This window comes from Schistocerca serialis, chromosome 4 (assembly GCF_023864345.2).
Source record: "Schistocerca serialis cubense isolate TAMUIC-IGC-003099 chromosome 4, iqSchSeri2.2, whole genome shotgun sequence".
Classification (NCBI taxonomy): Eukaryota; Metazoa; Arthropoda; class Insecta; order Orthoptera; family Acrididae; genus Schistocerca; species Schistocerca serialis.
Window position 1 is genome coordinate 674,084,672 of NC_064641.1, and position 144,179 is coordinate 674,228,850.

The 144,179-nt window shown below is 40.7% G+C and overlaps 1 protein-coding gene across 1 annotated transcript; it reads right to left on the reverse strand.

Annotated features, from left to right (window-relative positions):
- Positions 1-16,723: 16,723 nt before the first annotated feature.
- LOC126473151 (tRNA pseudouridine synthase Pus10) lies at positions 16,724-97,887 on the reverse strand. The gene is made up of 9 exons (XM_050100010.1): positions 97,634-97,887; positions 97,445-97,564; positions 97,037-97,347; positions 88,062-88,273; positions 87,826-87,951; positions 85,301-85,493; positions 55,840-56,072; positions 35,416-35,555; positions 16,724-16,942 (listed from the first exon to the last, which is right to left on the reverse strand). The coding sequence occupies exons 1-9, from the start codon at positions 97,838-97,840 to the stop codon at positions 16,904-16,906; spliced, it is 1,581 nt and encodes a 526-aa protein (XP_049955967.1). The 5' UTR covers positions 97,841-97,887; the 3' UTR covers positions 16,724-16,903.
- Between the last annotated feature and the right edge of the window lie 46,292 nt (positions 97,888-144,179).

Here is a 144,179-nt window from a genome sequence, read left to right on the forward strand (position 1 = left end):
CGCCTCCAGTGGTGTCGCGACAGGCGTGAATGGAGGGACGAATGGAGACGTGTCGTCTTCAGCGATGAGAGTCGCTTCTGCCTTGGTGCCAATGATGGTCGTATGCGTGTTTGGCGCCGTGCAGGTGAGCGCCACAATCAGGACTGCATACGACCGAGGCACACAGGGCCAACACCCAGCATCATGGTGTGGGGAGCGATCTCCTACACTGGCCGTACACCACTGGTGATCGTCGAGGGGACACTGAATAGTGCACGGTACATCCAAACCGTCATCGAACTCATCGTTCTACCATTCCTAGACCGGCAAGGGAACTTGCTGTTCCAACAGGACAATGCACGTCCGCATGTATCCCGTGCCACCCAACGTGCTCTAGAAGGTGTAAGTCAACTACCCTGGCCAGCAAGATCTCCGGGTCTGTCCCCCATTGAGCATGTTTGGGACTGGATGGAGCGGCGTCTCACGCGGTCTGCACGTCCAGCACGAACGCTGGTCCAACTGAGGCGCCAGGTGGAAATGGCATGGCAAGCCGTTCCACAGGACTACATCCAGCATCTCTACGATCGTCTCCATGGGAGAATAGCAGCCTGCATTGCTGCGAAAGGTGGATATACACTGTACTAGTGCCGACATTGTGCATGTTCTGTTGCCTGTGTCTATGTGCCTGTGGTTCTGTCAGTGTGATCATGTGATGTATCTCACCCCAGGAATGTGTCAATAAAGTTTCCCCTTCCTGGGACAATGAATTCACGGTGTTCTTATTTCAATTTCCAGGAGTGTACGTAGATTCACGTGCTCACATGAAAATGCAGTTTGGTCAAGGAAATGGGCAAAACTTAATCCACGATCACATGAAGGTATCGAGCGAAATTTCTGACTGGATTAATAATTTATTGGTAAGGAGGATGCCGTACATTATCTTGGATGGAACGTCATCAACAAAAGCAGAAGTAACTCAATGCGAACCCCTGGGAGTTATGTTGGGACCCTTGCTGTCAATGTCGGATATTAATGACCCAGCAGAATGTAATAACAGCTACATCAGACTTTTTCCACATGACGTGGTTGTCTGCAAAGAAGTGCTGCCAGAAAAAACTGTACTTACATCCTTTCAGGTCTTGATAAGATTTCAGAGTGGTGCAAAGACCGGATACTTGTTTTAAATACTGAGAAATGTAAAACTATGCAATTCAGAAAACTAAAAAACGTAATATTTTATGATTACACTCTTAATGAACCACAACTGGCATCAGTAAAAATAACTAGGTGTAACAACTGAGAAGCATATCGAATGATCACATCGGTAACACAAGTGGTAGACTTCGATACATTGTTAGGATACTGGAAAACGCAGTGAGTCTAGAGAGACGGTTGCTTACAAAATACTCGTAGAGTCCATCCTAGAGTTGTTCAAGTGTGCTGGAGCAGGAATGATATCTAACAGGAATAATCGGGGATAATGAATGTCTACAAAGAAGGCCAGCATGAAATGACACACAGAATTGCTTGACCCGTGGAAGAGTGTCAAGCAAGCAAACAAATAAACACCGTCCGAACACGCCTTGAGGGGCCACTGGTACCGACCGACCGCCGTGTTATCCTCACCCTTAGGCATCACCGGATGCAGATACGGAAGGGCATGCGGTTAGCACACTGTTCTCCCAGCTGTTGTCAGTTTTCGTAACCAGCGTCACTACTACTCAATTAAGTAGCTCCTCAATTGGCCTCATAAGAGCTGAGTGCACCGCACTTGCCAACAGCACTTGGCAGACCCGGATGGTGACACATCCAAGTGCTAGCCAAGCCTGACGGCGTTTAACTTCGGTGGTCTTATGGAAACCAGTGTTACCACTGCGGCAAGGCTTTTGGCCGAAAGAGCGGCAAGGCGATGTTATAAAACCTTAACTGGCAGACGTTTGAAGACAACGCCAACTATCCTGCGAAAGCTTCCCTATAACTCATCAGTAAACGAAGATACAACTCCCTTCGTATCTGGCACAGACCGAAAAACAAGTTACACTAATTAACAAATGCACAGAGACATTTAGGCAGACATTCTTTCCGCTCTCCATATGCGAATGAAATGGGAAGAAGCTGTGGTACATATGGAAGTACCCCCTGCACTTTAAAGTGGTTTCATTCGTATACAGGGTGAGTCACCTAACGTTACCGCTGGATATATTTCGTAAACCACATCAAATACTGACGAACCGATTCCACAGACCGAACGTGAGGAGAGGCGCTAGTGTAATTGTTTAATACAAACCATACAAAAATGCACGGAAGTATGTTTTTTAACACAAACCTACGTTTTTTAAATGGAACAACGTTAGTTTTGTTAGCACATCTGAACATATAAACAAATACGAAATCAGTGCCGTTTGTTGCATTGTAAAATGTTAATTAAATCCGGAGATATTGTAACCTAAAGTTGACGCTTGAAACCTCCGACGTTCAGTTGCGTGTTGTAACAAACACGGGCCACGGACGGCGAGTAGCATCTGCAGGGACATGTTTACGATGACGACCGTGTTTACGAGTGTGGCTGTAGTGCAATGTTGTGGTTTGGTCTAGCTGTCGCAGTGTGCGCATGTAGCGCTTGCTGCTATTGTTATTCTGCATTCGTCTCCGCACGCAGACCAACTGTAGTACACCGTGCTACCAGACCTCTGTGATAGTGTAGTGTTGTAGGAACTGTGACCATGGTGTATTCGAACTCTGAAAAGGCGGAAATGATACTCATCTATGGCGAGTGTTGACGAAATGCAGCTGAAGCCTGCAGGGTGTATGCAGAACAGTACCCGGACAGAGAGCATCCAACGTGCCGCACACTGCAAAACATCTACCGCCAACTGTATGCAACAGGTATGGTCGTAGCACGCAAATGGGTCCGTAACAGGGCCGTCACAGGAGAAGCGGGTGCAGTTGGTGTGTTAGCTGCTGTTGCCATGAACCCACACATGAGTACACGGGACATTGCGAGAGCCGGTGGACTGAGTCAAAGTAGTGTCATGCGCATACTGCATCGTCATCGCTTTCACCCGTTTCATGTGTCGCTACATCAGCAATTACATGGTGATGTCTTTAATCATTGAGTGCAATTCTGTCAATGGGCATTAACAGAGAATGCGTTGCAGTTCTACCTGTTTACGGATGAAGCGGGTTTCACAAACCACGGGGCAGTGAATATACGGAACATGCATTACTGGTCCGTGGACAATCCTCGCTGGCTCAGACAGGTAGAGCGACAGCGACCGTGGACTGTAAATGTATGGTGCGGAATCATTGGTGACCACCTCATTGGTCCTCACTTCATTGCAGGGGCCCAAACAGCTGCAACATACATCGCGTTTCTACAGAATGATCTGCCAACGTTGCTCGAAAATGTCCCACTTGAAACGCGTCGACGTATGTGGTATCAGCATGACGGTGCAAGCCGGCCGATGTGGCCGTGCGGTTAAAGGCGCTTCAGTCTGGAACCGCGTGACCGCTCCGGTCGCAGGTTCGAATCCTGCCTCGGGCATGGATGTGTGTGATGTCCTTAGGTTAGTTAGGTTTACTTAGTTCTAAGTTCTAGGCGACTGATGACCTCAGAAGTTGAGTCGCATAGTGCTCAGAGCCATTTGAACCATGATGGTGCACCTGCACATTCCGCAATTAACACTAAGCTGACCCTTGACAGGATGTTCGACGGGCGTTCCATAGGACGTGGAGGACGCATAAATTGGCCAGCCTGTTCTCCTGATCTTACACCTCTGGACTTCTTTCTGTGGGGTACGTTAAAGGAGAATGTGTAGCGTGATGTGCCTACAACCCCAGAGGATATGAAACAACGTATTGTGGCAGCCTGCGGCGACACTACACCAGATGTACTGTGGCGTGTACGACATTCACTACGCCAGAGATTGCAATTGTGTGCAGCAAATGATGGCCACCACATTGAACATCTATTGGCCTGACATGTCGGGACACACTCTAGTCCACTCCGTAATTGAAAATGGAAACCACGTGTGTACGTGTACCACACCCGTCATGATAATGTACATGTGCGTCAGTGAAAAAGACCAATAAAAAGGTGTTAGCATGTGGACGTAATGTGCTGTTCCAGTCTCTTCTGTACCTAAGGTCCATCACCGTTCCCTTTGGACCCCTACATAATTCGGTGCTCTCCGATACACACGATCGATCAGCGGAGGAGTGGTACTCAAGCGTCAACTTTAGGTTACAATATCTCCGGATGTAATTAACATTTTACAATGCAACAAACGGCACTGATTACGTATTTGTTTATATATTCAGATATGCTAACAAAACTAACGGGGTTCCATTTAAAAAAACGTAGGTTTGTGTTCAAAAACATACTTACGTGCATTTTTTTATGGTTTGTATAAACCAATTACACTAGCCCCTCTCCTCACGTTCGGTCTGTGGAATCGATTCGTCAGTATTTGACGTGGTTTACGAAATATATTCAGCGGTAATGTTAGGTGACTCACCCTGTATATGTGGATAGATATATTCACATTACGTGAAACACACCTGATACCAAGGGAATAATTTAAATGTTACCACAGATTGTCAAGCAATGTGACTGTGCAATTCAAAGGACTCAGATACAGATAAAACGGTTATATAAATTAGATTTTTTGTTTACAATTTTATTCACAAGCATTGGTTTGAGACTCTTATGATCTTTCACACTGTATATAGTATTTTGAAGCACTAAATTGGAATTAGCACACGGTATATCTGATGTACTTGTAGTTTGTGTAAGAAAATCCATAAAATCTTTCTAATCCCTGAATAACGAATGTGCAATGTTCTCCAGGAAAGGTGGTACGATTATGAATCTCATACAAAATGCCGGAAAAAATTAGTACATCTGAAAAGACGACATAGATTTTGATCTGATGATGGCAAATGGATGTACTGATAATGGTTTCAATGTCGTCTGCCAACAGACAGCATAGTAACACAGCTACCAGAGAGCCATCTGTTCAAATGGTTCAAATGGCTCTGAGCACTATGGGACTTAACATCTGAGGTCATCAGTCCCCTAGAACTTAGAACAACTTAAACCTAACTAACCTAAGGACATCACACACATCCATGCAGGATTCAACCTGCGACCGTAGCAGTCGCGCGGTTCCAGACTGTAGCGCCTAGAACCACTCGACCATTCCGACTGGCCCCATAGGTGAGGTCCTGGATGTCCACACAGCACGGACGCCAGAAAGGATTGTCATACTGTAAGGGCAGCAGTGACAGATTGTACAGCTACCATAAGCACAGAAAAGAGGGCTTGTGAGCCCAGAAGTATCTACATGAACTGCTGTGAAACAGCTATTAGCAGTGGGACTATGGTCATGCACACCTCTAGCCGGTCTTCTGTTCACGCCACAGCATCGATGTACACAGCTCGACTGCTGACATCAGAGGATCACTTAGAAGATGGAATGGCACGGCACGATCTCCAGCGATGAAAGCAGATTCTGCCTGCAAGTAAGTAATCGCCGCTTGTGCACATGATGTAGACCTGGAGCCTGCTGTCTCGTAGAGTGTATTTGTTCAACATACTCTAGTCCCACCCCAAGTCAGGCAATAAGGTACAACTCTCGTTCGTCTTTGGTGTTTCTGGGGGGGGGGGGGGGGGGGGGGGGACGCTAACCAGCGTTTGGTACATCCAGGATGTTGTTAGAGCTGTTATTCTGCTGTTCTTGCAACAGAAAGGTGACATGTTGCTCCTATGGGATAATGCTCGCCCACACAATGCCCGTGAAACTCAATGTGCTCTGTAAGACGTGCAGCAACATCCCTGGCTAAGAAGATCTTCAGGTTTGCCTCCAATGGAGCACATGTAGGATATGATGGGTCGAGAAGTGACTTGTGTGACTCGTCAACCAACAACACTTGTAGAACTACGTGAACAGGTCGAGCAGGCATGGCATAATGTATCCCAGGACAGTATTCGCTATCTGTATGATCGACTTGATGCCAGAGTCAGTGTATTTATTGTCACCTGAGGAGGCTACACTACGAACTAAAATGGGTGTTTCAGCATGGGTCAGAACCTAGTACCTCAGAACAGCTTGTGCTATTGATAACTGTAATCAGTTCATGTACTCTATATGCACTATTGCAACAATAGATCTTGTGTGAATTGGAAACCTCTAAAAGGATGTACTAATTTTTTCCGGTGGTGTACGTGCAGTAATAATTGAGTCCAGGGATCTCCAATATACAGCCCATGGGTCACTCCTGGCCACGCTTGAGCGGAAGTTTTTCAAAACTGTGTGCGATTCTTCCCACTCATTTCTGACTATTATTATTTGAAGTTTTCTTCCTTTTGGGTACGTGTGAAATACATCCATTCAAGCTAAAAACATAAAAGGGGATAATGAGCGCCTTATATTCAACACAACGTGGGGAGTGAAATATTTCGTTATAAACACAATAAACCAATGAGTATTATCTATAACGTAGTTATTGCTGTTCTTAAGGAATACGATACTCGTCTCCCCTAAGAAAAACTGCATGGGGCACAGTTTGATAATGAGGTCCATTTTAATTACAGCTTAAGAACTGTTTCCTGACAAGGCCAAATGCTGTAAACCAGTCACTATTTCCGCAAATGCAGAGGCGGTTTGAACTAAAGATATTGTTTGTAATTTATCCAGACAGTCAAGAAAAAGGGTTTCTAGATGTTCTTGGTACTAAATAGCCCTAGACAAACCTACAGGCTTCTCCGATACTGCTCAAGTCTTCCTTTTTTTTTAAAAAAAAATATATATATATATATATTAACACAGATTTCAAAGGTACCAGGGTACAGATGGGGGCCGAAATACAGAGATTGTAGAAAATTACGGAAACGCCGCGAGAAACGCATGCTTCAACATAAATGCAGATGCTAGCGAAGCCTGCATGCTGTGCTGCTTATTTGATGAAGAACAGCCCCTGTGAAATGTCTTCAATACGTCGGAAATGTCAGTTATGGTCGGAACAGTGTTCTATGTAGTCACGACTACATTATATCGGAGGTAAGCGAACTTGAACTTGGGCAAATCGTTGGTGGTCGTTTGGTGAGTACTTCCTTAATCAAAGTAGTTGAAGTGTTTGGTGTTTTAAGAGAAATCGTATGTGGTGCATATAGGGAAAGTGAAAATGTGTCATCCACTAAGTCGCAACGCTGACACTAGTGTTTGTCGAGTGATAGCATCAGAGAGTATTGTGACGAAAAATAAGAGGATGACAGCTACAAAAGTAACTGCAGAACTGTATGTTGTACTCGATAACTGTCACCATCCAAACAGCATGAAGAAAGCTCTATAAGAGGGAATTATAAAGCGGGCTGGAATTTCAAAACCACTCATCAGTGATGCAAATGCCTGTAAGATTAAAACCTAGTGCTGAAGCTGTAAAATCTGCACTACAGAGCAATGAGAGAAAGTCATTTTGTCGTTGAGTCTTGTTTCACATTGTTTCCAGTTTGTGGATATTCATGTTACGAGAGTGAAACATGGTGGGATTTAGTGATCTGGTCATCCATATTACAATATTCCATGGGCCCCATGCATACTACATCTACATAAATACTCCGCAATCCACCATATGGTGCGTGGCGGAGGGCACCTCGTACCACAACTAGCATCTTCTCTCCCTGCTCCACTCCCAAACAAAACAAGGGAAAAATGACTGCCTATATGCCTCTGTATGAGCCCTAATCTCTCTTATCTTATCTTTGTGGTCTTTCCGCGAAATGTAAGTTGGCGGCAGTAAAATTGTACTGCAGTCAGCCTCAAATGCTTGTTCTCTAAATTTCCTCAGTAGCGATTCACGAAAAGAACGCCTCCTTTCCTCTAGAGACTCCCCCCCGAGTTCCTGAAGCATTTCCGTAACACTCGCGTGATGATCAAACCTACCAGTAACAAATCTAGCAGCCCGCCTCTGAATTGCTTCTATGTCCTCCCTCAATCCGACCTGATACGGATCCCAACCGCTCGAGCAGTACTCTACAAGGTGGCACTATTGCCTGGGATTATGTGACCATTTTAGCTGATCAGGACCATCACGTGGTACAACATTTGTTTGCCTGTGGTGATGCTGTATTTCAAGACGGTAGGCCTCTGTTCACACAGCTCACATCGTCCAGGCCTGTTTTTGTGACCCTGAGGATGAATTGTCACATCTCCCCAGGCCACCACTACCACCAAATGTCAACATTACTGAGCCTCTGTGTCCTACTATGGACAAAATGGTGAGTGATCGATGTCCACCTCCATCACTGTTTTAGCAGGAAAAACTTTATAAGTTACCCTTCAAAACCATACACGACCTGTACTAGAATGCCAATGGTTTTCCTGGCAATACATGCAGCAAATATGAAGGTTTCACTGGGAGACCAAGTCATAATGTGAGACAAGTGGTATTACCAGATTACCAGTGCTTTTTTGCTTAAAAAAAAGGTTAAGGGAACTCCGACATTGGATATAATGCAGCAAAAATTACTTATAACGGAAGCATGGGATACCACCCGTCTGCATTTAGCCATGACCTCATCAACATATCGAAAAAAAAAAAAAAAGTATCGGACTCTTCAGTTGACCTATAATACACCTCAAATGAAACAGTTGAGTCCAATCAACCCTCAACAGTCAATGACATCGCTTTTCCCACCAAAAACTGCACAAGTATTGTTCGTATTGCAATTACCAACACGAGAAAATGAAATAAAAAATTTACGTCCGTGAAATAAATCTTTGGCACTCTTCCAAGTTCTCAACATTGTAAAAAAATTACTTGGTCGACGAAAAAGTTTAGGGGTACGCATGCCTCAGCGTTCCCCCAGAAAAACAGCACTGGGTATTTGCCAAACCATTTAACGTAAGATACACTACAAGGGTGGTTTGAAAAGTTCTCGGAATCACCACGAGAGGTCAGTGTAGTGCAACGAGTTGTTCACGTGATATTCATTGAACTGTTGCCTGTAAACACATGCCACGTCAGTGCTCTAGGAAAAGAGCCATGGGAGTGACGTGGCTCTTTTGTTGTTCCTGCGTAGTGATTTGCGAAGATGGAAAAAATCGAGATTCGAGCAGTGATTGGTTGTTTTGGGGAAGGAGACCAGACAGCGTGGTCATCGGTCTCATCGGATTAGGGAAGGATGGGGAAGGAAGTCGGCCGTGCCCTTTCAGAGGAACCATCCCGGCATTTGCCTGGAGTGATTCGAGCAGTGATTAAGTAATTCGTAAAGAAAGGTATGAAAGCAAAGGACATTCATGCTGATTTCCAGAATACACTGGGGGGGCTCTGCTCCTTAATTATTCAACTGTTGCCAAGTGGACAGTTGAATTTAAATTTGGTCGAGAGAGCTTAGATGATGATCCGCGCAGTGGTCGGCCAAGGTGTGTCTGTACTCCAGAAAACATTGCAAAAGTGCACAAAATGGTCATGGAGCATTGCCGATTGAAAGTGCGTGAAATTGCTCACGCTTGCCAGATGTCATCTGAAAGGGTATATCACATTTTAACTGAAGAATTAGAAATTAAAAAATTATCTGCAAGATGGGCGCCGCGACTCTTGATGCTGGATCAAAAACGCACGAGAATTAAGATATCGGAACAATGTTTGGCGCATTTTAGGAGAAACGGACAAGATTTTTTGCGCTGGTTTGTGACCACAGATGAAACTTTGATGCACTACTATACCCCAGAGACAAAACAACATTCAAAGCAGTGAAAACATGCTGATTCGTCTCTCCACTGGGTAAACAATTACTCGAGAATACTATGCTGACCTCCTGGACTGACTGCAACAAAAGTTACGCGAAGAAAGGCCGTGTTTAGCAAGGAAAGAAAGTCATCTTCCATCAAGAGAATACGCGCCCGCATATGTGCCGTCGCCATGGCAGAATTACACAAACTAAGGCATGAATTGTTGCCACACCCGCCTTATTCACCTGATATGGCTCCGCCAGACTTCCATCTCGTCCCAAAACAAAAAAATTTTCTTGGTGGACGAAGATTCACTTCAATCGAAGAATTGATAGCTGGAGTTGACAACTATTTTGCAGGCCTGGAGGAAACTCATTTTCTGGGATCAAGGCACTGGAACATCGTTGGACCAAGTGCATTAATCTACAAGGAGACTACATTGAAAAATTTTAAAAAAATGGTTCAGTGATGTAAGTACTTTCTTTTTCTGTTCTGTTCAAAGAACTTTCCAAACTACCCTCATATGTTGCTCATCGGGAAGACCTTCGTGACAAGTCAGTGGCTGTGTTCTGCTTTGTGAAGGCTGTAATTTATGCTGTCAATTTCACTTGATCTCATTGACTCGAATGCTGTCAATTGAAGTCTTTTCTAAAAGAGGTAGAATCTTTGTCAAGTGATATCTCATACCACATGGCAGTAATGTGGTTGACATGTGGTAAAATTTTGCCAAGCTCAGTTTCTTTGAGAATAAAGATTGAAATATTTCTCAATGAGAAAAGCAGTCCTTTGGAAGTCCTGTCGGACAAAGAATGGCTATGGAAACTAGCTCTCTTGGCTGATGTTACACTGTGTTTCAATGAAATGGATAAAAAACTTCAAGGAGAGGAGAATATTACTTCTGATTTTTACACACACCTTATAGCTTCCAGACAGAAATTGATACTTTTTGAACACAATCTCAGGCACAAAATTTTCTCATACTTCATCAATTTCCAGTCGTTGAATGTTCAACATGGTTCATGTTTTCCACTTTTGTTCACAACGTAATTTGTTGGTTATCTGAAGAAAGATTTATCTTCCATGTTCTCAGATTTAGGTGCTCACTCCAAGTTATTAAAACTGCCAGAATCTCTTTCCTTGCTAAGTGGAAAATGTTCAGGTAGCACTGCAAATGGATTATCATTGTTCTGCTAACTGATGACACCAGGAAGGGCAGGTTTAAAGAAGGAAATACTTTTAACATCACAAGTTTCTTCCGGAAGAAAAAAAACTACAAGCTCAATGACCTTGTATGATATGTGTTACCTGTAATTGGTACTACCTACAAGTGTGAACAAACATTTGCTCTGCTAAAATTTACAACATCTAAATACATATCTGACCTCAATGATGGGACATTTGATACTGTACTCATACAACCGACTAAGTTGGAGCCACAGTTTGAGAAAATTTTGAGTGCGAATGATAAATTTCATACGTCTCGCTGGGTGTAGGGGAGAGTGTTGTAGGCCTACCTAGAGGATAGTATACCTAAGAACACTTGATGTACTTCAGCCACTGATTTTGTCTAGTGTCTGATGGTAGAATCACATGAAGGAATGCGCACTAGAGACCACCATAAGCAGTTTTCACCATTTTCTACTGTTCTTGTTGCTGCTAGACATTGTGAAAGGTTGCTGAGACACTGCAGATAGGACTGTGGTTAGGGACAATATGGTGTTGACTGGCTCTGTTGCTAAAGGTGGGAATTGGATTGTGTAGTGTAGCCAAGGTGGTGAGGAGATGCAACCTTTTGATTCTTATCCCTCCTGCCACAAGGTAGACTAACAGGACACGTCACAAGGCCATGACGTAAACGACACTTGGCTAAAAAACTATTTTCCCCTTTATAAATCAGGTTGATTTGGTTTACAAACATAACACATACTAGAGCACATGAGCATTGTTTCCTGTGCAAATGGAAACAAACAACATTATCAGATCTCACATTGCTTTGTGGTAGGAAGTTAAATACTGGAAATAACTCAAAGAACCTCCATTTGAAAGTGAAGCCATTCATTACTGTCAAAATTTTCTTTATGAAGCAGCTGACTGTGGTAGAAAGACACTTGGTAGTTTGGTTCCTCAGGTTCTATTTTTTCCAATGCCTTTAAAATCCTCTAATCTACTTTGTCCTTCGTGACCAAGTATTGGAAAGAAGTTCTGCTTACCTCTGTGTTACTGCCAGCATTTCTACTGACTAAATACAATTCTCCACTTTGGTATTTTTAAGCTGAATGGTATCTTTCAACTTCCCATGGAGTCTGTCAAAGGAAGTCACCAACATTCTGAAGTAATTGAAGAATTGCAGATAGTAAGTACCGTTTTGTTTAGAATAATATTGGTAGCTATGGAAAAGATTATGAATTGCTGATTTATAACACAATCCGCTGAGGAAATCACTAGAAAGTATTTGAAAAAACTACTTGACAAAAAATGCCTACCAGGTGCAGAAAGTCCAAAAGTGCCACATTTTTTTTTGTTGGTCATGCAGCATTTGGTTTACATCAACATCTACTATGGCCTTATGTGGAGTCACATTCAACAATCAATGGTGCTAACCAAGAAGGAACACCGAGTGCACTTCATCATCCTCAGCAACAAATGAAGAATATTCCATCGACCATTAAATGTCCAACCACAATTTGATAATGACATTATTACAGCTAAACAATGGAAAATCCAGGATGGAATGTAACAATATTATGATAAGGAAAGTTGCTACTCTTCATATAGCGGAGATTCCATGTAAATATTTTGTTTCGAGGCACTTCCTCGAATTGAAATACAACACTTCACTGATGTTTGGAACAGAGAAAGACAATCAAACACATCTGCAATGTCTGAATACTGTCTCTGAAGTCTAGCAATTAGAGAAAGGTGTCACTGATAGACATCCCAGGATTCAGTTGCTGATGGTCAACTCAGATGCTTCTGGAATAGGGTCCACTAAGCCCCATAAAATAGAGCCTTGCACAGTAGTACAGTGTTCCTCAAATAATTCTGTGCAATCTTCAACAAGTAGCTTCACTGTGGAGACGGCTTAAAGCCAAGTTTTAGCTCTCAACCGACAAGTGCCATAACTGTAGATGAGATCATACAATACTGATATCTCAGTCAGTTCGAGACCCAAAAATACCATCAGGATATTACGACCCAAATAGATGTGTCCAGTGGTTACAGATACTCTGGGCTGTGGAGGGCATGTACAGTGTATACAAGGAGATGCCAACTAAGTTGTTAATTTTACACATTTCCAAACTTGTGGAACATATTCAAACTAAGTATTTAGTATTTGATGATTGATTGGTTAATTGTATGTATAGGGGTTTCAAAATTTTAGTAAAAGTAATTTGAGGCAAATATTGCTAGAATGTGTAAAACTACAGATTAAAAGGTAAAATATGAAATAGAAATCTAATCCGCTTTGCTGCATTCATACCTGCACTCACTTTGTAGCACAGAAAACCAAAATAATTAAGAGACAGTCTTTAGTCACTATGTGAAATACATTGTTAAAATACACATTCTATAACAGCCCAATAGTTCAACATACTTAAGAAGGAATTGTGACTGGTGGTCAATGGGGAAAAAACAACATGACCCATTCATCCCAAAAGCAAATTAAAATCTTCTACCTAATAACACACATAGAAGGTACAAACTGCACAGAATCTTATAACACAGACTGCTCCTGTTTCATCACTTCTCAAAATAGGTGAAAGATCAGTTGGTAAGAAAGCTGCAGCCCCCTTTCTCAATAAGCTTAAATTAAGCTTACAGGAAATACATCCTGTTGCAATGTGGTGAGCAGATATCGGTAAACCACAAGAAATGCATTCTCATGGGTCCTCTCCCCCAGAATAAAATCACTGCATCACAGAAAAGTGCTCTCTCAGGATCACATTAAAAGTACTTCCTCCTGCCTTAGTGGTCAGTAGTAGGAATGCAAACACATTTCTCTGAGAAATTTTAATACCTGTGCTATCTGCCCTCTCCTCCAACTGTCTTATCTATCACAGTTCTCAAATAGTCACTGTGATTGGAGGAGAAACACAATATGGTACAGTTTTTCATTAACAATGAATATTGAATAGGAGACTTAACTATGAATGTACCACTTATTGGTAAGGAAAGCAGGCAAGCTTGAAATATATCTCTTATGGAAACCATTCTCCTGCTCAAATTGCCGCGCGGGGTTGCCATGCGGTCTGATGTGCCCTGTCACAGTCCGTGTGGCTCACCCTGTCGGAGGTTCGAGTCCTCCCTCAGGCATGAATGTGTGTGCTGTCCACAGCGTAAGTTAGTTTAAGTTAGATTAAGTAGTGTGTAAGTTTAGGGACCGAAGACCTCAGCAGTTTGGTCCCATAAGACCTTACCACAAATTTCCAACTTTCTTTCCTGCTCAAATTATTCTGAGAGAGCATCACCAACCAGGGTAGACATTCTCAGAAGCCAAATTTGTGGAGCTGCCGGTACTCCTGTACTCCTGGCAGTACAACACATAACTTCAGAAACATATGTGACAGTTTACTGCCTCATAGACTGTATTGACTAAACTGTGCTGATTTTACAATCCACACAGCTGTTTTCTAGTCACCGAAGAGCAAACATTTACCAAATTTCAAGAGATAAGCTGTTAGCATGCAGAAGAAATCAACAACTACTAATTTACATAAACATAAACTAATACCATGTTGTAATTATTTCTCAAATCACACAATAATAGACAGGAAAAAGTACACAAGGTTGGAGGTGCATTGCTTGCTTTGTACAAGATAAACATGATGCAACTTCTGGTAACAACCTGAGCTTGTCTACTAATGTAATGTCATTCAGACTTGTATGATCCAATCCTTGTGGACCTGCGTAAATCGGCTTAAGTGGTCTTCAGTGAGAAGGTCTGACTTGCTCAGCCAGGCATAACAGGCTAACAGTTTAATGTGGAATGCAAACCACACAGCAATTAGTCATCTGTCACATACACAGAGCACTGCCAGAAATGAACATAATGATAAGTGATATTCATTGTCTGATATTTTGCCACTCAGCACAGCGTCACAAATTAAGCTTACAGCAACTCAAAAAATATTGTGATTTTCTACTAAAGTAAGAGAAGATTTCAGCTGGACAACTCAAATGTGATGGCATTTGAACAGCACGTTTAATAGGGCTGCAAAAATTTAAGAACATTTCTGAGCAAGTTTATAAATATTAAATTTCTCCCAAGTGTTGCTTAATGTCAGACAGCATCCTGTACTCGATCGATGCCATGTTTGTTCAACATATAATGTTTAATAATTGACCAGTATCATTAAATTGCTTGTAAACAGGAAAATGAGAGCTACTGAATATGAATCCTGTGTTGGAAACTAAAAACACAGTGCAAGAGATTTCAATACATTTAATGTTATATTAGTACCAGCTTCAGATGGGCCTGGACCTCCCTTGCAGTCAGGAGACACCTGTCCCCTTCACTGCTTAATCAAGATGTATATTGATAACAATAGTCCTTCACCAATTTTTATTCATTTTCAAAGGTAACTATTTCTCTGTTGACTTTCTTGTCTCTCATTATCACAATGCATGTTAGATTTCTGTTAGTTGGAGCAAGTTTATCATTCTTAATCATTCTCTAATTTGATGGATAACTAGCATATTGTCATGAAAATTCCTCAATAGTTTTGCAGTAACATTGTGATTGATGCTTCTGAGTTTCAACCTGCAATCAGATACAAAGTCTCCAGTTTCTTCCGTATAAACATCCAAGAGCTACATCTATGATAACCATCAACACAGAACTTCTGGAAAGTCAAACTGAAACCCTATGTTTCTCACTTTACATAGTTGAAAAGGTTGTCAATTTTAATCTAGAGTGCAGATCGAGATTGCTGCCTCCAAGAACTGTCAGTGCTATGTTTTGGAGGCATTTGAGTCATTCTTTATGAATCAGTTGCCTGCCTTAATGCATGTGCGGAAGATAAGTTTTCAGAAACACTACTTTCCTTTTAAAATTAGTACAGCTTGACCATGAGACTACTAACTCAGTCTATACTGGAGAGAAATGCACAAGTTGGATGACATGTCAGCAGAAAAGAAGCACCACACTCCCTTAGTTATGCAGAAGCTGAGACTGAGTATAAAATTCATTCTTCATGTTAAACTAGTTTCAATATAAACTTTTCAGACAATAATTTAAATTGATCCCTTTTTATGCCTTCCTTTCGCTTATTTATTTTACTTTATAACCCTTTAATGTTATATGATTTTTCTCTTAGTTACTGCATTACACTGAGTATTTAATTTTACACACAGTGCATAAAATGTAGATTAGTCGTGACCAGTCTTTTCAAAAGAAGGAAAAAATTGTTGCCCAATAGAGATACTAGTGTGGGGGGGCGGGGGACGAACTAGTTATATTCATTTTATTGGTAACTTTCTGCAATTACTTTGTCAATTGCTTCAGAAAGTAAGCCACATAATAAATAACACGTAATTATACATTTATTTTTCTATTAGTTTATGAGAGTGCTGTTCATTATATTTCACATCGTACTTACATTCCATTTTGCTACGACAGCAACAGAAACAAGCGTCACACCAGAATCACCTCACAAAGATAAATCAACAAAAAACACTTTCAGCTTTCTTTGCAACTACACATGTCAAAAGCAGATAAACCACTGTTGGTACCTTGTTAACATGGAAGTCAAACAGATAAATCTCAAATGATAAGAGCTTTCTTAATGCACCTCTCACAAACTGATAACTACTCAAGTGTCACTTGGCTTAAGATAATGTCAGTCTGGATCATAACTGCCTGCTTTGATTTATGCCATTCCTAATTTCTTTGTTGTACATTTTCCTCGGCTTACAAAAAATGACTGGTAGAAACGTCAACACACAATAAACTTACTTGGTCCCCAGGAAAAGGCTTGATGTTGTATATAAAGAAATAACCAAAACTCCACTAATGAGGATATACATATAAATTTTAGTTGACCAGCAAACATTTCACAAAGATACCACAATAAATACAATACCATCATTGATGTTCAATATGTCTAATAAAATTTTCATGAAAATAGTACCCTTTTCTCAAAACAAATTTCACCATTACAATAGAAATGCAGACCTATATTTCTGCACTATCAGCTGTTGATTTGTGGTGGCCAGTCCACCATTATATCCTAAAAAAAGAAAGAAAATACCATTTAATGTCATTAATAAAATTTCAGCACACACAAGCCTTTTTTTCTATGAACATCTAACACAAAAGTTTTTAAACATTTACATTCACCCATACGACTGACAGAAACATAATGAGAAAGTTATGGCAGAATGTAAATGCACACACACACACACACACACACACACACACACACACACACACCTATGCCTTGACATTATCCCAGCTCGACATACAATGCCAGGATTGCATTTTGGTAGATGGTCTAGGAAGGGATGGGGGATTTGTCGGGTGGAGGGTGAGAGAGGTGAGAGGAAGGAAGAAGAGCTAAGGTGGGTAGCTAGTGGCTCAGAGGGCAGCACCAGGTTTGCTGGCCAGGAATATGGGAGGGAGGGGTGACAAGTGCCCGCACTAGACATGTTATGCAAGGGTGCCCGAGCCACGCAGTGGGGTGCAGAGCATGACGACGATGATGTGGACTGGGAGGGGTGACTGGACAGAGGAAGGGGAAACTCTTGGGTGGAGTAAATTTATAGCCTGAATTGGACACTTGAATCAGCCTCTACTGAGATCAGATGATGGTAACCCTGTTTTACCAAAACTGGCCATTGTAAATAAAGGATTTACAAATGTGATTTTCTCTGAGTTGTCTTCCTTGAAGCTGAATATTTACAGAGTGCCCCTATTTATTTTCCTGTCCTCGATATGCCAACATTGGTTGATTTGCCTTGGAATCTGATTTCTGTTGTTTTCTCAGACTGGTTAGCTGATGCCATGTTTATAGTTCCTAATGCAGTTGATTGCATTTTTGCAAACAAGATGGAATCCTCAATTCAGTTAAAAAGTGAAAAAACACATGGTGTTCTTGTAGTTCTTACTAATTATCTTTTCTGGTTATGGGAATTACTGTTTGAAATCTTTCTGTGATTTATTTAGTAATATTGTGTTTAACAATGTTGTATCTACCAATTTCTGTTAATTGTGATGTACTGGGACGCCAAGATGTCTTTAGAATTTTCAAAGCAAGATTATATTGTTAGCCTGGGAACTGGTAGTTTTGATCCTCTCTGCGTATTCGTTTGGCTCAGTATATGGAAGGCATCCTACTGTACCCCAATTGGGGAGGTGCCTGATGGGGGACCAACTACTACACGTAGGCCTCCATCTTCTAAAAGTAAAGGAACTTTTGTGTTCCAAGTTTCATATGAGTTCTATTATCTGTCAAAATATAAACACTGGAATTGTTTCTACAAAATTCCATATTTAAATACAAATACACAGTTAAAGATACAGCAAATCAGCCTGTTAAATTACAAACTTTACAAAATTAGCTGAATAATGAGTTATTTATTTATTTCCCTATCACAGTTGTACATATATTCCATATTCCTTAATGTAAATTCCTTAATGTAGACTATTTTTGAACTACTCATTATTGAACCACTCTGTACCCCAAAAAGTACATCATCAATGAAAAATATGAACATGCCTCTTTATCATGTGGTTGTAATATAATTCCAGTGTAATATATAAAAGTTTTGTTCTGTCTTTATGGTACACATTTCAACAGTCTGTCCTTGGCACAACTGGCTTCCTTACAGTAGGTCAACTTAGCAAATGTGGTTGAGTGTACTTGATAGGCACCATCAGTGTTCAATATGTGTTCATGTATCGGTGTGACTCTTCTTATTTCAAATAGTACCTCTCAGTGTGTGCCTCTTAATTTCACAATTACATTTGCATAGAAACATCACAAATTTTCCTATTGTAAAAGCTTTTAATATTATTCCAATTCTCATAAAGAGTAACTGTGAAAACTCCAGGCTGGAATATCAACAATATAAGTAAGAGATAAGATTAGTATTGACCGTAAAGATGACGTGTTAAGTTGCAGACAGGCACAACGAAAAGACACTTACACATTAGCTTTCGACTACAGCCTCTGTCAGGAAATAAAATGCACATTCATTCACACAAGCAAGCACACCTCACACACACATGACTGCCATCTCCGGCAGCTCGGACCGGAATGCATTCTGGAAGCTAAAGTGTAAGTGTCTTTTCATTGTGCCTGTCTGCTACTTAACATGTCATAGAGGAGGAGATCAGCATTTGACATACTGTCAACAACAAGGTCATTAAAAATGGAGCTCAATCTCAGATTAGGGAAGGATGGAGAAAGAAAGCAGCCATGTCCTTTCGAAGGAACCATACCAGCACTTGCCTTAAGCAATTTAAGGAAATAATGGAAAACCTAAATCAGGATAGCTGGACACAGGTTTGAGCCATCGTCCTCCCGAACGCAAGTCCACTGTGCTAACCACTGCACTACCTCAGTCATCTTAACAGCAAATAGGAATCTATGTTTCCCTTATATTGTTTAACAGAAATTGTAACATTAAATATTTGATTAAAAATTAAAATATTATCTGTAGCGTTATAGTACTGGCAACAGCCCCAGGCACTGCCAGAATTGAAAATTTTATAATTTCTATTTTGAAAACCCTTGAATCACTCCAAATTTTGTAGAAAAACAGCACTGTATAATTGGAAAAAATATTAAAACTTTGCACTGTGTTAACAACAGCATCATGTATTGCCGCAAAAATACTTGCAGCCTTCAGATCACTGTGCTTTTGCGCTATGACTGTCAGTTGACTGGTGTACTGCCCAAAAGTTTCAAATTTCATAAAATCTTCCATTATTTGAAACAGAAATGCAAAGAGATTTATGTATTCTCAAACAAATGCCAGTACTGAATCATTTAAACAGAAGTTTAGACAGATTATCAAAATATAATAAACACTACATGAAGCCACTTAAGGGTAAAAAATTTTATGAGCTGATGTATTGTGCCTGTATGAAAGAAAAATTAGCACACATTTTCCCTGAGCAGTACTAAGAAGCATTTCAGACAACAGGCCATTTGAGGTATAGATTACAATGTCGATCATGTCCTAATTTTAACACTGGATTTAAGGAACATATCAGTCTGAACAACAAGACTGTTTTTGGGCTTCATTAGAGAAACACACAGTCCAAGTTTTGAAAGTATTACGAAAATTTTACTCACAGTGCCTAAGGGGTTGAAATTAGACATATTATCGGAATGGGAGATGTATAAATGGAAGGTGAAGGACCTGGTCAAATTAATAAATAAGTAGTCCTTATTTAAATACGATAGTTTCTTTACTTTATTTAATGAGGTCAGAGTGTATAAGCAGACAATAAAAAAGTTCCCAGATCTCATAGTTAAAAATGCATTTTTTTCCATGTGAAAATACACTTTTCCCCAAGTGAAAATACACTTTTTCCATGTTAAGCAATAATATATATTCCCTCAGAGCTGTAAAACCTATAAATCCTTTGAATGGTAAACGTATAATATAATGGCATAGAACTTCCCGGCACTTTAGGATATGAAAGCCAGCAAAAAAACAACACAGTTTGTATAGCACTTTGATGTGCAGCAGTAAGTACATTGCAAATTTTTGTATTACAAAAGTATAAATATGAATTCCACCAATTACAGCATGGTAACTTTGAAAGCACTGAAACTGAGAATGTGACACCCTTTTGTGAGCCAATCATAGCTCATGTTATGTGATTCACCAGCCAATGACAGCAGATATTCAGAACATAGGACTTGTAATGTAGTCCGCCATTAGCAACATCACTGTTAAGTAGTGCGAACACACAAGTTAATGGTTTAAATAAATATACATTTAGTATAGCTACATGACAGGCCAAATTTTTAACTACAATACTGGATGTCTGAAGGTGTGGTTATGCAGGATTCTAATAGCACAGCTTAAATTGCTGCAGCTGAATACTTCTGACAAGCACAATTATAAATTTCACTGCTCTGCACTGAACATTTTGTATATTATCTGTCTGAATAAATTTTCCGACGAGCACTTCATCATTTCCATAGAAAAGTCAAGTATGTTTGGAATTGCTCAAAGATTCACCTCACTTTTTTGAAGAATAATTATAATTTTTGCCATTGGTCACACAATATTTAATCTATGAAAGATCCAAAATAAATATGAAAAACTACCCTTCAAGCTTGGTCTTTTTTAGCATGTTACCCTTTAAGATATATCAGACACAAATATACCAATAAATTTTAAATAATGGCATAAATGGTTGGTCTTCTGGGTGCAAAATTTTTCTCAGCGGCTGGTCCTCACAGTGTTATGTTTTGAATGAGAGTCAAATGCTCTATCATTTAAGAAACTAACTGCACATTCTCACTCATAACATAATTCGTCTTTCGTAAAAAGGAAATTTACTTTGAAAGTAATGCTTCTCAAAAGACTAATCTCAATACTCTTCCTGCGACTTGTTATAAATGTAAACAGTTGTGACATGACGCTCATCAAAAGCAGTTTATTGTTACAAAGTATTGCACAGGCTTCATCCTAAAGCCTTTGACATATTTTGCTGTTGGCAGTGGTTTGTGTGTGCAGGTTGTTTTGTTGTAAATGGCACATTTTCTCTGCAACTACAATTTTATTTTGTTGTTTTCCTCTCATTTATGTTATCTTGCTGCAGTATTTTTTGGCAGTAGTGTGACAAAGTAAAATTTTTTGTTGGAGTATCTGATCTTACCAGTCAAAATTACAAAAATTTAAATGTAAATGAAATCAATAAAAAATTCCCTGAATTCTAAAAAATGCTTGTGTTTTTCTCAGATCAAAAAATTCCCAGATTTTTCGCAGATTTCCTGACGCATACACATCCTGGAGGTGAAATAATTTAATATAGCACCCAGCTGCTGGCCGTAAATAGAGATGGGCAAAACTGTTCTTTTCAGAGATCAGATCACAAGTGGTCACTCACTGCAATGAACTAATTCTTTTTCATGATTCAGCACTCACTATTCACTAACAGAAATAAGTAAAAGGAAGATGCATTGCCTTTTCAACTCAGGTCACTAATCCTGTATTTTTATCTGATTTGGTCCTATTTTGAAAGAACATATAAAAAGGAGAAATAATTGTTCTGGTGTAACCAGAAGCGCCTGAATGAAGGTGAAGAATGCAAGAGAAGACAAGGCAGTGGAACATTGGTGGCCAATGGTGTGCTGATTAGGACTGCACCATGACAGAAGTTGCCTCTACAAGAGGAGAATATAAGCAGCACTCCTGCCAGCCTTGGCTGCTCAGTATTTGCTCAGCATCAGCTCAGTACTGGGACAGTATTCAGAGAGTATTAGTGTGGCCTAGCAGAGAGTGCTACAATAGAAGTTATTAGTGATTTACAAACTGTGTGTCAAACTAGCATAAACATTATATGTAGCAGAAGGCTGGGATTTATGATGCATGTCGCTCATTGCTTCCAACACTATTGTTATTTCAAAGTCAAATATTGTCAATGTGTTTTATTGAAATAAAACTACTAACGTTACTTGCTTGAATTGTTGTATAGCATTCCGAGAAAGCAGCATCCCTCAGGCATGCTATATGAAACGAGTGGGCAAGTCCCCACATTTGGTGATGAGTATCCTCCAAACCCAGTGCCCGATGGCCACGAACTTTTCGTTTACATAGTGCTGGCACCTTAATTCTCTCTTGTCTTTACTTTGCAGTGGCACTTAATTGCTTTAAAAGTTTCTTGTCATTTTTTCTAACCAGTATTTTCAGATGGGCATTGCAGAAATTTTCTTTTCTTGTCCTTATTTTACTTGCTCGCCGTATCTGTTTTTGCATTTGTCACTTCCAACATGCCGACATCACCTGTCTCGCCCCATGCTGAGACACCACAGATGCAAGCATTAGATGCAACACAGCTAATGCAGATGTTTCAGTTCCAGATGCAGTAGATTTCTGCATTACTCAACACGGAGCAACAGCTACTGGCCAATGCTGCGCGCCTGCCGGAACAAGCACCGCCTACTACAGCTTCTATACCACCTTTCAGACAATTTCTTGAGTGGTTGTCCCAGTTTGAAACCCATACCCTCACTCAGCAAAATGTACTAGGTACTGTGAAACTTCCATATCAATTATCCACCATAGGAAGTGCACTGTTCAGATTAATTAAAAAACTTTGGGTGAACTGTCTTATGAGCAAGTAATCGCTTCATTAACTAACTTGGGAACGGGGGTGGAGGGGGGGAGGAATGTTCTGGTGTAACCACAAGTGCCTGAACGAAGATGAAGAATGCAAGAGAAGACAAGGCAGTGAAACATCAGTGGCCAATGGTGTGCTGATTAGGACTGCACCATGACAGGAGCGGCCTCTACCAGAGGAGAATATAAGTGCTGCTCCTGCCAGCCTCGGCTGCCCAGTAATCGCTCAGTATCGGCTCACTATTGGGACAGTATTTGCAGATATTAGTATGGCCTAGCAGAGAGTGCTATGATATAAGTTATTAGTGATCCACAAACTGTCTGTAAAACTTGCATGAACATTATATAGCAGAGGACTCGGATTTATGTTGCATGTCACCCATCGCTTGCTATGCCATTGTTATTTCAAAGTTACGTATTGTCAATCTGCTTTACTGAAATAAAACTACTAATTTTATTTGCTTGAATTGTTGTAAAGCATTCTGAGAATGCAGCACCCATTAGGCACCCTATACAAGACAAATGGGCAAGACCCCACAATAATTTTGTGGTATGTCCCTAGTAATTTTCAGATACAAAAGTTTTAAAATTTGTCTGCTGCAAAAATTATTAACATTACAACAAAATCCTAAATATTTTTTATCAAGTAGAAAAATTTTAAGAATAGAGACTGAGTCCTGTTACATTTTAATACTTTTATTGAAAAAACAACTTAAAAATAATACCCACTATAAATGAAATGTACCTGTACTCATCATTTACAGTCATTATTAACATGTATTTTCCCACAAAGGAAAAATTAATCAGTCTTGTTATTTATAAATAAAATTTAACCCATTTTAGTCAATGAGAGTCTCTTTCTCTCGTCAGTGCACATTTGTCTTGCTTTTGAAAATATTAGTTCACAGGCCACTGATGTTGCTGTGACACGCAACACTTTTAGAACCAGTTGATGCAGTGCTGGCCACAGCAATTTTCTTGTTTCCCATCAGTTTAAGGAATTGCTTTCTAGGCAAATATCTCTCCACTAAATATTTGTCCAGTCCGACAATTGCACACTTTCTGGGACATGACTTGCTTGCAGCTGACTAATAGTTTCATTACTCTCCTCCGAGATTGAAGAAGTCACATGTGTCACAGTGTTAACTGGTTGAGAAATGAGCTCTGTTTTTTCTTGTTGAACAGCCAACACTTTCATTTCTGCATTATCCTTCATGTAGCAGGCCTGGCACGTTTTGCCCTCTGAAAATCCTTGCCTATGAATGGGGGGTCCAGTAACGTTGCCTGACTAATCAGTTCATTGGAGGAGGTAACCCCAAATCAATCAGATAACTCTTTAACCAATTTATCAACCAATGACTATTTCTTGAGGATATTCTGTATTTTTGTCTTTAAAAGATTTTAGCTGCCATTCCATTGATCTTGGCAAGATTTTCATCTTTAAAAGTGAGACTGTTTGAGGACACTTCTTTGGTTACATCATTGAAAACTTTCAAAATCCTTAAAGCCTGTTGCATTATCTCCCAGTCTGTACCTTTTTTAAGTTTAAGGTGATTGATTTTCCATGTAAAATAGCGAGGCAAGAAATTATATGATCTTTATTTAGAGTAAATCTTGCAACATTTCGTAAGTAACAGTTCCATCTAGTTGGGACATCTTATTTCAGTTTCAGTAGGTCTTTTTTAAAATTTTCTTGCATTTCAGCAACTTTGCTTAAAGCAAAGAGTCTCTTCTTGAGAAACATAACAACTCATTCAACCTCATCAGTGGTTTTCTGTATGGACTTCTGAACTGCGTGTTGTGCAGTGTGGTTTAAAGAATGTGCAAAGCATGGGGTATGTGGAAGTTTCAGAAGCATGGCAATTAATTTGAGTACAGTAGTGATTTTAAAACTGATATCATATTTGGGATAACAGACATAACCCAGTTTGTGATGTTTTCTGCAGTGTGTCTGTCTTAGAATTGTAAGCACTCTAAAAGTATGACTTTAGTTCACTCTTCCCATCTATGAAATGTGCAGTGAGTGGATAGAAATTAATGTTATTTACACTCACTCATGCATTGGAAGAAAGACAGACTGCCTTTGCGGTGGTCAAATAATTTTTAAGTTTATAAAATAACTCATGATAATAAACTGGACATTGGAGAGTTTGACAACTTTTTTGACTTGGTTAATTATAATTTGGGCAATGCACATTAAATTCTGTATCTTCAACTATAGAGAAAGGACAGTATCCTCTGTCAATCATTTTTAAAAGCTCTATATCTAATGCTTTACTTTTATTCAATGTGAACGGCTTTATAACACAGTAAAACTTTCTCAAATTGGCACGTATATAATTCAGAAATCTGCCCAAACCATAGAAGTATTTCAGTCCCGATGCGTTCAGTCCACTTTTATTTGCAGATTTTTTGTATGAAATGGAACATGCCTAATGCAGGAATAGAAAGCAAATCTCAGAACAAACTTAATAATTCATAGTATAATGCAGAAAAGAGCCTGTACAGTACTACTGTATTGCATTTCATCAGTTATTCATGACTCTACAGGGACGTTACTTATAACACCTCTGTTAAGCGGCGCAAAACCGAGAAAAGAGGTTCAGTGCAGGGGCGGTGCTGCTGGTGTGGACCTAAAACCACGCTGCTCTGTGCGATGACGAATAAGTTACACTCAGTGTCAGTACAGTACATCAAAGGAAACAGTTCGTTTGTCAGCGCTCTGTTTGTCAGCTTTCTCATTTTCCTCATTATTGACATACAGTGCATACAGGAACATTGTTGCACATCTGCCCACACACTGCTGAAATGTGCTTGCAGTGAAAGAGGTGGGTATTATTCCATTAAACAGTGGTTCAATCCAGCAAAGTCATTATTTTCTGCCAGTTTCAGTTGATTAGTACCACTTTATGAGATTGATTAGTACCACTTTATGAGATACAGTAATATGATGTCGAACAAATGGTATGCGTCGTTAACACTAAACGAAAAGATTAATTTAATCGAGGCGAGTGAAAAAGACAAATTGTCTGTGCACAAAATTATGCTGCGTTTCAAATGCGGTAAAACGCAAATTTACGAGACTTTGAGAAATAATGATAAGATTCAGGATGAACGGAGGGAAAGGGAACGGGCAGATGAAAAGAGAGGTGAAGAAGACCGGAAATGAAGAAATTAACGAAACAGAGTGGGAATGCTTCGTAAGGGCGCGGGCAAAAAACTGATCTTTATCTCAACCCATGTGGAGTGAGGCTCTGAAGGTCGCTAAAGAGCTTGGATTAAGGAGTTCAAGGCATCCACAGGATGGCTGGACAACTTAGTTCTAAAGTTAGGCACAATATCGTGTGGAATGAAATGTGTGGGGAAGATAAGGATGTGCAGGAAGGTGTAGCAACAGAATGGAAGACAATACTGTCCAACTTCATTGTGAATTATGACCCGAAAGACGTGTTCAGTGCTGATGAAATGGGGATGTTTTATCGTGGGCTGCCTTCAAAATCACTAGCAACGCGAGGGGAAAAGTGCACTGCAGAAAAATGTCCAAGGAAAGGCTTACTGTACTGCCATGTGGAAACATGTTAGGTGAAATGGAGAAGCCACTGGTGGTCAGAAAGATCGCAAAACCGCGAAACAAAGATGTCAGTAAGCTTCCAGTCACATGGCTAAGCAATAAAAAGGTGTAGATGGTGAGTGGTCGTATGGAAGAATGGCTGGGCTCTTTAAATGCCAAAATGAAAAAAGGAAATCACCAAGTTCTCCTTTTCCTAGACAATGCAAGCTGCCACCCAAAAGTACCGTTATCGAATGTTAAATTGGCTTGGTTCCATCCAGGATCAACCAGCCTCACAAAACCCATTGACCAGGAGGTTATGTACACATTCAAGTGTCATTATATATGATTACTGATGCAGTCTCTTATTATTAGTGTTGAAGATGCAGAAAGTTTGTTTGCTCTTGCACGGTCAGTTTCTGTCCTGGATGCAGTAAATTGGATTGGTTTGGCAGTGAAGGAAATAAAACCCAAAACTGTCACCAAGTGCTTCAACAAAGCAGGGTTTGGGGGAGGGGGGAGGGGGGTTTAAGAACAAAATGCTTTTGTGGCCATCGAAGTTCGAGAAAATAAAGCAGCAATTGCTGAATTAATGAAAATGCGAAACATTTCATGTAGTGCAGATGATTACATTTGAAGTGATGACTTTCTGTAAACTCACTCCACTTTCACTTCAGCAATGGATTAATGGATTTAATAGAAATCTGCAACACAGAGGATGAGGAAGAAGAAACAAAGGAAGAAGAAGAGGAGCAAAATTATGTACCTAAAGAAATTAATATACCTGAAGAAGTCATTGCATGCATAAACGATGTTATCCAATTGGCTGCACACACAAATTCTCCCAACTTTTTGGAACTATTGTATGGAGCAAAAAATTGCCTAGAAAAAAACAATTTTGAACTGGAAGTTAAAACAAGTTTCCCTCCTTGATATGTGGCAAAAAAGAGAAACATAAAGCAAATAAACATGGGAATAAGATGTATGTACATACCATAATAAACTAATTTAAAGTTTGAGTAAAAATATAGAAATGGCGTGTTATTTATCAATCAGTGTAATAGTCCAGTGTTCTATTGTCCAATATACAGTCACTGAATATCTACTGTGCTGGAGTGAAGGTACATAAATACAGTATATGCATAATTAAAAATTTTTACTTACTTTTGTCATAAATGATACCTAACAAATTTTACATAGCCCTGTGAGTTTTGTGTAATCCGGAAACTTGCCCTATTTCAAAAATTATTTTAGTCCCAGGCAATTCCGTTTTGAGCAAGTTTTACTGTATTAAAAAAAAAATTCTTATTGGTTGTTGTAAATGAAAAGCAGTAGAGGGTGAGGCACCACAAAAGGAAATAAATCAGGACTTGATCCAGAATGTGACGACACGGATGGGCTAGATACAGCTTGAGACACAATTTGCCTTTCTGGGAAGACACCTTCACCCAAAGTGGAAGCAGACATCAGTGAGGACGGTTCACAAGAAATGATTTCTCACATTTCTGCATCAATTGATGGTGATCTTGACCTGTTTCCTGACCCACATCGTTCCAGAGGTACTGTACAATGCTTTGATTTTAGATGGCTCTTCAGGTTTCATGACGAGCCAGAAGCCATGGCAGTTATTTCCTGAGAGTAGCAGCATTTTCCTTTTTCTTCAATTTTGGTAAAATGGTACCGAACATCACTCATAATTCTTCTACACAAAGACAATGTGGATGACATACTGTTGTGCAGCAGTGAAAAGTACACTGGTAAAATTAAAATATTTACTATTAAGATACTCATTTTAAATTGCAAAATTTTAAAGTGAGAACAAACATACATGCAGTACATCCTACAATCAGAAGTTATAGAGTAGGATGTAGAATGTTACGATCTGCAAAATCTAGACCTACAATCATGAAGTTCGTGTCATATATGAAATGGTCTGAAACAGTCATAGTGATTAAGAAACTCGTGAAGACAAGCCTGATAATATGAGAAGATTTCACTGCTGAGAGACAAAAATTTTGAATAATATGACATCCAAATTTGAGCTACATAGTGTGTGGACAAGAACTGGCAGGATAATGGTGAGGATAAAGACTGCAAAAAACCAGTGCAACTCTAAGCCTGTGCTTTAGGAACTACAAACTTTTCTACTCATGCAGCCACTAGTTCTACTAGTGTATCTGAACTGTTAATGTAGAGCATATGTGATCATCACTTTAAACTCATTTTGACGAGCTCCAACACCTATTTCAGAATATCAGCATCCATGTTTTTCACCTAATGAATGTGGACACTTAGCTCAAGCCAAGCATGTTCTCCGGTTACCTAAATATAGACTGCACTGTCCTAAGTCACTACAGGAAGCAGGTGAAGTAGTGGCATACAAACACTTTGACTTAATACCAACCGTGCTACTCACATCCGTTAGTAATGAAGACAAACAAGCCAAATACATGTTCATAGATATCAAATCCCTTAAGAAAATTTGACTAATGGGCATTCTCTACAGACCTCTGAAAGTAGGCGTGATAGTCTGTTTCAAAACTGCCTTTTTCGAAATTCAATTTGACTTAGGAGCATATAAATAATGCTACGAACACTAACATAAATGTTCTGCCCCTTCATTATGAATTTCAAGTGTGTAGTTTCTTCTTCAAATCTAATAGTATTTCAGCTTGCACCTACCCACAACGCAGCCTATAGTCTGGCCCCCATACATATATTTGCCATGAAATCCACAAGCAAAGCAATTCGTACCTGGAATATCAGCACACAATATCATATTTATGACTTACTCTTAAAATATGTAAGGAATAAACTGTGCCAACATACAGAAACTTTAAGTGTATCAGCGCACCTGAACTTGCAGCAAGACACAAGACATAATTTGGGAGATGACTTCCATACAATTCCTGAGCGTGAAAGGCCAACTCCATCGATTTACTACCAAACTGACTCTATTACACAATAAATATGTTCCTCCAAAGACTGGAAACCAGAAGGGAAAACCTGAACCTTGGCTAACAGAAGAGCTAAAACAGTTCATGAATCTTGGAGACACTGCACATTGGACCTACAAACAACCTCCTAACCTTGAAAATAAAACTAGAAAGCAAACAGTCAATCAATCTGAGAGAAATGATAACTAAGACATGCCAATACATTAACCTGAAACATAAAGACCCGTTGCTCTATGGAAAAGCTTGTGTGGTCTAGGGAATAGTAGGCATAGTAGAAGCTGCAGCTGATCCCGTTGTCCCACCCAAGAAACTAAACCAGTACTTGACTTTAGCGACAACCTTCACTGAACTGTAAACAAAATACACACTTACTAATTATTTCACGGAGCTACATGATGGTAGTCACAAAAAATTCTTTCTTGAATTGACAACACAGTTGAAAAATCCTTCAGCTCAGCATTACTGTACAGGACGACATCACAGTCCAAATGATCAAGCTTACTGTTGACCCACTACTGCTTATAATAACTACTGCTCCCTAGACCCTGAATCTCTTGCTTGGACAACACAGCAGAAACACTCATCCCCATCAGAATACAAGTACTATGGATCCGGTTGTTAAGAAGAGTAGCTGAGTACATTCTGTCTGACAGGAGAGTGAATGTAGACATCAGAAAAGAACTAAAAGTGAAAACATAAATGAGCAGGTTAAAGAATACAGAAACAACTGAAAGGATTATGTCACAAGAATGGAAGATGACCAGGGTGTATACATGGACAAGGAAAAAAAAATCCCGGATTTCTCGGTTAAAAATACACTTTCTCCCGGGTGAAAATACACTTTTTCCATGTTAAGTGACAGTATACTCTTCCTCAGCACTGTAAAACTCATCAATTCTTTGAATGTTTATGTTTTTATATACCGATGTTTTGAAAGACCTTTGATGTGCAGCAACATGTACGCTGCATATTTCCGTGTTACGAAGGTATAAGTTTGAATACCACCAAACACCACATGTCGCTTTCCGAAGCATTGCAATTGAGACTGCGAGGTGCTTTTGTAAGCCAGTCATAGCTCATTGTCACGTGATCTCGCCAGCTGATGACAGCATGGACACGTGATATAGTAAGCAAATAGCAAGATCACTCTTTAGTAGCGCGAGCACACAAATAAGAAAAGTTAATGGTTTAAATTAATATACATAGCATTCACATATAATATTGGTCTCTAAGATTAATAAGCTGGAAGAGAAGCTGAGCTTCCACATATAATGTTGATCTTTTTCGAGTGTGTTACACTTTAAGATACATCACATAAATGTGCCAGTAAAATTTTTAATAACGACGTAAATGTTTGATCTTCTGGGCTCGAAATTCTTCTAAATGGTCGTCCTCAGAAAGAGCTGATTTTTAAATGAGAGTCAAACATTTTGTGATTTAAGTAATTCATCGTACATTCTCGCGCATAGTTCATATTGTGTAAAAGGAAATTTGGTTTGAATGTAATGCTTTTCAAACCACCATTCGCAATATTTTCCTGTGACCTGTTAGAAATAGGTTCGTTTCAACAGTTGGAAGAGAGCGCCAGATAATAGGCGTCACCGCGCATACGCAGCTACGATGATGCAGAATGCCCATATGTTCATACTGTAAAACATTAAAAGATTTTACATTATGTCATAAAAGAAACAAGACATCAGAGGATACTTCAAGAGCATCGGAATTTCGTGAACCATGCGAAAATGCATAATTCGGCTAATAATGCACATTCATATGTCCAGATTCATATGTAAATTTTCTTGGCGTACCAGTACTGTATTATCTCATGTTTGGTTCTTTATTATGGCTCAATGCCATATATGCACTTGAAAGGAGTGAAATTAAACATTTCATTTCAAATAAAACAGAAAAAATTAATGAAAGCCAAATCTCTTTAGCAAACCGACAATAATAACTTCATTGTTCTGCAAGGCGATTAATGCTTGACTGTCAGGAAGGTAGAAATAAAATCTAAAACTAATAACATATTTTAGCCTTCCATAATTATGCGAACGTATTTTAATTCATTTGATAAGTCCCGACCGCAAAAATCTGTTTGTTATCATTTAACGTGAGAGCAATAAACTAAGAGAAAACAACAAAATCACTGAACGTAAACACAGGTCACGAGCAGACGATTCATCTCCCCACCACAACTCAGACTGTTCTGAGCATCAGCGCCAGATTTACTATATTTCCTAACCGGGGCAATATTAAGTAGTGGTGCCCAGCCATACTTCTGTAACCAGAAGCGAAAGAAGGTACTACTCATATGCGACTCAACTGCGCATGCACAAGAGCCCGCCCGCCACTGCTCAAACGAATCTAATTTCAACAGTTGTCACGTCATCGGAGGCAATTTATTGTTAGGAAGCATTGCATAGTCTTCCTAAAGCCTTTGACACACTTTGCTGTTGGCAGACACTTGTACGAGCACTGTGTTTTGTTGTTCTATACGGTGCATTTCCTTTGCAACTTAAGTTTTATTTTCATTTTTTTTCTCTTGTACATGTTTTGTTGCCGCAGTATTATTCTGCAACAGTGGGATACAGTAATATCCTTTGTTAGAGTGTTGGTTCTTACCAGTCAAAATGACAAAAATTTAGCTGAAAACTAAAACAATGAAAAATTTCCGGAATTCTAAAAAATTCCCGGGTTTTTCCCGGTTTTCTCCCGGATGAAAAAATCCTCGGGTTTTTCCCGGATCTCCCAGTTGTCCTGGGTCGTATACACCCTGATGACAGATTGCCAAAACTGATTATAATTATTACCCAGTGGGCAGAAGATATTTAGGAAGACCAAGGAAAATCAACAATTTCAACCAAGAGGGCATAACAGGCAAATGACTGATACATGCAGAGAGAAGAAGAAGAGACACCATATTAAAAATATTATGATTTTTTTAAGTAACTGTGATTTTAATAAGTTTTGTAATTATACATAAAACCCTGGTCTGATGTAAGAAGACTCCTGTTCAGATTAAATGAATGAATAAAAAATTAAACATAATATACAGGTTGTCCCAGGATGAATGGTCAATATTCAGGGGTATGACAGGAACAATCATTTGGAGCACAAGACTTCCTGTGGACATATGCACTATTCTGAATGGTTTCCGAGACAGAACATATTTAATGTACATTGTTACTTATTTTGTTTATTGTTCAGTACATTGTCACTGTCTACAATGTACCATAGTAGTGTAGGACATGTGGTCTATCAAGTTGGGAAACTACTGCAAGTTGGCTTACCTACACCACCACACATGCACGTCACACAAGATTTTCTGTTTTCTCTCGCTCGCTTGACACAACCTGTAAGTCCTTGAGCAATGAATAGGAGCTTTTTAAAGGAAATATAATATAGTTTAATTTTATACTGTGACAAGTTTTCGCTAGAGGTCACAGATTTTGTTTTATTCAAGAAAAACATACAACGGTAACTTTAAATATGTTCCATCTCAGAAAACAACTGGGAATAGGGTATATTTTCATATATAGTTTTTGCTTCAAATGATTGTTCCTGTCAGATCTCTGAATATTGACCATGGCTCCTGAGACAGCCTTTATACATGGACTACCACTTACGCTAAAATAACTGTGTGTTATACGTACCATTATATTTAGTATCCTGTCCACCCACAGTAATTAAAACCTACATATATGCTAACACCACACCAACAACAGCAACTATAAATGCAAGGGACATAGAAGAAGACATAATAATACACCTAACAAGAACGCTCGCAACAACAAATCAGAGGAGCAACATCACAATACGATAACTAGAACAAATCAAATAAGCTTACAGAGAATAAAGAGCTGAATTTGGATGGAGAGGTGCTCAGTCAAGAAAGTGAGATGCAAGCTGTATCACTTTGCCAAGAGCGTAGACAACAGAGTGATGCCGCAAGTCACCGTGTGGTCTGCTCCATGCGGTCTCATCCATTAGAGCAGCGTGGAGCAATGAGCTAGCTTGCGATCCGATCCATGAGAGTGGTGGGGAGTAATGAGCTAGAGAGATACCCAGCAATCTAATTCTTGAGAATGGTGGGGAGTAGTGAGCTAGTGAGTTAGCCTAGTGTCTGACTGGTGAGAGTGGTGGGGAGCCTGAGCTGCTGGGAGGGGAGTGACGCCTGGATTGCTTTGCCCGAACAACGGTTGAAGACAGCAGCTTTTATGATCACTGGCAGTGCTAAGTCAAAGGATAAGAAGTAACAACTCACTCAGAAGTATGTAAACCTTTATTTAGCTTCTGAAATCTGAGATATTCTTTTGAAATCAAGAGCAGAACATGATGCTGGAAGTGTTTTCTGCCTTAAAGTATCGTAGTGAAGCACTTCTGTCTCGTTTTCCCCGGTAGCTGTGCAGTCAGTACAGCAGATCGTGAAGCGAAGGGGCCCACATTCCATTCCTGATTTGGTCAAAGAGGTTTTTTCCACTCGGAGACTGGATGTACCATTGTGTTATATTTACTTACATATCATCATAATTAGTATTACTATTCAGATGGTTCTAAGGTTACCACCCAACAGCAAGTATATTGAAAGAAAAAATGAGCTTTCTTTATTTTCTGTTTTCATGGAAGAGAAGAGCATCATGTACTAGTAAGGTACGCGAATCCACATGTGTATAACACACTTTTTCTAGCTTGGGAAATGTTTTCTTAAGGATGTGAGGTGTGGCGCCATTGCAGCAGCCTAGCGTAGAATTTTCACCCCACTCATTACAGCCACCATAGACACACTTTGAAATCATTCATTTTTTCTGAATCATCCAGTAGCCACTCTTTAGAAAGATCTGGCTTGCTGAACGAATTCAGCAGCAGACTGCCCATCTCTAGCCATACGACGACACAGCAATCTGCAGGGTATAAAGAATTGTGGTAGTGATTGAGACTGTTGTCAGTACAATGTGAACACAATTTTATTTCAATTAAGCATGCAATGTTACTAATATTTTTTTATGAAATTTGGAATATTTTTAAAAGTACAGCAGTCAACTAATGGCCATAGTACAACAGCTCAATTGCCTGTGGTCACTACAACATAAGGTTCCTAATTTTTTAATCAAATATACAATTTTCTTTACAAAAGTTTGGAATGACTTAATAGTTCTTAAAATAAAAATTGTAAAATTTAAAATTACGGATGCACCTGCGGCTGTTTTCAGTACACTAGTGTTATGGATAAAATTTTAATTTTTTACCAAATGTGTAATGTTACAACTGCTTCTTATCAAGATTGGAATAATTTTAAAAGTTTTTAAAAAATGAAAATTTGTAATGTTTGTATCAAATATAATTGTGAAATTGATAGGCACACAACAATGAGAGGTACTATTTGAAATAAGTGAAATCACATTGGTGCTGTGGCATGACAAGAGTGTGCAGGAGCACAAATTAAACACTGGTGGCACCTATCAAGTACACTCAACTACATTTGCCAAGATGACCTACTGTATGGAAACCAACTGTACCAAGGACAGATTGTTCGAATGTATACTATTAGAACAGAACAAATCTTTTATATATCACACTGGAACTGTTTTACAAGCACATGATAAATACACACATATGTCACAGCTGTTGTAATGAACTTCCGTGACCTGTACACATAGCGCATACTTGAAAATGTTTATATATTTCAACCTTTTGTATTTATAGTTTTCATCACTGATGTACTTTTTGGCATAGGCAACAGTTCAAAACTAAATGGACCATTAAGAAATACGTATGCAGCTGTGACAGGAAACTAAATAAGTAATAAAATATACTTGCTGCTCCTTCATGCCACCACAATGTCATTACTAAACGAATAATGTTTTTGTGAAGATTTCATTGTGAAACTTACCAAGACATCAAGCGCCAGTATGTCGACTTGCACACCACCAAGTAACTGGCCTAGGTCAGGTGTTGTTCGACCAAAATCGCCATGCACAAACTCCTTAATGTATGTTCCAGCCTGTGCCATCACCTCCAGTTTGAAAAGGCCTAAACAGAACCAGAAACCATTTTGTAGATTATCTTACTACCAAATAGTTACAGAGATTGGTAAGGTACAGTGACAAACTGAGTACCAGTCCTTCTCATTGTTAATTATGCTTCAAATGATACCAATTATTTGTGGTGACACATCAACAGAATGAAATTTCAGAAGCTAGCAGCAGCTAATTCAAGTAAAGTCAAACTGGCCACATTTATTTTATAATGAGTAACAACAGAGACAGTTGCTCTTGTAAAAGATTCTCCTGACACAGTGTGCACAATTAAAATACAGATTGAAGTAGTTGTGTGAGTATACTCATCTTCTACCATGATTATCAGCAATTAAAGTGTATGAAACTTTCTGGCAGATTAAAACTGTGTGTCGGACCGAGACTCAAACTCGGGACCTTTGCCTTTCGCGGGACCTTTGCCAAGCTTGGGTAGCTCAGTTGGTAGAGCACTTGCCCGCAAAAGGCAAAGGTCTCGAGTTCGAGTCTCGGTCCGAAACACAGTTTTAATCTGCCAGAAAATTTCATATCAGCGCACACTCCGCTGCAGAGTGAAAATGTCATTCTGGCATTAAAGTGTATGTTTCCAAATTTTTGATACTCGTAAGCCTATAAAGAAAATACTGCCCCCTTCTCAATAGTTTCTTCCACAAATATTACGAGCACCAGAAAAAGCACAAAATATTTGTAAAACCATACAAGCGAATAGCTGCTTTTCATTTATTCCTCTTTATGCACTATAAGAGATACAAAAGTCACACTTCAACCCTTGATTTTCACATAGTATCCATGTAATATTGTGAACCCTCCCCCTTTCTTCCTTGTATCAAGAATGCTACTTTACAACAGCGGAAAATGTCCATAACTTATTGTAACACTGTCAATTATGATACTGCAATGCCTGTGTTGTTAAGAACAAAGCAGTGTTCCTTTGGACAAGCATGCTTGTGTGAAAGAACAAGCACTGTGGTGACTTCAACTGTTATCAAATAAACGAAATGTATTTGCAGGTGTGAATATGAACAACCATCAGTTGTATAAGGAAATGACAACAATGAAAATCTGTGTCGGACTGGGAGTCAGACATGGATTTCTCACTTTACATAAGCAGTGGACTTAATCACTTTGGCTTCAATGCACAACCCACAGCCAGACCCAAACTCATATGCCCACATTCCTGCATCACAACCTGTATTTGTAAATTTGTGCCAGACATATGTAGAGCTGATGGTTGTTCATATTCACAACAGCAAATACATTTCCGTAGCCACTCCAGGAGAGCAAACATGCCTGAAGGAATACTGCAATGTTATTCTTAACAACACAAGTACTGAAATATTGTGTTCAACCCCCAATACCAGGTGGCAACTTTCAACTGAAATGTCCTCTCCTGCACAGGAATTACGTAATATGTGTACAAGTACAGGTTCTGATGCAGGAATGATGACATAAGGAAATCTGTGTCTGGTGCAAGATGTGGTTAAGGCTATCGCTTGCGTGAAGCAGGAAATCTGGGTTTGAGTCCCGGACCAGCACAAATTTTCATTATTGTCACTCCCTTATACAACTGATGGTTGTTCATATTTGAATACATTCCATGTACTGCAAAATATATTGTTGATGGTGGTTTTTGTGAAACCTTCAATTCCAATATGCTGGTACACTATCTGTCAAAGATTTCATGCTTGTGGAAACTGGCATGACGATTAGTCACTGCTGGATTTTGAGAACATGAACTGTGGCGGTAGGTGTACACAAAATACATTATATCAAGAGAGTTATCTCAACACAAATGTTAGCTGCAAAAACTTACAATCCTTTTACGGCCACAAACTGTTGCTCCCAACTTGCTGAAGTTGTGAACATTCCACAACCACAATGAGCATCTGTAATTTAGGAGAGAAGAAGTAATATGACGTCCTTGAGTGGAGCACAACAGTGAGTTACGGGCACAGACTTCATGTCATAAAAATGTGTTTGTTATTTAGAACAGAAGGAAGTCCACATGACAGAGTGTCATTTGCAGTGGCTTCCATGTAGAGTTTGCCTAACTCTGTTGTTTCATTGACACAATTTCACCGTTTCTGAGTTTTGATACTTGCTCACTTTCTTACTGCCTTGGCACATCTCATTATACCATGAGGTGACAAAAGTCATGAGATACCTCCTAATATCATGTTGGATCTCCTTCTGCCCAGGGCAGTGCAACAATTTGACATAGCATAGACTCAATAAGTTGTTGGAAGTCCCCTGCAGAAATACTGAGCCATACTGCCTCTATAGCCTTCCATAATAGCAAAAGTGTTGCTGGTGTAGGATTCTGTGCACAAACTGACCTACTGATTATGTCCCATAGATGTTCGATTGGATTCATATTGGGCAGCCTGAGTGGCCAAATCATTAGGTCAAATTGTACAGAATGTTCTTCAAATCAATCACAAACAATTGTGGCCTTGTGACGTGGCACACTGTCATCAACAAAAATTCCACTGTTGTCTGGCAAAATGAACCCATGAATGGCTGCACATCGTCTCCAAGCAACCAAACATACCAGAGGACCAAATCCATTTCAAATAAGCATATCTTACACCATTATGGAGCAACCACCAGCTCTTACTAACTCAAATCCGGACTCATCTGACCAGGTCACGGTTTTCTAGGTCTAGGGTCTAAACAAAATGGACACGAACCAAGGAGAGCTGCTGCAGGTGATGTCATGCTGCTAGCAAAGGCAATCGCATCATCTGTCTGCTGCCATAGCCCATTAACACCAGATTTTACTGCAATGTCCTTATGGATATGTTTGTCATACATCTCACATTGATTTCTAAGTTATTTCACACAATGTTGTTTGTCTGTTAGCAATGGCAAGTCTACACAAACGCCGCTGCTCTTGGTTGTTAAGTGAAGGCCAATGGCTTATGCACTGTCCATGGTCAGAGGTAATGCCTGATACTGAATTTGCTAACATTTTCTGAAATGCTGTAATCACTTTGGAAATGTTTTCACATGAATCATCTGAGTACAAATGGCAGCTCAGCCAATGCACTGCACTTTTATATCTAGTGTACGTGATACTACTGCCATCTATATGTGCACATATCATCAGCCCATGACTTCTGTCAACTCGGTGTAGATGACATTATTTTCAAATTATTCTGATAATTATGAATTCAATTTGCATACTTCATACTCTCAATCTCCTTGATAGCATTTCTTAGGATTTCACACTATCCTCTATAGGTATGGCAGCAGTCTCTTGATTCTGTCACTAGTTCAGATACAACTCCCACTCTCGCGTGTGATATGTAGGGACTTTAAAAAGTAAATGACACTTTATGGCAAGCCGAGTACTTTTACTAAATGCTGCACTACACTTCAAAGTGACAAAGAAATGTGATATTATTTCTCAATATAGTCACCAAGTTTCCCCGTTAGCAACAGTCAGGACGTTCTGCCAACCATTCAACTACTTGACAATAAAAATCTGCTCCTTGGTCATGGGCTCATTCAAGAACCACTGCGCGAATGTCCTCATCGTTGGAAAGTGTTTCCATGCCGATGTTCCTATAGTCTGCCAAAAAGATAGAAATTGCATGGTGCAAGATTTGAACTTCCCAATCAGCATCATCTGTGTCTTGTGTAGCCTTGGTCAAATTATTGGCATCATTCCTTACGGCTGGTGTGACATTGCATTTGGTCCATATATTGCCAATATTTAGTGAATCTGGGTGCAATTTTGACATTTTTCCCCACAACAATTACACTGTTCTGCATACTTTAATGTTGGAATACGTTTCCAGTTGCCGCACTATTTCATTTCCATATTGTAATGCATCTGTTTTCTGTATTGCACCAGAACTCTCTCTGCAGGAAACCTGGAACATGTGCTCTCTTCTAACAATGCACCACTCTTGTCACACAATGTTCTTAGCATGGGACAATGTGAAACTTACTTTCTGAAGTAACCTACATACCTTTTGTCATATACAGTAGCACCCTGGCGAGAAAAGTGACACAAGTCCAAAAATGGCAGTTTTTAGTTTAGTCACTGAAAAATGTGTGTGAAGTGCCCTAAAGTGCACAAAAAGTCTAATGGAATTTACACCAACATTACTTACCTGAAATTTAAAGGAAGGTTATACTATTTCACCATAAGTTTTAAAGAATTTATTCTTTACGTTGTGATTTCTCAGGTATTGCTTTTCTGAGCTGTGTCACTGTTCTTGCCAGGGAGAGATATATGCTTGCTGTTTTGTCACCGTATGAATTCAGAGATACCAGTACTTAAAATTTAATGGCAGACTACAAGCAATTGCAAAAAAAAAAAAAAAAAAAAAAAAAAAAAAAAGGGGGGGGGGGGGGGGGGAGAACAATCGCAATAATTGCCATAAAAAAGAGCACAAAACAAACCATCAATCGATGGTGAATCTTTGGTTGATTAATTTGACATTTCATTGTCTTATTTCACTTTCAAGCTGTTTGACAATATTGGAAATTAACTCTCCAGATATGCATTTGATACTGATTTAATTCAGTTTGTTTTCTTTCAGTGTGACACCACTTCTACTGTACTTATACATTCAAGGATGTGCAGATTACATACAAAAAGGCTGATGTATCACTGTTTAGTTATTCATTCACTGTGCAACTAAAGGGGGGGGAGGACACATCTCATCCTCAAAATGTCATATGACCTCTCAATACCGCAGGACTGGAAGCCACGTGTTGTGGAGACATTGAAGAACATAAAATTGTACAGTAAATATAGTATTCTAAAATTAGATATCCATGCTTATCATTAACAATGCTGCTGTAAATAAACACTGTATTTTAGACAACTGAAATAGACGGCCACATAAAGCAGTAGTTATGCAGCAGTTACATACCTTTAAAAGTAGACTACTGGAACATATGAGCTTTCAAAGTTCTTCATCGGACAAGAGACAAAAATATACACATTCATACACCCACAACTCACATACACATGGTCCTCTCATCTGTTGAATATGATATTTTCCAACAATCTAATTTCAAGTGTCCCTGTCTGTGAGTCAATCATATTTTAAGGCACGGAGATACAAGAGTTTGGATCACTGAGAGATTATTTTGTTTTGCATGTACTCTGCCCTAAAAAGAAAACTGAATTGCACAGAAGGGGAGGAGAAAATGAAATGAAACTTCACTTGCTGAGAGGGTATGTGATGCTATTACAACAAGTCTACAAAGAACTTGGCAGTATGAGCCCACTTATCAGCATGATGTTGTACCACGTCAGTTCTGGATGCATGCACTGATCCATTTAGAAAGGGAATCATAAAGCCATCATGCCCTCTCCTGAAGCCCATAACTGTTGTCCTTGATATCCTGGATAATGGTGCTGAGACAGAGTTGATGTCCGAGCCTATCCAACATGTTCCATCAGGGAGAGATCTAGAGTGTTATTGGACACAGAGTACCTTAAATCATGAAGACAGTTCAAAGACATGTGTCGTGCGTGAATAAGCACTGTCCCATTGCAAAATAGTAATACGATACTGTTGCGTTGGAGCTAATATAATATGACACATGATGTCTGTGGACGTACAGTTATGTCGTCAGAGATACCTCAGTCGCAATCAACCATGACATGAAGTCATGCCAGAGGGCCCCTACATCATCATATGAGGAGTAACAAACTTGTATCTTTCAAAACGTTGGAAGGATGGGACCTGTCTCAGGTTGGCACCATATTCGCTGTTGATAGTCACCAGGGCAGGGCAGAACCATGATTCATCACTAAACGCAATTTCACATCATTCATCTGCAAGCCATGCTTCCCAGTCATGGCATCACTCCAAACGAAGCTGTTTCTGTTACGGTGCTGAAGGTAGCCTACCCTTGGGATGGTAGAACCTGAGCCTGCCTGCTACTAGTCTCTGACCTATGGTGCAGGATGACACAGAATTTTGAAGGAAGCTCATTTCAAGCACTGATAAGAATGGGTTACAATGTGGTTGGTGCATGATATGGCGATCTTCTGTTGTGGTCAGACATGGTTAACTGGAACTTTGACAAATATTAGGTCTGCCTCCACATTACAATGCAGGCCAACACTGTGCCACTCTCACATTCGAACACCCTAAACCTCTAGATACTGCACAATTCGACAAGCTGGCCAAATCAACACACGCAATGAAGCCTTGTTCAAACTGTTGGGTGTTAATAATGCTGTCCCACATTAGTAGGTAGCACCTCAGTGTCCTTCACATTGATCACTTGACACCTGATGTTGTTCACGCCCATTATATACCCTACCAGGCCTGATAACAATCCTAACATGAAAACCACTTACACACTTTGGTGGCTGTCTTACCTGTCGCAGAGAATAGCAACTTTTATCATTTACATACCCGACCTTGTGTTTGGGTGCTTCACTTTTATTTTGTCAGACAGAGTGTAATTAAAAACCATAGGGCATACTGCCACCCTCCATGAACCATGGACCTTGCCATTGACGAGGTGGTTGCTTGCATCAGCTATACAGATAGCCATACCACAAGCGCAACCACAATGGGGCGGTATCTGTTAAGAGGCCAGACAAACATGTGGTTCCTGAAGAGAGGCAGCTACAGGGGCAACAGTCTGGGTGTTTGACTGATGGATGATTGACTGATCTGCCCTTGTAACATCAACCAAACCAGCCTTGCTGCACTGGTACTGCAAATGGCTGAAAGCCACGGGAAACTACAGCCATAATTTTTCCCAAGGGCATGCAGCTCTATTGTAAAATTAAATGATGATGGTATTCTCTAGTGTAAACAATTCTAGAGGTAAAATAGTCCGACATTTAGATCTCTATGTGGGGACTGCTCAGGAGGATATTGTCATCAGGAGAAACAAACCTGGCATTCTACAGATAGGAGCGTGGAATGTTAGGTCCCTTAATCACACACGTAAGTTATAAAATTTAAAAAGGTAAATGGAAAGGTTGAAGTTAGATATAGTGAGAATTAGTGAAGTTCAATAGCAAAAGGAACAGGACTTCTGGTCAAGTGAATACAGGGTTACAAATACAAAATCAAATAGGGGTAATGCAGTAGTAGGTTTAATAATGAATAAGGAAATAGGAATGCAGGTAAGCTACTACGGACAGCATAGTAAAAATATTATTGTAGCCAAGATAGACACAAAGCCAACACCCACCCCGGTACTACAAGTTTATATGCCAACTAGCTTCGCAGACGATTAAGAGGTTGAAGAAATGTATGATGAGATAAAAGAAATTATTCAGATAGTTGAGGGAGATGAAAACTTAACTGTGGTGGAGGGCTGAAATTCAATAGTGGGAAAAGGATGAGGAAGAAAAATTGTATGTGAATATGGACTGAGGGAAAAGAATGAAAGAGGAAGCTGCCTGGTAGAATTTTCCACAGGGCATGATTTAACCGTAGCTAACACTTGGTTTAAGACTCATGAAAGAAGGTTGTTCACGTGAAAAAGACCTGGACACACTGGAAGGTTTCAGATTGGTTATGTAATGGTAAGAGAGAGATTTTGGAACCAGATTTTTCATTGTAAGATATTTCTAGGGGCAGACGTGGACTCTGACCACATTGGTTATGAATTATAGAGTAAAACTAAAGAAACTGCAAAACAGTAGTAAATTAAGAAGATGGGACCTACATAGCTTGAAAGAACAGGAGTTGTTGTAAGTTTCAGAGGGAGCATTAGGCAATGATTGACTAGAAAGAGGCAAGAAATACAATAGAAGATGAATACGTAAGTTTGAGAGATGAAATTGTGAAATCAGAAAAGGATCAATTAGGTAAAAAGACAAGGCCTAATAGAAACCCTTGGATAACATGGGAGATATTGACTTTAACTGATGAAAGGAGAAAATATAAGAATGCAGCAAATGAAGCAGGCGAAAGGGAATACAAATGATACTGACAGGAAGTGCAAAATGACTACGCAAGAATGGCTAGAGGACAAATGTAATGAACCAGTCCCAAGTAAAGAAGAAAAAGCTAAAAGGTGGAAGGAGAACAAAGTGGGTCTTTCCAAGAGAGATAAACTTGAAGGCAATATTATAGAAATGGAAGAGGACGTAGATGAAAATGAAAAGAATCTGACAGAGCACTGAAAGATCTAAGTCGAAACAAGGCCCTGCAAGTAGACAACATTCTGTCAGAAGTACTGATAGCCTTGGGAGAGCCAGTCATAAAAAAAACTCTTCCATCTGATGTGCAAATATGAGACAAGCGAAATACCCTCACACTTCGAGAAGAATGTAATAGTTCCAAGGCAAGCAGGTACTGATAGGTGAATATTACTGAACTATCAGCTTAGTAAGTCACAGCTGCAAAATATTAACACAAATTCTTTACAGAAGAATCGAAAAACTGGAGGACATTGACCTCAAGGAAGATGTTTGGATTCCGGAGAAATGTAGGAACACCCGAGGCAACACTAACCCTACAACTTATCTTATAAGGTGTACAACTTTGCTTCCGCCATTTTTTCCCCAACATTTGAGGCTTTAATGAAACAAATTGGTCACACATGTATCATTCAAAGTATTTTCCACCACTGGCCACTACTTTCTCCCATCTTTCAGGCAGTGTACGAATCCCCTGTTGAAAAAATTGTTCATCTTTTGAAGCAATCCACGAATCGATCCAATTTGTGACTTCTTCATGAGATCGGCAGTGTTGGTCACCCAGGCCATGCGCCATTGATCTAAATAGGTCATAGTTGGAGGGAGAAATGTCTGGAGAATATGTCGGGTGGTGTAGGATTTCCCATTTTAATGTTTCCAAGTACATTTTGAGCTCTTTTGCAATGTGGGGTTGCAAAATCACTTTATCGTGCCTCTCGCTGTATTGCAGCCGTTTGTCTTTTAATGCTCTGCTCAAATGCATTAATTGCTTTCGATAACAAGCACCTGTGATTGTTTCACTTGGTTTTAACATGTCATAGTATGTGATGCCAAGCTGGTCCCACCAAATACAGAGTATGATCTTGGAGCCGTGAATATTCAGTTTGGTCGTTGACGTGGAAGTATGGCTGGGATATCCCAGTGATTTTTTGTGTTTAGGGTTATTATAATGAACCCATTTTTCTTCCCCAGTCACAATGCGATGCAGAAATCCCTTCTGTTTTTGCCTCTGAAGCAACAGTTCACAAACACACAAATGCCATTCGACATCTCTTGGTTTCAGTTCACATGGGACTCAAGTTCCTTCTTTCTCAATCACGCCCATGGCCTTGAGACATTTTGAAATGGCTTGCTGTGTCACTCCCACTAATCATGCCACTTCTTCTTGAGTCTGACACGAGTCTTCAGTCATCAATGTCTCCAATTCTGCAACTTTGAAAACTCTCTCTTCCGCCACTATGCCAGTCTACAACGTTAAAATCACCATTCTTGAAGCACTGAAACCACTCACGAGACGGTAGCACCTCCCGCAAATGATGAGAATTAGGCTCGTAAACTGACATTTTCAATCAAGAACAACTTTATGATGCAGACACAAATCGACTAATGTTTGAATGAGGTTATGTTGACCGAGGTCCAAGCTAACTGCCTGACATCTGCGATCTGTTTCTTTCGACCGCTACTTACCGCTGTCGCCACCTATCTGCAAATGGCAGAAGCAAAGTTGTACACATTGTAGAAGATAGGTAAAGGAAAGGCAAACATATGTTTATAGCATTTGAAGACTTAAAGAAAGCTTGTGACAATGTTGATTCGAGCACCATCTTTGAAATTCTGAAGGTAGCAGGGGTACAATAAAAAGAGTGGAATGCTATTTACAACTTGTACAGATCCAGATGGCAGTTATAACAGTCAAGCAGCATGAAAGGGGACCAGTGGTTGAGAAGGGAGTGAGATAGGGTTGTAGCCTATTTCCAATTTTATTTAATCTGTACACTGAGCAAACAATAACGGAAACCAAAGAAAAATTTGGAGTAGAAATTAAAATTCAGGCAGAAGAAATAAAAACTTTGAGCTTTTCCAGTGACATTGTAATTCTGTCACAGACAGGAAAGGACTTAGAAGAACAGCTGAACAGAATGGACAGTGTCTTGAAAGGATGACATAAAATGAACAAAGACAAAAGCAAAATGAGGATTATAGAATGTAGTGGAATTAAATCAGGTGATGCTTAAGGAATAAGATTAGGAAACAAGACACTTAAAGTAGTAGATGAGTTCTGTCATATGGGCAGCAGAGTAACAGATGGTGGCTGAAGTAGAGAGGGTATAAAATATAGACTGGCAATCGCACGAAAGGCGTTCTGAAGAAAAGAAATTTCTTGACACTGAATATAGATATAAGTGTTAGGAAGACTTTTCTGAAAGTATTTATATGGAGTGTAGCCATGTATGGAAGTGAAATATGGATGATAAGCAATTTAGACAAGGAGAGAACAGAAGCTTTTGAAATGTTGTCCTACAGAAGAATGCTGAAGATTAGATTGGTAGGTCATGTAACTAATAAGAAATACTGAACAAATTTGGGGAGAAAAGAAATTTGTGGTATAACCTGACTAGAAGAAGAAATCAGTTGACAGGACATTCTAAGACATCAAGAGAAAGGGAGGGACAGCACAGTAGAGGTGAGGGATAGTAAGGTGCTACTTGTGGAAGCATACAAGGATGAGGTGGAGAGAGGATAGGGCAGCTAGGTGCAGTCAGGAGGTTAGACGAAGGGTAGGGGAATGGAGGAGTAGGAAAGGAGAGAAGTAAAAAGACTGTGGGTGCATGGCCATTGCATTTGTGGTGACGAGCAGTCCCTCTCAAAATATACCAAGGATCTCCTGAGACCTTCATAGACAGTAATTAACCTTACAAAACTTGTACAGAAACAGATCTTCCATGCCTTACGTCTCCATTCACCCACCGCCTCCCAAAGTCCCACTGTCTGGCCACAGAGGCGCATCCTGCTTGTGATTCAGTACAACTCAGGACTGGAGCAACTGAATCACATTTTTTTCGACTACCTCTTCTGATGATGTGAAGTGAGAAATGTCCTACCCATTATCCTTCCCATCCCTCCCACAATGGTGTTCTGCCATCCACACCTACATAATGTCCTCATCCGTGCCCACACAACCCCTACTCCCAACCTCTTGCCTCATGGCTCATATCCCTGTAATAGACATAGATGCGAGCCCTGTCCTATACATACTCCCACCACCACCTATTCCAGTCTGGTTGCAAGCATCACCTATCCCATCACAGGCAGGGCTACCTGCAAAACCAGCCGTGATCTACAAGCTACGCTGCAGCCACTATGTTGTGTTCTAAATAGGCATGACAACCAACAAGCTGTCTGACTGCATGAATGGCCACTGACAAATTGTGACCAAACAACAGCTGGACCACCCAGTTTCTGAGCACACTGCCCAGATTGCACCATTGGGATCCTTCCCATTAACACCAGATTTTCTCAACTGTGCGGATCGCAAATCTCTTTGCAATATATCCAATGTTCCCATAACTCTCATGCACTTAAACTTAGTTAGTCATTGTCCTCCACCCACCTATCTCTTTCCCTGTTTCCACTCCATCACTACACAGTCTTCTATTCCATCAAGGCACCTACCGTCTGTTTACTTCTCTCCTCTCCCCCACCCCCCTCCCTCCCATGCCCTCTTTCTAACTTCCCGAATGCAACTAGCTGCCCTACCCTCTTTCCACCTCGTCCCTGCATGCTGCCACAAGCAGCACTTTACCATCCCCCTATCCTGCTATCCCTTCTCTTCCCTGCCCCAGCCTCCTCCTTATCCCCACAACACACGTTGCTTCTCCCATCAAGCATAGCTGTTCGCAGCCTGGCATCACCAGAAATAGTGGTCATATGTGTGTGAGTTGCGTTTGTGTGAATGTGTGTGTGTGTGTGTGTGTGTGTGTGTGTGTGAACAGCCTGGCATCACCAGAAATAGTGGTCATATGTGTGTGAGTTGTGTTTGTGTGAATATGTGTGTGTGTGTGTGTGTGTGTGTGTGTGTGTGTGTGTGTGTGTGTGTGTCTAATTCAGTAATTCGGAAGAAGGCATTCTGGATGAAAGCTTACTTGTTTAGCAGTCTTTTTGTTGTGTCTGTCTGTGACTCAACATATAAATGTTACCTGTCTTTTCAGGCGGTGTTGTAATAATTACTCTTGGACCTATCAGTTAGTTATTCTCGTTAAGCACATTGCATGAGAATGTGATCTATTGAAGTATAGGCTTACTCTTTTAAACATTGTTCAAATGGTTATTTATCACTGAAATCACTCAAGGCCACTGCATAAATAATTCTGCATGCGAACTATCTTGAAAACACTAGAATCTATCAACAAGTTATTGGCCCAGGTATAAAAAAGTGAAAAACTGTATACATCATATTTGCACGTTTTCTTAAAGAATTACACGAACATGTCAGTAATGCACAGCAAATTAGCAAATAGTTGAAAGTAGTGTCAGCTGTCAAGTTAGCATCACTAAATGAAACGCATAATTATTTTGTCAAACTTCAGTTACAAGGCAGCCAGGTAATTGATGTGTTCTATTAAGTTGCAATTGATGATTTCAACTAGACTTAACAATGAAGTCAAGAACGTCTTTGTCAGTAGCAACTAGACAGAAATTAAACCAAGAAGGAGAAAGAAACTGAATAACATACAAAGTATTGGATTGATACATATCTTGAGTCATAATTTTTTACAGGTTTGAATGTGAGCAGCAATATAGCCAGGAAAATATCAAATTGCAAGTTGGCCAGTAAAATGATTAAAAATTTAGAAACATTGTATGGCAAGAAACCAGATTAAATACAGTTCCTGTTCTTCCTGTTAAATAGTGGCAACTTCAGGTAATTATGATGGAGGCAGATAGCAATCACTCACCATTCACTCCAAAGCAGGTAACAAAAGCTCAATAATATTGAGCTCTGGTGACTGTGGTGGACAGTAGAACTGTGACAATTCAACCTCGTCCTCACAAAACCGATCATGGATGATGAGTTGTGGACAGAGGGCCTGTTATCTTGGAACACAGCATCTCCATTGGGAAACAAACTTTGTACCACAGGATGCACCTGATAAGCTACAACGGTCACGTAGTTCTTGACAGAATGTGACCTTGCAGAATAACAATGAGACCATGGGATGTCACAATACGGCTGCCCAAACCACCTTTGAACCTCCGCCATGGTTTACTCTTGGGACCTGTCTTGGACAGAAGTTGGAAACAGTGTGAAACAATACTCATTGGGCCAAATGACACAATGATTTTTGTATATCCCTATGTTGGATGTCCCCAGTGACTTTCCTCCATTGCTCCATAGTCCTTGATTTATGGTTTTGTCACTATGTTTTCCTATTAGAGGTGTTGACACTAGTGATGAGAGGTTTTGGAATTCCAGCTCGCCCTGCAAATCCCCACTTATGGAGCTCCCTTCACGATATTTTGGTGCCAACATGGTTCACGAGTGCAACATTTAGTTCTGCAGTGACTTTTGCAGCAGTCATTCTATTTATTTTTCATCACAATCCCCTTCAATGAGCCTCTGTCATGATCACTCAAGACACATTTTCATCCACATTGTGACTTTTTTCATCCACAATGTGACTTTGTGGATGATGTTTATTCGCTTTTACTGCACATGCTATAAATTTTCGATATGATGTCTCTTGAAACTCCAAACAATGGTTGGTTATGGAAGCACCCACCATACGAGCGCCAATAGATTGCCCATGTTTGAATTCATTTAGCTCTGACAATAATGCACTCACAACTACGGAGAACTCTGTTCTGATGACAGCTGGCACCTGCACTGTATTGAGGACACTGCACAGGTACCATTCATAGTAAAATACAACAGCATAAGCATCAGGCTTGGCTAACATCTGCATTTATATTCAAACATGCATTTCTTGCAATAATTTCACATTTTTATGAAACCTCTGTATTTGTTGGTTGCCTCTATAGCAAACAACATAACAAATCTCATCCAACAAATATGTAGGTTGCTGAAAATACTCTGGTTAGGACTTCTTTGAAACGAATCTCATGTTTCTTATAAGACATCATAGTCACCGTTGACTGTACAAAATATTTATTGTTACTATTGCAATTTTGGCCTCATGGCCATTTTCAAGTAACACTGCAAAGTTACATTATGTCAGAATATATAACAGATGGCAGTTATAAGAGTCGAGGGACATGAAAGGGAAGCAGTGGTTGGGAAGGGAGTAAGACAGGGTTGTAGCCTCTCCCCGATGTTGTTCAATCTGTATATTGAGCAAGCAGTAAAGGAAACAAAAGAAAAATTAGGAGTAGGTATTAAAATTCATGGAGAAGAAATAAAAACTTTGAGGTTCGCCGATGACATTGTAATTCTGTCAGAGACAGCAAAGGACTTGGAAGAGCAGTTGAATGGAATGGACAGTGTCTTGAAAGGAGGATATAAGATGAACATCAACAAAAGCAAAACAAGGATAATGGAATGTAGTCTAATTAAGTCGGGTGATGCCGAGGGAATTAGATTAGGAAATGAGACACTTAAAGTAGTAAAGGAGTTTTGCTATTTGGGGAGCAAAATAACTGATGATGGTCGAAGTAGAGAGGATATAAAATGTAGGCTGGCTACGGCAAGGAAAGCGTTTCTGAAGAAGAGAAATTTGTTAACATCCAGTATTGATTTAAGTGTCAGGAAGTCATTTCTGAAAGTATTCGTATGGAGTGTAGCCATGTATGGAAGTGAAACATGGACGATAAATAGTTTGGACAAGAAGAGAATAGAAGCTTTCGAAATGTGGTGCTACAGAAGAATGCTGAAGATTAGATGGGTAGATCACATAACTAATGAGGAAGTATTGAATAGGATTGGGGAGAAGAGAAGTTTGTGGCACAACTTGACCAGAAGAAGGGATCGGTTGGTAGGACATGTTCTGAGGCATCAAGGGATCACCAATTTAGTATTGGAGGGCAGCGTGGAGGGTAAAAATCGTAGAGGGAGACCAAGAGATGAATACACTAAGCAGATTCAGAAGGATGTAGGTTGCAGTAGGTACTGGGAGATGAAAAAGCTTGCACAGGATAGAGTAGCATGGAGAGCTGCATCAAACCAGTCTCAGGACTGAAGACCACAACAACAACAACATATAACTATCTGACATGAGTACATGTCGTCATCAAAATGCAGCCTTTTGACTGTGAGAGACCCACAAGATCTGATGAGTATGACACTTACTACAGCGTAATATGTTGTTAACTTTGCAGTGTTACTTGAAAATGGCCATAAGGCCGAAATTGTAATAGTAACAATAAATATTTTATACAGTCAATGGCAACTATGATGTCTTTTAAGAAATATTATATGACTGTGAATCCCAACCATGAGAAGTTAATCGAATCTCATGTTGACAGGATGAGCAACGTATTTTTGTTGTTTCGAGATTTTCCCATTTCTGCATTGTTTATGTTCTAGAGATGAAAGAACAGCTTTTCCAAATTAGAAATGGTAAAAAAATCAGTTTGGGAAGAAAGTAAAATGTAAAAAGTTAGATAATGGGATCAAGATCAAGAATGCTATCACCAATGGTCTTCTAGATGAATTTGGAGTTTCTCACATCAAGACTAACACTTGTACACCACAGCAAAATGAATGAGAACTTGTAGGTTGAAGTGATAAATATTGCAGTCTTCAAACCAAATCAAACTGGAAGAAGTTCAATAAAAGAAAAAAAGTCCTGCCGTAGTAATTTGAAAAGTTTTGGTTGTGAGTGCTACATTCTGATTGAGAATTGCAAACAAAGATACACTGAAAAGCAATCAAACAAAGGAACCTATGTCAGATACGGTTTGGATTTGACCCGATACAAAAATCTAATTACCTGATGAAAAAGATGTTGCCTCTGATAAGGTCATATTTGACAAAAAAATTGCAGGCGCAGAAGAAGCTATTGTAGTCAAGACTTTCTCAAAGGGAAAAGAAGAATGAAATCGAGTATTCAGAGGAAACAAGATTGATAAATCACTCTGTGATGTCTTTGAAGGTGGCAGCATGTCACTTATCATATAATTCAAAAATAGTCTCACCACCAAAACTATGTGATTGACAAAACTTTAGGCTATCTATAAGATTTGCGGACTATGAACTGGATACTGTTTAAAACAGTAATAATTCGAACTTTGACATGAGCAGTGAAGTTGAGGGCATTTCTATTTCACATGCCTTGAAAGACAAAAACTGGTGTAATGCAACAATGTCTGATGAATACAAACCTTTAACATAATTGAAAACGTGCACTCTTTTTAAAACTTCCAAAGAATGTAAAACTTTTAACCTGTATCAGGTTTGCGTAAAAGCGCACTGGATGTTATAAAGCCAGACTAGTTGCAGGAGGTTTTGAGCAAGAGGAAGAACTATATTACTCAGAAACTTTTATGAATCAGTTAGATTGTGTCTTAGTCTTGCAGTTATAAGTAAAATTAAAACAACAGATTTTTATGTAAAGACAGTATTTCTATACTGTGAGCTGCAAGAGGAGATCTTACCTTCAACAATGATACAAGTAGAGTTTGTTAGCTAGGAAGAGTTTAAATGGCCTAAAACGCCCTCCAAAGAATTGGAATGAGAAATTGTCATATTATCTAATGACATAGGGATTTGTAAAGACCAATAGTGTTCCTTGTATCTGTTACCATCAAGTATCATTATAGCTCTGTTTACTGATAATGGATTACCTATTGGAAGGAAGGCAGATACTTTTGAACAAGTTGAATCAAAAGTTTGAAATAACATTTGAGAGGATATTTCAAAATCAATTGTCAGAGTTAGCAGCTTTCACTCAGTTAATACTAGGCAGAAATCAAATCTGCATGTGGAATGCACTTCCTTGACTCTTGTGCAGAAAGGAGTGCAGTATTCTGCTGCATCCATTTTCAATAAGCTACCACAAGAACTAAAAAATCTTAGCAGTAGCCCAAGCACTTTTAAGTCTAAACTGAAGAGCTTCCTCATGGCTCACTCCTTCTATTCTGTCGAGGAGCTCCTGGAAGAGATAAAAAATTAAGCAAATTCCAGTGTTACATTCTTGATTTTCTTTATTTAAACTAACGACTTGTCGCCTGAATATGTTTCTTATATTTCATTTTATCTGTTTCTACAATCGTGTTATAATTTCATGTATTGACTCGTTCCATGACCATGGAGACTTCTCCTAAATGTGGTCCCACGGAACAATAAATAAATAAAATAAAAAAATAAAATAAAATCTTGGAAAGGAAATTAAAATAAGTTCACATGGAATTTTTGTAAATCAAATTATGTTTACAAAGGAAATCTTGAGACTTTTTCAAGGGGATTTAATAATAAACCAATGGTTAGTCACTCAAAAACAGTAAACACATTTTCCAGTACCTAAGTGAACTATGGAATCTAGGATATTCTTTGATGAAGACTGAACACTGTTCCCTATGCTTACTGTGATTATGGTGGGATAGCTCAAAAAGATGCTACATCAGCTGAGTTTTTATCATATTAGGAGGACCTACTGTTTGGTGCACTTGAAAGCAAGTGTTATGTCAACATCAAAGCTGCAGCAGAGAACAGAACTGCTGCTGCCTTTTTGATCCACAATAAATATTGGATATGACATCTTGGTGAACAACTCGAAATCTCAGGTTTGAATCAACTGACAGAAATATATATTGAAAATCAAGCTGCCATATATATGTTGAGGAATACCTATGGAAAAAAAAGAGTCAATAAACATATTGAAATTTCACACAAATTCCTTCAGCAACACATAGGAAGGACTTTAAAACTAAACATGAACATGGTGTGAGCTAAAATCAACTTGCTTAAACCACTGACTTGTAAAGTGTTTGCCGGCCACAGTGGCCGAGCGGTACTAGGCACTTCAATCTGGAACTGCGTGACTGCTATGGTCGCAGGTTCGAATCCTGCCTCGGGCATGGATGTGTGTGATGTCCTTAGGTTATTTAGGTTTAAGTAGTTCTAAGTCCTAGGGGACCTCTGATGTTAAGTCCCATAGTGCTCAGAGCCATTTGAACAATTTGTAAAGTGCTGGAGAATTAAGAAGTAGAATAATTACGAAGGGTGCTGAGAATTAATTACTTGTCTTTATTTATGGTTTTGTCACTATATATTGTGTGTAATGTTTATGTTCACATTTCTTGTCTTTTTAGGAAGTGTTTTAATAATTACTCATTGATCTGTCAGTTAGTTATTCTTTTTAAACATGTTGAATGAGAATGTGTTCTATTAAAGTTTACTCTTTTTTGAACACTGTTAAAACAGTTGCTTCTGTTATGGCAGAAAATACAAAAGGGGCAGAAATTAGAAAATTTTATTAAAACTCATTCACACTGCTGTAGGCAAAATCAAGAGGCGGAAAGAGAAAGGAGACTGTGACAGAAAACCAAAGGAAATGTGACAAGGGCATTGTTTAGCTCATAAGACATGTTTCAAGGAACTCTATCTCTTTCACAAGAGCACACAGCAAGGAACTGGCACAGCAGTTAACAGGCTGTTAAGAAAATATAGCAAAATTTGAGGAGAAGACATGCGATCATTACAAACTGAGCCTTGCGTCATAGGCACATGCCAGCTCCTTTTAAATACTCCAGCTCTCATCATGAGTTGATTATTGGGATTGATGGCAAGCACAGTAATAGCACTTGATTTCATGATTACGGTACTGTAGTGAATACATGTCCTAGATGCTTCAGCACAGTTTGTGAACTAGTCGAAGATGCATTCAAGATGACCAACTTCATGCTGCTCGCCACTTATCGCCTACTGATGGAGAAACTGACTGTCTTCCAACAACATCACATTGCACAATGCTGCCAGTATGATACTTCAATGCAGAGGCCAGTAACAGGACCTCCTGGACTCCACTTTCCTGTTCAACACACAGGTGCCTCCAGATGTTGAAACCTACCAAGGGTAAGGAGGAGATCAACCGACTACATGACTACCGACACCATGTGCATTACAGACAGGTCACCAAATGTCACTGTAGAATTCAGAGTGGGACCAAGGATACTCCAACAGCCAACATGAAACCATTCCGTGCTGGACACTGGTCGCAGATGCTCGCCAGCAACACGCTGCAGTGTCAGGCATCACTAACACTGCCTGGGCATGTAGACACTGAGCTGACTCAATGGACGTCAGCTAGAATCCAATATGCAGCCGAATGAGCAACTGCCAAGGCTGGTGCAAAAGAATGACAACTTGTAAATTGTAAACTGAACTGCAATAATGTATTACTAGCATCATTGACACTTCACAGGTTCCCAACAGCTGTCCCGGCTTCACACAGATGTGTCTCCGCTCAGCCCTTCCTACTTATCCTTAAAATCAGTCAAGGATACTGCATAAATAACCTGCAAGTGAATTTCATTGGTAACATCCAAATTGTTAAATGCTTGCCCACAGAAGCATAAGGCGCAGTCAAATGAAAACAAGGCAGACGAGAAAAAAAAGTAAATAAATTGTTAAGTTTTTCAAAAGTAATTGCTATAACTGATAATACATTGATCCCACTGTGAGAAAATATGGGCAATGACTTCATGGAAAAATGTTTGCGATTGCCTAATCGCACGAGCACACAATATAAATAGATCAATACCAGATGAAATGTCGTGTGACGAGAGCCTCCCGTCGGGCAGACCATTCGCCTGGTGCAAGTCTTTCGATTTGACTCAACCAAATGTGTATGACTGTGGTTCAGTCAGGGGAGGGAACTGACCTATTTGCCTGTTGGTGGCAGAATTTCTCTACATGAAGTATTCATGAAAAATGTTCAGAAAAAAAGATTTGCGCAGATTGATTTTGAGATGTGAACATTTCATAATTATTATAATTGTAGTATTTTACATGAAATGAGGAAATTACACCTTAAACTATTTGCACTAGTCCTTCGTTAGGTAGTCTTTAAACTGATACAATTTTCCGTACATCATCAGGGCATGCACATTAGATAATGCATTTCTGCCATTTGGTCTCCAGATCTGATGTGAACATGAAACTTGTTTAAATGTCCTGAATATCGTCACACCATTCAAAAGCAATTTGTAACTGCTAATTTCTGCAAATTTATTTCAATGTTTGTACAAATATGGATTTCCATAAACTTACCAGAATATTTTGGAAATAATAAATCTTGAATAACATATTTGATGACATATTTACTTCCAGTTGCTAATCCTGATGTAATTGACTCATGTAACTCATTAAGTAAATATGTACGAACATAATATGCTACATTCTTACCTGGCTGTCCACTGACCTCCTTTGCTGCCAGTGAGTGTATGGTTCTGACTCTCTCTGCCAGTGGTCGGCGATGTAAAACTCTTATAGGTGTCCACTGCTGCAATTGCAAGGGGGCTGCACTTGATAAGCAATCTAATTTCTCCTGAAGCAATGGTACATCATGGCAGATACAAAGGGCTTCATACAGTTTCTGTTTTTCTTGCTCACCTTTCTTGAGCTCTGCCAAGCACTCCCTGTAACAACATTACACTTTACGCAGAAGAATACTGACTGCAACACAAAATACAGACATAAATGAATGTTTAGTATGTTACAGACTGTAACTTTGTAAAAGGATTTTTCTTCTTGTGTGATACAGTCTTATATCAATATGATTCTTCTTTCCTGCTAGAAAATCTTTTTTTATACTGATATCAAATTATGGTAAATAATTACATGTGTTGGAGAAACAAACGCTTCTGCACTGTTTTTTTATAAACCTATCTCAAGAGTATTACGAAGTATTTGACAATGAAACCAAACATTAATGTGGTCAAGTTTTATGATGCATTCTACTTTTTGTCATCACATGAGGTCCTGCATACACTTCTGCATAGTTGTTCTATAAACTATCTCAAGAGCATGACAAAGTATTTGATAATGAAATCAAACTTTAATTTGGTCAAATTTTTTGATGCACTCTACTTTTTGTCATCACACGAGGTCCAGGATAATTAAAGTTAGGGATCAAAATGTCTTGTTCATGGGTTTACTCCACACTACAAGTCAGAAGGAATACTTCTATATAAAGAACCTATAACAGAAACATGTAATGTATAGTTGCTGCGTGAGGTCTGGTCCGCAACAGCAAGAACTGGGGCTTGTTTCATCATCTCCCTACCAAAATTGGTGTGCCTTAACTCCAAAAATAGGAAATAGCTCTCTAGCACACTTCTCTCTCACTATGTACCTGTTTTACCTCCCTCTGCTCCCATTCGCCCCCAGTCTGTATCTCTTAGTACTTCCTTTATTTTCTTCTGCAGCTTATTTATTCCTTTTATATGCTTACCATCCACATTAACTCTTTACACCAGTATCAGTCTTCATTTTCAGTATTTATTATTTAATGTTGTTTCTTATTTCTTTTAACAATCTTTTTCTCATAATCTGTCTGCCTCTATTTACATCTCTTTGCATTTTCACCCTGAGACTTCTTATTACAAATTTAGGTCTCTTGTCTGTAATACCAACTATCTAAAGAGCCATATATTACTCTGGTTTCCAAATCTCTTTCTCAATAAATTGTTACTTTCAAACGCTTTCCTGGAATTTATGACTCTCTTGATTTACTTTCCCTCCAAATGCTGTAAGCTCTACTTTCTTCATTTTAAATATGGGAATGGGGAATTCCAATATAGGTGATGTGCAAGTAACCACACCATACAGCAATCAATCAATAAATAAATTAAAGATTAATAAGGCTTGTTGTGAAGATCTGATATACACTAAGTTATTAAAGAATAGATGACCACAACCACAACTGTAATTAGAACTACAGTCTTTAATAGAAATGATTTGTAAGAGTGAATCCATACCTGCAGACTGATTGTGTGTCCAATATTCAAGAAGAACAATCTCCTTGTGAGTGATAACTACAGAGGAATTGCTTCATTGGATGTCTCTTATAAAATCCTATCAATTTGCCTATTAAACAGACTGATCCCAATAACTGAAGAATCAGTAGGGGACTACCAGTGCAGTTTCTGCAGAAATGGATCCACATTAGATAATTTATACACTCTAAGGCAAACAATAGTCAAGGTGTGTGAATTCAATGTAGATGTCTACATATTACTTCTAGATTTCAAAAAGACCTATTATAACATACACCAACACAAACTCCTCAATGTAATGAGGGGTTTTGAAATACCCTCGAATTTAGCAGATTAGTTAAAATGTGTACAGATTAAACTTTTGTCATATAAAGACACCTGTGAGTGAAATGGAAAATTTTAAGGTGTACAATGGATTGAACAAGGGGACATCATTTCATTTACTTTATTTAATGTCATCTTAAAGAAGATAGATAGACGATTTGCTAAAATTAATCCACAAGGGATCCAGATGCATGAGGTGAACATTATTAGACTTACTATGCAAATTACGTACCATTAATATGTTGTTCCACACCAGAATTAAACAAATTGATGCAAAATTATTACAAAATTGCTGAGAAAACAGGATTATCTAGTCAAAAGAAAGAAAATCCAAATTGATGCACCTTTGGTTGTAGATGGATTAACTTTTAAGAAAGTTGACAGCTCCAAGTACTTAACAACAGCAGAATGGATATAAAAACAGATGCCTATCTAACAACAGTGAACAAAACACATTTTCGTTTAGACAAAATCTTAAGGAAAAAAGAGTTCTTAACTTTAAAATCTGCTTGTTCCTTTCAACTGTTATACTGGTAACACTATAAGGACATGAATCATTAATATTTAGAAGGAAAGATGAAGAAAAACTATTAATATTTGAAAGACAAATACTAAGGAATATTTTCAGACCTGTATATGATGAAAATAACATGGACTGGAGGATAAGAAAAAAAATTAAAGAATTGCAAGAGCTGTGCACACAAAGTAATAAGGTTGAAGTGTTACAGAAGAGAAGGTCAAACTAGCGAGGCCGTATACAGCAAGCATAACGGAGAATAGACTACCTAGAATAGTATTCTACAGAACAATAGATGGAATGAGAGGAAGAGAAGACTCACAATTAGGTGGCAAGATAAGACTGGGGAGGTCACAGGCAGGATGAACACCAATGCCAATGGACAAACAGTGCACTCAGCAGAAAGAAACAGAAGATCCTTGTACAGCCCTTGCCACGTGCAAAGTAAAATAAGTAAGGATGAGCAAACCAGAAAGGAATATAAATCTGTTGAGTACATATAATTCTAGTCACCAAACAGAGGCAGCATAGAGCAGCAGACATGTAAGAAATGTCAATATGCTACTCAACTTTTGGACAAAGTCCTTCAGCAGAGAGCTAGTAAACATACACAGCCACTAACTATCTTTATGCTGCAACTTATTAATCTGTTAGCTCTCTGACACACGACTATCTTAAAGCTCAGCTTTAGCCTATCTGCTGCTCCACATATTGTCCTTTTTGGAGCATTCTCAGCGCAAAATCCTCTTCCATTCTTCTATTAAAACTCTTCCTTTCCACTAGATTAAATAATTATTTTTCCGCAAAATTCTTTACGCCTCTGACTCAGTTATTCATTTGTATTCAGCACTCAGTTATAAGTAGTGTACAGTAACATGATGTTTTCCTCTCTTCCTCGCAATCAGATGAAATACACTCCTGGAAATTGAAATAAGAACACCGTGAATTCATTGTCCCAGGAAGGGGAAACTTTATTGACACATTCCTGGGGTCCGATACATCACATGATCACACTGACAGAACCACAGGCACAAAGACACAGGCAACAGAGCATGCACAATGTCGGCACTAGTACAGTGTATATCCACTTTTCGCAGCAATGCAGGCTGCTATTCTCCCATGGAGACGATCATAGAGATGTTGGATGTAGTCCTGTGGAACGGCTTGCCATGCCATTTCCACCTGGCGCCTCAGTTGGACCAGCGTTCGTGCTGGACGTGCAGACCGCGTGAGACGACGCTTCATCCAGTCCCAAACATGCTCAATGGGGGACAGATCCGGAGATCTTGCTGGCCAGGGTAGTTGACTTACACCTTCTAGAGCACGTTGGGTGGCACGGGGTATATGCGGACGTGCATTGTCCTGTTGGAACAGCAAGTTCCCTTCCTGGTCTAGGAATGGTAGAACGATGGGTTCGATGACGGTTTGGATGTACCGTGCACTATTGAGTGTCCCCTCGACGATCACCAGTGGTGTACGGCCAGTGTAGGAGATCGCTCCCCACACCATGATGCCGGGTGTCGGCCCTGTGTGCCTCGGTCGTATGCAGTCCTGATTGTGGCGCTCACCTGCACGGCGCCAAACACGCATACGACCATCATTGGCACCAAGGCAGAAGCGACTCTCATCGCTGAAGACGACACGTCTCCATTCGTCCCTCCATTCACGCCTGTCGCGACACCACTGGAGGCGGGCTGCACGATGTTGGGGCGTGAGCGGAAGACGGCCTAACGGTGTGCGGGACCGTAGCCCAGCTTCATGGAGACGGTTGCGAATGGTCCTCGCCGATACCCCAGGAGCAACAGTGTCCCTAATTTGCTGGGAAGTGGCGGTGCGGTCCCCTACGGCACTGCGTAGGATCCTACGGTCTTGGCGTGCATCCGTGCGTCGCTGCGGTCCGGTCCCAGGTCGACGGGCACGTGCACCTTCCGCCGACCACTGGCGACAACATCGATGTACTGTGGAGACCTCACGCCCCACGTGTTGAGCAATTCGGCGGTACGTCCACCCGGCCTCCCGCATGCCCACTATACGCCCTCGCTCAAAGTCCGTCAACTGCACATACGGTTCACGTCCACGCTGTCGCGGCATGCTATCAGTGTTAAAGACTGCGATGGAGCTCCGTATGCCACGGCAAACTGGCTGACACTGACGGCGGCGGTGCACAAATGCTGCGCAGCTAGCGCCATTCGACGGCCAACACCGCGGTTCCTGGTGTGTCCGCTGTGCCGTGCGTGTGATCGTTGCTTGTACAGCCCTCTCGCAGTGTCCGGAGCAAGTATGGTGGGTCTGACACACCGGAGTCAATGTGTTCTTTTTTCCATTTCCAGGAGTGTATGTTTGTGGAAAAACATTGTTTAGGCAGTTACCATGCAGAAGACTTTCCACTGTGCCCACACTGGTGTGATGAACGTACAGAGTTGGAATGGGACATGCAAGACAGAGTGCCACTGAGCTGCGACAGGGACTTGAAGTCTCCACAAGTTGTGAAGGAGTCACTTATGCTTTGGTGTCATGTCTTGTCAGTATTTTGGAAGGCAGAAAACAAGAGGCATTGCCTACAACAACAACACCCAGAAACAGTTGAAAGAAGCTGGACAGATATGTCATTCTCTTCTGTTCTGCTCGGAAATTCGGTTTGGAGATGATATTCTGATTAATAAGAGATCTGTTTGCCCAGTGTTGTAACTGTTACATACGAGGAACAAAATACAGAAGAGTTCTTTAAAAAGCAGTTATGTCATTTCGTAGCTAGAGTACTTCAAAGCTCTCTTCCAGTTCTCGACTGCATAGGGAGAAGAAGTCAAATGGGAAGAGTTGGTGGCATTGCATAGCAGGCCCATTGCATCAAGAGAATTCTGGAAAGGTGACCACACAAGAGAATAATTAAGGTAAAAAGTATCATCAATAGTAACAGGGTGAGAGAAAACAGGGAAGCAAATAAGTCTTCAGGGTTCAGTACAGCTACACAGTGGCACTGTTACACACCATTTTGGCACCCTAAGTACAGGGCGTGGATAAGACGTGCAAAGAGAAGAGAGTTTTATCACAAATGAAAATAAGTTTCAAAAAGCAGTTGTAGAAAATATGACATTGCCTACAGCAGCTGAAGTAAACAGTAAAGAAGACATAGGCAAGCACTCATTGTTTTATTGCCCAACGTAATTACAATATTTAAGTAGCAATTTTGTGATCTGGTAAAAACAAAATAAGTGTGAATTATAACAACAGAAGGGATAAATGAGATTAGTTGACCATAGCAACCAGGTCAACAACATGAAATATTTATATGTTGAAATAACTGTCAACAAAAGTCAAGAAACATTATATTGATGAAACAGAAGATTTTGATGCACTGATCCCGAGGATACAAGTGCAGCAGTGATCCCTGAGAGTGCCTTTGCAGCAGCCAACCAATGCAATAGCAGTGCAGCCTCACTTCGCAGTGCAGTGGCCATTTACTTAACTACACAATAACCACACAGTTACTGATCATGACATCACTTTGCCCTCGCACAACAAAGCAGCAGCGTGCAACTTTCCCAATTAGGTGAGCTGTAAACAGCCCCAAGCTGATTTTTTTTTGGTGGTGATCTATTTGTGCAGTGTTGTCAATAAATGTTCTACTGATCTTAAAACAGAATTACAGGATTTCAGGGCTCTTGGAATATATTAAATATTGTTATGAATACTTTAAGCCCTGTACCATCTGCAACATGGAAACTAGTTTAGCCAAAATGTTAGAAAAGCTAAAACCATTAGACAAACTGTCAAATAGTGTCAAATACTTCAAACTCAACAAGTGGAATTGGGGGGAAGGGGGCGGGGGGGATCCTGACACTGAAACCATCAAAGACGAGTTGGTGGACAATATGAAAATTAGGAAAGTAGAGCTATCTTAAATATTAATGGCCAGGACAAGCATTAGATGAAGTATCTACAAAAGTAGATAAAATTTCTAAAATACAAGAAACTTTAGTAAAACTACCTAGGAATTACAGCATAAAACATAAAAAAAAATCATGTGATTTAGTACAGAAAGAGATTGAAGAGCACTTTAAAGAGGCACACAATGGATTGAAGACACTGAAGGATCAAATCTTAGGCATGCGAAATCATGTAAATGTGCTGGAAATTGGCTTTGACTAGTTCAGAAGGATGCAAGTTCAAGTAAAGGTAGACACTGCCAGTGCTACACCAAATTCTGTGGGCAGCACTGTAGTATACAAGAAGGAATTTCTAAAGTTCAAACCAGATGGTTTTGTACACCCAGCAGCATTTTTGAAGCAGTTTAAAGAAGTATTACATAAGGGTTGGGCAGACACCATGAACACTAACTTTATTGTTAAACATTTAGAATGGGAAGTACTAAATTGGAGTTCTAAATACAGAAATAAGTTTAGACTTTGAGTCAATTTGAAGTAGTGTTCAAGTGAGAATTTGGTTCTATTCTAAAGTCTAAGACTAATTTTGAAAAATATTCAAGATACAATGATGATTATTTGAGCTGTGGAAGCAGCATATCAGGGGACAGTACATGTAGTGATGCTAAATTGTGTCTGTATTTTAAGGTTTATTGCAACAAGTATCTGTGCCTTATCGATTACCTGTGGAAAGCTTTATGTTATGATTATGTAATATGTAAGCTGTCATGTCATTTATTGTACATTGAAGGACAAAAGTTTATTAACATTGAAATCCCTGCTGTATCAGGCATCCTACATTATTTAGATGTCCTGTACTTACTAAGAAGAAGTGTACTAATTAACACAGACATAGCTGGTACAGATTTACAATGCATTTTCTGTCCTGATCCAGGAGGTGGTTATAATAGTTAACCTAGAGGACATTACAACTTATTATGGATGTAGTATGCCTCATATTACCAATCACAAATCTGGAGAAACAGACTTTTATTTATATTACTTACACAATTATATTTACTATAATTACTTACCTAAGGCAAAGAAGGTCTTATTTGTTTGTTTAATGATTTGTGAATAAAAGAATTTAATTGAAAAGTTTACATATTTACATAACAGAAGGAATGTTGTTATGTATGCTGTGGCAGAAAATGAAGTGTTAAATACTCGTCTAATCACTGATTCAGTAGCGCCTAAGCCTATCAAACAGACACAAAGGCGTTGATGCGTATCAAATCTGATATTCAATTTATTGAGTCTGGATATTAAAGGAATATAACAACTGTTGGTACAAATATCTTTAGTTATACCTGTTACTTTATTGTATTTCTAGTTTGATTCTGATTTTAACTAACCAAAGCTTTACAGCCACACTATCTTTTATTCAATGCTTAGTTAAAGCTAAAGGAGATGTTTTAGATTATATTACAAACAAAGTGAATCATGCATTCAACTGTTACAAATCAGTTACAATAAGTGAATTAAACATTACACTGGCACAATGGCTATAACACTTTAGGATTATCTAATCTCTAGTAGAAACAATGCAGCATTTTTGGAGTAAATATCTTACACAACATTGATTTGTTGAAGAAATTGAAATTTCCAGAAGAATTTGCACCATTTGCAAGTTTGGCGGACGACATCTGTAGGCAGTTCCAGTTAAGTGCTTCATTACTTCATATTTAGTTTTCCATGGAGCAATTCCTTCCTCTTCAACTATCCCCTTGCCTATAATTGACATCCCTCCCTTACTATCCTATCTTGCAGCATTAAGGCAATAGGAGAAGCTTGTTATTTGAGTTTTAAGAACAACATTATTAACTAACACTTATTAGGACTGTATGATTAGAAGAAAGGTAATGTTGTACATTTTGTACGTTGAATTTTTTACATTTCCTTTTCTTTCCTTTTATGAAAAATGGTTGGGTTTTGAATGTTTTTATATGGGAGGTTAGGTAATATAAGATGTTAAGTAGTTAATGTAAGCTATTAAGTACAGAAGTACCTACAATCAAATACATTTTTTTCACAGTAATGAAATACTGAGAGAGACCACTGATTACAGAAGGATGACTAAAAGGCTAGTTACCAAGGACAACTGATGTGTTGTTACCCAGTCTCTACTGGCTACTGACAGTGGTCTAGTTAGGGCCAATATTATGGGACTGTATGGGTGAAACGGAGACAAGTCTGTTCTTTATGACATGCTGACCAAATTTTGTCGTATGGCATCTCAGTGAAGAACCCATTAAGCAGAGTACCTTGGGCTGTGGTGGGGGATGGGGGGGGGGGGGGGGGGGGAAGGGAATTTGTGTACTTTATTTCTTTGGTCCTAACAAAGATTTGGGATTTGAAATCATGGAAAGGTGTGCAGAGGAAAATGTCGGCATGTAACGCCTTATTATAATTAAAGATGTAAACCTATTCTAAGTCAATAAACTTGAGAACCTTACACTGCTGTAGTCAATGATTTACACAAAGTAAGATGCAACTTATCTGGTAGGACAAATCTCTTGTGTGTTTTCTTCATCTATAAAATTCTAACTATGTAATTATGAAGTAGCTGGAGGTAAATAGTAGTTTACGAAAGTGAGAGAGGACAGAGAAATGATCTTACACTGGTTGACAGGGTTTTCTTCACAAAAAATTTGATTACTGAGTCTAGGGCATGTTTTTACATTGCTATTTTTTCATCTGGCACAAGTTTTGTGACAGCTACACTTTAAAATTTGATTTTAGAATTCTCTTTGACCTGTCATAGGAGTCTGATACCTCTTATGTAGTGATTTTAGTACTGTTGTATTTAAAGAAATGATGTGTCATGTCATGCCAAAGCACCACACGACAAGACTGTGCAGACCTGTCGATCTGGTATTGTGACGTGTGAGTATTGAGTGACTGTGAGTGCGTTAGGGACACATATCACTAATGAAATATTATTTCCTTCCATTCTGTGTAGAGTGTATTGCGTCAATGAAACTCCATCAATACTTGTAGTGTGTACCGTTTTTGTGAGTAAGACAGCAGATATATGAAATCTCACTACATTATAAAATCATGGCCTAAACATGAATCTCTTATTGCTGGCTAGAAAAATGTGTCACATTTCCCTTTAGTGAATATTGAGAAAATATATTTGCCTCCACTGCATATTAAATTAGGGGTTGTGAGAAATTTTTTGTCAACGCTATGGATAAATTTTCTGATTGGGTCTTGTATTTGAAATTGAAATTACCCAAAGTTGGTGATGCTAAACTCAAGAGGGAATTTTTATAGGACCTCACATATGGTCATTAATGACTGATGTACATTTTGACGGATTATTAAATCTGCAGGAAAAAGCAGCCCAGCAGTTTTTCAAAAATGTATGTTGCAGTTTCCTTGGAAACCAAAGTGGTTGATCAGCATTCTTATAAAGCTATGGGATGGAACATTTCCTTAAAATTTCACTTCTCGGACTCTCACTTACAAATTCTTCCAGAAAATCTCGTGGTTGTTAGTGATAAGCACAGTGAGCATTTTCATCATCAAATTTCTACATTGTAAAAGAGGTACCGAGGCAAGTGGAGTTCTCATATGCTGGCTGACTGCTGCTGAACCAAGAAGAGTTATGTTCCAGGTGGAAAAGATGCGTGAAAATCACTGTCCACCACTTTCTAGTTAAGTCAGATTAACTATGATATCATTTACAGTTAGATAGCTAGTTACTGATTTTATTACAAATTACCAAAAATTCAAATGAGTACCACACAAAACTCCTACCTGATGGCAAAAACAGAAAAACAGAACATGCATTCAGCATGACAAATACTTTCAGAATTGAATCTCACATATTTCTATTCTTGTGAAAGAAAGCAGGTCAGTTTTGTCAACCAGTGTTATTAATAAGACATTTTGTCCCTTAACTAAATAAGCATAAATATGTGCTAAAGACATAAACAAAATGGAAATACAATTGTTGTTGAATCTAGTAATGGCAAACTGCAAAGACAGAACTAAGAGACATGCTCGCACAAGTTTTGTATTGTGAAAGAATAAAATTGAGTTTGATTTTAATAAACTTTATTTAATTTCAATGATATGTTAACAAATGTTGAAAGTTGTAAAATAATTTAGTTAGATAAACAAGTAGTTTTATATGAAATCTTTCTTCTTAGTGGGGATGTGCGTGGTGTACCATGATGTTCCACCTCTTCCTTGCAATCATATGAAAGATGTTTGTGTAATAAAGTTGCTTAGGTAGTTACCACATAGAGAACTTTCCACTGTGCGCAAGATGGTTTGTTGAACGTACGTAGTCAGAGTGAAATGTTTGAGCACAGAGTGTCACCAAGACATGACGGCAACTGGCCATCTCCAACTGCTGTGAAGGGGTCACTTATGCTTTGGTGTCATGGCTTGGTGGTGTTTTGGAAGGCAGAGAACAAGTGGTGTTGCCTACAATGACAGCACCCAGAAACAATTGGAAGAAGCTGAAGAAAAATGTAATTCTCTTCTGTTCTGAGATTTGTTTCAGAGATGTTCTGGTTAATAAGAGACCTGTACACCCAAAGAAGAAGTCACAGAGTAAGAGTTGGTGGTACTGCATAGCAGGTCCACTGCATCAAGAGAATTCTGGAAAGGTGACCATAAAAGGAAATGGTTAAGGTAAAATTTATCATCGATAGCATCAAGCTGACAGATTGTTCGGAAGGAAACACATCTTCTGGGCTCAGTATGGTTATAGAATGGCACTGTTATACTCCAACAGAGATGTTTGATTTCAACCCGTGTTACATTTTCCTTAGACATGAATCGGTTCAATTAACACATTCAGATTATCGTGAAAAACTAAACAAGGCACAACCTTAAAGATGTAAAATAAAGTTTTTAAAGACATAAGATAAATTTTTTGGTAGAGGCACGCAGCCCTATCTGTTCAGCACTCTGAACAAATTATGGTCACATACCATCACAAAGAATGTTTACCTTATGTAATTAATTTGTATATGTGCCAACCTTGTAGCTAGCTGCTCCTGCTTATAACTTCTGTTGTATTTACAGTTTTTCCTAGTTTTTGTGCACCACATCTGTCTTAAGTTATTTATAATATTTTTTACCCCTCTTAATGTTACCTCAACTTCTTTTTAAGTATCTATTCATTATATTCATCTCAATTGCCTTTCTTACTATTTCATAACTGTATTGTTTCTAAAACTGATCTTTGCCTTGCTTTTACCCCTGTACTCTCCCCAAGAACGAAAATAATCCACAGCACTGAAGATCGTTTACTATCAAATTTTTGTGTCTGGCTTAACCAACTGTGAGGGGTCTGTCACAGCATTTTTTAAAAATGAATGTTATGTTATGTTTTAATGAATTAAATAGGACTACATCAAAACATCTATTCAAAAAACACACTGGGAAAATTACTTCTATTTGTTACTAACATGACACTTTCTGGATGACAGATATAAGATGTAAAACCACTTTGTGATAAAGGATGTGACACTGTCAGTATAAAAATATGATGCATGAATTACTGTTTCCTATCTTAGACATTTATTTTATAATACGTTTAATGATTACAGGCGACTTCCTTCTGAGGAAGATACCCTTAGTGGTATCAAAACCTGGTTAAGGTTTTTACATTAAACTTATGCAACCACTTGGCTGTAAACTTTATATATTGAAAATTAATTTATGATTGCTGCTGTCAACCATGTTTAAAATTGTGAGCTTCCTGATGAATGAATGCAATATCATGGCAAGACCACTACTACTAAACAGCTTTGGTATCAACACTGTAATGACTATCAACAAGGACTTGATGTAAATATGTTCAGATAATCGAAATGTAGTGCAGTGCACTTAATAGTGCTAGACCCCATGGTTAAAGTTATGAAGACCAATGGATAGTAAACTGATTTGATGTATTGTGCCACAAGTCAAAGCAGGAAAAAGAATTGGGAAAAATTAGAAAAATTCGAATGAAAATCATGAGAACAGACAATGATTAACAAGAGGCAATGAGTGGGTGAGAACTCCCCCACCGAATTATCTGTGCCATCCAAGGATCTCACTTTCAGCCCTAAACCTGCATTTAACCATGCTGCTCTGATGAAGAACCTACTTTCCTTTACATGCAATATCAACTGGAAATATCACTTTGCAACTCAATACCAAAACCTTTGCATAGCAAACCTGACAATGAACCCTGCATAGAACTGTTCCAACCACAATCCCAACTTAATCTGCCACCACTATCACCTCAGAATCATCCCTTCCAAGCCTTCCAAGAGTTCTTCACATCCAGCATTGCTTCACAGCCTTTCCTCAGGTACCTACAACATGACCCTAATGTGTCCTCTATAAACACCAGGCTCTAGGTTCACTTAAAGCTGATGACTTCATCATTATACTCCCAGCAGACCAAGGATCTGCCACTGTGGTACTTGAATGACAGGAGTATGTTAGTGAAGGTCTGCACCAGTTGTCTCTCACCTCTACTTACAGCATCTGCCATCAAGATCCCATCCCTGTGATTCAAACTGACCTGCATGCCCTCCTAAAAATCTCAGGCACCTCACAAGGACTCACACCTCAATCCAAAGAACTTCTTACCCCACCCAAACCATACACTCTCATCTTTTACCTTCGTCCTAAGATCCACAAACCCAATCATCCTGATTCCAAACCTATGTTATCCTTCTTACTCATCTTAATCAACTTTATACTTACCAATAATTATTTCACCTTTGAAGGACAGACAAACAAACAGATCAGGGGCACAGTCAAGGGAAGCAGGATGGCTTCTCCCTAGGCCAATGTTTCCAGGGGTCGCACGGAGGGGGCTTTCCTGGGATCCATAAGCCTTCAGCGCCTGGTTTGGTTTAGATACACTAATGACATCTTTGCTGTATGGACTCATGGTGAGGCTGGCCTGTTAAGATTCCTAGAATCTCTAAATACCTTCTCCCATTTAAATTTCACATGGGCATATTCCTAATCCTATGCCACTTTCCTTGATGTTGATCTCACCCTCCTGAAGGCCAGCTACACTCTTCCATTTACATCAAACCTACTAATAAACAACAGTATTTACATTGTGACAGTTACCATCCTTTCCATGTGCAAATGTATTTGTTTGGATGCAGATCCTTAACAGCAATACACCAGTACTCTCACTTCAGCCTTCACTGGACGTAAGTATCCCAACAGCCTAGTTCAAGAGCAGATTTCCCGGGCCATTACATCCAATCATGGTACTGCTGATCCCTCCAAAAAACAACTTCGGAGCACACCACTTGTCACCCAGTATTATTCTGGTCTTAAGAGTATTAATCAGCTACTTCGACAAGGCCATGACTTCCCAAAATCATGCCCTGGAATGAGATCCATCCTGCCTGACATTTTGCCCACCACACCTAGAATAGCTTTTTGTCTCCCTCCCAGTTTCCGAAATATCCTAGTCACACCCTATGCTACTTCTGCACTCATCTCCCTACCCTATGGCTCATAGCCCTGTGACCATCCCCACTGCAGGACTTGCCGTATGCACCCAGCTACCATCCTTATTCCAGCCCTGTACCTGGTAAAACATATACTCTCAAAGGGAGAGCCACCTGTGAAATGACACGTCACATACCAGCTGTTATGTGAACACTGTTCAGCTTTTACATCGACATGACTACCACTAAGTTATTAGTGAGGATGAATGGGCATAAGGCAGAGGGTGTATACAGGCAGCGCACAGTATCCTGTTGCAGAGCATGCTGTTCAACATGACCTCGGTGCCTGTTTCATCACACGCACCATCTGGATTCCTTCCCCCAGACACTAGTTTCTCAGAACTCCGCAGGTGAGAACTACCACTACAACATGTCCTTGGTTCTTGCCACCCACTTGGCCTGTTGTTGTTGTGGTCTTCAGTCCTGAGACTGGTTTGATGCAGCTCTCCATGCTACCCTATCCTGTGCAAGTTTCTTCACCTCCCAGTTCCTACTGCAAGCTACATCCTTCTGAATCTGCTTAGTGTATTCATCTCTTGGTCTCCCTCCGCGATTTTTACCCCCCACGCTGCCCTCCAATGCTAAATTTGTGATCCCTTGAGGCCTCAGAATATGTCCTATCAACCGGTCCCTTCTTCTCGTCAAGTAGTACCACAAACTCCTCTTCTCCCCAATTCTATTCAATACCTTCTCATTAGTTACGTGATCTACCAATGTAATCTTCAGCATTCTTCTGTAGCACCACATTTCGAAAGCTTCTATTCTCTTCCTGTCCAAACTATTTATTGTCCATGTTTCACTTCCATACATGGCTACACTCCATACAAATACTTTCAGAAACGACTTCCTGACACTTAAATCTATACTCGATGTTAACAAATTTCTCTTCTTCAGAAACACTTCCCTTGCCATTGCCAGTCTACATTTTATATCTTCTCTACTTCGACCATCATCAGTTATTTTGGTCCTTTACTACTTTAAGTGTCTCATTTCCTAATCTAATTCCCTCAGCATCACCTGACTTAATTCGACTACATTCCATTATCCTCGTTTTGCTTTTGTTGATGTTCATCTTATATCCTACTTTCAAGACACTGTCCATTCCGTTCAACTGCTCTTCCAAGTCCTTTACTGTCTCTGACTGAATTACAATGTCATCGGCGAACCTCAAAGTTTTTATTTCTTCTCCATGGATTTTAATACCTACTCCGAATTTTTCTTTTGTTTCCATTATGGCTTGCTCAATATACAGATTGAACAACATTGGGGAGAGGCTACAACCCTGTCTCACTCCCTTCCCAACCACCACTTCCCTTTCATGCCCCTCAATTCTTATAACTGCCATCTGGTTTCTGTACAAATTGTAAATAGCCTTTCACTCCCTGTATTTTACCCCTGCCACCTTTAGAATTTGAAAGAGAGTATTCCAGTCAACATTGTCAAAAGCTTTCTCTAAGTCTACAAATGCTAGAAACGTAGGCTTGCCTTTCCTTGATCTTTCTTCTAAGATAGGTTGTAGAGTCAGTATTGCCTCACGTGTTACAATATTTCTACGGAATCCAAACTGATCTTGCCCGAGGTCAGCTTCTACCAGTTTTTCCATTCGTCTGTAAAGAATTCGCGTTAGTATTTTTCAGCTGTGACTTATTAAACTGATAGTTCAGTAAATTTCACATCTGTCAACAACTACTTTCTTTGGGATTGGAATTAATATATTCTTCTTGAAGTCTGAGGGTACTTCGCCTGTCTCATACATCTTGCTCGCCAGATGGTAGAGTTTTGTCAGGACTGGCTTTCCCAAGGCTGTCAGTAGTTCTAATGGAATGTTGTCTACTCCGGGGGCCTTGTTTCGGCTCAGGTCTTTCAGTGCTCTGTCAAACTCTTCACGCAGTATCGTATCTCCCATTTCATCTTCATCTACATTCTCTTCCATTTCTATAATATTGTCCTCAAGTTCATTGCCCTTGTATAGACCCTCTATATACTCCTTCCACCTTTCTACTTTCCCTTTTTGGTTACGACTGGGTTTCCACCTGAGCTCTTGATACGCATAAAAGTGGTCCTCTTTTCTCCAAAGGTCTCTTTAATTTTCCTGTAGGCAGTATCTATCTTACCCCTACTGAGATAAGCCTCTACATCCTTACATTTGTCCTCTAGCCATCCCTGCTTAGCCATTTTGCACTTCCTGTCAATCTCATTTTTGAGACGTTTGTATTCCTTTTTGCCTGCTTCATTTACTGCGTTTTTATGTTTCCTCCTTTCATCAATTAAATGCAATATTTCTTCTGTTACCCAAGGGTTTCTACTAGCCCTCGTCTTTTTACCTACTTGATCCTCTGCTGCCTTCACTACTTCATCCCTCAGAGCTACCCATTCTTCTTCTACTGTACTTCTTTCCCCCACTGCTGTCAATTGTTCCCTTATGCTCTCCCTCAAACTCTGCACAACTACTGGTTTAGTCAGTTTATCCAGGTCCTATCTCCTTAAATTCCCACCTTTTTGCAGTTTCTTCAATTTTAATCTGCAGTTCATAACCAATAGATTGTGGTCAGAGTCCACATCTGCCCCTGGAAATGTCTTACAATTTAAAACCTGGTTCCTAAATCTCTGTCTTACCATTATATAATCTATCTGATACCCTTTAGTATCTCTGGGATTCTTCCATGTATACAACCTTCTTTTATGATTCTTGAACCAAGTGTTAGCTATGATTGAGTTATGCTCTGTGCATAATTCTAACAGACGGGTTCCTCTTTCATTTCTTACCCCCAATCCATATTCACCTACTATGTTTCCTCCTCTCCCTTTTCCCACACTCGAATTCCAGTCACCCATGATTATTAAATTTTCGTCTCCCTTCACTATCTGAATAATTTCTTTTATCTCATCATACATTTCATCAATTTCTTCATTATCTGCAGAGCTAGTTGGCATATAAACTTGTACTACTGTAGTAGGCGTGGGCTCCATGTCTATCTTAGCCACAATAATGTGTTCACTATGCTGTTTGTAGTAGCTTACCCGCACTCCTATTTTTTTATTCATTATTAAACCTACTCCTGCATTACCCCTATTTGATTTTGTATTTATAACCCTGTATTCACCTGACCAAAAGTCTTGTTCCTCCTGCCACCGAACTTCACTCATCCCCACTATATCTAAATTTAACCTATCCATTTCCCTTTTTAAATTTTCTAACCTACTTGCCCGATTAAGGGATCTGACATTCCACGCTCCGATCCGTAGAACGCCAGTTTTCTTTCTCCTGATAACAACGTCCTCTTGAGTAGTCCCCGCCCGGAGATCCGAATGGGGAACTATTTTACCTCCGGAATATTTTACCCAAGAGGACGCCATCATCATTTAACCATACAGTAAAGCTGCATGCCCTCAAGAAAAATTACAGCTGTAGTTTCCCCTTGCTTTCAGCCGTTCGCAGTACCAGCACAGCAAGGCCGTTTTGGCCTAAATTTACATAATTCCACCTCAGAATTTCTTCAGAGTAACTACTCCTTTCTTCACTCCATTTTAGTTTTCTGCATCTTTTATTTTCTGACCAGTCCATTTTTCACTGTCCACCCTACCATCTCTGTTACATACAATGCACTTAGCTTTTCACTCTTATTAACCCATGCACAATGTTTTAGTAGCAATCTCTGTCTTGCATGTTACCCTGTCTTCCACCTTTAAGATCTCAGGTTTTCAAATCTTGTCCAGTGCAGTCCCCAACAATCAGTCTTTTCTTCTCATACCATCCGGTAAGTCTCCCCTGACCTGGGTTTCTGGGTGACTTTTCTCAACTGCACCGTCTTCCTTCCCTTTCAACTCTTCTGACAGAAGAAGGAACTACTGGCTGCAAAAGCTTGTAAAAGAGAATACTTTGATTTTAAGGATTTTACGATGGTTACTACTTCTCTGGGAGACGAGAGTCTCATTTCCATTTTACTGAAGTTATTTTTAGAGGCTGGTCTCAGATATTTCACTGCACTGTTTACTGAACCTGATGTCCCCTAGCTGTTGGAAACAGAAACAAAGTACCTGCTTGAGATGTTTGCAACATTATATGTGCTTGTTACCAATGTCTCATTTTATGTGTTCCTCTTCATTTTCAGCCCCACAAAGAAGGCTGTGAATGGAATATGCTAATAAATAATACAAATATTGACACTCAAGTTAGGAAAGGAAGACTGGTGTTTAACATACTGTCAGTGACAAGGTCATTACAAATGGAGCACAAGCTCAGAATGGGTAAGGATATAAAAAGGTAATCATGAAGCACGTCCTTTTCAAAAAAGAAACAATGCCAGCATTTGCCTTAATTGACATAAGGAAAAGCTTGTAAAAACATGACATGGATGGGTGGATATGAATTTGTGCCTCCTTGCTCAATCTGTTAAAACATACATTCCACAAATAGCTAGATTATTACTTTCTCAGAATGAAACAACAGAGGATAACAACAGTAAGTGAATCATTATGGCCCTCTGTCATAAAATATATAAAAATAATAATATATCTTACAGGCACATCAGGAGCACCTGATGATGTCAGCAAGATATGTCAACAATTCTTTTGGCAGTCAAACATGATTATCTGGCTGAAAACGCAGGAACAGATAAATCTGCGAAAGGAGAGCACAAGATCTTGAAAGCTGCATTTTTTTAAAACTTGGATTTACCACTGCCAGCCTGTTGTTGTAGTGTTCATAATTTCCACTTTGCTCAAATTGGCCCAACTGCCTCTCTTTCTCTCCCTAGTACATCTCTTATTAAGTAAAATTGTGGACATATATTAAATCTGTAGTGACTCTCACTATATACAGTGGTACAATACGGTAGTCTGTACGAGAGTTCCACCGCTCCAAGCTGCATTGTGTTTATTCTTTGTTTTTTATTATTTAGTTACTCCTTGTTTTCATCTCACTGATACTGAAAGTCATGCAGATTGCATACTTCTGTGTAATTAATTTACATGTGGAAATAAGTCTTTCCATGAGTTAACCACATATAATTGGCATTACCCAACATGATCACGCATAACTACTTCAGCACCGGCTGTGATGCTCTGCGCCACAACAAAACTACGATTGTTACTACTGTGCCAGCCACACTGGTTTTTCTTTCAGCACAAAGGTGAACACCTCGTCAGTGCCTACCAAGCCAGCCTTAAGTAATGGACTTATCAGCAGGGTTACGATCAAACCACCGCCTTTTTGACAACATAACCCATTGCTTTGGTTCACGCAATTATAGAGTGATTTACAGCAGATAAAATTAAATTTAGCTATGTGGTAGCTGAGTTAATAGAAAATCTTGACACATAAATCTAAGACATTCTCACTACACCTCTGGAAACTGAACGATATGCTGCTATAAAGAATGTGTTGACCATGTGACTGTCCCAGTCTGAAGCCAAATATCTGGAAAACCTTTTACAGACACAGGAATTAGGTGACAAAACTCCGTCCCAACTACTTTTTCGCCTGCATACTCTTGCAAGTAATGCTGTCAATGAAGATGTATTAAGCAATCTATGGATATCTTCCTACTGGCAGTTGCACAAAAGGTTTTAACGGTTCAGAGATCTGAAGGCATTAGCACAAACAACTGATTGGATAACAGAAACGTATCAGATGACAAGCACCGCAACAATGGCTACTGCACAAGACAGCACAACCTCAGTGACTTTGTTGTCACAACAATCTCAATTAGCTGGGCTTACAATGCAAGTGACTGTGCTACAAAAAGCACATAAAAAGCAATGCACACATTGACAATCAAGGAGTTGAAATAGTTTACCAGTGACACACAACATATACCAGTACCATAGAAAACTTGGCGAAGAGGCATGAAAGTGTATAAACACCATGTAAAGTGAATTGTGATGTGGATACGGTAGCAGCTGGAACAATAATATTTTTTTTGTTAAGGACTGCCCCACAAAAGTGCAGTGCCCGATACCCACCAGAGCAGAAATATCAGTGCCTCCCATGACCAAGAAACCATGTCACAGCCATGATGATGTTTGCCTGTATGCTGCAAATGACACAGAGATTACGACAGATGGACACGTCACTTTACTACTCAACTTCAGACTGCATCTACCTTTGAGTGGTGGTTAACCATGGCTGATGTATCACACCCCATACTAGGAGCAGACTTCCTGGCATTCTACAATTCAAAAATTCCCAGAGACCACAAAGCAATCACTAATGTTAACACATGTCAAACACTCAACTGTTCATCATATCCTCACTACCCCAGACCCGCCCTTGACGTTTAGCACCAGATAAATTACAAATTATCAAACAAGTGTTTCGTAGCATGTTAGTTCAAGGCATTTGTCACTTTTCAAGTAGCAGCTGAGCAGCCCCTCTTCATGTGGTACCAAAAAAGAAGAATGGTTGGTGCCCCTGCGGTGATTACCAGCAATGAAATGTGAGAACCATTCCAGGCAGATATCTTGTGCCACATATCGAGGACAAGACAAACAATTTTTACAACAATAGATTTGGTCAGAGCATACTATCAGATTCTGGTTGCTCTTGAAGATCTTCCCAAAACAGCTGCCACTATGTCATTTGGTTTATTTGAGTTCATGTGAATGCCATTCAGGCTCTGTAATGCAGCACAGGCTTTTCAGCAATATAACCGTTATGTCCACTTCTGAAGAGGAGCACATGCAGCATTTGATGAAGTTGTTTGAATATTTGCATGTACAAGAACTAGTAGTGAACCCATCAAAATGTATTTTTCGCATCAACGAAGTCCAGTTTCTTGGCTACACAGTGGATGCAAGTAGCATCCGACCACCACAAGACAAGGTGGAAGCCATATGTGGATACCCACAGCCAGTTACAACTCAGTAGTTGCAGATTTATCTTGGTGTAATAAATTTCTACCAGCACTTTGTGTCGCATCATGCACTGATGATAGCACCATTGAATGAACTCTTGAAAGGTGCACATAGGCCAAACGATAGATTGCGATGGACAAGTGAGGCAGACCATGCTTTCCACGTTATCAAAACAGCAACAGCGGATGCAGCTCTACTAGCACACCCTCATCAAATTTGCTGTTAGCATTACTGATCGAAGCTTCTGCTAAAGCAGTTGGAGGAGTGTTGCAGCAGATGATAAACCAGAGTTGGCAACTGCTTGCTTTTTTTAGCCAAAAGCTGTATCCTCACAACAGAAGTGGGCGACAGGCCATTGCAAACCATGACAACCTACACTGTAGTAAAAAAATTCAAGCATTCTTTGGAAAGCGGCAATTTCAGTATCTTTACAGGCCACAAGTTATTAACATATGCTCTCAAAGTGAAGCCAAGCAAGGCATTGCCAAGACAACTGAGGCATACTGACTACATTGGCCAATTCACAACCAACATCATACATGTGCAAGGCAAACTTAATGTCAGATTGAGGCATTGGCAGTAATCAAGCATACATCACTGCACGCTGAGGCCATAGATGCAGCTATTGATTTTGATGTCGTGGCATGGGTACAACAAGCTAATGAGGTGCTGCATTCAATGCTTGTGCAAAAATCAGGTTCCCAGCTATGAAGAGGAGCAATACCAGGCACAAATGTGCAGTTATAATGAGATGTCACCAAGTTAAAGTCTGGGCCATTTGTTCTGCAGCAATTTCAAGATCTGGCAATCACTTCAATACATAATCTAGCACATCCTGGAGTCCGAGGAACCACGACAAAGTATGGCCTGCCAAAAGAACAAAGTCACACAACATGTCAAGGCACTGGTAGGTACATTTATCAGGGTGTATACGTGGACAAAGAAAAAAAATTCCCGGATTTCCCGGTTAAAAATGCACTTTCTCCTGGGTGAAAATACACTTTTTCCGTGTTAAGTGACAGCATACTCTTCCTCGGCACCGTAAAACTCATCAATCCTTTGAATGTTTATGGTTTTATATACTAACGCAGAATTTCCCGGCACTTTAGAAAACGAAACTCCAGGGGGAAAAAAACGTTTTGAAAGACCATTGATGTGCAGCAACATATATCCTGCATATTTTCGTATTACGAAGGTATAAATTTTAATTCCACGAAACACTGCATGTCACTTTCCGAAGCATTCAAATCGAAATTGCTATGCGCTTTTGTAAGCCAGTCATAGTTCATGTCACGTAATCTCGCCAGCTGATGAAAGCATATGACACGTGATATAGTCAGCCAATAGCAAGATCACTCTTAAGTAGCGCGAACACACAAATAAGAAAAGTTAATGGTTTAAATTAATATACACAGAATTCACATATAATATTTGTCTCGAAGATTAATAAGCTGGAAGAGAAGTAAAGCTTCCCCATATAACGTTGATCTTTTTTGCGCGTTAAGATACATCACACAAATGTGCCAGTAAAATTTTTAATAACGACGTAAATGTCTGATCTTCTGGGCTCGAAATTCTTCTAAATGGTCGTCCTCAATGAGTTGATTTTGGAATCAGAGTCAAACGCTTTGTGATTTAAGAAATTCATCGTACATAGTTCATCTTGCATAAAGGGAAATTTTCTTTGAATGTAACGCTTTTCAAACCACCATTCGCAATATTTTCCTGCGACCTGTTAGAAATAGGTTCCTTTCAGCAGTTGCAAGTGAGGGCGAGATAACAGGCGTCACCGCGCTTGCGCAGCTACGATGACACAGGAAGCCCATATGTTCGCACGTATAAAACATTAAAAGATCTTACATTATGTCATAAAAGAAACAAGATATCAGAGGATACTTCAAGAGCATCGGAATTTCGTCAACCATACTAAAATGCATAATTCAGGTTAAAATGCACATTCGTATGTAAATTTTCTTGGAGTACCAGTAAGGTATTATCTCATGTTTGGTTCTTTATTATGGCTCAATGCCATACGTGCACTTGAAATGCAGCGAACAGTTGAAACTAGCCAATAGTGTGAAATTAAACACTTCGTTTCAGATAAATTGCCTGCCTCAGCAGAAAAGATAAATAAAAGCCAAATCTCTTTAGCAAACCGGCAAAAATAACTAATTGTTCTGCAAGGCGGTTAATGCTTGTCTGTCAGAAAGGTGGAAATATCTGAAACTAATAACGTACTTTAGCCTTCCGTAATTATGCGAGCATATTTTAATTCATCTGATAGCTCCAGGCAACAAAAATCCGTTTTGTTATCATTTAACGTGAGACGCAATAAACAAAGAGGAAACAACAAAATCACTGAACGTGAACACAGGTCACGTGGAGACGACCCACCTCCCCACCACAACTCAGACTGCTCTGTGCATCAGCCCCAGATTTACTATACTTCCGAACCGGCGCAATATTAACTAGTGTGCGCCCAGCCACACTTATGTAATCAGAAGCGGGAGATGATACTACTCATACGAGACTCAACTGCACATGCGCAAGAGCCCGCCCGCAACTGCTCAAATGAATCTAATTTAAACAGTTGTCACGTCACGCTCATCGGCGGCAATTTGTTGTTATGAAGCATTGCATAGTCTTCCTAAAGCCTTTGACACACTTTTCTGTTGCAGACGCTTGTACGAGCACTGTTTTGTTGTTGTATACGGCGCATTTCCTTTGCAACTCAAGTTTTTTTTTTTTTTTTTTTTTTTTTTTTTTTTTTTTTTTTTTGCTGCAGTATTATTCTGCAGTAATATCCTTTGTCAGAGTATTGGTTCTTACCAGTCAAAATCACAAAAATTTAATTGAAAACTAAAACAATGAAAAATTCCCGGGGTTTTCCCGGATGAAAAAATTCCCGGGTTTTTCCCGGATCTCCCGGTTGTCCCGGGTTGTATGCACCCTGATTTATACTGCCTAACCATTGATTTTACCATGTCCAAATGGATGTTGTAGTCCCTCCATCAACGTCTGAAGGCTGCAATTACTGCCTTATGATTGTGGGAAGATACTCGAGATGGCCAGAAGCATTACCTACGGCAGACATCACTTCGGAGATAGTGGCAACAATGTTTTTCAGAGGATGAATTGTGTGTTTTGGCATACCATAGTAAACAATGACAGATCAAGGGCATCTATATGAGGCATACCTCTTTAAGGCCCTTGCCACACTGTTAAGTGTCAAGCAAATAAGGACCACCACGTATCAACCCGCAGTGAACGGCTAGGTGGAACTCCTACACTGACCACTGAAATCAGCCATGGAATGTCACGCAGCAGACAACTGGACAAGAAGTCTACTGATTGTTTTACTAGGATTGCGGACAACCTTCAAGCCTGACTCACAAGCCACAGTGGAAGAATTGGTGTACCGCCAATTGTTACGTCTGCCTGGAGAGTTCATCTATGACATGGGTGATGAAATTATCGCAGTGTCAGACTTTGCCACCAAGTTGTGTTTACCACAGTTGCACTTCACTGTATCAAACCAGCATTTTAAGATTCATGGCCAACAGAAAAAGAATTGGCACCGAGAAACATGGAGAAGGGAGAAGTAGCAACGAAAGATCCACCTAGCATGGCCAGCTACAGAGGAGGCTTGACGAACATTGTATGCTGCCACACAGCAAATACCAGCAGGCGCTACCATTTTGCAACTAGAAGACCACATTGATCTTAAGGAGAAGCCCCTGAGTTTCGAGAAAGGCGTGATGATCCGATCTGGATGGCATATCAAATTTAATGAGACGTATCGCTGACACAGGAGGGGGGGAACTGTGTAGTGACTCCCACTATATACATTCCGCAGTACAGTGGTGTAGACCGTATTGAGAGTTCCAAGGTTCCACGCCACACTGTGTTTATTCTTTGCTTTTGATTATATAGTTATTCCTTGTTTTTGTCTTGTTGAAATTGGATGTTGTGCAAACGGAATACTTCCATGAAATTAATTTATATGTGGAAATAAATCATTTCACGAGATAACCACAAATTCATGCACAGGATCTCCTGGCTCAATCACTTTCATAAATTTGCAGATAATTCACTTCTCAAGTATATATGTCACAAACGGCACTGGGAACTTCTGAGAAAGGATTCTGCATTACTCTGAGGAACTAGTCTGTGATAAGCTGTGACCAATTTCACCAGTTTTGCTTTTCCAACATTTCAAATCATACTACCCATAAACTGAAAAGAATCCACCATTTTATCATCGCTCTACCCATCCCATTAATACCACCTTTTTTGTACATCAGTGGTAAGGATAGAGGTACGACATTTTTATTTTTTTAACTGTCTTAAAATATTATGCAAGGGGAGGATAAGGAATAAAGAAGAATGGGAATTATTGTTGTATAACTCTGCTTGTTCTAAGGATGCCCTGTCCCATAACTGTGTGCTGCTCCAACAATAACCACAGACACATATTTTTCTTATGTAATTTATGCACTGATTGTCCATTATATACTTCCTCAGAACAGAGAACATAATTAAGTCCTTGCTTTCTCCCTATATTTCAATTATGCATCAGTGTGACTACAATTTCATATCTCTTTGAAATAGATCAGTAATCTATTTGTCAATCATTCTTTCAATAATAATACAACAGTCAATTATCCTCAGGCAGTGCAGAGAAGGGTGGCTGTTAGTAAGTTGTGATGTCGGAAAGGCAAGGGGCTTTCTCTTACCCCCTTTATCAAATAGTGGTACTGCAGCTTACAACCACAGGCAAGGGACACTTTGTTCTATTTACTAGCCACACTTCAAGCCAGTTGAGAAACCATGCACTGCATACTGTACGCCAGAGATAGGTGACGAGAAAGACCAAACTTTTGAACTATGAAGTTGGCAGGCGATGTACATAATGTTTTAGAATTTGCAAATAAATTTTAAAAAATGAATGTTAAAAAAATCTTCAAAAGACCAATGGAGTTAGTCCTAAAAGGAAACCTTTGTAAGTATTGGATTAAACAAGTCAAACCAAGGAAATATATTTACTCTCAGTGGGCCAACAACAGCGAAGCTAAAGTCACTATTGCATACATCTTTTCTTCCAATCTTGTTACACACATTAACATGGAATTATTCTTTCTTTATATACAGGGTGTAAACAATAACTTTACAATGTACCAGTGGTTCAGAAGAATAATTTTATATGGAACACTGTGGTCTGACAAGTTGGAGTACAACCTCAAATTTGTTCACACTGTGCGCCTAGGCAATGGTGCAGTATCATGTTCTGCCTCCCAAACTGCTAACTCTGATGTAAAGAGTGAAAGAAAGAGAGTGAGTGAATCTCTCTTGGTAGCTACACAAATGATGAGTTAGCGTCTCTTGTGGTGAGCAAGCTACTACAGAACTATGTGACATTCTGGTAGCCCTAATCATATGTTTTTCACTTTGATTTTGCTGCTGTTTGATTAGTAGTGACAGTGATTGTGAGTCAAAAGGGTGTTGCATCAAAATGAATTGGTTCACACCCAATGAATCAGCAGACACGCATTTGTACTTTGGTCTTACACATTCCAACACACATACAGAATGTTTTCCTCAGTGAGCTTTACCTACCCATGTTTTCTTTTCTGCCACTGATTGTACATTTTGAGGAACAGTTTCTCTTGAAATAACTAAATCTCTATGATGTTGGGTTCAAATATTGCTTTTGATGTCATAATTTTTTCTTTTAGGTTTTTCAAGAACTTGCGGCATGCTACAGCATTCAAACTAAAGTCAAAGAAAATTTGTTTCAACTAGCTGAAGAAAACCCTTGCAGCAGTACTGAATAACTGATAACCTTTTATCCCACAAATAACAGCAAGGAAAATTTAGAATGAAAATGGATACAAAACATTGAAAAATTCAACTGGCATGATTACAAGCAACACACTGTGCTTAGCCACTGTTACAATGTTGAATATCAATGCAATCCTGATTTTGCATCATTTGTGTCATTTACTGATGAAGCACCTTTTAATGAAAAAGTATCTTTAATACCAAAATCAATACCTATTTCGCTGTCAAAAATCCTCAAACTTCATATGAGCGAATGTTGGGAAAAATTTACAGTCAATGTATATGCAGCCATTTTCTGGCATACCTGATATGGATCTGAAGCATGATGGTGCTCTGGTGCATAGAAACATTCTGGTACGAAAGTACCTACATGAAGCTTACCTGCAATGTTGGACAAAGTTTTAGTCTATTTCCTTGAGCTGCAAGATCAGGGAAATTACAATACCTTCCCCCCCCCCCCCCCCCCACCACCACCAGGGTTGTGCAAAAGAGATTGTGTACCCACTGACGAGGAACAAGATCTACTTGTTCGAATCATTGCTGCTGCATTAATTATTTACAACAAACAAGGTATTTTGCCCATGTTCATTGGGCAATGACACAAAGGTGCAATGCGTGGTTTCAAGTAGACAGAGCTAACTTTGAGATGCTTTTTTAAAACTGTAGTAGTTACTGTAAACAGTCATAAGATTGGAATTTTTATTGGTGTTTTTCTTTTTGTACTCTGTGGGAAATAACAATTTGTTTAATGTAATTGTTGTTACTTTACATATTGTTCACTGTTATTTTCTAAACTGGATGTGCAATACATGTGATGAACAGATGTCAGAGTTTTCAAATTTTATATTTCTTTAACATCTGTAATTTAAACTTTTTCACAAGAGTGAGGAAAGAAAAAAAAAGACTTCTGTAAATTTTATTGAAAAACCAATAACATTTACAACTGATCTAAACTTAACCCTTACAAGGAAAGTAGTCTCGTAATAAGAAGGTTAGAGAAACCTAACAATTTAATTGTTAATTTCAAGTTGTCAAAACCTACAATTTTTTAAGGTGTCATTTACACAAAAGTCAATTTTTAAGTGCAAGAATAAGGCCTCTTTAATATTCAAGGACATTTTAGTGAGAGAAAGAAAAGAGCTCCAAACAGTAAAGACCTCCTAGGCCAGTGACATACGAAGGTAGTAGGATATTCAACAAAATTTTGCAAGGCTTATTAGCATTATAGCTTAGGTGGCTTTTGTAGGTCAATGGGAGGTAGTTTCCAGGCTTAATAAACTACAAGTGTCCTGAATAAAATTGTTCATCTCACCTTCCCCTACAGCACAGTGGTACACTGTTAACAGTTATCATTTATACCCCATACAAGTTTTTAAGTTCTGACAAAACTCTACCATCTGGTGAGCAAGATGTATGAAACAGGCGAAATACCCTCAGACTTCAAGAAGAATATAATAATTCCAATCCCAAAGAAAGCAGGTGTTGACAGATGTGAAAATTACCGAACTATCAGTTTAATAAGTCACAGCTGCAAAATACTAACACGAATTCTTTACAGACGAATGGAAAAACTAGTAGAAGCCAACCTCAGGGAAGATCAGTTTGGATTCCGTAGAAACACTGGAACACGTGAGGCAATACTGACCTTACGACTTATCTTAGAAGAAAGATTAAGGAAAGACAAACCTACGTTTCTAGCATTTGTAGACTTAGAGAAAGCTTTTGATAATGTTGACTGGAATACTCTCTTTCAAATTCTAAAGGTGGCAGGGGTAAAATACAGGGAGTGAAAGGCTATTTACAATTTGATGGCAGTTATAAGAATCGAGGGACATGAAAGGGAAGCAGTGGTTGGGAAGGGAGTAAGACAGGGTTGTAGCCTCTCTCCGATGTTGTTCAATCTGTATATTGAGCAAGCCATAATGGAAACAAAAGAAAAATTCGGAGTAGGTATTAAAATCCATGGAGAAGAAATAAAAACTTTGAGGTTCGCCGATGACATTGTAATTCAGTCAGAGACAGCAAAGGACTTGGAAGAGCAGTTGAATGGAATGGACAGTGTCTTGAAAGGAGGATATAAGATGAACATCAACAAAAGCAAAACAAGGATAATGGAATGTAGTCGAATTAAGTCGGGTGATGCTGAGGGAATTAGATTAGGAAATGAGGCACTTAAAGTAGTAAAGGAGTTTTGCTATTTGGGGAGCAAAATAACTGATGATGGTCGAAGTAGAGAGGATATAAAATGTAGGCTGGCAATGGCAAGGAAAGCGTTTCTGAAGAAGAGAAATTTGTTGACATCCAGTATTGATTTAAGTGTCAGGAAGCCATTTCTGAAAGTATTCGTATGGAGTGTAGCCATGTATGGAAGTGAAACATGGACGATAAATAGTTTGGACAAGAAGAGAATAGAAGCTTTCGAAATGTGGTGCTACAGAAGAATGCTGAAGGTTAGATGGGTAGATCACATAACTAATGAGGAAGTATTGAATAGGATTGGGGAGAAGAGAAGTTTGGGGCACAACTTGACCAGAAGAAGGGATTGGTTGGTAGGACATGTTCTGAGGCATCAAGGGATCACCAATTTAGTATTGGAGGGCAGCGTGGAGGGTAAAAATCGCAGAGGGAGACCAAGAGATGAATACACTAAGCAGATTCAGAAGGATGTAGGTTGCAGTAGGTACTGGGAGATGAAAAAGCTTGCACAGGATAGAGTAGCATGGAAAGCTGCATCAAACCAGTCTCAGGACTGAAGACCACAACAACAACAACAAGTTTTTAGCTGCATGAAAAAATCCAGACAGTCAAATAATAACAGATACAACAAAGTTACCAATAAATACTTCAAAACAAAATGATCCTGAACTATACTTTATCATGTAACATTTAACATAAGCAAATAAAAATCTGTCTAACCTTGTAACAAGTTGCAGGTCTCTAACGATTACACTATCTGGACTTCCCATGTTAATATCAGCTTGAAGAGCACAGACTTCATCACGGGAGAAACACGTTCGGTGTGGATTCAGCAGCTCCACAGAAAATGGTCGACCACGTCCTAACATACGTACATCAACATCTTCACGGCCCGAAGAAGAAAATCGTGACCCTATAAAACAAAATTTATTGAACAAATATTGCTTAAGATTAGTTTTGTTGTTTTATTTAAAATTACAAAAGCTTTCAATTCAAAATACTCATCCATTCGGAAACAATTTCACATCATATGTTTATCTACTTTAACTGATATCAATAAAATCAAGCAGAAAAAGACATGCAAACACAACAAAAATAATTTTATACTATTAATTTTCTGTTCTCCTGCCACTAATGGGAAATGGGAGCAGGAAACAGATGGGAGAGGTAAGTAGTGCACACGGAACAGTAAAGACCCTGAGCATCACAGCATTCATTGTGAAACAACATTAGAAAATTACCATGCTGAGCATTGTGCTCTTCATCTGGGTGGTCAAAACTTGCCCATGAGCATAGTTCATAACTGAACCTTCATATAGACCAATTGAAGGCAGCTCATGAAGCTCACATAAAAAAATGTTGTTACTGCATTCAAAGGTGAACTGAAAACTATGGTGCAAAATAACTCATACATCTCAACCCAGTATTAATTCTGTCAGACTGTAATTCAACTGACTTGTCACGTTTCAGAGCTATTTCTCCATGACAGCTACTCTTAATTCACAGATGAATTTCTGAATAGATAACAGTCTTTGTGCAGCTGTTTCCAGCAAATAAATTTAAATGTAGGTTTAGATTAATGTAAAAGCCACTTTTGTAAGTTTATTTATCGTATGGCAATACACAGTACATAGAATTTGGAAACATACAAATATACCATTATATAAATATACCATATGTCAGTAGGTAAGAATAAGTACAGAAAGGAGGTAAAAAGAAATGTTAACTATTTTACATGCATATGTTACTGGTAGTTATACAGTTTTATATTAAATTTCTTAGTCCAGTGCCATCAACCAGGTAACGACAGAATTGATTGATACAATCAGATGCTGCATTGGTCCTTGCTGGGCACTCTAACTTGCACTTGCGGCTAACAGTTTGTTCAGGTTCATTATAGTTACACATTGCAGTAACTGATGTAGCCCACCTATGCTTCATGGAGTTGCACCTAACATGTTCTGTTCATATTCTAATCCCCTTTGACCATATTTTCTTAAGAATATTCATTACCGGAAGTTGTAGCGTGGGATCTGTGATATCTAGGTGGTTGATATTTGTTGTTGATCTCCCCTTTCATTCTTTACTAATGCTGAAATTTGATTCTGTGCTATTTCCCAGACTGGTTTCTGGGACTTCAATCAATGTTGTAATCAACTGTTTGTAGTCATATGGATGGCCAGGTATTGTGGTTGGTACGAATCATGGGATTTCTTTGACATTCACGAAACTGTCTGTCATCCTAGATCAGGTGGTGCAATGTTCTTGGGCACAGGTAAACACAGTGCTGGGGAAGATTTTAAGGTACAGGCTGTCATCACCATGGTTTGATTTAGTCGCATATCCAATTTTTTGATGTGTGCACTCTTGAACCAAATGATAGCACAATATTCCCAGGTTAAATAGACCAAAGCAGTTACTGTTGTGAAAAGGGTTTTACTTGGACTATCCAAATACTGTTTCTAGTTTTTATTTTTTAGCTTGTACACTCAAGGTTTTCATAATATCAAAGAGCAGTTTAGCACAAAAATGAAATGTTTAGGGTGGAAGCTGTATCATAATCTCTTTCAATAGGAAAGTAGCATTTAGTTGTTTAGCTGTCAGATGGTTATTTTGGTGAAATGCACACATCTCAGCTTTGGAGAAGTGAAGGAGTAACCTTAGATTTTATAATAGTTATGGAGTGAGTCCAAATCTTCATTAAAATGTTCTTTCTGTCTCTGAGTGATTTATATAGACTTGGGATGGGTTGATCGTTTATGTACCTGAATTTATCACGTATAGTGGATGGCATGTTGCTGATCCTCAGGGCAGCCAATTTTTGAATTTATATAACTTGCAACTGTGACTTTGAAGGACTGATTTATTCAAATATTTTAATCAGATCTGCAAGTTGTCTGCTAGGTACATATTGTTTGAGTTTTAGGGTTAGATCTTCATGCCAAACTGTCTCACATGCAGGTTCAGAAGTGTGATACAGGTTTTAGGGCTATTTTGAAGTCCTCACTCAATGAATGAAATATATGCTAACACCTGCTGACATGTTCTACATCATAAGAAAATACTGCACATATGATCTACGGAACACACAAACATCTAAAGTATACCAGATGTGTGATTGTATGAGATGTATGACAATAAAAATTAGAATGAATGATACAGAAAACATTTTAACCAATTAAATAAAATAAAATGCTAAATATTTCATTAGGATATGTTTCAGGTGCAAGATAAAAGTATGTTACCCTCTGATTGTGTTATTGCTTCCAGTTTGTCACTAATTATCTCTTGAACGGATGATTCCATTCTCCTTTCACCATCAATGAGCCATGGTGTCTGGCTGAGAAAGCGGGAGAACTTATTGTAGCGACCTGCATACAAAAGCAAATATTACTTCTAAATTAATGGCTAATGATCATGCAATATACAAGATGACGTTGTAGTAGACATAAGTAATGAATATGTGTTTGTACCAACCAACCTGCGAAGTAAATTGAGTTATGAGAACAAGCAACAGAAGTGATGGCAACTGGAACCTGTGGCACAGATGGGGGACAGGGAAAATTTTCCTTGAAAACTTTTGAATCAATGGTTGGGAGTAGCTGTTCTACTCCTTTTCGTGTATACAGTTCACCACGGAACTTCCGTCTCTGTGTCCGACGTTCTGCAAAGAACTTTTTACACATCTTCTGCCTGTTCAACAGAAACAGGTTTATGGTGCCTGTCTTAAAATAGTTCCCAATGTATCAAACCTACTTTTTATAAAACACAACCAATAATTAAATCACCACCTTTAATACTACTTTAATCAATAACCCTCTTATAAGTTACCAACAATTATGAAAAGGATACATTGCTACTCACCGTTAAGATGAAATGTTGAGTTGCAGACAGGCACAACGGAAAGATTGTTCCACATTAAGCTTTCGGCCAAAGCCTTCATCAGAAAAGAAAAACACACACACATTGACATAAGCAAGCACACCTCATTCACACATGACTGCTATCTCTGTTTGCTTAGGCTCGAATGAAACTGAAATGTGTCAAGTGGGAGCAACAAACTGCAGTGGGGTGGGGAAGTGGAAGGAGCAGCAGAGGCAGGGTTGAATGGTGGGATTAGGTTTACTTTGGATGGAGGGTTCCATGGCAAAGAAGGTTTCTCATTGCAGTGATTAGGAGAACAATAGGTTTTTGACAAGTCCAGCAGGGTTAAACTGGGGTATACAGCTGAAGGTAAAGCATTTGGATAGAACTGAAATTTCGGTGGGGCTGAGGATTTTGGTGAAAAGGTTAACAACAGTGTTCAGGGATTGTTTTGGCTCTGGATTTAATTATGAGTCAGAAGACAGCTTTGGGGGATGTGACAAGTTGAAAAGGTCAGCTAAGAAGGGCCCAGTTGTTATGAGGGGTCGACAAGGAGGAGCACTACGGGTAGGTTAATGGTTGGATACTGGTGCCCAAAGGTGGCAACATGATTTCAGCACGGTGGATAACTTATGGAGGTAGTGTCTCAAGCGCTCTTCCATGTGCTGCAGTGCAAGAGATTTAGTGTGAGACACGCAGCTGAACATAACATCTTGATTTTAATGGCAGCATCACAGCCCAGGCCATCTGGATCCTACCCTTCACTGCCAGCTTTTCCGAACTGTGAAGATGGGAGTTATCCTTACAAGACATTCTCTACTCCCAAAAATCATCCCAGCCCTAACCTACAGTACCTACTGTCCCCACATCATCCAACCTCCTCCTAACTCACATTTCCTCACCCTTATTGTGCAATTCTCTGTGCCAATGCACCCACTGGTCTTTTTCCCATCTCTGCTACTCTCCTTCCCACTCCAATTTTTCCCTTCCCTCCCTCCCCCTTGGCTTCCAAACACTGCACCAGGTGGCCCCTTGTCTGCCACTTCTAGCAGCTGCATGCTCTGCCAGGCAGCACTGTTTCCTCTTCTACCACTGGTACCCTGCTATCCGTGCCACTTTTCCACTCCACCACAAGTTGCTGCTCCCATTCAATGCATTTCAGTTTCAGTCTGGCCTGAGCACCCAGAGATAGTGACCATTTGTGTATGAAAAATGCTTGCTTGTGTGAATGCATGCATGTTTTTCTTTCCTGATGGCGGCTTTGGCCGAAAGCTTAATGTGTAACAGTATTTTTGTTGTGCCTTTCTGCAACTAAATGCGGCATCTTTCTGGTGAGGATCAACCTATCTTTTCCATGATGGTTGATACTGCAACCTGGACTTTTCACTTAAAAGTTATTTATTTCAGCACCTCCAGAATAACAAATGACGAGTTTCCAAAAAACACAATTTTATGGTGTACAAACTACTTAAGTAGCTATTTATTACACTTAAGCAACACTTTTTTGCACCAAACCAAATGTACATAATTGTAGGCTATCCATTCTGGCACAACATTCAGACAAAGTTACTTACCATTATCTCAAGTGCTTTCTGTAGTTTGCCCTTATGAACAGAGCAAGTTAAATTGTAACAATATTTTGCCAATAAGACACAAGAAGCTTGTGGCGTGATCAAGAGGATATCATGCACCAACCAAACTGGTGAAATTTGTGATCTTAAACATCTGTAACCTATCACATCATAATGCTGATTTCAATAACAGCTCTGTTCTGAATAATTATAAATACACACAAGCTTATGCCATAAAAGGAAGTCAGAAAAAGCAATCATGGCACTGTACAAAAATTCACTTAGTCAAACATGCATTAGTACCATTATATTAATGATTGTTCAACAGAAAAAGTAAAGTTTCATGAAGAATTTTAGTCCCCCTCCAATGCAATTTCATATACATACAAGTCACAAAGAAGGGACTGGTTGGTAGGACATATTCTGAGGCATCAAGGGATCACCAATTTAGTATTGGAGGGCAGCGCAGAGCGTAAAAATTGTAGAAGGAGACCAAGAAATGAATACACTAAGCAGATTCAGAAGGATGTAGGTTGCAGTAGGTACTGGGAGATGAAGAAGCTTGCACAGGATAGAGCTGCATCAAATCAGTCTCTGGACTGAAGACCACAACGACAACAGCAACAACAAGAAGTCAAAAAGAATGCTGCACCTAAACTCAGATTTTAAAAAAGTTGTTTGAAAAATTTTTATTAACTGCAAAAATAAGTGTTTCTTATTGAGGCACCTGTGTCCATAAAGAGTTAGGAAACGATGTTATGATTAAAACAATCAAATCACAAATTATGTGTAAAGAGAAGCAAAGATGGCATTCAGTGGATATTGCACTTAAACAATACAGAATATGCACAGAACTACAGGACCCATACAACAAGAATTCTAGAGCACAGTTCACATTTAAGCATGAGATGTTTCCTCTAATCTAAATAACCATGTCAAAACCATCATGTATTTTGGAGGCAATAATGATGTGAGACACGTCTTTCTTTTCATTCTGGAGATCCAACAGACTGTGTATAGTAAAGTGAAACATATTTATATATTTCAAAATCTTAAACATGGCTGCAAAATAGCAACTGTGTAAATCTGACAAGGTTGAAAAATCAGCCAACCAGTTGCTAATAAAGGTTTATTACCCCTTGACCATGGTTTCGATATCTGTGAAAATATCTTCTCCAGAAGTAGTGGCCTTGTTACACCACATGATGGCACAATAGATTAGAGGGAGCCGAATGGCTCTTGTCATAAACAAAATTGATAAAACAAGAATTATTGGAAGCCATCGCTTTAGATAGCACCAGATTACATATATCATACTTCAGAATGAATGCTCATTAGTAAATGTCTACAGGTAGATGCTCTTGTCAACATAAAACTGCAGCAGGCATCACAGGATAAAATATTTTTATAAGTTACTTGTACCTTATGCCAGAGACTAGAGCAGCTGGCCTTAGTCTCTGGAATAAGGTACATATAACTGATGCACATGCACACTACATTTGTGATGGAAACTAATATCTGGAACACAAGGCCATGTTTCTGCTGCAGTATTAGTGCTTGCGTATCACCAGCACAGCTCAAAACTTGAGTTTCAGTCATTCTTTACTTCACACCAATGAAAATAACATACTCAACTAGCTGACAGGAATATTCCTACAGCAAACATAGCCTTACACATTAACAGTGCTACAACATTGGTGCAACTCCACTTGGGCTTACACCATATTAAGTAAACCATCAATTTCTGGACCTATGTTTATTTTGATTATTTGTATTTTTAAATGTCCTCTACTCACCCCTCTCATATGTACCTATAATAGTCAAATAAACTGATTAGTGTCAGTCTACACATGATGCTGATTGCAATAATATCCAACAGCTATCAAATACATCCCCCCCCATGAACCATGGACCTTGCCATTGGTGGGGAGGCTTGCGTGCCTCAGAGATACAGACAGCCGTACCGTAGGTGCAACCACAACGGAGAGGTACCTGTTGAGAGGCCAGACAAACGTGTGGTTCCTGAAGAGGGACAGCAGCCTTTTCAGTAGCTGCAGGGGCAACAGTCTGGGTGATTGACTGATCTGGCCTTGTAACACTAACCAAAACGGCCTTGCTGTGCTGGTACTGCGAATGGCTGAATGCAAGGGGAAACTACAGCTGTAATTTTTCCCGAGGGCATGCAGCTTTACTGTATGGTTAAATGATGATGGCGTCCTCTTGGGTAAAATATTCCGGAGGTAAAATAGTCCAACATTCGGATCTCCGGGCGGGGACTACTCAGGAGGACGTCGTTATCAGGAGAAAGAAAACTGGCGTTCTACGGATCGGAGTGTGGAATGTCAGATCCCTTAATCAGGCAGGTAGGTTAGAAAATTTAAAAAGGGAAATGGATATGTTAAAGTTAGATATGGTGGGAATTAGTGAAGTTAGGTGGCAGGAGGAACAAGACTTTTGGTCAGGCGAATACAGGGTTATAAATACAAAATCAAAACGGGGGAATGCAGGAGTAGGTTTAATAATGAATAAAAAAATAGGAGTGCGGGTAAGCTACTACAAACAGCATAGTGAACGCATTATTGTGGCCAAGATAGACACGAAGCCCACGCCTACCACAGTACTACAAGTTTATATGCCAACTAGCTCTGCAGATAATGAAGAAATTGAAGAAATGTATGATGAAATAAAAGAAATTATTCAGATAGTGAAGGGAGACGAAAATTTAATAGTCATGGGTGACTGGAATTCGGTAGTAGGAAAAGGAAGAGAAGGAAACGTAGAAGGTGAATATGGATTGGGGCTAAGAAATGAAAGAGGAAGCCGCCTGATAGAATTTTGCACAGAGCACAACTTACTGATAGCTAACACTTGGTTCAAGAATCATAAAAGAAGATTGTATACACGGAAGAAGCCTGGAGATACTGACAGGTTTCAGATAGATTATATAATGGTAAGACAGAGATTTAGGAACCAGGTTTTAAATTGTAAGACGTTTCCAGGGGCAGATGTGGACTCTGACCACAATCTATTGGTTACGAACTGTAGATTAAAACTGCAGAACTGCAAAAAGGTGGGAATTTAAGGAGATGGGACCTGGATAAACTGAAAGAACCAGAGGTTGTACAGAGTTTCAAGGAGAGCATAACGGAACAATTGACAGGAATGTGGGAAAGAAATACAGTAGAAGAAGAATCGGTAGCTTTGAGGGATGAAGTAGTGAAGGCAGCAGAGGATCAAGTAGGTAAAAAGACGAGGGCTAGTAGAAATCCTTGGGTAACAGAAGAAATATTGAACTTAATTGATCAAAGGAGAAAATATAAAAATGCAGTAAATGAAGCAGGCAAAAAGGAATACAAACGTCTCAAAAATGAGATCGACAGGAAGTGCAAAATGGCTAAGAAGGGATGGCTAGAGGACAAATGTAAGGATGTAGAGGCTTGTCTCACCAGGGGTAAGATAGATACTGCCTACAGGAAAATTAAAGAGACCTTTGGAGAAAAGAGAACCACTTGTATGAATATCAAGAGCTCAGATGGAAACCCAGTCCTAATCAAAGAAGGGAAAGCAGAAAGGTGGAAGGAGTATATAGAGGGTCTATACATGGGCGATGTACTTGAGGACAATATTATGGAAATGGAAGAGGATGTAGATGAAGATGAAATGGGAGATATGATACTGCGTGAAGAGTTTGACAGAGCACTGAGAGACCTGAGTCGAAACAAGGCCCCCGGATTAGACAACATTCCATTAGAACTACTGACAGCCTTGGGAAAGCCAGTCCTAACAAAACTCTACCATCTGGTGAGCAAGATATATGAGGCAGGCGAAATACCCTCAGACTTCAAGAAGAATATAATAACTCCAATCCCAAAGAAAGCAGGTGTTGACAGATGTGAAAATTACTGAACTATCAGTTTAATACGTCATGGCTGCAAAATACTAACACGAATTCTTTACAGACGAATGGAAAAACTAGTAGAAGCCGACCTCGGGGAAGATCAGTTTGGATTCCGTAGAAACACTGGAACACGTGAGGCAATACTGACCCTATAACTTATCTTAGAAGCTAAATTAACGAAAGGCAAAACTACGTTTCTTGCATTTGTAGACTTAGAGAAAGCTTTTGACAATGTTGACTGGAATACTCTCTTTCAAATTCTAAAGGTGGCAGGGGTAAAATACAGGGAACGAAAGGCTATTTACAACTTGTACAGAAACCAGATGGCAGATATAAGAGTCGAAGGACATGAAAGGGAAGCAGTGGTTGGGAAGGGAGTGAGACAGGGTTGTAGCCTCTCCCTGATGTTATTCAATCTGTATATTGAGCAAGCAGTGAAGGAAACAAAAGAAAAATTCGAAGTAGGTATTAAAATCCATGGAGAAGAAATAAAAACATTGAGGTTCGCCGATGACATTGTAATTCTGTCAGAGACAGCAAAGGACTTGGAAGAGCAGTTGAACGGAATGGACAGTGTCTTGAAAGTAGGATATAAGATGAACATCAACAAAAGCAAAACGAGGATAATGGAATGTAGTCGAATTAAGTCGGGTGATGCTGAGGGAATTAGATTAGGAAATGAGACACTTAAAGTAGTAAAGGTGTTTTGCTATTTGAGGAGCAAAATAACTGATGATGGTCGAAGTAGAGAGGATATAAAATGTAGACTGGCAATGGCAAGGAAAGCGTTTCTGAAGAAGAGAAATTTGTTAACGTCGAGTATAGATTTAAATGTCAGGAAGTCGTTTCTGAAAGTATTTGTATGAAGCGTATCCATGTATGGAAATGAAACATGGACGATAACTAGTTTAGACAAGAAGAGAATGGAAGCTTTCAAAATGTGGTGCTACAGAAGAATTCTGATGATTAGATGGGTAGATCATATAACTAATGAGGAGGTATTGAATAGGATTGGGGAGAAGAGAAGTTTGTGGCACAACTTGACTATAAGAAGGGATCGGTTGGTAGGACATGTTCTGAGGCATCAAGGGATCACCAATTTAGTATTGGAGGGCAGCATAGAGGGTAAAAATCATAGAGAGAGACCAAGAGATGAATACACTAAGCAGATTCAGAAGGATTTAGGTTGCAGTAGTTACTGGGAGATGAAGCAGCTTGCACAGGATAGAGTAGCATGGAGAGCTGCATCAAACCAATCTCAGGACTGAAGACCACAACAACAACAACAACAACATCAAATACATCACAGACCATTAAATAGTTCCCCACAAAGTAAAATTGTTTCCTGGGTGTATGTGGAAAAATGTAACAACTGCGGCAAAGTATTCCCTGTTTCAAATAGGCATGTCATTAAAAATAACAAAAAGCAGTGTATTAGACATTTAGTAACTCACACGTGTTTACACATTTGTTCAGTTTTTTATATAGTTTACAATATAATGTCACAAAAGACATCAAAAATATAGTCAAGATAGCGTATGAAGATCTATGACAGCTCACACTGCTGTTGCCAGGTTTGAGTTGTGAAGCACTAACAGTTGTAGGCAAAAAAGTAGCTGTCTACATAGCTGTGACCATACTGATGTATTGGTACAGAGATGTTTAGGACATTGCATTAGATTATTTACTGACATAGGCCTGCTAAGCTGCCACAAGCCGCCTACTGCATCTGTCAGGAATCAACTTATGCTGACTCAACTATAGGCCTATTTTTGGATGAAGTTATATAGTGGACCCCCCCCCCCCCCCCCCTTGCATTTTTAATATGGTGCAAAAGTAATCTGTTACCACAATCAGATTTTCTGCTTTCACACTGGTCAGCTTCATCAGCTTACAACCAAACTGTCACCTTCCAACTTAACCTAGACCTCGGACTGTGCTACAGATCATTCTGTGACCATAACCAAGATTTCAGGGAGGGATCCAGTACTTAAATTTAGCACTCTTTATTTGCAAGGTAGAAACCCTGCATGGCTTCAAGCATGTCAGACACAGCATTTTCTCGGTAAATTGGTTAAAGCTTCACTTCAGCATTTGTCAACAAATTGGAGACAACAACATATTTTTTGTAATCCAGTACAAGGCAACCAAGAACACTAAAACTAAAAATAACTAAACTCTGCCATGAAGGCACAAAGACACCGACAGGCTGCCAAGTCATCCTCAGCCCAAAGGTGTCACAGAATGTGGACATGGAGGGGCATGTGGCCAGCACACCACTCTCCCGGTCATATGTCAGTTTATGAGGCTGGAACAGTTACTTCTCAATCAAATAACTCCTCAGTTTTAGCTCACAAGGGTTGAGTGCACTCCGCTCGGCTGACCAGATGGTCACTCCTCCAAGTGCTACACCCAAAACAGCTGATCTGCATGCCACATTTCTTGCAGTGTTCGCGTCCTGTTCACATCAGTGAAGTGACAGAGCTCTGCTGTAGAAGTGTTAACATTGAGATTGTACCTATATTAATGAAAGAAGGTATTTTTCATAGCTGTATCTGCCTCCAGATCTGGATCCTAAACAGCACATCTGGGCTACAGAAAAAAAATCACTTCTTGACTCTGAATAACCTTTATACTTTGTGGTAACTTGTCTGGGAAATTGGCAGCTTATAAGCCACATGTGAAACCCATGTTAAATGTTACTCACTTGTTTGCGTACTTTAGCATGTTCAATTCAGGCATAATAATAGATACATTCATAGTAAACCCAATAAAGTATTTAACATTCTGAGATAGGTGCAGTCTCATTCTAAATGTTCGCCTTCTGAGGTACATAAATAGGACTTCTTTAGTCTCCCTCATACACATACAATACAAGATCAAAACTGAGAAAGTTAGTTACATTATGCACAGCAAAAGTATGACAGAAGCTATTTTTCATGCAGCCTCCGTGAAAGCAATTGGACATCAAGTACAAAGCACTGCCAACAAGTACACTTTGCTATAAATTAAAATGTAGGTTACGTGGTATAAATTATGATACAACTGACTGCAGAGAAACATAGCACAGAACATCTGTAAAATATATGCAGCCTACACAACTGTCACACGATTGTTACATACATGTGTGCACATTCGTCTTCGTCATTGGCGTATTCCACATTCACGTTAACGAAGAAATTACATTTATCTCCAGAATCAAAACTTTTGTTGACTCGTTTGGCTATTGCTGGTACAACTGTCCACTTCCATACGTCTTTTACTGGCACCATATGAGTTTCATAACGTGCAAAATCAGAATCAAAATACTCGGGGAACTTGTCCCTTATAAACAACCATAATGAATGCGCCCTGATCTGGAAACAGACCGGCAGTGACAACGCGCAAGTGACTGTGGTGCTGTCGAAGGATCCTTCTAGTATTTTGTTGGAAATCTGGGGAATAAAATGTCAAATCACACTTCCTTGACACATGATTTTTTTTTTACAAAAATATATATGTCAGCAGATATTATCCAAAACAGTACAGTACCTTCTCAGTTATTCCTTCAAACAAATTATCTTGTAATAAACCCAAACAAGCTATGCATATGACTTCTGAAACATTATCTTCTCCACATTCATTAGTTTCAACCGGTGACTCGAGTCCTTTCTGTAAAACAATGCAGGTTAAAGCCGGTTCTCATGCCTCATGTTCTTTAAGTACTGAAAATATGCGCACCTTTCTAAGTGTTTCTGGTACATCACTGTATGCTGTAGATTCTCTTTCACCGATAACTCGCAGACAACAGCGTTTACAACAACCAACTTCACGTAAACTTTTAAACACGTCTTCGCAACCCATTGTATATTGCCGCCAGTAGTCAAACGTAAACAATAACATAAATACAGACGTTGTTGGCACACACACAGTATCTTTGAAGCACATACATTAATACAGTGTTGGCAAATGAAAACGGTAAAATAAACTCTGGGAAGTTAAAAGCCCGTGTATCTGCTTCGAAAATTATAAAATAAATTCGAAGAGAAAAGGAAGCAGACCTTCGAAATCGAGATACCAAAAGCCATCATCTATGGTACTTGTGTAACTACTACCACTGATTCAAAAAAATGAATCACTGGTAGAGCTGTAGTCTACACATAAACGATTCATTTTTGGCAGTAGATGACAAAATAAAAATGTAATTATACGAAAGATCGCTCATAGCAATAATGCATCCGACAGATGAGTTTGACTGAAGAGTTGCTCTTTACATTTAAAGAGACTACACAATATAGCAACAACACGTTTTTAAATGTAAATTAATAAATAAATATAAACACAACCACTGCAGATGAACACAAGCAGAAAACTACAACGAAATGATACCTGTCATAAGCTTGAACATTCAGTTCTAAATCAGGCAATAAATTACAAATTTCTGTGTAATAGACTAGCTGTACAAGCACTTGATTTATGACAATAATATCAATAAAATTTGCAGAAAATAGAATAGACATCAAATGCAAACTGAAATCATATCAGCTTGAAACTCTGTCTACTCCAAAGAAGAATTTCTGTACAGGGAACAGTGTCACAAGTTTGTGTGTGTGTGTGTGTGTGTGTGTGTGTGTGTGTGATAGAGAGAGAGAGAGAGAGAGAGAGTGGGGGGGGGGGGAGGGGGAGGAGCTAAAAAAACTGTTATTAGAAAAGTTAAGACAATCAAACAAATGTTCAGCAAGTTACCATATCTTTTTGATGAAGTTGCTACAGTTGTACACTTGAAAAACTAACTAAACCCGCTCACAGTGAGAGGTCACAATTGTGATCCACAGGACATGCAAATAACTAACTCACACAGCATCATTTTTTCTAAAATGAAAAATGTATTGGACAGTAAACACATATATCAATAGCACACTATGGCCTAATCTATCACATTTATTATAAATTATAAGAGCAGAAAAGTCTAGGAAAACATGGAATTATGTTATTTAATTAATATTTTTAATGTACATGTTACACAAAACACAATTAAAAAAGAAATGGAATACAGTGCTGTTACCGATAATGAATTGATCAATGAATCGCTGTTTTAGTAGCACTTGATCAAAGAGGGTATGCAAGTCATAACAAAGAATCAGGCAGATCTTAATAGAATTTTGGAGTAGTAAAAAGATTGCCAACTTGATTTAAATATTGAGAAACGTAAAATTCTGCATTTCATAAAACACAGAAACATACACTCCTGGAAATGGAAAAAAGAACACATTGACACCGGCGTGTCAGACCCACCATACTTGCTCCGGACACTGCGAGAGGGCTGTACAAGCAATGATCACACGCACGGCACAGCGGACACACCAGGAACCGCGGTGTTGGCCGTCGAATGGCGCTAGCTGCGCAGCATTTGTGCACCGCCGCCGTCAGTGTCAGCCAGTTTGCCGTGGCATACGGAGCTCCATCGCAGTCTTTAACACTGATAGCATGCCGCGACAGCGTGGACGTGAACCGTATGTGCAGTTGACGGACTTTGAGCGAGGGCGTATAGTGGGCATGCGGGAGGCCGGGTGGACGTACCGCCGAATTGCTCAACACGTGGGGCGTGAGGTCTCCACAGTACATCGATGTTGTCGCCAGTGGTCGGCGGAAGGTGCACGTGCCCGTCGACCTGGGACCGGACCGCAGCGACGCACGGATGCACGCCAAGACCGTAGGATCCTACGCAGTGCCGTAGGGGACCGCACCGCCACTTCCCAGCAAATTAGGGACACTGTTGCTCCTGGGGTATCGGCGAGGACCATTCGCAACCATCTCCATGAAGCTGGGCTACGGTCCCGCACACCGTTAGGCCGTCTTCCGCTCACGCCCCAACATCGTGCAGCCCGCCTCCAGTGGTGTCGCGACAGGCGTGAATGGAGGGACGAATGGAGACGTGTCGTCTTCAGCGATGAGAGTCGCTTCTGCCTTGGTGCCAATGATGGTCGTATGCGTGTTTGGCGCCGTGCAGGTGAGCGCCACAATCAGGACTGCATACGACCGAGGCACACAGGGCCAACACCCGGCATCATGGTGTGGGGAGCCATCTCCTACACTGGCCGTACACCACTGGTGATCGTCGAGGGGACACTGAATAGTGCACGGTACATCCAAACCGTCATCGAACCCATCGTTCTACCATTCCTAGACCGGCAAGGGAACTTGCTGTTCCAACAGGACAATGCACGTCCGCATATACCCCGTGCCACCCAACGTGCTCTAGAAGGTGTAAGTCAACTACCCTGGCCAGAAAGATCTCCGGATCTGTCCCCCATTGAGCATGTTTGGGACTGGATGAAGCGTCGTCTCACGCGGTCTGCACGTCCAGCACGAACGCTGGTCCAACTGAGGCGCCAGGGGGAAATGGCATGGCAAGCCGTTCCACAAGACTACATCCAGCATCTCTACGATCGTCTCCATGGGAGAATAGCAGCCTGCATTGCTGCGAAAGGTGGATATACACTGTACTAGTGCCGACATTGTGCATGCTCTGTTGCCTGTGCCTATGTGCATGTGGTTCTGTCAGTGTGATCATGTGATGTATCTGACCCCAGGAATGTGTCAATAAAGTTTCCCCTTCCTGGGACAATGAAGTCACGGTGTTCTTATTTCAATTTCCAGGAGTGTAGTATCCTATATGAGTAAAACATCGATGAGTCACATCTGGAGTCAAATATATTGCAATAATACCTTGATGTAACATTTTGTAGGGTTATGAAATGGTATGGTGTTAGAGGATCAGTCAAAGTTACAGCAAATGACAGACTTCAGTTCCTTAATAAGATGCGTGGGAAATGCAGTCAGCCTACAAAGGGAACTCTCATGCACGTCACAGTAGCATGCAGAATGTGGATGAAGATATAGATGGATAGCAGGCAGCGTGTCCAGTCATGGTTTTAATGCACAAAAATAACTTTTGTGAAAATTAGCTACACAATATACTTTAAAGCAAGTTCCTTGTATTTGTATATTCGAATTTCTAATTACGTAATAGCCAACATTGGAGTCCTACATTGTAGTCTCTAAATAACACATGTAGACCTAATATACTGAGTATTTACATGACACTGATACAATCTTTGAGTAATGATGGGAACTTATCTCGAATATGAAACTGGTAATTTCGGTTCAAATATGGGAAAGCAATAATTTTGTGCTCGTGTTTGTTGACTCCGAGAAAGCAAATAATTCAGTAGATATCCAATACTGATGCAAATTTTGAAGGATATGAGTTTCCATAGAAAATAAAGTGAACTGTTTAAATAGATATTAACTGGCCTAACATCCAATGGTAAGTACAAATCTGAATTATGTGACTCTAAGATAGCCAGAACGATAATGAAAAAGAAGATGGTGAAGAAGAAGAATAATTACACTGTAGAACACAATGTCTGATTTCTTCATATTGTGAGTGTCTATCGCTAAATGGTTGACATGGCGCGGATACCCTCTGCTTTATGCCTCCAGACAACATAATAACCGCAAACCTACCATGTCTACTTCTCAAGAACGTCTGTTTTCAAGTTGAAGTATATGGTCATTTTTACTTATTGAAATGATATATCGAGTTAAGGAATTAGCAGACATAAAGTTTTGTGCACAAGAAGCAAATGGAAACTGTAAGAAGGCTGAAATGTTGTACACAGTCAGTACTTCAATAGAATTCATAGAACTTTCGTGCAATGATGTCATGGTGACATAGGAACAGAAGTATGCTGCTTTGAGCAGCTGTTATTAATGTGGCACCTTTTGGTAGTTGTGCAGATAAATTAGAATACAAGTGTGTACACGGATTTTTATTGTCAGCAGCAAAAGTAGTAATTTTAAGTGTTTTTACTTTTGTTTATAACTTTCAACTCAATCATTTCTAGACCAGAGTTCCCTCCCTCAAACTGAAGCTCTTTTTATCATCTCTAAGAGATTGTCTGATCCATATATAAAGGGATGAAACAAATAAATGATTGGTGTGGTGCGGAAATAAAAAAAACGAATCACTTTCTTCTTTTTAAGTACTGTTGGAATGTTAGTGAAGGTACATAATATGACATTCAGATAAATTGTTTTATTGAGCCTCTTTTATTATTCTTTGCACCAATATATAATAAAAATGAGAAAAGCTGGACTGGATACTTGTTTCCAAACGTTTTTATGAGTACATAGTTACAATTAACTAATATTAATCACTTTATAATTGTATTACAAAGTTTTATATCATCTCATAATCTTGGAAGATACTTATAAACAAATGAGCACTAGAAAAGAAATGTAGTTTGTTCATCATTAGTCTGTACATATTTTCTGAAATACATAACTATTAAGAACTACATAAAGACTTACATACAGTCATTTAACATTAAGTTGTGATGTTTATAATTTATATACATTTCGATTATAGAATATGTACTACATCTGGAATTATGATTCGAGTTAAACACATGGAATTACGCAAATTAAAATCTCTCGAACACAAACGTTGGCACGACTTTGTCAATTTCATAACAGAAAAAAAGTTCACTGCCATAGGTTGAACCAAACGTAGAAATAACTTTAGCAGCTTCTCTGTGGAGTCTAGGACGCTGCTCTTGGTTGTCATACAGATCTTGTAAATTCTTGGACTGGACAAACAGGTCGCTGAGCTGGGTGCTACCCTTTGTCTGTCATCTCAAGTTGCGTGTAATGAGGTAAATTAGCAGCCAAAAGTGAGAACAGTGTGACAAATAAATCGAAATCCGTCTTCAGTCGTGCAGTGTCTTGGAATCTCTTGGAGAACTTATGATGAAATGTTTCAGTTAGTGAAACGTAGTCAGTCACGTCAACTCCATAAATGACTGCCTTGAGCTGTGTAAATGTTCCAAGTTATGAACCTGAATTCGATTTTTTCCATAGGCTTATTTTTGTTTGATAGCATAAATCTTGTCCACCATATCTGTTCCAAAACCATTCTCCCCTTGCATTAAGATACTTAATGAATTTAAATAATTGATGATGTCGACCATAACAAATTTTGTCACCACTCTGCTGGCCTCTGGTGGCCGAGCAGTTCTAGGCGCTTCAGTCTGGAACCGCACGACTGCTACGGTCGCAGGTTCAAATCCTGCCTCGGGCATGGATGTGTGTGATGTCCTTAGGTTAGTTAGGTTTAAGTAGTTCTAAGTTCTAGCGGACTGATGACCTCAGATGTTAAGTCCCATAGTGCTCAGAGCCATCTGAAGCATTTTTTGTCACCACTCTATTAACAATTCAGTTTTTTCCCTCTGTCTCTGTAAAGGACGACTTCAGTTCAATCTGCATCACTATCATTCGTCAGAAGAGAAGTGCGTCACATCGTCTGTGTGGCTGGTGTTATAATGACATTCCAATAAAAAATTTCCAGCTCATAGTGGTGTGTTGAGATATTATGCACTTCTCATGGCCTTTGAAAGATATGAGAAATAAGGCAATTCCCATTTGGGACTGAAAGCTATGCATTCTACATTTCTTCTTTTTCGGACAGTGCGTAGACGGCATTGTATTCCTAATGCAGAACATAAATCGAACCCAAGTAGTATTGTGATCAAACTGCTTGGCATCTGACAAGATGCCCTATAAACCATATGGCGAGAGAAGAGCTCTGACCGTTGACGCGGCCTTGGCGCACGTGCTTTGCGCATCCACGACGGCTAATCAGATCGGGAGCTTTTTTTACGTTACCGTGGCAACGCTCCAGTGTTGCGGTAGTGCTGGGCGACCGCTGCTTTCAGTCAGTCGCGCCATGTGCTACGTTGAGGTTTGTGTGTATACGTGTGCATTCCGCTACTTCTGCGAGTTTCTTGTCGTGTGCATAAGTGGAAAAGTGTGTATAAGTGGAAAATGGGTGCCCGTAGTGCAGAGAAGAGGGATTTTGGGAGGGAACCTACGCTGAAATCCCAAGCATGGGAATTTATTTACAGATTGCATGTTTACTTTGAAATGGAAAGGGACAATGGTGGGCCTTTGCTATCAGTGAGAAAAGTGGTTGACAGAGTGGCAGATGCTATGAACATCTCTACAGCAACAGTGAAGAGAGTCAGAAATGAATAAGAGGCCGCCAATCCAGCTGTGAGCCCTGTTATTGTGACGACTGGAAAGTCAAGGACGAGATCGAGATGTGTGACTGAAACAGACAACTTTGGCGAAAGTGCTATCAGGCAACACATACACATGTACTACAGCAGGAAGGAGTATCCAACACTTAAAACGTTGATGGCATCACTGTCAGACAGTGGTTTGTTCACAGGTAGAGCGACAAGTCTCTCCATTTTTTGAAAAAAATTGGCTTAAACTGGAGAAAGTTCTCAGGACAAAAGGTATTAATGGACCACGGAGACATTGTAGCTTGGAGATGTCATTTCCTGTGTGTGTTGCTAGCACTGAATCCGGTAAATGTAATATGGATTGACAAAACATACGTCATGAACATTTCATCTCATGGACAGACGAGACGCGTCATGGGACTATGAGTGTGCCAACTGGTAAGGGAGGGCGACTAATTATAATTCATGCTGGCTCTATTAACGGTTTTGTGCCCGGTGCTATGATGATATTTCAGTCGAAAAAAGCTGTTGATTACCACGAGGAGATGAATGCAGATACATTCAAACACTGGTTTGTTACTCGTTTGCTACCAACCGTCTGTTCTGGTAGTGTTTTTGTAATGGAAAATGGGCTGTACCATTCTGTACTATTAAATAACGCACCAACGGCTGCTGCAAAGAGAGGCGAAATAGTCAGAGCTGGTTGATAGATAGTAAAAAAGACTTTGAACAGAATATGCAGGAAGCAGAACTTTTGGAATTAGTGAAACAATAGAAGGCACAGAAGAAGCATTATGTGATTAATACCTTGGCAGAGAGACACGGCCACAAAGTTATATGTCTTCCACTGTACCACTGCCATCAAAACGCAATTGAACCCATCTGGCCTCAAATAAAATCAGATATTGCAGAGCGATGCAAAACCTTTACATTGTGAGACACAGAGAGGCTTGTAAATGAGGCTATCACACGGACAACGCCAGAAAATTGGAAGAACGTCGTGAACCACTTGTGGAAAGAGATTACAAGGTCAAACATAGAAGAAGGTGTAAGAGAAGAATCCGTTCATAATATCGTAATTTCTTTATCAGGCGATGGGGACAACAGCAGCGATGATACCGAAGACAATGTTGTTGTGACAGGATATGACCAATCAGATGTCGATGATCTTGGGGTTTCCGTTCTCCCACACGAAAAATAGAAGTAGCGCCCTTATTCGATATTTTACACGTAACATTTGTGCAAGTTGCTTTACCTTGTTAATATTGAAAATCTGATTGTGTGTAATTTTTATTTTGGCTAGGTCCTTAGTCATGGTAATTTTTTTTAATGATGCTACCGGCGTTTGAAGGTAATAATTTTCATTTTATTGTTATATGATCCAGAGTTCGGCCATAGGCCATTTTCAAGTACAGTAACTTATTTATATGTCAAAAGATATCAGACTGGTATGAAATACAGCGAAATCTGAACGGTGTAACAGTAAAATAAAAATTGTTGCAGTCAAATGGTTGCAACATCATTAAAGAAAATATTCATGTGTGTGTTTGTGTAAGGTGACAGACACTAGAGCCCATGTGAAAAAATATTCCATCAAGGAACGCATCGGTCAGCAGAACGCTGCCTCTACAGGAATGCTGCAATGAATAACACGACATTGTTAGGTTCTGAAGGAGCCGAGTGTTGCCGCAGGCCGAAGGGTGACACGGGAAGGTCTGTCGCCTCACTCCCCCCGCCATAGGCTCGCTGACCTTCCGTGTCGAATAGTGGCAACTGGGCTGCCAGCTGTCAGAGCTGTTCTCTCGGCGTATGGAGTACCGCGGCGTCTGGCTGCAGCCTACATTTCCCTCTTCCTCTTCTTCCACCAGCCCCACTCTTCACGGCGTTGTGAGTGCTAAGCAGGAGCAAGGCCAAAGCGCTCGCGGAGCGCCGTTTTGCCGGGAGTGCCCTTAAGTCGCTTCACAATTTATCGTATATACTACGGTATATAAGCACTAGAAGAAAAATTTCGTTATTTGCCATCCTTTTTGATGTTGTGGTTTTAATGACCAACGGTGTATATGGATTGCTTCGTGAAGAATGCATCCATTTCATGAAACAATGACATGATAAACATGCCTTCATGCTGACTTCGCAAATTGAAAAACAATAAACTGATTTCGTACTGTATATTAGGGTAACTTGTTTCTTATCTATTTGTTGTAAGATAATATTCCTTTTTAATAGGATACTTTTTATATGCTTAGTTTAGATATTTGTTTTCGTTTATGTTGGCTTATAATTAGATCTACACTTCTGGAGTCATCATTGGCATTCGTTGGCGCTACAGATGTCTCGCGATCACTGGACACAATCTCTCTGTAAATGTTCTCATAGATAACAAGTCTGATATACTCCTATTTCCATCTTTGATAGGGTTCCAAACCAACTTCTACATCTAAATCTATATTCAACTCTGTGAATTGCAGAGCAGAGGTCACTTGCAATTGTACCAAATATTAAACTTTCTTGCCGTTCCATTTACGTAATGGGTGTGGGAAGAATAACAGTTTAAATGCCTCTGTGCACATTGTTATTTGCTCTAAACATGTGTTCACTTTCCCTATGGGAGCGATACATAGAGGACTGTGGCATATTCCTGTGATGGACAGTCTCAAGTTTTAATTATCACCTCAAAAAAACAAAGTTATTTAATGAAGCTTTTGTTCATTTACCGGTATATGTCTGCAGTGCTGGTACATACTGAAATCCCTGAGCCACTGCACTGTAGCACACTACTACAGAAGCTAAAACAAAACGGTATAGCCCATTGATAGAGTGGAATCACCTTGCAGTAATTCGTTTGCTGCATTTACACTGCAGAGCCAAAAAAACTGGTACACATGCTTACTATCGTGTAAGGCTCCCGCGAGCACACAGAAGTCCCGGAACATGACTAATGTCTGAAGTGGTGTTGGAGGAAATTGACACCACGAATCCTGCAGGGCTGTCCATAAATACGTAAGAGCACGAGGGGGTGGAGATCTCTTCTGAACAGCACATTCCAGGGCATCCCAGATGTGCTCAATAATGTCATGTCTGGGGGGTTTGGTGGCCATCATAAGTGTTGAAGCTCAGAAGAGTGTTCCTGGAGCCAATCTGTAGCAATCCTGGACGTGTGGGGCGACATATTGTCCTGTTGGAATTGCCCAAGCCCATCGGAATGCGCAATGGACATGAATGGATGCAGGTGATCATACAGGATGCTTACGTACGTGTCAACTGTCAGAGTCGTATCTAGACGTATCAGGGGCCCGTATCACTTCAACTCCACATGCCCCACACCATTACAGAACCTCCACCAACTTGAACAGTCCCCTGCTGACTTGCAGGGCCCATGGATTCATGAGGTTGTCTCCATACCCGTACACGTCCATCTGCTCGATACAATTTGAAACGAGTCTCGTCCAACCAGGCAACATGTTTCCAGTCATCAACAGCCCAATGTCAGTGTTGACGGGCCCAGGCGAGGCGTAAAGCTTTGTGTAGTGCAGTCATCAAGCCTTCGGCTCGAAAAGCCCACCTAGACGATGTTTCGTTGAATGGTTCCGACACTGACACTGTTGATGGCCCAGAATTGAAATCTGCAGCAATTTGCGGAAGGGTTGCACTTCTGTCACGTTCAACGACTCTCTTCAGCCCTTGTTGGTCCCGTTCTTGCAGGATCTTCTTCCGGCCGCAGCGATGTCGGAGACGTGACGTTTTACTGGATTCCTAATACTGACGGTACACTCGTGAAATGGTCGTATGGGAAAATCCCCACTTCATCGCTACCTCGGAGATGCTGTGTCCCATCGTTCGTGCGCCGACGATAAAACTACATTCAAACTCACTTAAATCTTGATAACCTGCCATTGTAGCAGCAGTAATTGATCTACCAACTGCGTCGGACACTTGCTGTCTTATACAGGCGTTGCTGAGCCAAGCGCCATATTCTGCTCAAAAATGATTCAAATGGCTCTGAGCACTGTTGGATTTAACATCAGAGGTCATCAGTCCCCTAGAACTTAGGACTACTTAAACCTAATTAACCTAAGGACACCACGCACATCCATGCCCGAGGCAGGATTCGAACCTGTGACTGTAGCGGTCGCGCGGCTCCAGACTGAAGCGCCTAGAACCGCTCAGTCACAGTGATCGGAGCCATATTCTGCCTATTTACATTTCTTTGTATTTGAATGCACGTGCCTATACCCATTTCTTTGACGCTGCAGTGTAAAAGGAAATGACACTGCATCAATCTATTCTGAGTTGATGGGACTATTGGGCAACAACGCATTGTCATATGTCAAAAAGGTTAGGTGGAGTAGATGCTTCCAGTGTGGTCAGAAAAGTCTGAACGAAGAAGTAGGCAACCTCTCTGTGAAGAAATAGAATTGAATCGCAAGAGAAGTGAACGCTCTGGTACTCGAAAGTCAGTGTATCGTAACAGACGCGATAGTACTCGACATTTCGCACACGACAGAGGTCGTCACCCAATGGGTTCCTCGACTGCTGGCACCTATCCAAAAAGCTCGCCGAACTGAGGCAGCTGCGGAAATGATGTAATAGTGTCAGCCTGACCCAGATGAGTTTTTGACGTGGCTAATTACAATGGATCACTATTCCTCAGTACGAAGTAGCGATGCAAGATCTGGAAACTTGTGGAACACAATCGCCGATAAAACGAAGATCCGACCATCGTTCAGCAATACGATATTGCAGTGCCTGCGTTGCTCAAAAAGTACCATGCAATGTTCCTTCAGACATGCATGCAATGAACAGGCACTGCAGCGACTACAACCGTTATAAAACATGGACAGCCATCAACTGTATAAAGGAATGACGGCAATGGAAACTTGTGCTGGATCGAGACTCGAACTCGGATTTCCCGTTTATCGCGAGTGGTCGTCTTATTGTTAGGCTATCCAAGCATGACTCACAGCCAGATCCAGACTCCCATAGATCTTCAAACATGTGTCTACAACCTGCATTCATACATCCATTATGTACACTACTGGCCATTAAAATTGCTACACCACGAAGATGACGTGCTACAGACGCGAAATTTAAGCGACAGGAAGAAGATGCTGTGAAATGCAAATGATTAGCTTTTCAGAGCATTCACACAAGGTTGGCGCCGGTGGCGACACCTACAACGTGCTGACATGAGGAAAGTTTCCAACCGATCTCTCATACACAAACAACAGTTGACCGGCGTTGTCTGGTGAAACGTTGTTGTGATGCCTCGTGTAAGGAGGAGAAATGCGTACAATCACGTTTCCGACTTTGATAAAGGTCGGATTGTAGCATATTGCGATTGCGGTTTATCTTATCGCGACATTGCTGCTCGTGTTGGTCGAGATCCAATGACTGTTAGTAGAATATGGAATCGGTGGGTTCAGGAGGGTAATACGGAACGCCGTGCTGGATCCCAACGGCCTCGTATCACTAGTAGTCGAGATGACAGGCATCTTATCCACATGGCTGTAACGGATCGTGCAGCCATGTCTCGATCCCTGAGTCAACAGATGGGGACGCTTTCAGGACAACAACCATCTGCACGAACAGTTCGACGACGTTAGCAGCAGCATGGACTATAAGTTCGGAGGCCATGGCTGCGGTTACCCTTGACGGTGCATCACAGACAGGAGCGCCTGCGATGGTGTACTCAACGACGAACCTGGGTGCACGAATTGCAAAACGTCATTTTTTCAGATGAATCCAGGTTCTGTTTACAGCATCATGATGGTCGCATCCGTGTTTGGCGACATCGCAGTGAACGCACATTGGAAGCGTGTATTCGTCATCGCCATACTGGATTATCACCAAGCGTGATGGTATGGGGTGCCATTGGTTACACGTCTCGGTCACCTCTTGTTCGCATTGACGGCACTTTGAACAGTGGACGTTACATTTCAGACGTGTTACGACCCGTGGCTCTACCCTTCATTCGATCCCTGCGAAACCCTACATTTCAGTAGGATAATGCACGACCGCATGTTGCAGGTCCTGTTCGGGCCGAGCAACTGGCTCGTCACAATACGCCAGTCACTACTCTTGGTGAACTGTGGTATCGTGTTGAAGCTGCATGGGCAGCTGTACCTGTACACGCCATCCAAGCTCTGTTTGACTCAATGCCCAGGCGAATCAAGGCCGTTATTACGGCCAGAGGTGGTTGTTTTGGGTACTGATTTATCAGGATCTATGCACCCAAATTGTTTGAAAATGTAATCACATGTCAATTCTAGTATAATATATTTGTCCAATGAACACCCGTTTATCTTCTTGGTGTAGCAATTTTAATGGCCAGTAGTGTATATTCCTGTACAGGGAACACATATTAATTGAAAGTCGCTTGGCTGGTATCGGCGGATAAATCCAATATAGCAGTGCCTGTGTTGATCGGACGTGCATGCACACATGCAGATACATAATGGATGCATAGGTGCAGGTGGTAGACACGTAGTTGATAACACCTGGAAGTTTGGGTCTGGCTGACAGGTGAGCTCGGACAGCTTAATTATAAGGCGAGCACTCGCAATAAATAGCAAATCCGGTGAAGCACAAATTTTCATTGTCGCCATTCAATTATAGTGCTGGTGGTGGCGGGTATTCGCAACTGAGAATACATGTCGTGTATTTCATAATGGCTGTAATCCCTGCTGTGAATAATTTTTCAGACATCCCTGCATGTCCAAAGGAACATTACATCGTACTTCTGAACAACACAGGCTCCACAATATCATATTTATCCACAGAGATCAGGAAAGTGACTTTCAATTAGAATGTTTCCCCTGTACGGGAATATAAACAATGGATGTACGAGCGCAGGTTGTAGACACATGTTTGACGACGTGTGGAAGTTTGGCGCAGATAGCCTAATTGTTGCCGGCACGGTTGCTCAGCGTGTTAGGTCGGAGGGTTAGCTGCCCTCTGTAATAAAAAAACAGAGTGAATGGGTCAACGAGGAACTTGAACTGGTGGCATAGAACAAATATAACGAAAAAAACGAACAAAACGAGATTTTTAAAAAATGGTAAGGTGGCTGCTCGCGATAAGCGGGAAATCTGGGATCGAGTCACGGTCTGGCACAAATTTTCATTGCCGTCATTCCATTTTATAGCTGATGGTTGTCCATATTCGCAACTGCTAATGCATTTCACGTATACCATCGAGCAAAGTGATGGGCGGTGATTTTTGGGACAGCCATGGTTTGGTGCTAACAGACTATGCTCGTAAGGGGTAAACCAACAGAAGTGCATAGCATCGAAATCTCCTGGCGAGGTTTTTGGAAACTATCAAGATGAAGTGTCTTAGGGAGCTCTCCAAAAGACTTCTTAACTCCACGACAGCGCACAAGCACATTCTACATAGGACACAGTAACACATGCTGCTTCTTTGGGCTGTCAAACTTTGCTTCATCTTCCATATTCTCCTCACATGGCGCTCGGTGAGCTCTTCTTTTCATCTCAGATGAAGGAACCATTGCTATGCAGGCATTCCCAGAATGACTACGAGGTGGCTTTTTCGTGGTGGAACTTCTCCTGAACAGCCAAAACGAAGACTTCAGCAGCTGTAGTCTCCGAAAACTAGTCCGCTGTTAGTAAAAATATGTTGTATGGAAGGCTGAACATGCAGAGAAGGACGAACATCATCGCCAAATTTCACGATCACAGGCGACGACTAGTCGTAACTATAAGCGTTTGGCCATAGCTGTGGGTTTTTTGATTGCTCTGACAGATGACTCATTGGAACTACAACGTATGATATCGGCCTATTAGTTCACTTTATTGGATGAATGGATAAAAATATTCATTTAACTCGATACAATGCTGTGCCACAGGAATACTTGATATTTTACAACTACCATTGACTATTAAAACATCACAAGGTGTACTAGTTAACAAACTAATGTCTTGAAGCAAAATGTTCAGCATTTACAAAAGTACATTTCCATCTGAGACTTAAATAACTCTTTAGTCCTACTCGATGATGCTGACTGCTTCAGCTGAGATCACGAACTGGGTCAGAGTGCTTCCATTCTCGGCTCTACATTGACCTCTGTGCGAGTGCTCTGCTGTGCTGAGAGTGAGGGCCTGTCTTATTCATCCTCTTCCACTCATCGTCGTCGACTGCAGTGAGTCATCGCTAATGTCTGTGGTATCGATGCACATTGCCGACTGTGGTGTGGTACTGCGATATTTGGACGATACCACACTCAGAACTACTGATGTCCTAGGGAGAGCCAGCTATGATGACGCTATTACACCTGGTGTGCAAATTGTGTGAGACAAGTGAAATACCCACAGGCATATATAAGAATGTTATAACTCCAATTCCAAAGAAAGCAGATGCCGACAAGTGTGAATATTATCGAGCTATCAGTTTAGTAAATAATGACTGCAAAATACTAGCACGAGTTATTTACACAAGAATGGAAAACTGTTAGAAACCGACCTCAGGGAAGATCAGTAGTCAGCCAGGGTGGCCGAGCGGTTCGAGGCGCTACAGTCTGGAACCGCGCGACCGCTACGGTCGCAGGTTCGAATCCTGCCTCGGTCATGGATGTGTGTGATGTTCTTAGGTTAGTTAGGTTTAAGTAGTTCTAAGTTCTAGGGGATTTATGACCTCAGCCGTTGAGTCCCATAGTGCCCCGAGCCATTTGAACCATTTTTCAATATCAGTAGGAAAATGCAGGGCAGTACTGATCCTACGACTTCTCTTAGAAGATAGGTTAAGGAAGGGCAAAACTACATTTATAGCATTTACAGAATTTTGACATTGTTGACTGGAATATACTCTTTGAAATTCTGAAGGTAGCAGGAGTAGAATACAGGGAGCGAAGGGCTATTTACAACTTGTACTGAAACCAGACGGCTGTTACAAGAGTCGAAAGGTAACCAGTGATTGGGAAGGGACTGAGAAGTCATTGTAGCTCATCCCAAATGTTATTCAATCTGTACTTTGAGAATCAAGTAAGGAAGATCAAAGAAAAGCTTGGAGAAGGACTTCAAGTTCAAGGAGAAGAAACAAAAACTTCGAGGTCTGTCGCTGACGTTGTAATTGTTTCAGAGACTGCAAAGGACGTGGAAGAGCAGTCTAACGGAATGGACAGCGTCTCACATAACTTTACACACGGCCCAGTCACGTCACTGTGACCATTGCCTATGTTCGACATTACCGTCAATAACCACTCACTGACAGATGGCAGCACTATCAGTGGATGGTATATAAAGCGTGCCAGGGTACGCGGCAAACAGTGCAGTCGATGTCGTAATGCGGAAAAGGAGCGATTTATCTGATTTCCAAAAGGGGATGACCATTGGATTTAGAGCCAGGGGTGAAAACGTTCCAGAAACAGTTAAGTTTGTAAACTCTTCGTGTGCCGCCATGGTTAAAGTATATGTGAATGGCAAAATGGCGCTATCCAAAACCGGCGCCAGGGCAACTGTGGTACACCATGGGCCATAGATGACAGGGATGAAGGCCGGCTGCGGTGATATGTAGAGGCAAACAGACGTGCAACCGCTGAGCAACTGATTACAAAGATGAACCGAGGGACCATCTATCGTGTCTTTTCAACGACAGCTCATCGAAAGTTACTGCATATGGGCTTCCACAGGAGGCGCCTGGTTCGTGCACCTAATCTGACTGCGTTTGTAACGACAACTGTACATATAATAATTTTTTTCTTTATGAATCTAGATAAATTAATGTAAGCAATGTTTTGAACTTCTTTTTCGGTTCGTATCGTTATGTTAAAGTAACTGTGAGCAACTTTTGAAATGAATATTATTATTTATGTTAGATTTCAAATAATGTGGTAATCAAAGGGAAGTGTACTTAATGTTAAAACTATTGTAAGATGTGAAAATTGTAATTTATACACTTGGTCCATACGTAGGAAAGGTATTAAGATATGTGAAGTAGAAAACCTGTGGTAAATACCCTACCTGTAGGGAGCGGGAAAAGGTGGAGGCAGGCGAGAGCGGGAAAACGCACACTGGCGCGGTTCGGCACAACGGGCTCAATAAAACAGTCGGAGTTGGACATCGGTCAGAGGAACACGTACTGTACCGAAGAGGCTACCCAGGAAAAGTGGATTCCATTTAGCCTCGGATGAAACGATTCCGACGACTACTTGGCATGGCTATATTCTTAGGCACAAAATTGGAAAGATTACGACGCTAAGAAGAAGGAATGTGCCGATGCAGTGAGAGCCTGAGCCGTGCTTGCATGTGTGCTGTGCTTCTCGCTATCTCGCTGCCCGCCATCCGCCGCACCGACTTACACAGGTCAAACATTTATTTCATCTTTAGAAGTGTATCTGTGTGGACCAGTGTCGAAAATGTTTCTAACTGTTCAATAATAACGTGACTTTTACCAGAATTGCCTTAGCCATTACTTATCCTGATCACTGACCTAGACAGGATCCTTACCACGTATTGTGCAACCCGAGTATCCTGAACTGAAAGTTTAAAATTAGTGTTAATAAAAATTATCAGCAGACAAACCTATGCTATAAAGAAGTTTAAAGTTCTGTGTGTTATTGCAAATGTTGGTAAAGAACAAAAGTATGACTAAATTGGAAGAGAGTTTTTTTGAATTGAGTTAGCGATGTTATTTAATTAATTTGAGACAGAAATAATGACAGTTAAATTATTCAGAAGTAAGACAAAAGAGTAGTTATCCATAGATTGATAATTTTGAGTGTTAATTTGCCTTCAGTACTGAATAGTTTCAGTATAACGACCATAACAGTTTCAGGGCCCCCCCTTCTCTTGTCCATTCTTTCAAACTTTGAAGTGTACTGATCAGATTTGACCAGTAAAGCTAAGTTCTATATTAAACCTAAGTGTATTAGTGTTTTTCCATCCTTAATAGTGACATTGTGTGTGTACTTTCAAGATTGCTAATTCTAGAGTAATCTACGTCCGATTTCAGTCTGACCAATATACAAAATGCAGTTCGTAGTAATCATTGCAGTGTGGTGTTGTGTATTTAAAGCTCGTCCAAATTAGTACAAAAGGAGAAAACTTAAGTTCAGTGGATTTTTACGGTTCCAAACTTTACCATAAAACGCAACAGTACTACGTGTTATTATGCTTGTACATGCACCCACTTGTACAAGGAAAAACTCACTCAATGCCTAATTAGGCTGGCGACCGAATTATTAATTATAGGTAGTATCTACTGTGTGTACTTCTTGTCCATGCGAAAGAGTAATTATACTTTACATTTGCTTGACTGCATCACTGTAGTTACTGACTGAGTATAAGTCCGATCTTGCTTCCATTAGGTACACGCGGTCAACTTATGCACTAAAATCCTTGTTTATAAGGTGAAGCCCGTGAACTTATTACAGTACAGGCTTTATAGAGCTAACGTACGTCCGAGCGGGCGGTAGCGTTACACGTTCATCGGCGACGAAGGCTGGAATTTGCACGGCACTTCCGCAAGTGGACGTTCAATGAGCGGCAGCAGGTGGCCTCTTCAAAGGAAACGTCTGAAAGCAAACACCTTGCAACAATCGTCGGAAGTGTCCAGGCTGGAGGAGGGAGTCTTATGGCCTCGGAAATGTTTTTGTGGCATTATCTTGGTGATATTGTCATTCTGGAAGCCACGATGGATCAGCAAAAATATGCATGTATTTTTGGGGACCATATCCACGCCAACATGCAGTTTTTTTTCCTTGGCACGACGGCATCTACCACCATACTCCCCTGCCCGTCAAACTCCCGGATTTAAACCCAAATGAGAATGGGTGGGACCACCTAGATCAGATTATTCGCGCCGTGGATTCTCAACCGAGAAATCTAGCGCAGCTGACCACAGCATTGGTGTCGGCAGCGTTCCACACTCTTGTCGGTACCTTCCAGAACCTTCACGTCTCGCAGTGGTCCAACCAGTTTTTGACAGGTGGTCACATTACTGTGAATGGACAGTGTAAAAAATGGTTCAAATGGCTCTGAGCACTGTGGGACTTAACATCTGAAGTCATAAGTCCCCTAGAACTTAGAACCAAACCTAACTAATGTAAGGACATCACACACATCCATGCCCGAGGCAGGATTCGAATCTGCGACCGTAGCGATCGCACGATTCCAGACTGAAGCACCTAGAAGCGCACGGCCACTGCGACCGGCATGGACAGTGTAGATTTAAGTTTTAGGAAGCCTGTTCTGAAGGAATTTGTCTCGAGTGTAACCTTGCATGGAAGCGAAACGTGAACGATAAACAGTTCAGGCAAGAGGAGAATGGAAGCTTTTGAAATGTGGTGCTACAGAAGATTATTGGAAATTAGATGGACAGATCAGATAATGAGGAGGTGCTAAACAGAACTGGGAATATAAGAAATTTGTGGCACAGCTTGACTACAAGAAGGGATCGGTTGAATGGACATGTTCTGAGACATCAAGGATTCCTCAATTTAGTACTGAAAGAAATGTGGGGATAAAAATTGTAGAGGGAGACCAAGAAATGAATATCGCAAGTGTGTTCAAAAGGATGTTGGTTGCAGTAGTTATTGGAAGTTGAAGGAGCTTACACAGGATGGAGCATCAAATCAGTCTTCAGATTGAAGAGCACAACAATAATACAACAATAATTAAAACTTTATGACTACCCCTCGTAAATTTAGCTCCCCATACAGTACTTGTTCTTGAAACTTTATAAGTAGGCTAACGAATAGTTGACATCTATCTTCGGATCTCCTGTCAGTCAAACAAACCTGTGACTTCTTGAATAATAACCGCTTGGCAGCTCTCGTAAATAATTTATTTAACGACCGGTTTCGTAGCCTAGAAGCCGCATCATTAAGTTAAATTACAAAAATTTCGCTACAATTGTGGTAGAATTACAGTTACAATCAATAGAGAGAAATAGAGCAAATTGCTTGCATGGTGAATCATGACATTAAAGTTGCAACATGTGACGGGACAGAACATTCGTCATCTATGAATAAATGACGCACTCGGCTTGAAGACCCGTGGACCCATACTTCAACGACAGCTCAGCGAAAGTTCCAAGAGCACCTACACCTGCGCTGTGCAATGCGGTCGCCATTGTCATCCATTAAAATGAAGTCAGGGCCGAATGCATCCCTGAAAAACGCACCTGTGGAAGCAGTACAGTGTCACATAACGTCAAACCATGAGTGTACCGTGTAGAAAGATTATGAGGTTAGTACGCCCAGGCAACATTATGCCTCCCCACACTATAACAATTAGACCACTAAAACGATCGTATTCGATAATTTTTGTGGGTGTATGGGTGTATTACGTGTTCCCACCTCTTGTCACAAGAGAGTACGTCCAGAATCACTACTGATAGTGAATGTGCTTTCAGTCGAGAACAGCACATGACCCCAGTACTCGTTGGTTTGGTCCCTGTGGTCTTGGCAACATTACAAATGGTGGCGCCGATGTGCGTGTGTCAACTGAATACAATGAACTGGTCTTCGGGTAAAGAGGCCTCTCCCATTCAGTCGCCGTTCCATCGTGGAGAGTGAGATTCCGTGTCTTGTAGTCCTATTACATATTGTTGCAATTGCAAACGCTGTTTAGCGTGGGTCCCTTCTGGACTGTTTGGCAGTGTAGCGGTCACCTGCTGCTGAAGTTGACCGTGGTCGACCACCTTCTCTGCTTCAGGCAGCAGTGCCTGTAGTTCGGAACGCTCTCTATGCGCGTGAAACAGTGCTGTGAGCAGTACCAAACTCCTGGGCTTCACTCTACACACTTCGTTCTTATTCCAGTTTTCCAGTGATTCTTCTCCGTGTGAAGTCATCCAGATGTAGTCACCGGACCATGCTGAAGTGAAGAACACCGCTACAGTAACTACTCCCTGATTAACACATACTTTCTTTCCCCGTTCCTCCAGCTACCTCGTGTCGCGGGGCCAGACCCATTTGGCGCTATAGTCACGCTGGTACCACGTCATGTGACGTCCACCTTTCCGTATACGACTGGGACATTTCTTCACTTCCGCCCAGCAGTTAATATGTTATGGTACTTTACTTATCTCGTCCTTATGTTTTGCAGAGCAATGTATTATTGTACTATCGAACTTCACTCCATATTGCAGAAAATATTCACTGAAATCATTACCACACACAGAGAGGAAAAAGCATGGACAGGCAAGTTATATAAAAAAATAAAGGCACTGGGAGATGATGAGGTTGCAAATGGAAATTATTAGACCAGAAGGATAAGCAGTAAAAAACGAACTAGCACACTTATTTATGCATTCTTTGCAAAAGAAGACGAATCTTAAAAATGAGAGGAAAAAATTAATTTTTGGTTATGTGAGCTGGCTTTAGAAATTAATATTGCACAACAGACCATTTACAAGTCATGAAAGAAACTATAGTAAATTATAGAACGGAACAATGAGTACTACTTCTCGCTTGTTTGCAATTCATAGATAATGAGAAACTTTTGACACATTTTCAGTATAACATGTATTAGCAATCCTTGAGAAACAAGACACAGATTCAACCAATTTTAGTACTCTGAACAACATGCTTCAGCTTCCTTTAGATTTCATCAGGATGACGAGAGACTCAGGACTGAAGGAAAAGTCAACCAAGGAGATTCCGTACCACAGTTCTCAGAAGGATCGGAAAGAAATACAGGTTACTTTAATACATCTGAAACACCACTGGTTTGCTAATGGCATTGACTTGGTTTTGTCTAGTGCAAACAGGTTTCACCAATGGACTGAAGAATATAATAGGATAACTGGCAAGTATTTAAAAATCTTAAAGTCGTTATGAATATGAGGAAAGGGCACAGAGATGTTACTAGTGACTATCTGCAAAGTGACAATCATACAAAACAAAACCGCTGTCTGACGGAAGAAATCGGGTAACTATTACGGTATTGTACAGAAGGAGAAACAATAAAATTATCACAGAGAATAACTTACTCTTTAAGCAACGGGGAAGGACGTGGACTGTATTGTATTCTACCACTGCAAATTCCAGCATTGCATCAAAAGCCTAATGACGCTGTAGTTATGACAGACACACTCGCACACACACGAATTAGAAATGATATTCAAAAACATTTATTGAGTAACAAGAGATTTAGAAAATCGTGATAGTTTCTCCCTTAACGTGCTGCCCGGTGACACACGTTACCTTTGTTTGTTAAGTAATGAGTAAGTTGTGCCTTGCATTATTTACTTTCGTTAGCTAATGAGAAGAAGGCTCAAAACATTACTGCTAAAATAATAGCAGTGTCTTTACAGAGATTTAATTTGGTGCAAAAACTGACCCTCCTCTCAGACTGCGTAAATAATGATCTGAAGAAAAGAAAACTAGTCAGTTGAATTAATCTGCATAAAATTTGTATACACTGTTAAAGAGTAGTTGCCTGAAGATAACTGCTTTAAAGTGGATTAATATTTACCTTCAGGTCGAGCGTATAATTGTCACGATATTATTATATCAGTATTTTTGTCATCTACCGGTAACATATTTACTTTTGTCACTGCTACCGACATATGAAAACAATGATGAGCCAGAACATCACGACAACCGCCCTCTATCGATATAAACCAGTCCATGTGATAGCAGCACGGTGTATGTTGCATCATTGAGCGTGCTGTCCGTGTGTAGAATGGGGAAGGCGCTCCATCAATCTGAGTTTGACCGAGGGTAGACTGTGATGGCCCTGAGGCTCGGCACAAGCATTTCGGAAACTGGACGACTTTTCGGGTGTTCAAGGAGTGCTGTGGTGAGTGTCTTCAACACACAGCGAATCCAGGTGAAACCTCGTCCACACGTCGTGGGGTTGGACGGCCATCCCTCATTACAGATGTCGGACGTAGTAAGCTGGTCAGTCTGGTAAAACTTGGAAGGCGGCCAACTGTGGCGGAACTATCAACAGACTTTAATGCTGGGCACAGTTCAAGTGTGTCTGAACGATGGGCCTCCACAGCCGACGACTCATGCATGTGCCAATGTTAACACCACAACATCGGCAACTACGACTTAAACGGGCATGTGATCACAGGCACTGGACGTTGGCACAGTGGCAGAGCGTTGCTTAAATCCCAATACCCTCTTCATCATCCTGATGGGACCGTGGGAATCCGTCGTATTTCAGGGGAACAGCTCTTTGACAACTGTGCTGCGTGACAGAGACAAGCTGGTGGCGGCTCCATTGTGTTCTGGGGAACACTCACGTGGGTATATATGGGTCCAGTGGAGCTCGTGTGAGGAACCATGACGGCCAAGGAGTGCTGACCACGTAAACCCCTTCGTGACGATTATGTTTGCCGACAGCCGTGGCATTTTTCAACAAGGTAATGCGCCATGTGACAAGGAACACAGTGACGAGTCCCAATTGATGTTCTGGTTCCCCAGTTCGCCAGATATGAACCCGATCGAACACATATGGTATGTGATTGAACTTGGCGTCAGAGCTTATCGCCCTCCTCCCTGGAATTTGCAAGAATTAGGTGACTTGTGTGTGCATATGTCATGGCAACTCCATCCAGCGACCTATCAAGGTCTCACTGATTCCATGGCATGAAGCGTCGCAGCTGTTTTCCGTACCAAAGGTGGACATACCGGTTATTAGACAGGTGGTGATAATGTTCTGACTGATCACTACGTATGTTAATTTCATTCAAAACACATCAAGAATTTAGCTGTTGGTTCCTAATTATTGATAATTAATGATAGTGTTGAAACTTCCTGGCAGATTAAAACTGTGTGCCGGACCGAGTCTCGAACTCGGGACCTTTGCCTTTCGCGGGCATGTGCTGTACCATCTGAGCTACCCATGCACGACTCACGTCCCGTCCTCACAGCTTTACTTCCGCCAGTACATCGTCTCCTTCTTTCCAAGCTCCACAGAAGCTCTCCTACGAACCTTACAGAACTAGCACTCCTGGAAGAAAGGATATTGCGGTGACATGACTTAGCCACAGCCTGGGGGATGTTTCCAGAGTGAGATTTTCACTCTGCAGAGGAGTGTGCGCTGATATGAAACAGGGGGCGAGTCGTGCTTGGGTAGCTCAGATGGTAGAACACCTGCTCGAGAAAGGCAAAGGTCCCGAGTTCGAGTCTCGGTCCGGAATACAGTTTTAATCTGCCAGGAAATATCATATCAGTGCACACCCCGCTGTATAGTGAAAATCTCGTTCTGGAATGATAGTGTTGTTACTACTGGATTAGGTTCATGAACAATGATGAATTTGAAATAACAGAAAGAAAGGTAGTGAATTTCACTCTGGACATGACTTTGACACAGCGTAAGCACGAAATAAAGAGATTCCGAGTACAGTTCTAAATTTGCACAATTACATTCCTGCATTTTCTGTGGTGTTCATTGTCTACACAGTAGCGTATAATTAATCAGCAGTATTGTCCAAACGCACGACCATTCTCTACAGAATACAACGGAGCTAAGCCTCTGCACCAGACAACTTCTTGTGGAATTAATCTATCTTCTCCATCTCCATAATGCGTACTATTCCTGGGCCGATTTTATAAAATTTCCGCCCTCTGATATAGCCAACAACAATCGTTCTCTCGCTAATGTCTCTGTTGCAATAGATTATCTTTGATGTCAGCTTGTTCTTTCGATTCAGCTACTAACTTCACCCTAGGGGAACTACCTTTTGCAAAATATTTACAAAACAGTTTACAGTCAATTTTTGTACATGATCTACCGTTAATGTAATATGGAAGGATAATACGAAATATGGAAATATCTTTACGAGTTTGAATATTGATTTTACAGACAGGCCGGCCGCGGAGGCCGAGCGGTTCTAGGGCCCTCAGTCCGGAACCGCGCGACTGCTACGGTCGCAGGTTCGAATCCTGCCTCGGGCATGGATGTCTGTGATGTCCTTAGGTTAGTTAGGTTTAAGTAGTTCTAAGTTCTAGGGGACTGATGACCTCAGATGTTAAGTCCCATAGTGCTCAGAGCCATTTGAACAATTTTTTTTACAGACATGTGGTAATAAATGCGGGGTTATACACACTCAGTTTAAAATGACGAGAACTTATGCACTTAATTATGAAGCAAAGGCAAAAAATCTACGCTGGTGTTACTGTGCGACAGTCGCTGTGTTGTCAAAACTGGGTAAACTCCGGAAAAAGTGCCTTGGCTTGAAAGAAGTGCACGTCGAAAATAAACACAGTCCTTCTCCACCAGGCCTAAAGTTTTCACTTACCTTGCTTGACAGGAACCACTGGGAGAATGGATAAACCGGAGGCTGGCTACAATAGCAGGGATCTGCCACGGTATATACGCCTGTAATGAAACTTTCTGCTACATGGAAACTGGGCTCCGGAGCGACACTCGAAACTACACATTTCGTTTCGATAGCAACGGTCTCACTGCCTTAGCAGAGTCTGCTGCAAAGTAAAAGATTCAGTCCGGGCTGTGAAACTCTTGACATATCTTATGCTCTTTTATAACTTGGTCTTTCTTTAATTAGCATTTTTGTTTCTACGAGTTGATTAGCGTCTTGAGTGCATCATATAAGTCAGTAGCAAGATTATTAAAAAGTGTCTTGAGGTAATAGCTAACGCCATTTCATCCTATGAATACATTTCAGGAACAGACACTCCTGCTCAGGTATTGCTCTTTGAGTAAAAAGACATGGATAGGCACTAGGATGTTTTTTATACATTACTCAAAAGAATTATTGGAACATGAATTTGGGCGTCTGCCACACACCACTGAGCAGTAATAGAGGATTGAGTATGTTACCAAATTATGCTTTTATATTGCACAATTTAAGTACACGATAAAACATTATTCTTGGATAAAAGGAACTGAGATGTCCAACAGGTGTCGAAAACAAAGTGGAAACAGTCGTTCAGCCAGTTATCTTGGGTGCTTTTCACTGGACTTTGAGAGTTTCAATAACGTGTCTGCTCTTCGTGGGCGTTTATCACTGCCTGACACCTACGTGACATACTCCGTATAAAACCTAGTTTACAGGACGACATTGGGTCGCGCCACTCGTTGCGTGGAAAGAGTTGCACGCAAATTGTTGCGTATTTGACTGTAGACACGGCGAAACCAGTATATACTTCAGTTTCGTCGTTTTGTGGGTTTCTGAATCGTGTGTGAAGTGAAAGATTTGGCAGCTGCACGTTGCACGAGTTGTGATGGAGTTAAAGCTTGTTGCGTGGAATCGCTGCATAAGAAAAAAATAAGAAACGTGTTTCGATTCATGACAGGATGAAGAAAAGACGTCAGCTCGGTTGCTCATCATCCTTGCTGAAATCAGTTGTAATGGAAGACTAAAGAAGTTCTTTTAATTATCTTAGAATGTTACCAGAACTGTTAATGTCTCTTCTAAATAGAGTTAATTATGCGATAAGGAATAAAGATATTGTAATGCATGAAGCACTGTCGCCAGAACTGAAATTACATATTACATTGCATGCATTACTATCAAGAACACTCGGCATGCTATTAGATGTGGTTTTAGTTGGTGATGATGCTTTTTAAACACCAATAATTATTAACAGTAATACTTATTAATATTAACAGCAGTAATTATTCGAAGCAGGCTGCATTAAGAAGAGAATGGTATGCAAACTACTCTCTTGAAGATAAACCTGTACAGTGACAATATTTCAATATTCCAACACATGTGAATGGGGAGCACTGCTGCGACGTTTTAAATAGATGAATATTGAATAAAGAATGTAGCTTCTTGATCTGTGTAGCCTTCCCTCCAGTCAACAATTTCCTTAAAAAAAAAAGAGTCGGCCAACTCGAACGATGGGATTTTAGTCTTGTAGACAAGAGCATTTCTACAGCTAGAATTACGTTTGCTTGTATTTTTCTTGATTCAGTTGTATATGTGCTTCTAATTCAATAAATTTTGTCCCGCAGCTCATATATTTTCAAACTATGTATGTTCTGATCGCACGTGACGGTCTCAGGAGCAGCAATATGTTGCTTATTTTTGTAATCAGCATCACTGGAATCCCACAAACACCCATGCAAAGAATAGATATCCAAAAAGCGAACATTATTCTCCGTTCCCCACTTCATATTTCAGTTTGTCTAGATTCTACGAACATATATAACAGCAAAACGCATGCAACTAGTGTCGCCAAAGTTGGAACACGCCGAAACTGCTTAGTTTCACCGACGAGTTGCGCAACGTGCGGCGCGCATGCGCAGTGGCCGGTAGCGCAGTTGCCTGCAACCTATAGTGTCGTCGTGTAAACTAGGCTTACGTCTACGGAGATCATCCAGTGATATCCATTTCCATTCTTCAATGAGAACCCATGAGAGTTATTGGAGAGTTTGGGGTGGAACAAGACAACCACGAACACGTCTCTCTAGCATGTTCCATATGAGTACGATGCGGTTTAGACCGGGACTCACCGCCGGCCATTCGATTACTTCAGTGTCCAGGCTTCGGAGACACCCCTGATGACTCCCGCCACATGGGCCCTGACATCCAAAGTAATTCAGGGCCACCATCGTATGCAGCATTCACCACATGGTTCAACGGATCTGTTCCATATACCACGTTGGTAAGACAACCATTGACAACGATAAGATTCACGACTGTCGACACTGCAGTCCCTACATCAGAGAACCTGGACAACATTTGGGAGGTACCGCTCACCACGTGTCTCCACACACGAACATAGCCATCACCTTGCGTCAGAGGATATCTGAACTCGTCTGCGAATAACACACTTCGGCAGTGACGAAGCTGCCCGTTGACACTGGAACGGCAGAACTGAAGGTGAGCCGCCAGATGTTGTCATGTCAAGTGGAGCACTCAAACAGGCCGTCGCGGTAATAAGATCCTTTCTCATAACCTGTTCATTACAGTCCGATCGGACACAGCGCCTCCACTGGCCGCTTCTGAGATCGTTTTGCAGTAACTCTGGCGACGTCGCGACGCAGGGGTGGCCGGATATCGGTCACCACTTGGGGTTGTAATGCGTCGGCGACCCTGTCAAAGTCTTCTGACCTGTCTCCCTGTAGCGTGTCCTATGGATGACACATAGGGAGGCATTGACATCTGCAGCAACACGACCGAAAGTCCAAGCTTTTTCGAGCTAACAGATCGCCCTTGCAACTTGCATTGCATTAAGGTGTCACATTACGTGTGGTTGGTTGAGTCCACGTCCACAAATGACAACTGACACCTGTGTACCTCTCTAGAAAATACCGAGACACCAACACTCAGTTTCTTCCGAGGAATCACCTGACACTGTAATACATGACACAGCTAGTAGATAATTTTAGTTGTTGCTCACACTGAAAGGGAAGATCTCAAGCCATGCACGAAGACCACAAGTACCGTCTGTTTTAAAATAGATTTAACATAACAGACGCTGATTCACGTGTGTCCCCTAATTGTTTTGAACAGTGTAGCTAGGCAGAGGGAGCCTAAGTTAGGAAGTAATAAAGCCTTTATTAATTTGAAGAAGTTGTCGAAGGGGTAAATGGGAAGACAAAAATTCTAATATAATTAAATACTCATCAGAAGCTACTGAACAATTAAGAAATGAAGCTAGATAAAATCTTTTCGTGACATATTTAGACGATAGCTTCAGAGAATGACATTTTAAGGTAGAACTGGACACTAAGTGGAAAGAGAGCAAAATGTTGAATTACGAAACTGAAACTGAGCTCCAAATGGTACCAACCGAATCTAGAGTGCAGTTAATACATTATAAAAATATCAATGGATTTCAAAGGAATGAATAGCTGAATATATACATGCAAAAACAAAAAAAAGAAGCAGCAATATTGACAGAAATGGAAGAACTATTTCGAGAGAAAGTATGACGACCGATTAGCAAGGCATGTGTTGCTGCTAGACCTTCGACTGATCAGAAAGAATGTAGAGAGATCACATAAAAAATCCGAGAGTAGATTCATAACAGGCGTAATCCTAATCCCGAAGTGCGGATGAAGATGACTAGAATACTTCTATGAGCGGATGCTCTTCTATCGTCCCACAGCAAGGATATGTATCGAGAGGTTTCTTTTGTAGTTAAGATATTAAAAGTAAAATAAAATGGTATTTTCAGTTTGGTCGTTTACTATGTACCACGGGATTGAAGCTTTATTGTTAGTAAATGAGTGTTGAAGCAAATAAGCGTAACTCTCTAGACTTTTAAAAATGGTTTATCACAATCACTGACATGCAACAAGGCTACACATGAGCGCCTAAGTGCATATCGCCGTAAGCAACCAGTACAGCCTAGTGACTACGCCAACCGATTGGTTTCACAAATTTCTCAGAGAGGTCTTGCTGTGCAGCAATGTAAATAACAGAAAGAAAAAACAAGCTCAAAATTGCGAAGATTACTTTTCCTGATTTGTAAACGATAAACATTAAAACACGACCAAGAATGTGCTAGTGTGGAAACCGAAGAAATCCAAATGTCCGCCGTAGGCGAACCTGCGTGACAGTGGAGTTTGGCGGGTTGCCGTGTGACCAATTGCAGGCGCTTCGAAGCTGCCCTATATTAACAGAGTACAGTACTTAGATTTACTCAACTCACAGGTGCTACTACTTACATTATATATCTCTCTCCCGATTGCTTCACTATGAGTTTTCAAAAACTGGAGAGTACAGATTAAATTTTAACCATACTTGACTGCAAGCCCGATAAGATTGCAATGATGTCTTTTCCCGTACAACTGACATGTGTTTTAGAAGATATTTTTTGTTGGACAGAAGGAAATGACTACACGCCTGATGAACTTACAAAGTGTAAAATAAATTGGTACATTTTACACTCTGGTTACTTTCTCTGGTTAACAATCAAACTTTCCGAGTGTAATGTCTGATGGTGTGATGAAGTTACGTTAAATCAGTTTCAGTCTTTCTGTTATTCCGCAGCAACGTTATTTTCACCGCGGACTCCAGCAGAAATTATTCTAGAATGAGATTTTCACTCTGCAGCGGAGTGTGCGCTGATATGAAACTTCCTGGCAGATTAAAACTGTGTGCCCGACCGAGACTCGAATTCGGGACCTTTGCCTTTCGCGGGCAAGTGCTCTACCATCTGAGCTACCGAAGCACGACTCACGCTCGGTCCTCACAGCTTTACTTCTGCCAGTATCTCGTCTCCTACCTTCCAAACTTTACAGAAGTTCTCCTGCGAACCTTGCAGAACTAGCACTCCTGAAAGAAAGGATACTGCGGAGACATGGCTTAGCCACAGCCTGGGGGATGTTTCCAGAATGAGATTTTCACTCTGCAGCGGAGTGTGCGCTGATATGAAACTTCCTGGCGGATTAAAACTGTGTGTCCGACCGAGACTCGAACTCGGGACCTTTGCCTTTCGCGGGCAAGTGCTCTACCATCTGAGCTACCGAAGCACGACTCACGCCCGGTCCTCACAGCTTTACTTCTGCCAGTATCTCGTCTCCTACCTTCTGCAAGGTTCGCAGGGGAACTTCTGTGAAGTTTGGAAGGTAGGAGACTAGATACTGGCAGAAGTAAAGCTGTGAGGACCGGGCGTGAGTCGTGTTTCGGTAGCTCAGATGGTAGAGCACTTGCCCGCGAAAGGCAAAGGTCCCGAGTTCGAATCTCGGTCTGGCACACAGTTTTAATCTGCCAGGAAGTTTCATTTAGAAATTGTTCTGTTTCACACAATCTGTCTTCTACAATTTTTCTCGTTTTGTAAACATATTGTACGGAATGAAGCGCAACTGATACTACATCAAGACACAAAGGAATAATAAACATTGGCTGCCAGTGGGCATTGATTTAAGTTAATGGAGAAAGTTTAGCCGGCTGGGATTCGCACCCGGTTCTCCTGCTCAATAGACAGATTCTCTGGCCGCTAAGCCTTCCAGAGACAATGGTCATGAAGCTGTACGGACTGCCCTAGCACGCCTCCCGACTGACACAAATTCTCAACTTATCCACACACTACTAACGTAGTGCCCCTTGCCCATTATCCTCATTACTAGACGCATTTCGCCGGTTCCGGTATGAGTTCGAGCCTGGTGTGCATCCGCAATGGTCATTCTTGCTCAGTTATATATACAGGGTGTTTCACTAAAGTTTTTTGCCTCTGTAAGCTACAAAGTAATAGGCGACGGAAATATTTATTGCGGTGGGTCACCATAATAAACGTTACACTGTCTGCGGAGCTATGAACATAGTTTATTGTGTTATTATCCTATGAGTTATAGCAAAAAGATACAATTTTTTAAATTGAACAATAGTTGTTTCTATCACGCACTGGAATCAGTAACACCAGCTGTGTATACATCAATTTAAATTACATTCCTATCACTTTTAGTTTGGGAGCTACAACCCTTCAAAGTATCAGGGGCAGATACCACACGCTGTACATTACACATAGCTGTGTGGTGGGTGATAGATGTTCTGGCGGTGGGAAGCTGATTTAAATGAGATGTTAAAATGGGTGTCCATGTTCCTGAATGCACAATGCAATGCGCCTTCTAAAGGATCTATGGACGAGAGGTAATATCGCCGGCGTCACGGAGCAACATGCATCCACGATGCACCGTTTTAGATCATCTGGGGATGTGGGCTCAGTGACATAAACACGATCCTTTAGATATCGCCACAAAAAGAAATCTAATGGTGTTAAATCGGGCGACCTTGCTGGCCATGAATGAGGACCATGGCGCCCCAACCACCTTCCTGCAAACCTGTTGTTTAGTTCTTCCACAAGAGCACGCGCAGAATGGGCTGGATCACCATCGTGCTGCATCCACATATGGACTCCCGTGTGTAGACACACATGTTCAAGGAGACCACCCAAACTATCGACTATAAACGCGCGATATAACTCAGCTGTCAGTGTACCTGGGAAGCAGTGTGGACCGATGATTTCATCCACAAGGATTCCACACAATACATTAATAGACCACCTACGTTGACGATCGACAGGTCGGACTCACTGAGGATTGTCTGCGGCCCAGAAGTGCACGTTATGGCGATTCACTGCACCATAATTTGTGATCGTGGACTCATCAGAGAACATAACACCTTGTAAAGACTCCAGTGTGAAGTTACGCATGGCCCATTCAGAGAATGTAACTCTCGCACGGAAATCGTTCCCATGCAGCTCCTGGGTCAGTGACAGGCAGAGCGCGTGAAACCTGTGGTCGCGTACTATACGCCACACAGATGTGAGACTGACACCAGCCACTGCAGCAACGGCTCGTAAGCTGACATGAGGATCGTGGTGTAATGCAGGTAAAACAAACACCTCCGTCTCCTCACTTCTTGCATTTCTTCGTCTGTCACTGCGGCGCATTACCAAGCCTGTTTCCCGAAGTCGTTGTTCGACACGTAAGAACGTGGTGGCTGCCGGAGCTGTTCGCCTAGGATATCTCACGGCGTACGCCATGGCTGCATCAGTGGCATCGTGTCGGCACTCACCGAGCATCAGCAACATGTCAAAGTACTCGTTGTTCATGTATGCCATCTTCATCCGATGTCAGAAACTGTGGTATATTGAGCTCCGTTTGTTTGTGTGGCTCGACCTGTCGGGTACACGGCCGTGTGCGGCTACAGTCGGCAGTCTAACAGCGCATCGAGGAAGCTTCTCGCTCCGCGACACCGGCGACGTTACAACTAGGCCGCTCCACATTTAGAAGGCGCATTGCGTTATGCGCAACGTGTGTGGTATCTGCCCCTAAAACTTTGAAGGGTTGTAGCTCCCAAACTAAAAGTGATAGGAATGTAATTTAAACTGCTGTATACACAGCTGATGTTACTGATTCCAGGGCGTGATGGAAACCACTATTGTTCCATTTAAAAAATTGTGTCTTTGTGCTGTAACTCTTTGGATAATAACACAATAAACTATGTTAATAGTTCCGCAGACAGTGTAACGTTTCTTATGGTGACCGACCGCAAAAAATATTTCCGCCACCTATTACTTCGTAACTTACAGAAGCAAAGAAAGTTGGTGAAACACCCTGTATGTGGTGTAAAAGGTACCACAAATATTGGTCCATAACCGAAAAGATACGCTCTTTCATCATTACGCCTTCGACACCTACATGTATAGTTCGCAAACCACTATGCAGTACATAGTGATGGGCATTTCGTGCCAATATTAGCGATTGTGTCCTCTTCTATCACCGGACTGACCAATGGAAGAAATTATTGACTAGATGCGTCTGTTACAAACATTAGTCGATGTTCGAGGTCACCGAACTCTACTGACCGACGCATTCTGCTGTTACTGTTTCACTAGTGACAACCACAAGCTTCCCCACCTTTTACACTGGTGGGCTGATTTCTCCTGACATTTAGTGATCAGTTCCGCATTACATAGCTGTTTCCGTATATTTTTCCCAGGCATGCATAAAAGGGCAGCGAATTGTTGACCTGTAATTAAAGAAACTTGCTGCTCACACTGCGTATTGCTTAAGTCTCCGATTATGATTCTTATTAATGTATAAGAACCTCCAAAGCTACCTAGATGACGCTGAGACAATTAACGTAATAAAAGCCTCATGCGACCGCAAATGTCAGGAAATACCCTAAAAGTGGATGACAAGTGTTTAACATGTGATGTTACCAGACGACGTGCCTAGCCACACGTGCAGTGGTTGAACCTATCCTCCTGCTGCATCTGATCATTTCAACCCAAGTCAGGTACTCACGTCGCTGTGGCTCCGCGACTACGTGCGTGACTTAAGCGCCTGGGGCTCAGGGTTCGAGTCATGCGTCAACAGGCAGTATTTTTCTCACTGCGTGAGACAATTGTGTGTTTACGTTGAGATATCAATTCATTAATTTATTCACCGTTCTCGTGGCCTCCGCTGGTTTATTGCAAGGTACACTACAACTAAAATGGACCGTATTGCGTCGCAAGTAAAGGAGTATAAGCTTCCAAATTGCGTCATTACCATCAAATGACCTAGGTTTTCTTTACCACATAATCTCTTTCAACAAAGAGGAAGGGAGAAAACGAGAGAAACACAAAACAAGAGCAGCTTTTGCTTGATTACAGCGAGGACAATTTTGTAACTTTTACATTCATGACAGATCACATTCACCACAGGTATTCGAAATTTCCATCGTTTGCTTGAACGCAAGTGTTGCATCGCTCAATCATCCCTTCGTGCACAGGCTCAAATATACCCTCCGTATTTTGGATGTGATGCCACATATTCAGCATTTGTCATCCACTTTTTGGGCATTTCCCGACATTCGCGGCCCCGTGTGTCTTATATTAAATTACATAAGAATCATCCTGTATTTAAATTTTTTCATATGAATTCGTGTAATTGCCCATACAGATTTCGGTAACATTATGCAAAATTAAATTATAGTAACGCTATGCGTAGCACATGGGCGTAATGAAAGTTCTAAGTTAATATTTCTACACTTTATTGTAATGAATAGAAAGTCACTGAACGGTGTGTCACTCAGAGTAACGCTATTCCATACAGTAATCAAATTAAAGAACCAATCAGGTAACATGTGCTTACTTAAGTATTATTAAATATCACTTTAACGAAGTCTAATTAACTTGTAATTACATTTACATACGACCTGGTGATTCAAAGAATATGAAACTAATCGTAGCGGAAGATAATCAAAAGTTTCGGCTTTATCGTGTAGTTTTTTCATGCTTGTGTTTTTATAGGCCAATATAAGCTGACCAAAATAAAGGAGAGGTAGATAAATCAGACTACAAACCAAACCGCCTACAAAACAGCAATAATTCCTTTTAAATAATGACTAATATGTTACAGTTTTTAGGTGATTTCTAAAGGACGGATAGTTAATTACAGTCTGTCGTTCTGTCGACGAAGAGATCATTAAAGATTAAGCTCGCAGTGGGGTAGGATGGGGAGGGAAATGCTTTTCAAAGGAAACGTCTTGCCATTTGCCTTAGGTGATTCAGAAAAGCCACGGTATAACTAAATCTCTAAGGCATTACTGGGAGATGAGGCGTCGTCCTACCGACTGCGAGTCCAGTGTCTCAACAAAGTACCGCCTCACTCGAGTAGGCGATTTCCATTGCATTTTTAGGCGTAGAATATCGCTGGTGTCTCGTACCCAAGTCACGGGTGGAACGTTCCGATAATTCCGAGGGGCAGCCTATAATTTGTCACTGTCTCTTCGAAAACATCAAACTGCGATCATGAAACATAGTGATTGATGTTAGACGTTCTTTGCATATTCACCGTTCTGTGCGGCACATTTTTCCGAACTATGGATGACTTGGAGGAGACATTGATTGTAGAAGTCGGTAGTTTGGGGAAACGTTCCACCTACAAAACACCTCGTCCCTCTTCTGCGAGTGCTTCCACGTAATTGTTTCTTCATACAAGGAAAGAGAAAGAAAACAGTAGGTGCCATTTAAGGAGAATGCGGGGGAGGGGTGGATGAGGCAAAACTTGGCTGTGTCCTATGCAGCATGAGGTATGGCGTTGCTGTGTAGTTCCTTTGGACAGCTTCCAGCAACGCTCCATCCTGACAGCATCCCGTAAGCTCGCGGGAGATTTCGGCAGTATACTGTGAGGGTTTTGCTGTTATGAATATAAACTGTTAGCTTAGTAGTCCCAAAAAAAACAGCATAATTCCCGATGATTATTGCGCCTTTGCAATTTATTTATTTATTTATTTATTTGACCCGGGATGAATCCATATGTTTCCAGTGCTTGCGTCGCTCCGTTATCTCGGAATCGTAGTGACACACCCGGCATTTATTCTTGAGGATCAGGCGGCTCCATTGTCCCGTCACAGCTGCGACATTTACGATGCTGCCTCGATTCAGCGAGCTCTTTTAATGGGTCTAACCAACTGCACAACCTAGCGGGCAGCGACATTTGTCATACGCAAGTCTGCAGGCCTTAGTGGCCATAAAATCTTCTGAGTTGTTACGATGGGCACGCAGTGGTAGCCACATGAATTTTACCCTGTAATCTCATTTCTCCAACAGAAGCGCGGGAAAACTCCCTATTTATAAAAGAACGTGACACTGGCTCTTGACAGTGGTCAGTCAACCGTGGACACTACAAGATCCTGAAGAAGAACTGAGCAGAGGGGTCGAAACATATATCGTATACAAGAAATATGACGCGGCGTAACAGTCCAGGAGATTTAACTTAAAGAACTTTGTTTTGATCATATCGTTGTGCAAAATGTGGAAAACTAATCCATGATTGTGATATGGCCGTCTTCAAGGAACAGGGTCTCCACTTTTCCTGCGATTCCCAGTTCTTCACAGAGAGATTGTCTGCCACCTCGTTCTTTTCATTAAGATTTGTTTGACTTTCACAGGAAGCATCTGCGACACCTAATCTTGGTAGTGCATTGGTGCCGTACTGTTCCACCGACTTAGCATGGATTATTGTGCTGATGTTACACGTTCAAATGCACGAATCGAATTATCGCAGGATGCTCCGCTTTATCAGCGAGTTGTGCCATTCTGTTTTGTCTCCTCTGTTGGTGAGCTACGGTACTGTGGCGTAGCGATTTCAGCATATACCTGCAAACAAATAAGAAATTAATTACGTAACTTTATATTTTAGAGGTGACAATTTAAAATTTATGAATATCCCTTGTAATTTGTTGATGCAGTATTTACATACAGATGGGGTCCGCGATTTTCTAGGAAGTACAAACAACAAGATTGCGGTGTCAGAAAGTAAAGAAAAACATGTAACGGAGATGGGAGAAATTGCATCACATTAAGCGCGATTCTAGAACGGCGCTTTCACTCAGCATTCAAGTGAGAGCGGTAATTAGTCTTCCTAATAGCTTAAGACGGCGTCCTGACGGAGGTGGTTTAAGGCACAAGCGATACAATCGTCCGCGTGGAGCGCCGAACTCAAAGGAGTGACAGAAAGACACAGAGGCGAGAAACTTGTATATAGGGTCTATTATAATTAGTAGCGAAAAATAGCGTAGGCGAAAGCCAAAACATTCTCTTAAACACGGTTCCGCAAAGGACACTTCGCGACGTATTTTCGAATGTGGCGTTACGATTGGCCTCTCGATTCGGTATCAAATGTTTTCCTAGTTAGTACGAATATTATTAAAATGTAAACTATTAAATTGGCATGTAATTGGCTAATCTTAATAACAAATACGGTACTACTTCAGCACATTACCTGTTACAATCCTGCATGCTTATACAGGGTTTGGACAAAAATATGGAAGCACCACGAGAAATGCATGCCTGAACCTAAGTCCATAGCCTTCAGGTTGCTCTATTGTATATGACCACGAGCTAACTTGTGCAATTCTCTCAAAAAATGTTTCAAATGGCTCTAAGCACTATGGCATTTAACATCTGAGGTCAACAGTCCCCTAAACTTAGAACTTCTTAAACCTAACTAACCTAAATTCATCACACACATCCACGCCCGAGGCAGGATTAGAGCCTGCGACCGTAGCAGAAGCGTGGTTCCGGACTGAAGTGCCTGGAACCGCTCGGCCACACCGGCCGGCAGATCTCTCAATACGTTGCAAGTGCCAGTCGTGGTCAAAGCAGTCTTCTGTGTAGTTGCGAGTGCGTGATGTCGGACCTAAGTGAATTGAAACGAGGGAAGATTTTTGGTGCCCGTATCGTGGGTGCTTCCATAACAAAGAGAGCTGAAGAGTCTGGTGCTTCAAGAGGCACGGTATCGAAGATTTATACCACTCATACAAGGAAAGCGGAGAAATTTCATCTGCTAAGTCAGAACGCGGAGGAAATCGTGTGTAAGAGCGATCGTGATAGACGGTCACTGATGAGCACTGTGACGGAAAATGAGATAAAGACAGCTGCAAAAGTCACTGCAGAACTTAATCTAGCTCTCGTGAACCTTGTCAGCACCAAAACAACACGAAGAGACGTCCATGAACAGGGAATTGCAAGGCGAGCTCTAATTCCAAAACTAGTCACCATGATGCAAATGTCTGTAACACGAAAATGTACGGCCAAAGCCGTAAAACCTGGAGTACGTAGCAAATGGAAGAAAGTAATTTGGTCGGATGAGTCTTGTCTTACGCTGTTTCCAACTTCTGGCCGAATTTGCATCCCAAGAGTGAAACCTGACGGGAGTTCGGTCGTCATCGAGCAGCCATATCGTGGTATTCCATAAATGCCATGGTTACTCTGCAAGGTTATGTTACTGCCGAGGATTATGTGGCGATTTTTGCTGATGAGGTTCATCCCGTGGAACAATGCTGATGCTGTTTTCCAAGACTACAGGACCCCTGTTCACACAGCCCGCACCATTCAGTCCGGTTTTGTGATCACGAGGATGAACTGCGCATCTCCTCAATACTATTGAGCCTTTGTGGTCTACGCGAAAGAACTTAACCCCCTTCTAACAGCCGTGTACCGCAAGTCTCTAGAGGAACGGAAGGTTCCAAATGATTCGAAAAGAGCACAGGTAGTTGCAGTTTTCAAGAAGGATCGTCGAGCAGATGCGCGAAACTATAGGCCTATATCTCTGACATCGATCTGTTGTAGAATTTTAGAACATGTGTTTTGCTCACGTATCATGTCATTTCTGGAAACCCAGAATCTACTCTGTAGGAATCAACATGGATTCCGGAAACAGCGATCGTCTGAGATCCAGCTCGCTTTATTTGTTCATGAGACCCAGAAAATATTAGATACAGCCTCCCAGGTAGATGCCATTTTCCTTGACTTCCGGAAGGCGTTCGATACAGTTCCGCACTGTCGCCTGATAAACAAAGTAATAGCCTACGGAACATCAGACCAACTGTGTGGCTGGATTGAAGAGTATTTAGCAAACAGAACACAGCATTTTGTTCTCAATGGAGAGACGTCTACAGACGTTAAAGTAACCTCTGGCTTGCCACAGGGGAGTGTTATGGGACCATTGCTTTTCACAATATATGTAAATGATCTAGCAGATAGTGTCGGAAGTTCCATGCGGCTTTTCGCGGATGATGCTGTAGTACAGGGTGATTCAAAAAGAATACCACAACTTTAAAAATGTGTTTTTAATGAAAGAAACATATTATAACCTTCTGTTATACATCATTACAAAGAGTATTTAAAAAGGTTTTTTTTCACTCAAAAACAAGTTCAGAGATGTTCAATATGGCCCCCTCCAGACACTCGAGCAATATCAACCCGATACTCCAACTCGTTCCACACTCTCTGTAGCATATCAGGCGTAACAGTTTGGATAGTTGCTGTTATTTCTCGTTTCAAATCATCAATGGTGGCTGGGAGAGGTGGCCGAAACACCATATCCTTAACATACCCCCATAAGAAAGAATCGCAGGGGGTAAGATCAGGGCTTCTTGGAGGCCAGTGATGAAGTGCTCTGTCACGGGCTGCCTGGCGGCCGATCCATCGCCTCGGGTAGTTGACGTTCAGGTAGTTACGGACAGATAAGTGCCAATGTGGTGGCGCTCCATCCTGCTGAAATATGAATTGTTGTGCTTCTTGTTCGAGCTGAGGTAACAGCCAATTCTCTAACATCTCCAGATACTGTAGTCCAGTTACAGTAGCACCTTCGAAGAAAAAGGGACCAAAAACTTTATTGGCTGAAACGGCACAGAAAACGGTCACCTTAGGCGAGTCACGTTCATACTGAGTTGTTTCCCGCGGATTCTCAGTGCCCCATATACAGACATTGTGACGGTTGACTTTCCCGTTAGTGTGGAAAGTTGCTTCATCACTAAACACAATCTTTGAAACGAAAGATTCATCTGTTTCCATTTGAGCAAGGATAAAATCACAGAAATCGATTCTTTTAATCTTATCAGCTGCAGACAGTGCTTGAACCAATTTCAGACGATAAGGTTTCATAACTAACCTTTTTCGTAGGACTCTCCATACAGTTGATTGTGGAATTTGCAGCTCTCTGCTAGTTCTGCGAGTCGATTTTCCTGGGCTGCGAACAAATGCTTGCTGGATGCGTGCTACATTTTCATCACTCGTTCTCGGCCGTCCAGAACTTTTCCCTTTGCACAAACACCCATTCTCTGTAAACTGTTTATACCAACGTTTAATACACCACCTATCAGGAGGTTTAACACCATACTTCGTTCGAAATGCACGCTGAACAACTGTCGTCGATTCACTTCTGCCGTACTCAATAACACAAAAAGCTTTCTGTTGAGCGGTCGCCATCTTAGCATCAACTGACGCTGACGCCTAGTCAACAACGCCTCAAGCGAACAAATGTACAACTAAATGAAACTTTATAGCTCCCTTAATTCGCCGACAGATAGTGCTTAGCTCTGCCTTTTGTCGTTGCAGAGTTTTAAATTCCTAAAGTTGTGGTATTCTTTTTGAATCACCCTGTATACAGAGAAGTTGCAGCATTAGAAAATTGCAGCGAAATGCAGGAAGATCTGCAGCGGATAGGCACTTGGTGCAGGGAGTGGCAACTGACCCTTAACATAGACAAATGTAATGTATTGCGAATGCATAGAAAGAAGGATCCTTTTATTGTATGATAGCGGAACAAACACTGGTAGCAGTTACTTCTGTAAAATATCTGGGAGTATGCGTACGGAACGATTTGAAGTGGAATGATCATATAAAATTAATTGTTCGTAAGGCGGGTGACAGGTTGACATTCATTAGGAGAGTCCTTAGAAAATGTAGTCCAGCAACAAAGGAGGTGGCTTACAAAATAATGGTCGATCTATACTTGAGTATTGCTCATCAGTGTGTGATCCGTACCAGGTCGGGTTGGCAGAGGAGATAGAGAAGATCCAAAGAAGAGCGGCGCGTTTCGTCACAGGGTTATTTGGTAAGCGTGATAGCGTTACGGAGATGTTTAGCAAACTCAAGTGGCAGACTCTGCAAGAGAGGCGTTCTGCATCGCGGTGTAGATTGCCGTCCAGGTTTCGCGAGGGTGCGTTTCTGGATGAGGTATCAAATATATTGCTTCCCCCGAGGAGATCACGAATGTAAAACTAGAGAGATTCGAGCGCACGGAGGCTTTCTGGCAGTCGTTCTTCCCGCGAACCATACGCGAGTGGAACAGGAAAGGGAGGTAACGACAGTGGCACGTAAAGTGCCCTCCGCCACACACCGTTGGGTGGCTTGCGGAGTATAAATCAAGATGTAGCTGTACTTTGGAGAGAAGGTTTCGTGATCGCTATCCACCTCCATTATCGTGACATTGGGTTGTTGGGTTGATCAGGGAGTGAAGAGACCCCAGCATGCAGAAGGAAGTCGGCCGTGCCCTGTCAAAGGAACCATCCCGGCATTTGCCTGAAACGATTTTAGGGAAATCACGGATAACCTAAGTCAGGATGGGAGGACGCGTGATTGAACCGTCGTCCTCCCGAATGCCAGTCACATCGTTACGTGTAACTGCCACTATTTTCCAGGAAGAATGGGTACTTGATTGCTATCCATCTCCATCATCGTACGTGAAATGGCCACTATTTCACAGGAAGAATAGTATACGACTTTCTTGAAAATCATACACGACTTTATCCATTCCGAAACGACCGTAAGCTGTTATCAGTGTCAACATTTTCCTACACCGTATTAAGCGTGGTAACGTGTAGTGTTTTTTGTGTTTTCGTATTTTTCTCCGCCCCCTGCACCTATTAAAAGTGTTCCATGTGTCGTCCTCACATTGGAGGAAACACTGCACTCGTCTCTGCATTGAGCTTTTTTTTTTTTTGGTCATCAGTCTACTGACTGGTTTGATGCGGCCCGCCACGAATTCCTTTCCTGTGCTAACCTCTTCATCTCAGAGTGGCACTTGCAACCTACTTCCTCAATTATTTGCTTGACGTATTCCAATCTCTGTCTTCCTCTACAGTTTTTGCCCTCTACAGCTCCATCTAGTACCATGGAAGTCATTCCCTCATGTCTTAGCAGATGTCCTATCATCCTGTCCCTTCTCCTTATCAGTGTTTTCCACATATTCCTTTCCTCTCCGATTCTACGTAGAACCTCCTCATTCCTTACCTTATCAGTCCACCTAATTTTCAACATTCGTCTATAGCACCACATCTCAAATGCTTCGATTCTCTTCTGTTCCGGTTTTCCCACAGTCCATGTTTCATTACCATACAATGCTGTACTCCAGACGTACATCCTCAGAAATTTCTTCCTCAAATTAAGGCCGGTATTTGATATTAGTAGACTTCTCTTGGCCAAAAATGCCTTTTTTGCCATAGCGAGTCTGCTTTTGATGTCCTCCTTGCTCCGTCCGTCATTGGTTATTTTACTGCCTAGGTAGCAGAATTCCTTAACTTCATTGACTTCGTGACCATCAATCCTGATGTTAAGTTTCTCGCTGTTCTCATTTCTACTACTTCTCATTACCTTCGTCTTTCTCCGATTTACTCTCAAACCATACTGTGTACTCATTAGACTGTTCATTCCGTTCAGCAGACCATTTAATTCTTCTTCACTTTCACTCAGGATAGCAATGTCATCAGCGAATCGTATCATTGATATCCTTTCACCTTGTATTTTAATTCCACTCCTGAAATTTTCTTTTATTTCCATCATTGCTTCCTCGATGTACAGATTGAAGAGTAGGGGCGAAAGGCTACAGCCTTGTCTTACACCCTTCTTAATACGAGCACTTCGTTCTTGATCGTCCACTCTTATTATTCACTCTTGGTTGTTGTACATATTGTGTATGACCCCTCTCTCCCTATAGCTTACCCCTACTTTTTTCAGAATCTCGAACAGCTTGCACCATTTTATACAGTCGAATGCTTTTTCCAGGTCGACAAATCCTATGAAAGTGTCTTGATTTTTCTTTAGCCTTGCTTCCATTATTAGCCGTAACGTCAGGATTGCCTCTCTCGTCCCTTTACTTTTCCTAAAGCCAAACTGATCGTCACCTAGCGCATTCTCAATTTTCTTTTCCATTCTTCTGTGTATTATTCTTGTAAGCAGCTTCGATGCATGAGCTGTTAAGGTGATTGTGCGATAATTCTCGCACTTGTCAGCTCTTGCCGTCTTCGGAATTGTGTGGATGATGCTTTTCCGAAAGTCAGATGGTATGTCGCCAGACTCATATATTCTACACACCAACGTGAATAGTCGTTTTGTTGCCACTTCCCCCAATGATTTTAGAAATTCTGATGGAATGTTATCTATCCCTTCTGCCCTATTTGACCGTAAGTCCTCCAAAGCTCTTTTAAATTCCGATTCTAATACTGGATCCCCTATCTCTTCAAAAAGCGACTCCTGTTTCTTCTTCTATCACATCAGACAAATCTTCACCCTCATAGAGGCTTTCAATGTATTCTTTCCACCTATCTGCTCTCTCCTCTGCATTTAACATTGGAATTCCCGTTGCACTCTTAATGTTACCACCGTTGCTTTTAATGTCACCAAAGGTTGTTTTGACTTTCCTATATGCTGAGTCTGTCCTTCCGACAATCATATCTTTTTCGATGTCCACATTTTTCCTGCAGCCATTTCGTCTTAGCTTCCCTGCACTTCCTATTTATTTCATTCCTCAGCGACTTGTATTTCTGTATTCCTCATTTTCCCGGAACATGTTTGTACTTCCTCCTTTCATCAATCAACTGAAGTATTTCTTCTGTTACCCATGGTTTCTTCGCAGCTACCTTCTTTGTACCTATGTTTTCCTTCCCAACTTCTGTGATGGCCCTTTTTAGAGATGTCCATGCCTCTTCAACTGTACTGCCTACTGCGCTATTGCTTATTGCTGTATCTATAGCGTTAGAGAACTTCAAACGTATCTTGTCATTCCTTAGTACTTTCGTATCCCACTTCTTTGCGTATTGATTCTTCCTGACTAATGTCTTGAACTTCAGCCTACTCACTCAGTAACGTCATCTAGCTGTTGGCTGCGTGTATAGTGAGCCTTCTGTCGTTAATATAGGGGACTCCCTTAGTTTCTTCCGCTGATCACGCCGGTGCAGTGGGTGAGATGCCAAATGTGTGTTCAGGAGGAAGACTAATTGCATCCCGATACACGTCTTCCTTTTTCCCCCTCACTTATTATCTAAACCACAGGCATATATTTTATCCATGACTTTCAAACTAAAATAATGCACCGACCCTTCACGGTCTTACTGCCCGCAAGTAGTTGACAATGGGTGATGTTTATCACTCGGGGCTCCTGTACGGGTGGATTAATATAGCTACGGAAAAAGATTATACATTGTTGAGCGCAGACATTTTTAGAATGCATTTGGATTAAAACAGAATTACGATACCTTTCTCGATTCCGAAAATATTTGAGATGAGTAGTTTAGCTGGCTCACCGTGAGAGCAAATGACTCGGCCCACAAAGCTTTTAATTAATGCTGTTCGCAGACGATGGAGTTGCTTACGGGGATGGCTCATTTTTAACGAAATGTAGGTGATCAGTGCTTGAACCAAATAATGGCAGTTGACATTCGACAAAAATAAATGCAAAGCAAACCGCGCAAATAACTAAGAGACCCGACTTCGTTTGACTGTGGCCCGCGACCTTTCATTTGGATCAGTCAAAACCGACCAGTACCTTTCCAAACTGATTTTAAGTGGAACGAGCACATGAATTTATCCGCAATGGAACAGACGTTAGAGTGGGAGGTATCAGAATAATTCTAATGGAGTACCGTTCAGCCCTGAATACGGTTACTTATGAAATGCTCTTTCCATCATTCCTGTAGGGTAATATACCAATTTGGGGCCTTTACTAACTAGGGTTATTGGAGCAGAAGCAGATGATTTAAGAAAGGAAACGTGCTTCGTCACGAGATTGTTTAATTAGCGGCAGAATGTGACAGACATCCTCAATAAATTCCAGTGGGAGACATTACAGACAGACGTGATTTTACATTGTATGATATTTCGATTGGGCACCTGTCAATCACCTTCAAGTGAGCCATAGAAATCTGGGGAAGACTTTTCCGTCCCACAACAATTTATCAGCGTGGTGTTTGTATTCCACGTATGCGTTAAGATGTTGGTGGCACACTAACCACACTATCCGACGTGCAAAGCCCCCGCTAGTGGGACTGCGGATTTCAGCTGTCATCACTGTTGTTAAAGATAACCGAAATATTGTGGGTGTAGTGTACGATGACCAGCTGCAGTACTGGAATTTATTTGAATATTCATTTCGCCGAGGAAATTTTAAAATTCTCCACAGAGGCTTTACGAAGAGGAGATGACCCTAAAGTCCAATGTCACGACAAGATACGCGTTAAGAGAGCAAAGCTGACTTCTTTAAACCTTTCATTGAGGTGTCAGGATCATGACATGGTGCCGTACTTGCCAGAGTGACATACACTATGTGATCAATAGTATCCAGACACCCCCAAAAAATACGTTTTTCATATTAGGTGTATTTTGCAGCCACCTACTGCCTGGTACTCCATATCAGCGACCTCAGTAGTCATTAGACATCGTGAGAGAGCAGAAGGGGGCCCTCCGCCGCAGAACTCACGGACTTCGAACGTGGTCAGGTGATTGGGTGTCACTTGTATCATACGTCTGTACGAGATATTTACACACTCCTCAACATCCCTAGGCCCAATGTTTCTCATGTGATAGTGAAGTGGAAACGTGAAGGGATACATCAGCACAAAAGCGTACAGGCCGACCTTTTCTGTTGACTGACAAGAGACCGCCGACAGTTAAATAGTGTCGTAATGTGTAATAGGCAGACATCTATCCAGACCATCACACAGGAATTCCAAAATGCATCAGGATCCACTGCAAGTACTATGACAGTTACGCGGATGGTGAGAAAACTTGGATTTCATGGTCGAGCAGCTGCTCATAAGCCACACATCACGCCGGCAAATGTCAAACGACGCCTCGCTTGGTGTTGGTCGATTGAACAGTGGGAAAACGTTGTGTGGAGTGACGACTCACGGTAAACAATGAGGCATCCGATGGCAGGGTGTGGGTATGGCGAATGCCCGGTGAACGTCGTCTGCCAGCGTGTGTAGTGCCAACAGAAAAATTCGGAGGCGGTGGTGTTATAGTGTGTTGGTGTTTTTCATGGAGGGTGCTTGCACCGCTTGTTGTTTTGCGTGGCACTATCTCAGCACAGGCCTACACTGACGTTTTAACCACCCTTTTGCTTTCCGCTGTTGAAGAGCAATTCGGGGATGGCGATTGCATCTTTCAACACGATCGAGCACTGTTCATAATGCACGGCCTATGGCGGAGTGGTTACACGACAATAACATCCCTGTAATGGACTGGCCTGCACAAAGTCCTGACTTGAATCCTATAGAACACCTTTGGGATGTTTTGAACGCCGACTTCGTGCCAGGCCTCACCGACCGACATCGATATCTCTCGTCAGTGAAGCACACCGTGAAGAACGGGCTGCCATTCCCCAAGAAACGTTCCAGAGTCTGGTTGAACGTATGCCTCCCAGAGTGGAAACTGTCATCAAGGCTACGGGTGGGCCAACACCATACTGAACTCCAGTATTACCGATGGAGTGGTTCCCGGGTTCGATTCCCGGCGGGGTCAGGGATTTTCTCTGCCTCGTGATGGCTGGGTGTTGTGTGATGTCCTTAGGTTAGTTAGGTTTAAGTAGTTCTAAGTTCTAGGGGACTGATGACCATAGATGTTAAGTCCCATAGTGCTCAGAGCCATGTGTGTGAACCGATGGAGTGCGCCACGAACTTGTCAGTCATTTTCAGCCAGGTGTCCGGATACTTCTGATCACATAGTGTACTTCATCAAGATTCCCACTGCATAGAAAATTAAGAGAAGGCTACTCATACCATAGTCAAAGGGACAATTTGTTATGTGAGACGAAGGATGGATGCGTTTCAGAATAACTGTACTACCTACATCTGAATATCACAGCGCTTCTCACTCCTGTATCATGGGATCGGGTTGATAGAGTTTCTTTGGCCAAAATCGATTGGATCCTTAAGAATGCAACGTCTCGGCAGATGTCACAATTTGATAGTCTGTCGCCACAGGGGATAACCGCACGACTTTCCATGCTGAATTTCACAGAGAAAAATTTGGACCATGTGATGTTGTCAGTATTAGATAAAGAACACAATTTTCCACCTAGATCAAAAGCACGGCTCTTAATAAGTTTTATCAGTGGCGGTAAAGAAGCCGTTTGACGCCTTTCTTTGTATGATGCAGAAGAGAAAAGGGAATGACATGCGTTTTGGAAGTTCCTCTATGCAACAGCTCAACCTCTGCAGAAAGGGCTGCGCTACGAAATCTGCGTGAGGATACTGACATAGCAGTACTGAATGCAGACTAAGGCAATACAACAGTACTGTTACCGCATAGT

Bases quoted from the DNA above. Each gene is read 5' to 3' on its own strand.
- LOC126473151 (XM_050100010.1), bottom strand. From the start codon at position 97,840: ATGTGCTTCAAAGATACTGTGTGTGTGCCAACAACGTCTGTATTTATG. The intron at 97,565-97,633 runs GTGCGCATATTT...ATTGTTTTACAG, and splicing joins TACCAGAAACACTTAGAAAG to AAAGGACTCGAGTCACCGGT. The intron at 56,073-85,300 runs GTTAGACAGATT...ATGTTGTTACAG, and splicing joins GACCTGCAACTTGTTACAAG to GGAGTGCTTGGCAGAGCTCA.